The sequence below is a fragment of the Sceloporus occidentalis genome, unplaced genomic scaffold (genome assembly GCF_023333645.1).
Source record: "Sceloporus occidentalis isolate IW3139 unplaced genomic scaffold, rSceOcc1.0.p SCAF_5, whole genome shotgun sequence".
NCBI classification, from domain to species: Eukaryota; Metazoa; Chordata; class Lepidosauria; order Squamata; family Phrynosomatidae; genus Sceloporus; species Sceloporus occidentalis.
In genome coordinates, this window is record NW_028316985.1 from 118,744,871 (window position 1) to 118,889,049 (window position 144,179).

General features: G+C 41.0%; 1 protein-coding gene across 1 annotated transcript; it reads left to right on the forward strand.

Annotated features, from left to right (window-relative positions):
• Positions 1–8,602: 8,602 nt before the first annotated feature.
• KIT (KIT proto-oncogene, receptor tyrosine kinase) lies at positions 8,603–113,857 on the forward strand. Its single transcript, XM_089527220.1, has 21 exons — positions 8,603–8,663; positions 50,003–50,251; positions 55,899–56,180; positions 56,949–57,085; positions 66,946–67,105; positions 70,705–70,894; positions 73,213–73,328; positions 82,383–82,497; positions 88,492–88,685; positions 90,798–90,904; positions 91,014–91,140; positions 92,642–92,746; positions 93,948–94,058; positions 97,575–97,716; positions 99,594–99,682; positions 100,191–100,318; positions 101,748–101,870; positions 104,636–104,747; positions 104,870–104,969; positions 107,690–107,795; positions 110,518–113,857. The coding sequence occupies exons 1-21, from the start codon at positions 8,603–8,605 to the stop codon at positions 110,641–110,643; spliced, it is 2,880 nt and encodes a 959-aa protein (XP_089383346.1). The 3' UTR covers positions 110,644–113,857.
• The last annotated feature ends 30,322 nt before the right edge of the window (positions 113,858–144,179 follow it).

Below are 144,179 nucleotides of genomic sequence, written 5' to 3' on the forward strand. Positions count from 1 at the left end.
CCCATAAATCAAGCACAACATACACACAAACACATTCACAATGAGATAGTGAGCCCTCTTACCATTTGCAGCATTGGAAGAGATAGGTGTTCAGGTTTTAAAGCAACCTCACACACAAATGTCAAACATTCTTCTTTACCAGTACCAGTCATCTGGACATTTGTCTTCCCATCTGGAGAGACCTAGAGAAGTAAAGCAATCCACCAACTCTTCAGCTAAGGAGCATTGAGACCTGGTAATCCTAGTTATAGCTGAAGGGGTTCCAGTCCAACAATGTCTGAAGGCCTTCACATTTCCTTTCCCTGATTGAAGGGAACAAATATACAGAATGATAAGGGAGTGGTGTGTTTCCTACTCCCAGTATTTTGTGGTATTATATTTTTGTAAGGGACATACAATTTAAATCTATAAAAGATAATTAGATATGCAATTTAAATATTACAAAACTAATGATGCTATCTGTGAGGAGGCAATATCTGTGTCACTCTGGTATCTATGCCACAAGTACAAGATTCCAGGAACATTTTCAAATAATTTCCTTATGCCGAATTGAGAATAAATACCCCATAAAGCTAGTTATGAGAAGTTTTTTTATAATAGGAGTTAACTGTGACTTTTAATATACATAAACAGGTTGTTTGTTTAAAGGATTCCCACTGCCATCATCCTCTAAAGATTTTCTGAGATTGAACTAAATGTGAATTGGGCTACTGAATAAACTGTGTAATGGAAAGTCTGTCTATGAATACCAGAGTAAATGTATTCTGGCTTTTTGGGGGAGGGGGTCAAGGATCCACCAATAAAAGGAGATCCCCTGTCAAAGATGAAAACAAAGAAGTGGAGAAACAGACATTTTAAATATAAAGGCAAGACTTCTATTTGACGCTGCCAGGTCATATGGGATAACGCTGTTAACCTTTGGAAGAAAGTTGACAGTTAAGGTCAGGAACAGAACAAACATCTAGCTATTGACAATTTCTTTCTAGTATCACCATTGAAGATGTGGTCAGGGTGGGGAAATAAATTCTTATTTTTATTCTGATAGTATTTGCATTGTTCTGAACAATAGTTTATCTTTTTAAGATTTCTGTGTGGACCTCCTTTTGCCATATTGTCTTGAATTCTTTAAAGGGATGTCATCTTCAGATATTAATTATGTGAATGGAGATAAGACTTCTGTGAATGCCTTTGTCTTGATAGTCAACACAAGGTTACCTTTTCTAAAAATACAAAACACTGATTCAGCATCTGTCCTGGGATTTTTTAAGAGAAAGTTCTTATATGGAATTTTCTGTTGATGGCTGCATTATTTCAGTGATAATATGTCAGTGCTTGGTTAAAACCATAAATGGACAATGTAAAAGATGAGTGTGGCGTGCAATGATACAAGATTATTTGTCTTCCCCTTCTTTTCTGTCTTCCAGATTCTCTCCCTGACTTTGTGTCAACTCACTTTTGTGAGCTACATGAAATTAGGCTGAGGATAGGATATGGCCACTGCTCTATGTTTTCCCTTTTTTATAGACATTAATCTCCATGCAGTACAAATTTGAACAGTTATCTCTCAAGTGGAGCAATCAACCACCTGTTAGGACTGATCCAATACATTAAAAATCCCAGACACTGATTCACAACACTTCTGCTGCCACAACTGAATCATATGACAGGGAGAAAACAGATATAGGTGATGTCAACCTATGACAACATCCACTAAAACCCCAAACCTGTCACAACCCATTTAGTTAGAAGAATACATATAAGTAAATGGTGGATCTATGTGATAGAAAGAGGCTGATATCATTAATCCAAGCCAATTAGTTTATGAGAACATAATAGGCAGGAATGGGCATCCAGATGTTTTGGACTACAAATCCTACTACTTCATACCATTCATTTAACAGGGACTGAAGAGTACAAAACGTTTCCCGCTCCTCTTTTGCTTCATATTTTGTGTGTTTACAGTATATGTATGTTTGCATTAGTGCGAACTCTGACACATTGCCAAAGAAAAGGGAGGCAAGCATATCACCAAAAGCAAACAGCAAAATGCAGCAATTTGCATAAAATGTGCATATGCTGGTTTCTATATAGGAAAAAAGTATATTTTAATCTAATGCATATCAACTGGACTATGGCTAAGTGGCCAAGTGTCTTCATAGTCTGCTGTTCGGGTGCTACTTAATGGAAGATAGCTTACAAACTATACATTTTATCTTTACTGCAGACCTGGACTGCACATCCATTTATACAGAGGATATCTTCAAAAGCTTTCCAAATAGATGACTTTTCTCTGTAAAGTAGTATGCATGATCAGTACTATCACTGTGCGGAGAACCTTACCACTATGTGGATTCTGATAATCCAGAAGTCCACCTGCTGCACAAAGTAGAACTCTGTCAGTGTTGTCATTGCCACAGACACAGTCTCTCAAATTCCCTGGGCTGGCCAACTTATACTTGTCCCTGGACTTCTAGATCCAAATTCTAACATAAGGACTCCCCTAAAAAAAAAAAAAGAGCTAAGGAAAACGCAAGTACATCCTCTGCTGACTTCCCAAAATATACTGCTCTTCTAGCAAAACAACCCTTTTCTCCCTATTTGACTGTCCTCTTCTAACTCCCTCCATCCCTCTACACCTTACTCCCTGACCAGCAGAGTATTGAGAGAGGGACAAACGGTTCATGCAAGAAGACCAAACTGGTCACTTTTGAAATCAGCCACAGGCTGCTGGTGGTCCATCTCAGTCTTCATTCTCATGGAGCTGCAGCATGTTATGTTGGTTTAGGTCTGTGTCCTTGTTGTGAACGTGCCCTAGAACAAGTATACTGTTCCTTTGTAAGCAAATTTGGGGCACCTTATTCTACATACCTTTCCCCCCATTAAAAAATAATTACAAATCTATTTATAAATGTATAAATAATTATAACACCTTATTCAAATATTCCTAGTAACACAACATTCTGTTGTAACCACTTAAAATGGCAGGCCTATAAAAACCTACCTGGGGATAAATACCATTGAATTCAACATACCCTGCATCTGAGGAATGCACATAAATGGATTTCCAACCAAAAGCACAAATTCTTAGGGTTTTTAATTTTGGTGTGTTTTTTTAAAAGCAGCAACAAAACATTTGCCATTTTTACTGTTTCCTTAGCCTGGGTCCCTTAAAATATTTTAGACTACAGTTCTTATCACGTCCAGTCAATATGGACAGTAGTCAGAGATGGAGGAAGCTGGGGAACAAATAACAACAAATATGCTTTAAGATGCATTAGGTTGTAGGAGATGGTACATCTGTATGTGTATGTCATTTAATCATCAATAACTCCATGAACAGAGGCTAAATCCAGTGTTGGTCCCTATATAAAGCAGACTTTTTGAAATGAATTATACTTGTTCAGCTTAACTAACTTAAGTCCTTTTGATTTCAATGAGTCTACTCTAGATAGGATTAAGTTTGGTTTTAGCTGCAAGTCTTGCTGGACACTCACTGGTATTTTTCTGTTTAATGGAACAATATCCCTTCACAACTCGATTCCAGGGACAGTCTTACAAATAAAAGGAACGAATGAGGTGGTTGTTTCTGGCATTAGATGCTGAGGGTGCAGGATATGTGACAGTGAAGCATTGGAGGACACAGGCTTGTGTTTCTTAAGATCTGCCTTTCACCTCCAAAGGTGAAGGCTTACTGCCTTCTAGTGTGATAGAACTGGCTTTGTTGTAAACCACTCTGAAATCTTCAGATACAGAGTGAGCTGTAAATATTTAAATTAATAAATGCAAATGATATTGTTCCATCACCAGTACCAAAGGCAGATTCATTGGCTAGTCTGGTCTGCATTTGTATATGGAATGGGCGTGAGGGGCCATTTTGTCCCTTTTATTTAAGCTGCCTTTTCTGTTATGCTGCAGCAAATGAGCTGCAAGTGACAAGCTTTAGCATTCAGTACCACACCATGGAAACTTACTGGGTGACCTTGGGCAAGTCACACTCTCTCACCCTCAGAGGATGGCAATGGCAACTTCCATCTGAAGAAATCTGCCAAGAAAACCCCATAATAGGGTCATCCTTAAGTCAGAAGCAACTTGAAGGCATACAACAACAAACCACACACATGCAAACACTACCTTATGCCAAGATCTCCATGCATTCATTTACCTCACATTCTTCACATTTGTATGATTTGTATGATTTTATATGTTGTTTGCTGCTTTGATTGTTTTTACAAAAAGCGGGATACAAATAAAAGTTTTATTATTTATTTTATTATTAAAAAATCTGTGGCTAAGGAGAGCCGACTGTATAAGCATTAATGTTCGGTGCACTTAATTTTTGTTAGTGATGCTGAGAGAGATCAAGATCCCAACAGAACATATTTTCTTCTAGAGACTATTTCAAGAGGAGGAACACTTCAGCCTTAGGCAGGAGGACATGAATTCTTCCTCCAGTGCTGAAAATGGGACTGACAATTTTTGACTAGTGAAGCATGCTGGTTTAGGGGCTGGAGAGGACAGTTAAGCAGCACACACTGTTCTCTCTTCTGGATGGTGATGGAGATAAGGAGGAATGGCTCAGACGTTGCCACTGCTGTTCCCTCAGCATCTGCCATCTGAGGTTGTGGTGGTTTCACTCTTTTTTACTGGAGATCCAGCCCTGATGCAGCTGAACTTAAGCAGACTTCTAACTGTGGAAACTGGGCTGAATGTGTATCCTCAATTGCGCTCTATGAGAGTCTGACATGCCAGCTGAGAGTGACTAATAGGATTTATGGATACTTAGTTTATTTTTATTTTTTAGCATATATTAATATCAATGCATTGACTGTTAAACCACTCTCAGAACAACTGAATGATGTCCTCTGATGCTGCATTCATATCCCAGCTAAGGCTGAACTGTTCGTCCTCTTGAAATAGTCTCCAGGAAGACAATGTTCTGTTGGGATCTTCATCTCTCCCAGTATCACCAAGTTCACCAAACATTAATGCCTATATTACTAGGCAAAGATTTCTTTTGAATATTTCCTTTGTTTATTTTTAAATTTAGCATTTTAATTTAAAAAAAACACACTAAACCCAGTCCATTATGGGAGACCAGAAAGGCCATAGTTAACGCTTCCATTGCAATCAATGAAACTTCAGTGTGCTTGACTATGGCTGTATTGCAGTTCTGTCGCTTTTTCCTTTAGACACACAACTTCACAGACATTTCAGAAATGACTTTGGCAAAATAAACAGCTTGCTAAACCCTTAAACAATTTTCTTTATGGAGTTTTGATGGAAGTTATGGTGGTTTTCCTTGCAGGGGAAAGTGGAGGCACTTTTGCATGAAACGGTCTCCACTCTCCAACCTTTTACATTAAAACAAAGGGTGCAGGGAAGAAAGAAAGAAACTTCTTAATTAAAATCCATCTCTGGAGACTTTCTGCGAGATTTCACGCAGAGATAAATAGGTTTGCTTTTATTATATTTATTTATTTTTTAATTTACTCGTATAAAAAGCAGAGAGCCAGTGTGGTGTAGTGCTTTGAGTGTTTGGGTAGGACTCTGGAGACCAGGGTTTGATTCCCAGCTCAGCCATGAAACCCACTGGGTGCCTTCGAGCAAGTCACACTCTCTCAGCCTCAGGGGAAGGCAAGGGCAAACCTCTTCTGAACAAATCTTGCTGAGAGAACCCCATGGAAGTGTTGCCTTAGTTGGAAGCATAAGGACTTCAAGGTACATAATACACACACACATAGAAAAAAAGGCAAACTTTTTTTTAAAGGGTGCATTAAAAGAGAGGGAGAGGATTCACCCAGGGTGACCAGATGCATGACCAAATAAAACTTTCAAAACACTGATAAGAAATCTAAAGCCATGCTTCTTCTTAGGCATGTTCAAACTGGGGGCCATTTTGGACTCCCTCTTGGACAAAAGGCTGAAACGTAGGACAGGTCCTGGAAAAGGAGGACGTCAGGTCACCCTGCATTCACCAACTTCCTTTCTCTGCCTTGGCTTTGGTGTCGTTGTTTGAGTTGTTTGACTGTAACTCTGGAGCTTGCAACATGTAATTGTGCATTGTGGTTGGCTCCATAAAGGTATCATTGTTTGGATGTTATTGGATTTGCTATATGGCCAATATGGCTACCCCAAGATGTTTTCTGGAGACCAGAGTTCGAATCCCACCTTGGCCATGGAAGCCCACTGGCGGAAATGGGGTGACTTTGGGCAAGTTGTGACCTCAGAGGATGATAAGTTTCTGAAGGAACTGAAGAAACTTGCCAAGAAAACCCCATGCTAGGATCGCCATGAATCAAAAACTATGTTAAAAACCCCATTATAGGGTTGCCACAGTTGGAAACATAAGTCGGGAACTAAAAGGCACACAACATACCACAGATAAGAAAAGGCAAATCAATTTATTCTTTCTAAGGGTGCATTAAAAAGGTTGCCACACACTCATGCAGCTTTGTTAGCCCTGCTTGAAACGAGAGTGACTCACGTAATTTATGGATACTTAGTTTATTTTTATTTTTGTTAGCATTTATTCATATTGATGAATTGACTGTTAAGCCACCCTCAGAACAACTGAACAATGTGAAGTCAAAGGCTTTCATGTCCGGCATCTATAGTTTTTTGTGAGCTTTTCGGGCTATGTGGCCATGTTCTTCTAGAATAATGATTCCCAAACTCTGGCCTTCCGGGTGTTTTGCACTTCAGCTCCCAGAAGCCTCAGCCATCTTGGCCAGTAGTCTGGAATTCTGGGAGTTGAAGTCCAAAAAAAACTCTGGAAGGCTAGAGTTTGGGGAATCACTGTTCTAGAAGAACATGGCCACAATGCCAGGAAAATCCAAAATAATAAAATAAAATAAAACCTTTATTTTTACCCCGACATTTTGTCAAAAGACAACTGAGGTAGTTTACAAGAACATAAGTGCCAATATCCCAATTGTTCCCCCCTCCCTAAAACATCAATTAAACTCAATAATCAATGGAATGATTTAAACAACAGATTCTTAAGTATGAGGAGTCACAATGCCAAAAGTCTCTTGGCTAGAAGAGGTTTTTCCCCCCTTCTTGAAATTATTGTATTCACAAGGAAAAAGTATTGTATTATATAAACCAAAACTCAGTGATTTTGAAGGAAGATCTGTAATGTTTAGTGTTCAATGTTGGTATGTGTATGTCTCATTAGTAGTCAAGTGTGTTTGATCTTTTGTCGAAAAAATGCGTTGTTATGTGACTTATTTTATATGTCTTTTTAATTAATAAAAATAATTTAAAAAATAAAGTCAATAATCTCAACAAAAAAACTGAAGGATGTCCTCTGAAGCTGCATTTCTTTCCTGCCTAAGGCTGAACTCTTGAAACAAGTCTCCAGAAGGACACTGTTCTGTTGGGGGTCTTGATCTCTCTTCTCCCCAGTATCACTAACAACAAAAACGAAGTGCACCGAACATGACATATTGGTAGACAAAGATTTCCTCTGAGTACTGAAGGCGTTTTTGTAATTCCTCCTGGACAAAAAGCTGGAAAAGTAAGGATGCGGCAGCTAAAAAGGCCAATGCGATTTTAGGCTGCATCAATAGAGTATAATATCTAGATCAAGGGAAGTAATAGTGCCATTGTATTCTGCCTTCGTCAGGCCCCACCTGGAATATTGTGTCCAGTTCTGGGCACCACAATTCAAAAAGGATGTTGAGAAACTGGAGCGTGTCCAAAGGAGGGTGACCAAAATGGTGAAGGGTCTGGAAGCCATGCCCTATGAAGGAAGACTCAGGAAACTGGGGATGTTTAGCCTGGAGAAGCGAAGGTTAAGAGGGATATGATAGTCCTGTTTAAATATCTGAAGGGATGTCACATTGAGGAGGGAGAGAGCTTGTTTTCTGCTGCTCCAGAGAACAGTGGATGCAAATTCCACCTTGACATTAGGCGGAACTTCATCAGCGTTGCCAATTTCCGGGGAATTCCCCAGAATCTGGGGAATTTGATTAATGTCTTTCTGGGGATTTTGACTGAATATTCCGGTAGGAATTCCAGGGATTTTGGTAAAACATTCCGGTGGAATATCTTCGAAGCTTGTTGGCAACACCATTCCTGACAGTGAGGGCTGTTCCACAGTGGGACACACTCCCTTGGAGAGTGGTGGACTCTCCCTCCTTGGAGGTCTTTAAACAGAGGCTGGATGGCCGCCTTTTGGGGATGCTTTGATGGAGAGTTCCTGCATGGCAGAATGGGGTTGAGCTGGATGGCCCTTGGGGGGATCTCATCCAACTCTAGGATTGTATGATTCTAGGTTGGGCATTGGGAGTAGGGAAGGACTTTCTGGAAGGCATGCAACAACAACAACAAGGGCATGACCCTCACACTTATTTTCTCCAGACACAAACACATCCCTCTGCAGTTGCACTTAGTGCCTGAGGGGCTTCCTGCAGCCAGAGAAGGCCAGCAAGGAGGGAGGCGTGGCTGGAGAAAGGAGGAGGAGGAGGTGGGACTGGCTCCCCGCGCGCGCAGCTCCTGGGGTCCGGGTCTCGTGCGCTGCTCCAGCATTTAGTCTGGAGGCGCGCGAGGCGGAGGTCAGCCTGGAGGGGAGCTCGCGCTCAGACCTGGACCTGGAACCATGAAGGGCTCTTGGGCTTTGGAGCTGGCTTTGCTGGCGGCGCTGCTTGGCTCTCCAACAGGTGGGCACGGTGGGAAGGTGCAAAGGCAAAAGGATGCAGGGCTGCTACCTGGAAAGCCTGAGGGTGCACCTGGCTGGAGTAGAGAAGGCAAAGGCTGGCACTTGCAAAAAGGCAAAGGATGCAGATGCTTTGGGCTTGCGCTTCTCCTTGGGTTAGGGGTGGGTGAGGGAATGGGAAGAAGCGTTTTGCATTGCTGTTTTGTGCTTTATAGCAGTAGCCTTTTTCATTTGAAGGGGTGTCACATGGAGGAGGGAGCGAGCTTGTTTTCTGCTGCTCCAGGGAACGGAACCCGGAGAAATGGACTCAGAGTATAGGGAAAGAGAGTCCAGCTCAACATTAGGAGGAACTTCCTGGCAGTAAAAGCTGTTCGACAGTGGAACACACTCCTTCCTCGGTGGAGTCTCCTTCCTTGGAGGTTTTTAAGCAGAGTCGGGGATGCTTTGATGGAGAGTTCCTGCATGGCAGAATGGGGTTGGACTGGGTGGCCCTTGGGGTCTCTTCCAAGTCTGGGATTCTATGATTTATATATCGCTAAGGAGTTTGCAACTGTAAGCTAATCCCCCCCTTAAACATCCTGCCAGCAGCAGGGTTGGAGTTGATATCTTTTATTATTTAATGTTATTAATATGTATTTTCTTAAATTATTTTAGTAGAATGTACACCTTTTAGGCCGATTTATTAAGCTCTATAAATAAAGCTTAATGATGATGATGATAATAATAATAATAATAGTTGGAGTGGTTGGACTCTGGAGACCAGGGTTTGGCTCCCAGTTTGGACGTGGGAAACCCACTTAGGCAAGGCACACTCTCCTTTGAGACTCACTGAAAGATCTTGCCTGATGAAGAAGCCCATGGAGCTTCCAAAGCTTGCCACAAGTATCTTGTGCATTTCGGTTGGCCAATTTTTCCATGATAGGTAGGTTCACTGCAAGTCAGAAATGACTGGGAGGCACACAATAACAACAACAGCAACAAACCCACCCACTCCTGCCTCCCAGAATTCCATAGCAGCCTTGAGCCGGAAAAGAGTTAAAGCGCTGCCAAACCGGGTTATTTCTCCAGTGTGGATGCAGCCCAAGTTCTGTTGGAGTTAGTAGCATTGGAAGCCCAGTCCTGTGCATGCATCCTTTGTGGAAGCACATCTGCAGGTCTCCTCAAAAGTTCAGTCTCCTCCTGCATTGAGTTGGAGCTTCTCCTAAGGAAGCGCTCTCAATTGCTGCTCATTGCCTGCCTGGGATTGCAATAAGTAACTGCCTAAAGCCTTAATCTTGCTACTTTCAAAGATATAGCCATGTTAGTCTGTAGAATCAATACACACAGAGATCTTGTAGCCCCTTTGAGACTAACTGAAAGAAAGAAATTGGCAGCATGAGCTTTCCTAGACGTCAGTCTACTTCCTCAGATGCATTTGGCAGAGTGGAAGACTGGCGCAGACATAAATGTGCCACTGGTATGTGAGGATGTCAATTCGAATTACAAATCCTTTGTGGCTAGTCCCATTGCAAAACTGGATCTCCATGCACAAAGCCCAGTTTCCTATGTCTTTGTGCACTAACAACCATGGTTAAAACTGGACCTGCAACTTCATTTCCATACACAAAGGGTTTGTAATTCGAATTGACATCCTCACATACCAATGGCATATATATGTCTGTCCCTGGCTTCCACTCCACCAGATGCATCTGAGGAAGTAGACTGAACTCTATGAAAGCTCATGCCCATTTCTTTCTTTCACTCAGTCTCAAAGGTGCTACAAGATCTTGCTACATTCAGTAGCGCTTAGTAATATGGCATAGGGCTGCAGTTCTTTGCAAGGAGGAAAAGTGCTTAACGGTGTGATTCTTGCAGCATGCCTACTCAAGACGTAAGTCCTCCTAGCATTATGGGACTTACTCCTAGGTCAGCTGTAATTTTGTAGCCACCAGCCTTGGAAGGATGCTCCACTGGGTGCAATGAGAAAATGGGTATATCATTGTTTTGCATGACTCAAGTAATGTAGATTTGGGGATTAGACAGCTGTGATTGGAGGAAACCTTAGATGTACAGTTTCCTGGCATTGTATTGTAGGTGTGCGCTTCACTGCATTAAAAACAAAAACAACCCAACAACCCTGTAAAATCTTTTAAAAAATGGAAAGGCAGATTAAAGAGGAAGAAGAAAAGCACGGTGTATTTTTTTAAAAATTAAATTTTTTTTCCATGGTTGGTTTTCAGCCTTCCCACCAACACAACCTATAATGGATTCAATTGGCAGTCTTGTGTTGATTCACACAGCTGCTGGGTATGTGGTCACTGCTTACAAAACTTATTTCCAGCCCAGCATAGCCAGCCAAGTGCATTGACTGTTGGTAGCAAATTCCCATTTTTGGCACTTTATTTGCAAATAGTGGATTTTGAGGTCTTCATGTACATGCCAAAAACAGTACCAGGGGTGCCCATAACTGACTAGACTTTGCTGGGACTTGCTGCCACCACACACAGTTTTGAAGCAACCCGTTTTGGCCTTACCTGGGCAGTTATCCCTATTTTTCTTTGTCATAATTCCTCCATCACCTGACGGTGAGAGCCAATGTGGATAGTAGAATAAGTTATTTTAAGGACCAATGTATATAAGTAAACATTTTCATGAATATGAGTTTGATGTCACTCAGAGTACCTGAATTTCATTCATTCTGCAGTGTAAGGGTGGAAAGAATATTTTTAAATATTTGAAAAATGGGTTTAAAAAGGTTTTTCAAGCGTTGGGAACCCCAGATGAGAATCCAGGACTGATGTGAGAATCTTCACAGTTTGGAACTTAGCAAAACTTGCATATGTTTTCTTTGCAGAAAAGCAGCACACTGTTTACTAGGCAGAAAATGCTATTTTCTGAACCAAAAAAAAATGTACAGATTTTGCGCAGAATAGGTCCAGACATAGGTCCAGATAATGTGAAAAAAAGCCTGGAGTTTTCAAAGACTTACTTGCTGCAGGAAGAAATTACTAAGGTTGCTTGTTGTTCCCTTTGAGAACAAAATTACCAAATGATTATACTCCGACTGCAGAGCATATTTCTGTGGAAATGTATTGTTGAACATCTCCAGGGACTAATTTTCCATGTGGATCACATGACAGTTGAACGGTTGTCTGAAAATAATGGGAATTGTAGACGGGCACATCTGGAGGGTGCCAGGTTGCTGACAGGTAGTCCTTGCAGTGCTTTGCACAATATGATCTTCACTGTTCAACACACCTATTGTGGATAGCACACACAAAGAAGCTTTCCCACAATCACCTTGCAAATCTGATACTGCAATTCTGTGGCAGGATTTCACTGGAAATAAGGGACATTGTGTATAGAGGAAAAATACAACAAAATCTAAAATCCATAAGAGGGATACCTTTATTGGCGATCCAAACTGCAGAATATACATCACACAAACTTTCGAGCTTCACTGGCTTCTTCATCATGCAAAAGATGTAAAAAAATTACACAAGAGAAGAAAAGTGATGATTGTAGCGTCGCAGGCCTACATTTTGTGCCAGGTGTTGTTTCTGTTATAGTTCAGTTCTGAGGGATCTCAGTGCAGGCAGAGGCCACTCCACTTTTTGGACATATAGGTACTAGGGGCCAAAGGGCAATAAAATAAAATTTCAACTTCACTGGCAACAGAAAACTTCCTTTGTATGATTTTTAAACATCTTTTGCCTGATGAAGAAGCCAGTGGAGCATTGAAAGCTTGCATGATGTGTTTTTTGCATTTTGGTTGGCCAGTAAAGATATCACTCTTTTGTGGATTTTGGATTTTGTTGTATTTTGCTGCATGGCCAACACAGCTATCTCTGTGTTTCATAGCTACCTCCATGTTTCATTAGAAAACAAAACCTCCCCATCTCCAGTTGCTTTTGCTCCCCAAGAATTGTGTTTAGGATCTTGAGGTTACTGAGGGGAAAAAAGGGTGTTCAAATAATTTTTGCAAAAAAAGTTTCAGAGTAAATTAGTAGCAGGTAGAAATCTTAGCCAATATTAACATGGAAGTGGAAGAGAGCAGTCTGGAGAAGCCAGTGTGCTCTAGCGGTTAGAGTTGGAGTAGGACCTCAAGATCCCTGTTTTGCTCCTCACTGAGCTATGAAACACATGGGATGACTTTGAACAAGTTACTCTTACAGCTGACCTATCTCGCAGGGTTGTCGAAAGGCTAAAATGAGAAGGAGGAATATTATGTATATTACTTCAAGCACACTTGAGGGAAGAAAGAGATGGAATTTGTATTCAAATAATAATAAATATTTAATATAAGAGTTTCCAGCTATTTTATCTTTGTTGCATGGGAGTAATAGTTTTAATGTTATCAAGTAAGTCTGATTCATTTGGTGCAATTTTTTAAAATTAAGATGCTGATGATGTGCATTTTAACACACATTTATCATGTAAGTCACCTAATATAAAATACTGCAATGATATATAGGAAGGTGCAGGAGCTACATGCTTTGTAAGTGCAGTACCAGAATTTGCCACTGAGAGGAGACTTTAGCAACATAGTTACACCTTTGGTATGCTTGCAGTGTTGCTGTCTATTATACTAACATGATTTGGGGCTGGGAAAGCTGATTTAGAAAAACTGCCTATCATTGGACAGGGGGATATCTGTCTGTCTGTGTGCAGTGCTGTTTTTGAGTGAACCTATCTCTTCATCAGACAGCATATCATTGTGGTTCAACAGTAACTTCCAAAAGTATAGCAGGAATGAAAATACTCATATCGTTGAACATATTGAATGCTTTCCATGGGAGCTGAAACCAGAGCTATTTGTCTATTTAGTCTTCATGTAGGGAGGTTTCCTTATTCTTTATTTGGCCACACTAGGCAATAGGCAGTGCCTAATGGTTATGTGGTGTCACAGCACATCTAATACAGAGTTTCTTTGATGGCCTTTTAAGGAACCTAGCAATGTAAATGTAAATTTTTCTCCCAGTTGCGGGGTTTTTTGTTTGTTTTTTTGGCTAATCTTGTCACGAATCCCTCTTCTTTTGGTTCCTTGTGCTGTGTTCTGTTCAGTACATACTTCTGGCTGCTTCATTATATACCTGCCTGATGGTCCCTTTCAGATCTTGGAAGTGCTGATCTCTGTTTCAGGGGAATAGCCATTACTGCTGAGACAAAACATGGAAAGTTACCTTGAAGAAGATTGAACAGAATGACATGCTGAAGCCATCCATAGAGCTGTGGTAAGATGATGCACTGAGACCCAGTGCATTGTCCTAACTACTCAGTTATGTATGGTTTTAGCATGTCATCGTGTTCATTCTTCTTCAAGGTAATGTTCAAAATTCTAATTGGTGGTGTGCGAGCCACTCCATATCCACAAATCCAAATATCGTATTCAAGAATCAAAATCAGGTTGAAAATAGACACAAAGTAGCCCATTTATTAATTGGTATACATGAATGATGAGTTGCAGGCTTTTGACCAAAAACAAAAGTTTTTTGTTTTACTAGACTCTATGTTGAACGTTGTGTTACTAATTAAGGTCCAAAACATACTGCAGAAATAATCCAGTTTGAGACTGTTTTAATTTCCCTGACTCAGTGCTAGGGAATCCTGGGAATTGTAGTTCATTGTGGCACCAGAACTTTCTGACAGAGAAGGGCTACATATCTCACAAAATTACAGTTCCCAGAATTCCCTGGCATTGAGCCAAGGCAGTTAAAGCGGTCTCAAATCGGATTATTTCTGCAGTGTGCTTTAGACCTATATCTCATCAACTTTTGTCATATTGTTTGTTTTTAAATTGTGTATTGTTTTTCTTGGAGTTGGTACAGAGCACAGACAGATGTAGGATGAAGCCATTCTGAAGCATGGCTATAATGCCAGTCTGATTGCTCGATCCTCAGAGGAAATGTGTACAGCACTGGTTACAGTACGTGAGAGAGCTACCCCGACACAACATTGGAGCCCCGGTGTCACAGTTTTGAAGCAAGAAGAGGCAAGAGGCTTCAGGAAAGCAGAAGTGTTGGTCATTTTACATTAGCAGCAACTGTTGCTATCTCCAAGATCAATCCTTAAGTTTGAGCCTGTCTTGACTATTAATTATGATAGCAAAACTACATAGCCTTCTTCAGGTGTTTATGGTGGCCTTTAAACAGCTGGAAAGAAGATGCTGGATTAGACTAATATTGATTAGACCATAACAAGACAGTTCTTGAGTTCTTCTTGAATATCCCACTAGCATTAAGCAGTATTTACTGTATGTGTGAGGCAGAAATGGCCAGAGATGGAATGGGGATGATTGTGATCATGGTATCCAAATATGGGGACAGAAAGAGTCTTTCCTATGATCTAGAATTTGGACAGTTATGTTTTTTGACTTCAGCTCCCAGAATTCCTATACCCATAGTGGCTGGGGGATTTTGGGAGCTGAAATTCAAAGAGGTAACATTTCCAAGCTCTGCTGTGTCTTAGTTTAAGAGTCTGTAGACACTGCTTTGGGCTAAATCAGCAGATAATGTTGAGCATTTGTTGTAGCAGTCTGTTAAAATTGGATTGCAGTTGTCACACAGTGTAGCTGGACGGATTCTATCTCCCCCCCCCCCCAATGCTTTATCTATCAAAGATTCTTATGTAGCACCTGTCAGGGATGATGGGAGTTGTAGCTCTTCACCTCTGGCTCGAACTCACCACCTTGTTACGCACCGGCGCTGACCAGTTTTGGTCAGTGGTTAAAGCTTTGCTCTAAAGCAGCAGAATTACAGAGAACAGGCTGAAGACCCTGACAAACTCTCCAAGCCTTCTCACTCTTGCTTCCACAGAAGTCTTCACACTTCTTCAGGATCCAGCTGGCTCTTGTATCTTCACTCAAGACACCAGACAACTCAGTAGTCTTATGTAAAAGATCTACTTTATTCTACTATATACAGCTCCAAAACTATCCAATACTACTCCTCACTACTACCCACAAAATACATTGGGATTCATAGCCATTATTATAGTTCTTGGATAATACCACCCACTCTTGTCAGTATCCACCCAGTGGGCGTGTACATCCACTCTCATTGGTTCTCTTGTTTCTACCCAGAATTAATGATTTCATCATCTCAGCCTTGACCACTTAACAATTTTCAGGTGTGTTCAATTATCCACTTTGCATTTCTGTCCTTGGCATTTAGGACTTTTTAATTCCATTACCTTCTACACCTGTGTGGCTCTTAATTGCTTCTGCTGAGTCATCCTGACTCTCACATACATGTTTTATTTCATTCACTGTATATCCCATGTTGCTTTTTCCTTAACAGCACCAAGCTCTAAATATAACTAAGCCAAAACTAGACACATAATCCAGAGGAAGTTTAAAGGCATGCATGTCCAGTTGAAATAAATAACAATAATTACACAATAATAATCACACAATTTAGTATTTAAGTCTCATTGATTTGGATTATTATTATTTTTTACTTTTGTTTTGTTTTGTTTTACATGTAGTGCCCTCTGGATTGTATCTAAAACTTCCAGAGATGTCTAATGAAGCAAAAATACTCGGAAACAATTTTTTAAAAAAATGTTGAGGCAGATGCTTTGCTTTTACATGCTCTCCTGTTTGGACACAGAAAAAGCCTAATTGTTAAAACTGTTTGTACAAGAACACCCACATTGTATGTGTCTACAGTTGGAATTGCTCCACATATATTTTCATCCCCTTTGCTCTGTTTCAATAAAAATTAATGTTATGGCCTTAATTGAAGATGGTGTGACACTGTGATTCATGAAATTGTGCTGTGTTCAGAAAACTTTAGTGTTGGTCTCCTCATCCAACTGGGCTTAATTCTTAACCTGGTACATTCAATAGAATCTTTGTTATGAGCTAGGTATTGCTTGAGAAAATATCAATAGTTTCCTGAACTTTAGTAATTGTAAGCCTACACTGTAATGTTCTGTTTACTTGATGTAAGCATCAGTGGTCGCTTCAGAAGAATACAGATAGCAAACTGCTCCTGCATCATGGGGCAGGGACATTCTCCTTCTCTCTGAAGCAGATTTTACATGGCAAATTTATTTTGCAACACTTTAGCAGATTCATTGCTCTTGGTGCAGGAGTGTAGTGATGGGGAAAGGGAAATGGGCGCATTAGAACCCTGCATTCTCAAAAGGAATTCTCTGTCAGTCCCCAAATGTCTAGCATTGAAGTAACATACAACGTGAGAATTTGGAAATACATCTTCGGCATCAATGGAAAGGGATAGGCATAGTTGCCAATGGAATGTGAACATGCCAAATATAAGAATTGCAGGTATGAATGATTTTTAATGTCTCAGTCTCTGTGATGCTAGTATTTAGCAGGCTGAAGGAAGATTTCATTGTGGGATAGAGTTCTTTTGTGTGTGGCAATATACTCATTTTGCCCTCAGTCACTATGCCCCTGAGTAGGAGTCTCCCAACCTGTCTACCCTGCCCATATATCAGTGTTTGTAGGTATACCCTTGTATAATTGAACAAAATGGGCCTCCTTGTCTACAGACTTCTAGGTAGAGCATCCAAGTCACACAATGTGTTGCATGTACAGTGGAGAGGGAAAGTAAGCATCTGTGTCTCTGCCATGAAGAAGCATAGTAATTTTCTCATTTTCAGGCCTATGACGGTGATGTTTGTAAGGGATCCGACCTAACAGACTGTTAATATGAAAAGTTAAAATCAGTCAACTGATGTGCAGTGAGCTCAGCAAAAGAGGTACAAAAGCTGCATGTTGTACCTCTTTTGCTGAGCTACTTACCTCTAAGTTAAAACCTTAAACTCTCCTGTGCTTTTAGGACCTTGACAGACCCGCACTAAATGTCGGCCTCGGGCCATAGTGGGGGTGTGGCGTCGGCAAGATGCATGGCCCAACGCTGCCTTGACACTGGCATCATGCCAACTGCATGGCGGGCAGCGTCACAGTGCTCCTCTGGCACTGCGTCTATATGATGCATGCTAAAAGGAGCACTGAAAAGCTGCTGTGCCGGTGGCTATGATGCCCTTTCCGCAGTGCAAAAAGGAGACTGTGGCATGTGGTTGCTGTGTCCCCGATCCAACTAGGAAATGGGCAGCATCCTGCTGTCCCTTAGTGGCTGTCTGTACAGCCCCTTAATTAACTTTTTTTGTGCCCTTGGCCTAGTTAATGAGATGGTAAATATTCTGAAGGCCAATTCCCATGTGATCTTGGAAGTTAAGCAAGGTCAGTCCTGGTTAGTACCTGGATGGACTGCTAAGAAATACCAGGTGCTATAGTCTGGATTTCAGAGGAGGGCAATGGCAAGCTACCTATGAGTGCTGCTTGCCTAAGAAAACCCTATGAAATTCATGGGATATCCATAAGACAACAGGCAACTTGACACGTAGATACATGCAATCTCCTCCTTTATAATTTCTTTGTTTTATACTTTCAGTGGAAGATTACATACAGTGGCTTTCCTTTCACACTTTCTCCTATTCTAGCAGTGTCCTACCTTTAACATAGAGAAGGTGTGGAGTTGTACTAGCTTTAGTAAGTTAGGGGCTGTACAGACTGGCATCTTTGGGCAGCCTGGAGTTGGAGTCGGAGCGTGCGGTTGCCACGGCCCTGATCTGACCTCTTAAGTAAGGTAAAAGGGGAAACATCCTGGGAAACCACAGAATTACATTGAGAGCAGGTGAAGTATTGCCTGCACACACGTGGGGTTTGTAGTCTGCCTTTTATTTTGGTGTGGTAGTTAGTTTACTTTTGAACTGGTGTGTCAGTTGCCTTGTTTTGTCTTTGGTATGGTGTGGGTGTTTTGCAAAGATGTGGTTGTATGTGTGAGTGCATACATGTGATTGTTGTCAGTATTCCAGGGGATTTTGTGGGTTTGTAGGCTGTGTTGATAGTGGTTTTTGCTAAACTGTGTTTTTGAGCATCTCTAGTTTGCCTTCTGTGATATAGCAATAGCAATACCTGTTATCTGTGCACTTAAACTCTCCCTAAGCAGTTTACAATCTGTAAGCTAATTGTCCTAACAAGCTGGGTACTCATTTTAGCAACCTCGGATGCCAGGCTGAGTCGACTCTGAGACCCCGGTTGGTATTGAACTCACAACCTTGTGATTTGTGAGTGAGTGGTTTAACCACTGTGCCATTAGGGCTCTTCATGGGTCTTGGAGTCAGCCCTCCATATCCATGGATTTTTTTTAATCCATGGATTCAAGCATCCTTAGTTTGAAAATATTTAAAACCTTGATTCTGCCATTTTATATAACAGATACCATATTACTGTGACATTGTATCTAATGAGACTTGAGCATCCATAGATTTTGCTTCACATGGGAGGTCTTGGAACCAAAACCCAATGGATACCTAGGGCCCACTGCACTGTGTTATCAGCCAGGTTACTTGTCTCTTCATTGCATTAGTGTGCCGTCAGTGAAACTGGTGTTGGAAGAGATAAGTAAGGGGTTGTTCCCACTTAAGATTTGAAACGATTTAAAATACATCGTTTTAATAAAATCGATTCAAAATAACACTGTTCTTATCCCGCTATCCGAATCGCTTTGTTCATCGTTCCCATCTGGTTATTTAAATCGAAGTTTTTACCTGCAAGCGTTCCTACTTGGCATGAAATCGGTGTTTAAATAAAGCGATTCTTCTCCTCCATACCTTATTTGGAGCTGTCAATCAATAGTACGTCAGAATGACGTAACGTTAATCTGGAATATTTGGAAGCGATTTATCTTTTGGCATCGTTTCCATTTCATTGACTGTTTGTGAATTTAGCGAATTTAGGAAAGCAAACCCAAGCTCTTTCCAGAGGAACTATGGGATAGGTTTTGCATGACAGCATCCCCTCTTCATGTCTCCCAAAAGACAGCCAGGGAGAATCCCTTCAGAGAGCCCAGAGATCAATGGGGGAGGCTTCTGGCAAAGCGAATTTTTAAGAAACCCAAGCTCTTTCCAGAAGAACTATGGGATAGGTTTTCCATGACAGCATCCCCTCTTCATGTCTCCCAAAAGACAGCCAGGGAGAATCCCTTCAGAGAGCACAGAGATCAATGGGAGAGGCTTCTGGCAAAGCGAATCTCTTTCCAGAGGGACTATGGGATAGGTTTTGGAGGGCAGCATCCTGTCTCCCAAGACAGCCAGGGAGAATCCCTTCAGAGAGCCCAGAGATCAATGAAGGAGGCTGCTGGAAAAGCAGGGAGGGAGCACTCTTCCCAAAGATTCTCTTTCCAGGGTTGGAGGAGAAGGCAGATTCCATTTGAGAAATGGAGGGAGAAAGGCTCTATCCCCCCCCCCCCCATTGATCAGAGCCCTTCCTTGCCTGGGCGAGATCAGATGCCTCCTCGCGAGGAGCCTTCCCTTCCCTGTCTGGGCGAGATCAGATGCCTCCTCACGAGGAGCCTTCCCTTCCCTGTCTGGGCGAGATCAGATGCCTCCTCGCGAGGAGCCTCCCTTCCCTGCCTGGGCGAGATCAAATGCCTCCTCGCGAGGAGCCTTCCCTTCCCTGTCTGGGCGAGATCAGATGCCTCCTCACGAGGAGCCTTCCCTTCCCTGTCTGGGCGAGATCAGATGCCTCCTCGCGAGGAGCCTTCCCTTCCCTGCCTGGGCGAGATCAGATGCCTCCTCGCGAGGAGCCTCCCTTCCCTGCCTGGGCGAGATCAGATGCCTCCTCGCGAGGAGCCTTCCCTTCCCTGCCTGGGCGAGATCAGATGCCTCCTCGCGAGGAGCCTTCCCTTCCCTGCCTGGGCGAGATCAGATGCCTCCTCGCGAGGAGCCTTCCCTTCCCTGCCTGGGCGAGATCAGATGCCTCCTCGCGAGGAGCCTTCCCTTCCCTGCCTGGGCGAGATCAGATGCCTCCTCGCGAGGAGCCTTCCCTTCCCTGCCTGGGCGAGATCAGATGCCTCCTCGCGAGGAGCCTTCCCTTCCCTGCCTGGGCGAGATCAGATGCCTCCTCGCGAGGAGCCTTCCCTTCCCTGCCTGGGCGAGATCAGATGCCTCCTCGCGAGGAGCCTTCCCTTCCCTGCCTGGGCGAGATCAGATGCCTCCTCGCGAGGAGCCTTCCCTTCCCTGCCTGGGCGAGATCAGTGCCCAAGCGGGCAGGGAATGCCTCTTTGAGAGGAGCCTTCCCTTCCTGCCTCTCCTCCGTTAGAAATGGGCTCTCCCCACACAGAGGGGAAGTTGCAATCCACCGGGGGAAGCCTTGTACTCCTTTGGCAGATGCAGGCGCTTGAGCAGCCGGGACTTCAGGCGCTTAAAGTGCTGAAGAGATTAAGCGCCTGTAAACCATTAAAATAAAAAATAATCCTTATCTCTTATTGAAAGACCACAGCGGACAAAGGGGTGAGGGAAGCAAAAATGGCGACAGCCAGACGGATGGGGACAGAAAGGGCAACTCCCCCAAGGACAGCCCCATCGCACTCCGCTCCTCCCATTCATCTAACGCAATTTCAAAGGCTGTCGTTCCTATTTAAATGCTCCGGTTCCTAAATCGAATCAATGGAAAAACGTAGGTCAGACCCTAATGTTTTTTTAACACGCGTTAAATGAGGAAAACTCGAATCAAAATTCCGCTCTACAATTTGATTTGTAGTGGGGACGATTGCGGGTTGCTCTAGAACCGTTCTAGGTTTAAATCGGATCCTAATAGGAACGCCACTCCTTGGATTCGATTCAGTACCTTTGTGTTTTGCAGTTCAGACCCAAGAACTGTCTTGTGTTCAGATTCTTGGGCAAGCTACTGCTGTTTTAGCCTTTCCAATAGGATTTGTGTGAAATTTATGTTTTGTAACTGGTCATGCCAGTCACTGTGACACTCTCTTAAATTCCATGTATGTCCATTAGTTCAGCAAGGTTGAGTCCTGCTCCTGGGTCTGTTTGCCCTTCAGTAGTAGAAATAGAGCCAACATGGTGTAGTGGTTTGAGTGTTGGACTAGGACACTGGGAAACCAGGTGTCGAATCTCCACTTGGTCATGGAAACCCATTGGGCAAGTCACACTTTCTGAGCCTTAGAGGAAGGCAAGAGCAAACACTCTTCAAACAAATTCTCAAGAAAACCTCAAGCTAAGTTTGCCTTAGGGTTAAAATAAGTCAGAAATGACTTGAAGGCACACTACAACAATAAAGTAGAAAGGGAAGAAGCAAGCAAAGCTATCACAGCATTGTGGAAGGAGGAGGAAGTGGAGGGTAAGTAGGGAAAGGGATAGAAATAGTTGCAAACCTGCTGCAAGCATTATTTCAAATAAGATATTAGACACAATTTGTTTTTCTGAATTGGTCTTTTCACCAATATTGACCTTGGACAAGTAACATTTATGGCAGAAACATAGAGGTCTGTGTGAAATCTATTTTTAATGTATTTCTGAACATTCTCCTTCAGAACATTGGCTTCCTTATTGCCACTGATGGTGATTTATTTGTTGCAATGATGAAATCATAGTCAAAAAGGTCAGAGGGTACTGAAAAAATATTACCCAAGTTTACTTCAGTATATGTGACAGGTGCTTCATAATTTTTGTTGGATCCCCATAGGGTGGTTGAATTTTTTACTTGAGCAAAACCTAGAAGAACACGTTTAGTCTTAACAGCTTTTTTAGAAGGTCATCATTCCTCCTCAGGCATTAGTGTACAGAGGACTAGAGGTTGCTGGAGTGATTATTTCTGTCTCCTGTTTCTTTGTTTAACTATATTCAGACACTGGAGGATCTCTGGAGCCTCACAGAAGAAGATGCTTGTTTGTTTTTGCTCTGAGTGACACATTGGATTAATTTATTAATATTGAGTAGAAGCATGACTTGCAGAGAGAGAGACACACTGCGCTAATGGATCTCTACCTAGGCAAACATGAAGCAGACATTTACATTGGGTTTAGTTTCTTTGTTTGATGTTCTGCTTCACTTCTTAATAGACAGAAACTGGCACTAGATCTAACTTTAAATGTAATTTTCCTATGAATTGAGCTGTTAAACAAGAGGAGGCAACGCTGTCATGTGTAGGGAGGGGGGCTGAAGTGCCACTCCTACCCATCGCAGGCATCCCCATTGCCACCAGATGTCCTACAGCAGCATAGAGAATGCAGAGTAGAACAGTTTTCCCCATTTTGCTACATGAATTACTCATAACAGGAAAGGCTGTGCCACTGTAAAATCTGTGATGTGGATTTCAGTGGGCAGTTGTGCTTGAGTGGACTGCCATAAATTCACAGATCATGAATAACTATGGATTGCTCTTAAAGACATGGGAGTGCCACTGCCTTTGATAGTCCTGATGAGAAATCTGTACTTAACCCAAGAGGCTACTGTTAGAAGAGAAACAGAATGGTATTCAGTTGGCAAAGTTTTGTCTATGTCTCCATATCTTCCTTAATTTCCCTCCAAATTTGTTTATAATTATTATCATAGAAGTCCATATTCTTTTTTGTAATCGAAATTTCTAGTTATTGAATTTTTTTCTCTAGTTTCAGCCCCGATTTTTCAAACAGTTGTTTTTCGTCCTTCGTTAGGTTCTTTGTTATAATGTTTGTCTTCTTTTTATCTTAAACCCCAAATATTCTCCAGATTCTCCTAATACTATCAATAGTTCGCCCATACCATTCTCTGGTTCTTTCAACTTTTTGAGATAAGTTATTTTTAAAAACCCCAGCTAGTATGGCACATTATCACACCACATTATCCAAGTTGTAGGGCTTTAAAACTAATATTTCTGAGCTCTGTTGAAGGTCCATTGTCCTGATAAAGCTGCAGAGCCCTATGAATTAGCCTCATAGACCCAACTGCCATCTTAACTATATCATCATTTTGATTTCATCTTACCAGCCATGTTGCATGAGAAATTGCTGAGACTTGCAGGCAAGGACATGCATTTTTCAGTTTGTGGCAAAAGCATATAATCCTGCAGTGTTTGAAAGAATGACTTTGTGGAAGTTTCCATAGAATAAAGCCATTCCTAAAGTTATATGACATATCCTTGGAAGTCTGCTGGTTGTTTTATTTATTACAATAATAATTTTTTTATCATGAGATCTCAGAGCAGAATGCAAATAAAATCAATTAAAGCAGATCGAAACAATTTAAAATACTAAAATATATTAATCTACCTCAGGGGTAGGCAACCTTTTTGAGCTGGGGGCCGGGTTGCTGTCCCTCAGACAACTGGGGGGCCAAAGCCAAAAAAATAAATAATTAATTTTTTAAAAAAATTAAATATATAAATAAACCAGGAGAAATGTAGGACAAAATTTTCAAATGGAAGACACTTTTTTAAAAAAATGGAGGACACACGAAAAAATTTGCTGATTTTTAAAAAAATGTTAATATAAATGCATGTTTCTGAGGCTTCTATAGACAATTGCCCCCCAAAGGCCCCGGCGGAAATCGGCGGCAGGACCGGGCTGGGGTCGGTCCCAAGGCCTTGCCGGGCCACATCCGGCCCGCGGGCCGCAGGTTGCCTACCCCTGATCTACCTAATCTGCTCATGCAATGCCATGAAAGAGGAAATACAGCACCAAAACCAGGACTAAAAGGAACACTAAAATAGTTGCATCAACATTTGTTTGTGTTAATATTGGTATATACATATATTTGGAAAGGTAATATTATAAGTAGAAATATAGAACCTTTCACCAAAATGGAAATAGAATCATAGGCTTCTGTGGTAGCCTAAATACCCAAATGGCAACAAATCCAGTTTGATCTTGATTCAGCCCTGGTTAGTACTTGGATGGCAGTGCCAGTGAATGCCAGATGCTGTTTGCTATATTTCAGAGGAAGAGACTGGTGATTCGAAGGCACATATACACACAAGATTGTTCAGTCTGTTGTTTGGGTGTTAATGATTAAGCAAAAGTGCAAGAATCCTGTTCTCCCTGTAGTTATCTTTAAATTGGGCATAGACCTGAACAACCTTGAAATAGACTGGGATTTTTTCTTTAAAATAAGGCACAAGGTTACACTGAATATAGCAGTTTTACAACTCTGAGGTATAATAAATCTAGGTATAATAAACCTTGAACACATAAAAATTGAACCTACCTGGAGGCCAGGATGATCAAATTGAGGCTGTTGTATTTTGGCCACATCATGAGAAAGTATGACTCCTAGGAAAGACAATAATACTGGGAAAGGTAGAGGGTAATAGAAAGAGAGGAAGACTGCATACCAGATAGATAGACTCAGTCAGAGAGGCTGTGGGTTTGACTCTACAGGACCTAAGCAGAGCAAAGGAGGATAGGGAGGCTTGGAGATATCTCATCCATAGGGTCACAATGAGTTGGGGTCGACTCAAGGGCAGTTAACAACAACAAATAATAAACCTAACATGTTTACTCCATAAACAATTATTTGGAACTTTTTGGTGGGCTGCTGTAATAAATGGGGCCAAAAGTGCCCACTGTATGAAGGATGTTGAGTAGGTACAGAGTTGTAAGCTTTCTTGGTGGCACTTCACCTCAGAAACTCTGAGCCTTAAGAGAGTTGCCTGCCACTCTCCTTATTGGTATTTCAATGGGAAACTATTTTTAACAACTTGAATGTATATTTTTAGCTGGGGTATTGTTCACTGTGGTTGATGGTTTTCATTTTTGTTTAGGGCATTTTTTATATTTTGTTTTAAACTTCATCAAGAGTTTTGCTTGTTGAGTGGTGGAGACTCCTCCTGCACATGTCTATTCAAAAGTAACCTTCATTGTGTTCAGTGAAGCTTGCATGCAGGAGTGGAGGGTGTATAGGATTACTGCTTAACAAACTGTCTAGGCAGTTTCATGGTAGACTGATGAAATGAGCTCTAGCTACGGCAACTTCATGTTGCAATACATTTGTTAGTCACAGGAATCTTCATTGTTTTCTTTGTCAACTGCTTTATTTCCTAAAGCACATGGTATTATTTTCTCCATTTCAAGTGCTATACTGACTCTTGCTGATCTACCCAAAACACTCTGGGGAAAGGAAGAGATCGGAATGAATGGTGGAATCCACACAGTGGAACAAAGAAAATCTGGCTACTGTGATTTCCCCCCATTCACCTATACTTTGTCAGTGCTTGTCATTGTTTGCTAAGCAGGAAGCATAGTTGAGTTTTCCAGGGATGTCTAGAAACCTGTTGTGAGCAGTGTATAGTATAAGGTTTCAGTTTATATCTAGGTGGAAATCTTGCAAAAATAATTGCACTGACTGGCAGTTTAGATGGAGGTCTTATTCTCCTTATCTTCTTACCATCTATCTGCCCAATACTAGATAACTTTTTAAATATCTAAAAATTGGTTGGGGGTTCTTTAGGTGCCAAAGAAGAAAACTCAATTAAGTGTTTCAACTCTATAAGGATCATAACTGAATTTCTAGGCATCCAGACAACTTTTCATTTGGCATTTTTTCAGCACTAGCACAGACTTCCTTCCACTGCTCCCCACGCCCACTTTTTGTCCAGAAAGGTTGACTTGGCTTGCTAGTCATCCTCTATTTCAAGCTTTCCTCTCCAGTTCCAACCATCTCTATGGCATGCTTGAGTTAAAACAAGGGTTTTTTTTCTTGTTTTCTGCTGTAGGAGAGAGAAGGCAAGATGCAATAGGAAAGATTCCTGTTGTTTCTTAGCTTCTCAAAGTCATAATGTATGTGAGAGACTCAGAGACAAAACACCACACGTGCTGGAGGTGCTAGTTTCTTTTGAGCTGGTGGTTTGATTCGTGGATACCTCCCTTGCTCCATTCCCCCACCTTGTTTCAAAATGACGCCCGTACATCCACATCATCCTGTTTTTCACCATTCTTTATATATTTGTACAGATTTTCATAATTAAGATGTACAGGAGAGTTTGCAAATTATGGGTTTCTTACAGGATTTAAAGAATACGGTAGGGAAGATAGGCAGGTTGGTTTGCACTGTGTTGTTAAAACTCATCCTCTGGAGTCAGAAATTTCAGATGAAGAAGAGGAAGCAGATTGCCAGGAATATTCAGCTCCTGATCCATAGCCTCGAGTCAAGGACCCCACAACAAACTCCAAGTCCCATAATAGTAATACTTTATTTTTGAAATAATAATAATAATAATAATAATAATAATAATAATAAGGTTACTAGTTGGCCAAGGCACCAGAACTCTCTGGCAGAGAAGGCTCAATGTAATTTCATGCACATCTACATCCATCCTCCTGTCAATCTCAACATCTATCTCACACACACACACACATACACACCAGAGCTCTCTGGCAGAGAAGGCTCAGTGTCAATTTCATGCACATCTACATCCATCCTCCTGTCAATCTCAACATCTATCTCGCACACATACACACACATACACTCACACACACACACACACACACACACACCAGAGCTCTCTGGCAGAGAAGGCTCAATGTCTCTGGACACTACAGTTCCCAGAATTCCATAGCACTGAGGCAGGCTAGTTAAACTGGATTATCTCCCCAGTGTGGATGCAACCTAAGAGAAGGCAACTGAATGACAGGAGGATGGTTGTAGATAAGATATAGATATAGCTCTTTAAGGGCTTTTGGACTTCAGCTCCCAGAATCCCAGGCTAGTGGCCAACATGGCTGAGGCTTCTGGGAGCTGAAGTCCAGGATCCTTTAAAGGGCACAGTTTGGGGACCACTGGGATAGATATAGATAGATATAGATGTGGATGAATTGGATCGGGGCTGTGACACAGAAGACCCTTTGAATTTGGCTGCCAGGGAAGGGAAACTAGAAGGGAGGAAGAAAAAAGGAGCAGCTGTCATTCAGGTGAGGCTAGCATTTGCATGAAAGTGGAGCCTGGCTCCCTTCTTAGCCCCGGAAGTGCAAAGGTTCAGGATGCCTTCAGGGCCCCACTGAGCATGTGCAAGGGTCCCAATTCGAATCATTGAATCCCCCATGGTATGCACCGGTGTGGAACTACAATTTGCAGTCACTCCGCTTTCCCTGAATCCACATCATGTGACTTCCTTCAATTCGATTCCTCCTCAGTTCGGAAGGGCAACAGAAGAGCAACCAGGTATGAAAATACATTCTCCTTATCATGTCAATGTGAATGGCCCAATCTGCAGAAGCCCCAGATCTGAGCTGCAGAAACCTCGTCTGATAAATGCCTATGATTTATATAGCACTGTTTTCTTTCTTGTTGGCTTTATCTGCACTATTGACTTGCTGCATGAGTTTAGAACTGGCTTACAACTACCCTGTTGCTTCTCCATCCTGCTGAATACCCTGTGACTGACCTGGACTGAATTAGCTCCTCAACAGATATTGCACTCCAACCACCTGGTTCCTGGATCACTTGCTGATTGGAGCATAGGACATGTGCCAATGGAGAGAATGCCTAATTTAGCATGATGCATGAAGAGCAAACAGAGGCTATTTGATATTTGATACCAGAAAAATGGAAGAAGAAAAAGACAACATTGGCTACCAAAAAACATACACTCTGGTGGAAAATACCATTTTGGAAACAGAAACCCTTAGAACCCTCATTATTCTATTCAACCTGAAACCAAAGCTGAATGATTATGGGCTCCAATCAATTTGTTCACTTGGTGTCCTTCAATAACCTGTATGCAAAATGCATTTCTGCTACCCGAGAGGAAGAAAGTTGTTTCCTGATACTTGCCAGTCCACAGAGAAAGAAGAGTTCAGATACACTTCCACTAAATAATCAGTTCAGCCTTACTGTTTCCCCTTGCTTTCTTTGTTTTATTCTCTTCCCTTTAGCCATGTTCTAAATCTGGACCTGGATGATTCCTCCAATTTTACAGGAGTAAAATGCAACAAACTATGAAATACCTAAATATCTAATACTCCTTTACATCAGGATAAATATAAGTACAAGAAAAGCAGATAATTCAGTGTTTTTGTATGCCCATTATAAAGTGTGTTTAGGGAGTAAATATCATTGAAAACAGTAGTCTTAATTCCAAGTAATCTAATAGAAGGTTAGACTATTAATTTATGAGAAGCTTTTTAAAAGCAAAGATGTTAATAATCAAAATTCACTGTGAAATCTTTTTCATGTCTACTTATAAGCAGACCCCATTGAATTCATTGGGGTTTATTCCTACGAAAGTATATGCAGATTTGCAGTCTGATTTCAGTCAGGGTTCCCCTCCTCTCATCCTTCTGTCAGTTTTATTCTTCCAGAGAAGTGCCATCCCACACAGTATTACCCATTACATTCTAGCAGGATTTTACAGATGTTATTTTTCTTTGTAGTGTTTCACAAATATCTTCCAGGATCTTGACTCACTTCCTTAAGTCTTTTTTAGCTGTTGTAGAAAGGGCAAGAGGAAATTAGTTTTAATGTCCTGAAAGGGATGTAAAAATCCAACAACCTGTATACTTGGTGTAGTGAAATACAGTTTATTTACTGTTTCCCTCTCATTTGTAACTTCATTTCACAAGGCTGTTCTTTATTGCACAACATTGTTACTTCTAGAAGTGCTATTCATTTGCAGTGCTCTCATTCCTAATATGCCTTTCCGGTATTATATCATTGGAATAATCCTGAGACATTATCACACACCCACTACCTCCTCTAAGACATTTTCTGGCCCCATTTTCCTAGTTTGATGCGCGCACGCACACACACACACACACACACACACACAGAGTCCCCCTACCCAGAAAGATAAATGAAAACAGTGTTATATTTTAAAAGGAGGGTTTTTCCCTTGTTGTGGGAGGCCTTCCTGATTGGGATATATCAGAATTAAGTAATCACTGGCACATGAAAGTGAGCAGCTAAGGGACTGTACACAGCCCCTAGCTGGATCAGGGCTGTGGTAACCACACGCCGCAGCCCCAATCCGGCCTTTCCAGGGCACAAAAAGGAGCCGCAAAAAGCGGTGGAAAGGGTGCAGTAGATGCAAGGCTATACAGCGCTCCTTCGGTGCTGTGTCATCCAGACAAAGCACTGGAGGAGCCCTGTGACACCATGTGGAGTGGATCTCATTACAAGAAACAGTAAGCAAGTGGCTGAGGGGAAATAAAATAAACACTTTTAAAATAATAATAAATGACTCTTTCCCACTTACATTTCCAGGTGTGTGTGTGTGTGTGACTGACTGACTGATTGAGAGTGAGAGAGACACTCTGGAATGGGGCTGGAAAAAGAGGCAAGGGGCCAATGAGCAAAAGTTTGACTTCTCTGAGAAGCCCCAGTTGGGGTGGGAGTCATTTGCTAATGGATCTTATTTTTCTATATACAAAAAAAGTTGTAAAGTTTCCAAGTTACTTTGCCAGTTGAAAGGAATTCAGATTGAAATGTCCTTCTCCCTGATCATTGGAGGTGGACTGATGTTTCCCTACCCAAAGCATGTTTGCTGACCAATCCCAGACCACCCAAAATTGGCATGAAATTACAATTGAACTTTAGTAGGGGAAATAATAGCACAATAGAAGTGGGAAAGTAGGTCATTAACAGAATTTTTGCATTAATGAAAAAAATGCTTTCTAAATGGGAGAACAACAGAAGAGGGTTGACATCATGTGATAACCCCCAGCCAGAGACATGATTATCCAGCTCCAATTGTGATTTACTGGTTTTTGTCTTTCTGTATTCTTTTCCTCTTTTCAGGAAGCTCTCTTCAAATACTTCCTTTCCATTTTATTTTTACTTCACAGAATCCTGTTCATTTCTCAGTTGTGAATCATCCGAATATGGCTTGGTCATAATTGGCTTTCAGTTGGTCTGAAAGATAATTGTAGCTGAAGGTAATAAACCTGAATGTTCAGTACAGCAGTGTACAACTTTCTGAACATTTAATTTGGGCAAGATTGCTGAGTCACAAATATTACCAGTTTTTTAATAGCTGCATGCTATAGTTATTTTTGAAGATTCTATGTAGTACTAAAGAGATGTCTTCAAAGTTCAATGGGAAGACTTATTATCATAAAAAAGAGAGAAAATAACTTAAATTCTAGAATGGTGTGTGCATATCTCTTGTAACTAGGCATTATTTAAACATTGTAGCCAGAGGTGCCCAAACTTTCTCAGACCATCTCTTGGGTGACAACCATAGCACCCTCCAATGCCTGTTTCTTGATATTAGTTCTACTGTTCTACTACAAATTCAAAACAGCCAATCTTTGTCACCGCTTTGTACGCAGTCACCTGTGTGAGGAATCAAGCAGCTGGTTGAGCAGTGACCAAGAAGCGTCTCACCCATGCCAACCTTGGGCCAAAAGGAAGCATGGGCAAAAAGTTTCTTGGCAGCTGCTCAACTGGCTGTTCAGTTGCTACTCCCTTTGTATCCAGTCACCTTGGGTGCAGAAACCAAGCAGCTGGTTGAGCAGCAACTGAGAAAACTCTTGAAGGCTGGCATGGAAGAGAGGCTTCTCAGTTACTGTCCAATCAGCTGGTCTGTTGCTGACGGGGCAGAGAGAGAAGCTTCTCTGGCAAGAAAGGACTCTCCATCTTTCTTCAGCGGGGTGCAGAGAGACGCTGTCAACTTCCCACTTTTCTCTCCAGTAAGTAAGGTCTCTAAATCCAGGAGAGAGGAAGGACTCTTTCAAACAATTGGATACTCCTGCTGCTCCTTCCTTAGAGATGTGCTTTCCCACACAGCTTCAACTCATCCCCCCCTCCCCCAGAAACATTGGCACGTTATAAACGGCCATTTAGTACGCGCTCTGCGCGTACTAGGGTTAGAAAGGGGCATGCTAGGGTTAGGAAGGGTCTTACCTTCCTCATGGCCCCTGAGCCTAGTACACGCAGAGCGCGTACTAAATGGCGGCCCCCGTCCACACGGGGGCCGCCATTTTGACTTGACGTCTCGGACGCACAGCGTCCGGATGTGGCACCACTTCTGGGGGCCAAAAAGGAGCGCCATTTTGGCGCTCCTTTTTAGCTGTGCCGGGAAGCCTCGCGGCCTGACCGCTGGGGCTTCTCGGTGTAGCTAATGGTGGCGGCGGCAGACCGCCCGCTTTACGGCAGTCTGTAACGCGCCATAGTTTCTTTTGCTACCTCTTTTCTTGCCCTGGCTCACAGGAGTAGCAGCACAACTCCAACCTGCCAGCCAAGTCCCAGCAAAGCTCACAAAGTTTAAGCAGGGTTCTAAATGTGAAAGCTTCTTTTTGCTGCCACTCTGCCCCATCACCAGACTCCTCACTCCAGTCTCAGTCTGCCCCATAATGGTGCCCATAATGGGAGTGAGTTCACATGGACAGGCAAAGAGCGTGAAGTGATGAAGGAGGGTGTGTGGTGTTTTCAAAGGACCCTGAAAAAGAGAAGCTTCATGCAACCCTCATCCCCACTATGGTCCTTAAAGTTGCTGGTTGCCCTTGTCTTTTTTGCATGCCAATACTTTGATTGATGACCCCCCCCCCTGCCACCGCTTTCTTCCTCTTCATTGCCTTGCTGCCCCCTTTCACTCAACCCCCCCCCCCCCGAATCTTTCCACCATCCCTAGGGATGGTGGTGGTACCACTGTCTTTGAGAATCTTGTGCACATAAGCAGCCTCTATTTTTGGAAAGGGCAAGAATGATCTGATCTATATATTATAGCCTTCCCATACTGAGTCTCTAAACAGAAATTGGGAACCTTTGCTTCTCCAAATGTTGTGGATTACAATTCCCATCATTATGATTAGCCATACTGGATAGGGATTCTGGGATTTGAAGCTATTGAAAACAAAGCTCTAATGTTTTATTTTGTTTTTTTCGGGGGGAACCCTTCCCTAGTGAACACTATTGCCTCCCCTGCCAAACTGCCAAGAGATGGCCTTACACTCTAAATCCCTTTACCATGGTATGGAAAAAAAATTCAGGAACATACGTGGTCACCTATTTTTGGTCAACTAAAGTTGCAGGAATGTTGATACCATGATGTCATTGAGGCCAAGATTGCAGCTTCTACCAGCCCTGATTATTCTGTGAAAAACATTGCAGTTGTTGTCCCTCTACAAAGACACGTTTGCTTGTGTTTCCCTTTAAACATGAAACAAACAATTGTGTCTATGTACTGTATAAATTTTCTGGGAACACAGTAATCATTTGGCTGTATGGGAATGATTTCGCTGTGGTTTTTATTGACATAGGAAGATTCTTTTGCAAGCCAGTTCCATGATACCTGTAAACTGGTATGGGATTCAATGTAGAGGAAATAGATCTATCCCTCTCTGGTATCTTCATCTTAAGATATTTAATTTGGGGAAAATATTAATTGTGGTCAGTAGGTCTTTGGAATATATGTGTTAAGGAACAGAATGCAAATTTAAGAATTATAAGTTCATTCTTTAGTTTTGTACAAAAGCAGACTGTACAGTAAATTCCAAATAATTACTATTTTTAAAAAATAACAATCATGGTGAATCATTGCAAAAAAAAAAGAAATAATATAGCTTGGTTTTTCTTCTAGCACACATAGAAGAAACATGCTTAATTTTGTGACAATTTTACTCAAATCTTTTTAGCAACATAAAGTGATTATGAAGATAACTGATTATGTTCTGCTAGAAACCTAATCAGTCTCATATTTTCAAGTCTGAATTATGGTTAATCAGCATTACCACTAAACATTGGGGGGCTGTGTTCTGCCTTGTAGGAGCTAGGCACGTGTTTATTTTTCTGTTTGCCTTTTTCCTTTTCTTGAGCTGTTGTTAAAATTACCTTCCAACCAGGAAAACCTCATTAGGGAAATTTCCTAGCCATATTTAGGACTGGTACAGATGGCCCTAAAGAGGGGGCATGATGCTGCTCCTTTGATCGCTGGATCAGGGCTGCAACAACCACATGCCATAGCCCTGATCTGGTATTGCAGCTCCTTTTGGGAGTGGAAAAAAGCCACCCTTTCCGCTGCGGTGGCACCTTTTTGGTGCTCTTGTGGTGTGTAGCTCATAAACGCCATGCCACTGGAGCGCCACAATACTGGTTGCCATCTGGTTGGGTGGGCAGCATGACGTCGGCTTGGAGGCAACATTGGGTGTGCGTCATCTAAATGCCACACTCCATGCCATCCCCAAGTTGTTGTATTATGTTGGTCTGTTTTGCCCCTAAATTTAGCTTTAAAGAAAGGAATTGTGGAGAAGACTCCAAATAGTACATCCAACCCCCCCTCCCCTGCCCCTTTTAATGGACTTGGTGGGACATCGGCAACTTTCTTTGACAGAATTAGGAGAAGTTAGCTCTGAATTGTAACAGCCACAAATTTGTTCTTTTTGCAGTTAGTAATGCAAGTGGGGTGTTTCTTTTTGGAAATGTGACAGATGAGTTACTCCACTTGGAATGAGAGATAACAAAGATATTCGGATGTACTATGCATTTTCTTTCCTGTGAGCAGCAGTCTTTGCTTGGCAGTTCTCAGCAAAGAACTAAAAACGGATGTGCCTCATGGCATCAAATGAGTGATTACAAACAAAGTTCTGGTGGAAGTGTATAGATGTAGGAATGAAAAACTCTTCATATATGAGGAAAGTTTACATGAAATAACAGGAAATAAAAGTACAGGAAACAAAACTTTAGATGAGCAACAGGAGAGGCATCTTTTGTGGAACTCCAGTTCCTGTAGGTATGGCCAGTGGCCAGGGATTATGGTAGCTGTAGTATGGAGGGCCACAGGGTTCTAGCTCTGCTTTAAAAGAACCCATTTTGAAATAAAAAAGCTAGAATTGAGAGATTGCTAGATTTTTAAATGTTTGGGAAAGTGACAGGGAGAGGTAAAGTTCAAATAATGAACTATTAACATGTGTTGAAATGCTTATGTCAAATGAATGTGTTCTCTATAGAAGGACTTTGGACTTTATTGCACTGGCCCAGGAACGGAATGGGCCCCAGAAAGCATCTTACTACACGTAGGAACTCCACAGCTGCCGCTGGGCGTTCCAATCGCGTCCCCGCTCCGTTCCAGGGGGCACGATTTGCGAGAACTGTTCCCAAGCGTTCTCACAAATCGCACCCCCAGGAACGGAGCAGGGACACAATTGGAATGCCCGGCGGCAGCTGCGGCGTTCCTCCGTGCAGTAAGACACGTTCTGGGGCCCAATCCGTCCCCAGAACGCCCCCTTTTTAGCACACAACTGGCCCGTTCCTGGGCCAGTGCGATAAACTTCTTTATGTACCCCAACCTCCTAAGGTGTATTTTTCCTCAACCCATCAATATATTATAAAGGAGGGAAAACAAGCTCCCTTCCCTTGAACACCACATAGAGTTTCAAAATGGCAGAGGTAACTGGGATATTCTGAGTTGTGGTTGAAACTTTCTTGAAACAAGTATTTTCCTACCTTCTAGCCACCTACCTAAGCAGATGTTATGAATCAAGCTTTTAAAACAAATACACGTACATGTAGAATTAATTCAAATTGTAAAAATGGTAGAAGAATGTGACATATACATGCACTTACAATGTCCATCTTGAAAGATGCCAGTCACTTTAGATTTTATTTCCCCCTAACCACTTATTTCCAAATGTTAGATCAAAATGCAGCTTTGTTGCATACCTTCCCAACATTTCACTGATGAAAACTGGGACATGTCTGTCCAAGTAACATCAGAGTGCAGTCAAGATGGTAAAAGATATCAGTGAGGGAGGGCACACAGGAGAGGCTGCAAAAGTTCATTTCTGCCTGAGGCCCTCCTCTCCTCTATTTCCCACTGTGATAATGGAATTTAAACTATTTCCCCTTTTGGTTTAACTTTGCAGCAGTTGAAGTAAACTGAGGACAAAGGGGGAAGTGGGAGCTGAAGAGAGAATCTGGGACATTTTAAAAGCAGCTGAAAAACTGGTATGACAGAGGATTACTTGGTACTGTCCCTGCCAGATCACAACAGTTGGAGGGTATGTTGTTGGTAGGATTGTCAGGTTAGAGATGCTATGTCATTGTCAACAAAATTGTAAAAGAAGCAAAATTTTGACTTCCGTTTCAAGGAATTGGACTCAGCTAACTAGTAGTGGTCTTTCTTTGAAGCTGCTTGGGTACCATTTCAATAAGGAATACGCTTTACTGCTGAGATTAAATGTGATGAAGGATGTGAGTATGTTATGCCTCTAAAACTCTTTTATTTAACAATATAGCTGAACATTGTGTTGTTGCTAAGTATTTTAATAGATGATGATGATGATGATGGTGATGATAATGTTTGAAAGAATAGAAGCATGACATCTGTACATGGAAATGTTTGCATGTGTTATATTTGTACAACTAGAGTTAGGGTCCTGGGAAATAAATTTTGGATTGAGACCCAGCAAGACCAGATCTATAACCGGTATAGCCAGAATTGTTTACAGTCAGGTTAGTTAGCTGAAATTAGAGCTGGGGATGGGGGGAGGAATTGCAAAAGATTTTTTAAAAATTACAACTCATAGGCAGCATGAAAGTTAATGGGAGCTGTACTCCAAAGAAGTAACTTTCCTAAGTTCCAACTGAAATGGATCCTTTTGGATATAACCACAAAGATCATTTGGGTTAAGTGCCTGTCATTTGGGTTGCTGCATCTCAGGACAGTGCTGTTCACTTTGCATGCTATGGCAAGAATGATAGACATCCTTTGTTGCTAGACTCTCCCTTAGCAATGTCTGGCGTTGTGAGGCAGGGGGGCTGTCCAGCAAGATGATGACAGACAGTGATTTCACATAACTTTTACCTCATTGGGGGTCTTAGGATGAGGAAAAAAAAAGTCCCAACTATGCTGCTGCAGACTCCATAGGTCAAACATTAGGCAGAATGGAATAAAGCCATTCATTCCACTTTTCATCAAAACTCTTTTAAAAAGAAAGATTTCCTGTTATCCCAGATCAGTGTGAGTGCTCTATGCCAGAAGACAGAGAGGGTAATCTGGATCTTCTATAAAAAGTACAAACTCGGAAAGTATTTCTTGACTCCACTACTCTGTCAAAAAGTACGGTTGTTATCAGTGCTGCAAGTGTATCATCTCTAGAGATATTCATTGGGATGTTGTACATTTTCATTTGTCTGCACCTAGAAAACTGCCCACAATGTATATATTGTTTAAAGTACTGACTTGCAACTTGCAGATGTGTAGTGAGATTGGGAGTGAGCCATGAACTACCTTGGCCAGTTCTGAAAATAATGACTTACCGGTTTCCCAGACTCACAAGAGTGGAGCCTTTGACTACATGAGGCAAGCAAATCAAATGGTGAGGCATCTCACAATGATGTGCTCCTTGGTTGGCTTGAAGAGTATGTGAATTATTTTCATCCATCTCCACAAACAAAGGTGGAATCTGATTGTCACTATTACAGTGAAAAATTACACCTATACTATTAAAACAAAAATGGTTCCTCTATATTTTGTGGATGGCATGTAAATTGGCATTCAGCCATCAGCTTCTTTAACTATGTAAGAGAAAGAACCCCTTTCCCCACAGTGTGATCTGTTAATGAAGTGATCAAAAATGGGGAATGCAAAATTTTATTTGGACAAACCAGGCACTCCTAATTCTGCTTCTTTTTTAAAATAATTCTGTTTCTTGCTTTTAAATAAAATTATTACAGGAATTAAGACAATTTAGAAATGAAATCATATTGATGTGAACAATGTTTATGGATCAAAATGATCATGATCTAGCTTATTCCAAAAATCTATAAAGAGACCATCACAACTGAATCTAATGCACCACTCCAGATATGTATTTTGATTTGTCAGGTCTCTGTACTCTTTCCCCCCTTTGCAGTCAAAGATTGCAAGTGCAGGAACATTGACCAAGGTATGCCAAGGGAGTATTATCTTGGTAGGTCACAAGTCATACAGACTTGCTCTAAATAAGGAGAGTTCTTTATAAATTGTTCTTATTTTTATTTGCCATTTAAATTTCATTATCATTGCTCTTCATCCTTGAGTAAGACTGGCATCTTAAATTCATTGAAGGTACAAAAAGGTATGTCATGAGAGGGCCGCTTTTGGTCAGGACATGGGAGAGAGCCTTCTCAGTGGCTGCTCCCAAATTGTGGACTTCTCTCCTGTGTGAGGTTTGGTTGGCTCCCTTCCTTCCTCTCCTTTCAGCACCAGGCAGAGACATTTTTATTTAGGGAGGCCTTTGATTTATAATTTATGTGACAAAAAAGTATTTTATTGGGTTGGTGTTTTTAATCTGCTCTTATCTTTTTTTTTACCTCTGTTTTAGTTGCATATTATATTGTTTTAATCTTGTGTTTTTTAAAAAACTAAACTGACATTTCATTGCTTTTTAAGCTATTGTATGATTTTTAAAAAAAAAAATACCATATTTTAAAAATCTTTGAAGGTACCTTGGATAAGGCGAAAAGCAGGGTTAAAATAAAATAAAAATAAATGCAGTCTCCATGGTGCATGACATCCATAATAAGGTCCTTGGCATATTGTCATTGGCGCATGCAAGATAATAGGAAGAAATACATTTGTTCAGATGTCATAATATCAGCTAAAAAAGAAATCTGGAGGCATGGCAAGAGACAGAATATGGCCTGTCATTATAAACTGGAAAAATCTATATTCCAAGCTGAAACTCAATATCGGTGATTCAGCTACAGTTACACTGGACCCACTTACCTCTACTCACTTAGGAAGAAGCTGTTTTGATTTCATTGGGTCTTACTTCTGAGTAGACATTCCTAGACTTGAACTGTTAATGTGTTAGTCAGAATCTTCTGTGGCTCAGATTTTCAGAATAGGTAGCTGTGCTACCCATTTTAGTGAGCGATTTACCTGCAGACTGAAAATTGCTTTGGAAAAGATGTTCCTGCAGACTCTAGAATGACTCTCCACTTCTCAACTTCCTACTGCCATCTAAGTATTAAAGACATAGGTGCAGCTATTGTCGACATAAGTCAATATACAATATTAGCATTCTTTTGTCCCCAGTTTAGCTGTGTAGATTAGTTTAATCTGCATGTTTTATTCATTGTTGCGTTTTTCTTGAAATGAGATATTGCAAGGGAAATAAAATGAAGAGATAACAAAATAGCAACAGTAGAATAATTATGTAGTTATTGCTGTTTTTCTTCTAAAAGCTTTATCTAGCAGACTTATCAGAATATCTTTAATGAAACTTCAATATCTTGATTAAATTGCTGCCATCCCTTGAAATAATTAGCATTCATATTGCCAAGAGAGTAACAGTTCGATTCAGTTCGGTGTTTTCTAAATGACTGGTGATTCAACCTGTGGTATTAAAGAAGAATGTATTGTGTATTCCAGCTATCTTTCTTGCCTTTCTCATAGAAATCAAGAAAACACCACCTAATACCCAGAATGCACATTCCAAGAAATATTTCAGAGTGAAAGGGTAATATTCTTTTAAAAGTGCTTCCAAAGATGAGTTTGGGTGGGAATGCTAACCCATTAAGCAAAATGTCCTCTGAGGGCTATGATGAATGAAAAAGTAAAATCCCCACACATCTGCATAATCAATTTTCCATTAGTGTGTGTTTTGATCCATTTTATTTGTTCCAACTTAATTATTTCATATCTTGTATATTTAAATGTATAACATGCAGTTGAGAAGGAAAATTAGCATTGGGAGCAAATAGGTGATTAGCATTTTCTTAATGTGGAAGTATATTTTAGAAAGCAACTTTTATCTTTCAGAATTAGATGAAGTCAGACTTGTCACATATACTAAGTGGGCAGTGTTTTATTTGGGAAAAATTCATGAGGTGAAGTAGTACAAAAATTCACCGTAGTATGTATGCCTGGTGCACCATTTATTCTCAGAGCAAACTCTGCCTAAATAGAACCACTGAGAAATAAGAGGGAGGCACCAGAATGCTGGGGAGGAAACAACCCACACACACCCCAATTCCTAATGAGATTTTTGAGCCTGCTCAGTACACAAGAATACTGAGGATCAGTTGGAAAAGAGGATCAGGAGAGGATGGAGTTAGTACAGTGTCCTCTGAGAGCTTTTTGTAGTGCTCTGGAAGTGGATATGGCTAGTTGGCTGGCAATAACTCTTGCAGGAACATGGATATTAGGAAGATATTAACCCGTTTAATTAACATAACATGAGAAAGGCTGATGCTAGATTAGACTGAAGGCCTTTGTAGTTCAACATTTTGTCCCACTGTTAACCTAAACAGAAACATACATTGTTGCAGTCAGTTTTACATTTCTGCTACCTGTTATTGCTTACATACCGTTACATATTATTTGTGTTACCTGCATGTTGGCCAGACTAATTAGGACTGATGAGAACTGGAGTCTAATAACATTTGGAGGACCACAGCTTCCCCAGTTCACATTGGAGTTTATTACACGGAGGTCCTTCTGTGTGCTAAATGTCACGCAAGCCCCCCCCCAAAGTCATGCAAGCGCCATGAGTGTGACCCCATGGCACGATGGAAGTGGAATCGCGGCTCCTGATCCATTTCCATCATGCACTCGTTACCGGGGGAGCCTCCTGGAGCGCTTTTCTTATTAACAATTTATTCCACTTCCATAGCGCCATGGGGGATCACACCCATAGCGCTTGCGTGACATTTAGCACACAGAAGGACCTCCGTGTGATAAACCCCATTGTCATGCAGGGAGAGAATAACCTTTTAATGATAGCCATAGTGAAGCTTCCTTGCCTGCCTCCTGCCTTCCTCATCTTCCAATTTTGCATGTGAGGCCTGAGTGCTTTTAGTAAGTGAGCATCCAGTAGCCAAATTTAGGAATTTCATGTGCCTTGTAACCATTTGATATGTACGAAGAATAGAAATGTAACTTAGCTGTCAGCGTGGAACTGTTTCTAGCCTGCTACAGAGGAACTTCCCCTTATAGCTGAAAAAATTACTCCAGTTGAGCACTATCCAACCATTGTAGTTCTAGCACCTTAGACACTTCCTATCATCTCAGCTGTAACTCAGTGCAGTTGATTCTCCTAGGCAGTTTCTGCTGATCTCCTTGACCCCTGTACTGTACTTCTTTCCCACATGCTCCTTCTTTCCCATTCTGCAGCTGTTTCCCTGTCATTTTGGCCATCTAGTAATTTTCCTTCTGTCCACTTAGCCTCTTCCTGCCCAGCATACATTTCAACTGCTTGGCCTTGGCCACATGAAAAGTTTCTCTCATGGTCATGTCTATGGCCATGTTTTTTTTTTAAACAAACCCTGATGTTGCCATCATTTATTTATTTTTTCTATGTTAGTTGGTAACTAGGTATCCTTGAGGTGACCTGCCATATTCTCTCCTTCGTTCTTTGTATTTTGACTGTTCTCTATAGTTAAAGATAAAAGGATTAATCTTAAAAGAGAGGGAGGGAGGAGGGAGCGAGATTATCATTATCACATTAACTTCACAGATGGTGGAAACATCCCATTTGGTAAACAACAGAACTCTTGTTAATCCTGTCTCTCTGTCTTCCTCCCTGCTTAAAGAGTTCCCAAAGAAACTACTATTGATCTGTTGGGATAGTTAGCTCAAGAACTGTAATTGTGAAGGGTAATTGACCTGTTTTTATTAAGCCTTCCCAGTCTGTGATGTCAGGCAGTGGCCATAGAATGCTTTGTTCCAAAGGGAGACTATGTGAGATGTCTGTGCCACTGTAAACAATGAATACGTATTGTAGTCTTTGTTGTTTTTCCCCTGGTACAGAGAATGTAAGCACTAATATCAGGGACCAGATCTTTCAAAAGCTCCTTCTGGGCTCAGAATAAGAAATACAGGTGATAATCACCTTTCAGATAACATTGTCTTTGGTTGGTCATGTGCAAAATGCAGCACAGGTGGATAGCTAATTCAAAGCAAACAACGGCTGTGCCAAGTTATAAGGGCTCAACAACACAACCCAAAATACACAGTGAACAGCATCAGTGTTACATATTTCCAGAGCTTGGAAGTGTTACTTGAAAAAAGTTGCCATATTAGCGTGGCTTTATTTTTAACTGGTGTGTGTGTGCATGCAGGCCTTTATGTAATCTGTTCTTATGGCAGCCCCATAATTTGATTGAGTTTTCTGAAGCAAGGAACACTCAGAGGTGGTTTTGCCAGTTCCTTCCTCTGAAATATAGCCTACTTCACCTGGTATTCATTGGCAGTCTCCCATCCAAGTACTAATCAGGGTTTGATCCTGCTTAATTTCCAAGATCAGGTGGGATCTGGTGCCTTTAAAGTGTTTCGGGTCTGCACTCATTTCTAAAAAATAACACATTATGTTGCTCAGCATAATGGTGTATTGTTGTTGTGTACCTTCAGATCATTTCTGATGTATAGTGAACCTAAGGCAAACCTATCATGGGGTTTCTTGGTAAGGTTTGTTCAAAGGTGGTTTTCCATTGCCTTCCCTTGAGGCTAAGGGCATGTGACTTGCCCAAGGTCACCCAGTTGGTTTCATAGTTGAGTGGGGAATTGTGTGATACTAACTTTTGTTTTTTACGATTACAGTAGGGAGATGGGATTGTCCCTCTTCCAGTTCCCTCAGAAACCATTGTTCGGCATGGGGAGGTTCACTGGTGGATTTAGACTAGTATATTTTGTAGGTTTCATTATAATGGAAGCTTGCCTGGTTGTTTCTCTTATCAGGTGGCGATTCTCCTGTAGTAGGCAGAGGACTTCTGGAGCCTCCTGCATGCTCTGACAGATGCTCTCTTAAACAAATAGGAAAAAGGCAACTCAACTCCTTTAGTGGGAGGATGATCCCATTATCATCCAGGATGTCCTCTGCTCCACAAGTTCCAGGGTCTGAATCTGTCTTTCTATTTTGTCTTGTTTGATTGACAATGTCTGGCTCTTGTCTTAGTTAAGGCCAATAGAAAAGTTGCAGCTCTTCAAAATGTTGCTTAATAGAGTCATTATTGTAAAGTAAAAATTTAATCTTTCAACTTGTTGGCCAGAAATCTTTCACTTCTAGGGGTCTCAAAAGGAATATATTCCTAATTTCAGATGACAGGGAACAGCTGAATAAATAGTGGGGAAGATCTTTGATTTCATTTTGACCACAGTGACAGGGACTAAGTTGGTTTGATATTTTGGCAAATCTGCCCTCTACTACTGTTGAAGGTATTAGTTGAAATCTGGCTAGTGTATATTCCCTCCTTAAGCAACATTTGTCAATTTTAAGCAAATAGTCTTCTGGGCCATGGGTTTTTGTTTTTTTTTAAATTAACTATAGCATGATGCAATCTTGATGGTGCCCAGTGCCATGTAATCATCTTGCAGACATGTCAAGCACCTGGAATTTAAATTCCTTGTTTGGCTTTATCTTTTTAGTGAAAGAATATATCTGAGAACCCAAATTTGGTAAGAAGGTGGGGTATGTTATGCAACCATATTATGTCTCTTAAGGGGGAAGTGGTCAGTTGTTCATTGGAACATAGTTTTACAAGTCGGCTTTCAGAGAGATCCTTCAATCTTGACCAAAAGTTGAAAATATGAACAAATGATTGAAGATCAAGAATGAGAACCCATCTTCATCCTTAGGAACTGTGTTGGAGTTGACCTCTGAGCCCCCTGGATAGTTCTTAAGAAATTGTTCTGTAAAGATTCCAGATCATAAGCCTTCTGGAATCCCTATATTTGTGCTCCAAATAGTACTTGTGGTTGCAATTTTTTCTTAATGAGTTTCAAAATTAGCAGGACCTATCTTCCAGTTGAGGTGTACCAAAATTTAAGAATGGTTCCAATAAGCGGTTCCGACTTCATTTTGGAGGCATTGATTTAAGGATGCCAGGAGCTGGAAGCAGCAAACAATATTACTAAATAACAGTAGAATTTAACTTGTTCTATTTGATTTTTTCCAATATGCCAAATATGCTTCTTGATTCATTCTTTGACTATGACTACTTTGGTTTTCTCATGGTGGATGGATAATTTATTATATTGGCAATAGAAATTCAGGTTAGCTAGAAGTCTTCTAAGACCAGATTGGTACAGGAAAGAACAATATTATCTGCATACATCCTTTATAGTCGGCAGAAGCCATCTGGAGGATCAAAGCCTCCTGTTTTCTCTGACAGACACTCTCTTGATCAATAGGTAAAAGGCAACTCAATTCCTTTAGTGAGAGGATGATCCCATTATCCTACAGGATGTACTCTATTCACTGCAGAGGATGATTAGCTCATGGCCAGTGCCAGTGTTCTTATTTGTTCAGTCAGCAGTTTCATGTAGTATCCCTCTACGCCAGGGGTAGGCAACCTTTTTGAGCTGGGGGCCGGGTTGCTGTCCCTCAGACAACTGGAGGGCCAAAGCCAAAAAATAAATAATTAATTTTTAAAAAAAAAAAAATTAAATATATAAATAAACCAGGACAAATGTAGGACAAAATTTTCAAATGGAAGACACTTTTTTTAAAAAAAATGGAGGACACGAAAAAATTTGCTGAGTTTTAAAAAAATGTTAATATAAATGCATGTTTCTGAGGCTTCTATAGACAGTTGCCCCCCAAAGGCCCCGGCAGTAATTGGCGGCAGGACCGGGCTGGGGCCGGTCCCAAGGCCTCGCCAGGCCGCATCCGGCCCGCGGGCCGCAGGTTGCCTACCCCTGCTCTACGCTTAGCTATAATGCCCTGTATTGCCTTTTCATCATGTCCAAAGGCATGATTTGGGTTCTTTTTGCCCTCTACTTGAGTTTGCTGGATAATTGGGGATGATTTCTCCATATTTCAAAACATGATGGCCTTTACAGAAGGATGGGGTCAGAGTAGTTTATTAGAATAGTGGAGGCGATTCTTTTCTTTCATTCTTAAGGAAGCTAAACCCCTACAGTTGGGAGGGAAACGGCAGGTGTAGGAATCTTCTCCTCTTTTAAATTAAAGCAATGGCAGCCAGAACGAGAGCACACAATCCTCCCCACACACTTCGGTCCTCTGGGAAGAATGTGCTATAACCTAAGAAGACCAGACTCTCTGTGGTGACCCAGAGGACCTTTTCATCAGCCGCCCCCAGGCTCTGGAACGACCTGCTGGTCAAGATCTGAAATCTTGGAAGACTTTTAAAAGGCAGGCAGTGGCAGCCAAAACAAGAGCGCACAATGTTCTGGCTGCAATGGCATACAGAATAAGAGCACACAATCCTCCCCGCACACTTCGGTCCTCTGGGAAGACTGTGCTACAACCTAAGAAGACCAGACTCTCTGCAGTGACCCAGAGGACCTTTTCATCAGCCGCCCCCAGGCTCTGGAAAGACCTGCCGGTTGAGATCCGAAATATTACCATCTTGGAAGCCTTTTAAAAGGCTATTAAGATGGATCTGTTCTGGCAGACCTTTCCAGACTAGCTTAGATCCATTAGACTTGCCCCCCCCCCCATTTGATACTGATATCAAAATTGATTGATACCATTGCCCCCATCTCCCCCTCCTCTAGAGGAAGACTCATTTCTAGCACTGATCTGCCCAAAATTTTAGTATATTCATATTGGACAGTTTTAAATTTTTTGATGTTTAATCTTTTTTTAGGGGGTGATCACTGTTTTTATGCTTAGGGGGAGGGGTCAGGTTTGGGGGCTTCTAATTGTAATTTTTAATTTGATGTTTTATTTATACTGTTGGAATCCACTTTGATTCCTTTGTGAAAAAGCAAAATACAAATAATAATAATAATAATAATAATAATTATTATTATTATTATTATTATTATTATTTGGCTACCATCAGGTTTCCTCTTAGCTTTCTCCTGCAATCCACTAGAAGTGGGGAAACATGGTGGCAGAAGAATGTTTCTCTTGTAGCAAGCTTCATTCACTCAGAGATAGATACTGTATATACTCGTCTATGGCGGGTTACAAACCGCCACTTGGGACGTCCTTAAAAAAGGGGCGTCTCTTCCAGACGCCCCTACTCCTGTTACGGACTCTGTCCGTAACAAATGGTGGCATCCGTTCCACATGGCGGCCGCCATCTTGATGTAACGGACGTTGTGCGTCCGCACGGTGCTAATGACGTTGCGAGTGCGCCATTGGTGCCTCGCAGCGTCATTGGCGCACCGCCAGAAGAAGCTCCATTTTGGAGCTTCTTTTTTGCTCCGTAAGGGAGCTGCGCGGTTTGGCTGCGGCGGCTCCCTTGCGGAGCAAACAGCAGCGCCGGGAGAACGCCGCAAAGCGGCGGTTTGTAACACCTCCATAAGTCTAAAAATTTATGCCCAAAAATTGATCCAAAATCCAAGGTTGACTTATTTACAGGTCACTATGAAATTGTAATAGCAGCTCTTTCAGAGTTCCCCATGCACTGCCCGAGGAGTTTAGCAAGAAAGAGCCAAGCAGAATGAGTCCTAGGTGATGGATTGATACTGCTGTTTAAGAGTCCCTTCTCCCACCCCCAAGTCTGGCTGAAACAAAAACTGAAATGAAGCAGAAAGCCTCAGTGAGAGTCTCTCTTACCATACGCACACATACACACACTGAAGGAGCCACCAGGTTTTACCCTCGACCTATCCACAGGTCATGGCATAATCTATAATTTTGGCCACAAAACCAGGTTGACTTATAGATGAGTATATATGGTGACTGATTTTCCTCCCACTTTTCTGAGGAATGACTGAAATGCCCCAGTGAATGTCTCCAGCTAGAAATTATGGCTGTTTAATTTCATCCCTAAATTTCAGTTATTGAGGTTTCTTGACATTCCATTTGGCATATCTGAGAAGCCCTAACTTAGTGGCACATCTTACACTTTATATGTATAGAGTTTGAGGGTCTGGATCTGTCTTTGCTGGCTAAAAGAATCTCAGATGGCAGGGCTGGGAAAGTGCATCCTGAGCCCCCAATAGGCTGATGGCTTGGATATACAGTCATCCTGATTCATGAGGGATCCGATCCAGACCCCCCCCCCCCGCCTGTGAATCTGAAAACTCACCAGTATTGGGGTTCCATGTAGTTCAATGGCCACACACGCCATTTTGTTCCCTCCTTGCTCGCCATCTGCAAAGAGCGAGGTCACAGATCCCAACGCTGCAGAAAAGGAGGAACGACTGTACTCCTGATTTCAGTCCTGAATGTGGATGCCCAAGTTTCAGCAGGGCCAAGGCGTGCATTTTCACAGTTAAAACTAGTTTTAACTAGTTCACCAGATGTACCTGTTCTTGGAGATGCTTGATCTAGCCACAGTGATGTGTGATTTGATTACAACCTGTATGGATTACTGTAACACATGCTACATGGGTCTACCTTTAGAAAGTGTTTGGAAACTCCCAACAGATTCAAAATACTGTAGCTAGACTGTTGGTCAGGGTGGAGTACAGGGAACCCATTGCAATAGCTTCACTTCCAGGCACAATTCAATGTGTCATGACCATAAAACTTGGGTCCAGACCATCTGCAAGACTGTACCACCCCATATAAACCTGTTTGAATTTTGAGATCTTTGGATGAATCTTTCTCTCAATCCCACTAACTTCACAGAAACAGAAAGCCATCTCAATGTGGAACTCCCTTGTACAGAATCATGAAGCTCACATAGCAAGACTTCAAATGACTTCAGCAAATGACTTCAGGTGTTATATGGAGCAAGAGTTCGCTGAGACACACAGGCCTTTAAAGATGAAATCATAGCTCTTTTGTTTCCAGAATAGCAGTCAATGAAATACTAGCAAAATTGGTGCAATGTATTCACTGCAGTAAACATCAAAAATAACTTTTCAAAGTTCTGGTTATGACCCTCACTGCTGAACATAGTGCAGCAACCATATATGACTGCCTACTGAGCGTTGAATAATCTTCCTAAAATTTGTTATAGTCATAGACAGGGAAGAAGTCCCAATGGGTCCGATTTGCAAGAAGAATGCAGGATATAATTTAAACAAACAAGAAAACAAACATTATTTACACGGCTGATGGCTGTTTTGTTTGAATTGGCTGTATTTGGCGCTCCCACTGCAGCCCCAGGGCACTCTAGCGGCATGCAGAGTATAAACGTCATGCCCCTGGAGCGTCTTGAAGTGGCTCCTGTGTAATTGGCCAGGGCGTCTTCCGGATGTGTTGGGGGCATGCAGTGTATAAATGCCATGTTCCAAGCCACCTAAAAGGTGGCTTTACCGGGCCATGTGTTTTGGCCCAGAGAAGGCTAAACGTCTCACAAAGCTAAAATTCACAGAATGCCCTAGCATTAAGCCAGGGCAGTTAAAGTGGTCTCAAACTGGATTATATCTGCAGTGTAAATAATAATAATAATAATAATAATAAAACTTTAATTTATATCCTGCTTTTTGTTACCACAATCAAAGTGGCGTACAACCTTTAAAAAATACAATATATACAATTCCCCCTCCCTTAAAAAAGGTTAAACAATTATATCCATTAAAATTACAAACGATAAAATCTAAAAACAATAATATTATAATAAAATAAAGTTTTGTGTGTTTTGGACATATGACTGTGTCATGTTGCTGTGTGGCTTGTGTTGCTTTGTAGTCATAAATGGTGTTGGTTTTCCCTTCCTGGAAAGTATAAATGGACCCATGGTTCTTTGGAAACACAGAGCTCAGTCCTGTGACTTTGCATTCATGATGGTTAGGAAAATTGATTACCTTGTTAGAGGTGCATTCTGGTTTAGAAGAGAAGGTCTATTGTAAGCAGAACAGGAGCCTTTGAACGTATGACTTGTAAAGGAGAGAATGAAAGAAGGCTGTTGTTCCACATGCATTGCAAAGGAACAGCTACAATTCCATGTGTGTATGGGAATAGTATGATTTACTTAAGCATTGACATATGATTGAGCACGTGATTCATTGTTTGGAATTGGCAGCTGGATCTAGGCTAGAGTAGACTGGACACCTCTCAGAAAAGGAGGGAGACATTGCAGAATGAGGCCTTTCATGTGATTTGCTGTTAATGCAGCATGCCTAGTTTGCACATTCTTTCCCTAGTTGGCTATGATGTTGAAGTCACTTCCTCATGAGTTCAATGCATTAATTGAATGCATGATTTTCATGGCTTTCATAGGAATTAATTTCAGGTTTTCCTACTACTATCCAAAGTGTTATCCAATGTAACACACTCAACTATCATTGATTTGAAAGACTCTCTATTGATTTATTAGATTCTCTAGAGAATCTGACCTTATTCTAGAGTCTAGAAATGGAAGTTTCTAGACAATCTTTGCCTTATGGTGTTTCACTTTTCTAACTGAACTTCACTTTCTGTGGATTTCACACTAACTGTAGTGTTTACCTGACATTCTCTTCATCCATTGTGCTTTGAAGAACTGCTAAGGTGGTGAGATACCACAGGAAAAGAGATTCCACTTTAACATTATGGAGAACTTCCTGACAGTAAGAGCTGTTTGACAGTGGAATGGGCTGCCTCAGAGTGTGGTTTTTAAAAAGAGGCTGGACAGCCACCTGATGGGGTGCTTTGATTGAGAGTTCCTGCATGGCAGGATGTTAGACTGGATGGCCCTTGAGGTCTCTTCCAACTCTATGATTCTGTGATTCTTATAAACATATTTGAGGCTGTGTGATAATCTGTGCAAACTCCAATCATAGACTTGGCTTGGTAACTGTCCCTAATAGTAAGTAGAATATACTTTTGAAAGAAACAATTAAGTGAATGGTTTTTCCTGTCTGCATCAATCCAGAACATTGCCAGCCAAGTGGGGATGTACTTGCATATATATTGCCAGAGTGCTAGTTGATAGAAACAAAGAAAGCATCAGATAACCAGACAGGCATGATTTCAGCTGAGGCTGTAATGGTAAATGGCGAGAGCTTATGTTAAATGTTTCTCTTTTACAAGTTACAATCATCTAGCTCTGACCACGTCTTAAGGATATTGATGGATAGCAACCCATACTACAGAAACTTGACCAGAATTAATCCAGTTTTCAGATCCCCTTAAGCTCAGTAACTGCCGTTTGCAGTAAACATGGACGTATGTATGACTTAAGTGTTATTTGAACATAGAGGTTACCACATTAGTCAGAATAGATTTAAACACTTTCTGTTTCATTGGGGAGAGCCCATAGCTTAGTGATATACCTGTACTACCTACTTTTTGTCTTCAAGGTCCAAGATTGAATCCTTTGCATCTCCAGGTAAAACTAGATAGAGCTCCTACTTGAAACTCTGGAGAGATGGTGTCACTCAGTGTAGAGACACCAGTAAGTGAGATCATCCAGTGCCTGGCCTTACTATAATTTTTTAATGAATAAAAAAAATGATATGTGGCAAGTGAACTTTTATGTATGTTCCATTGATTTAGACCAGAGTACTTTTCAATATTTACATCAAGGGAAACTCAATGAGAAGACGAAAGTTCCTATATACTCATATAGGACAGTGATTGTAGGGCTAGACTTGGTCAAGAAAAGCATATAATCAAAGTTCGCATTGCTGTCTTTATAGGTAAAGCTTCTCTGAATTGGGGTCTCCAATATTAAAACTAATACTTTAGTAATCTTGTTCAAAAGAAATAAAATTACAAATGAAAGTAACACTGTACAGCAGGGTTAAAAAAATAAATTGAATTTAAAAAAAATTGATTTTGTATAAACAAAACATCAATCACCAAATATGTATTTACTTGCTTATTTGTTTGTTTATTTATATATTGGCAGGTGGTACAAGACCGTCTATCACTCCATCAGGATCCCCTTTGGTTGTGAATAGTGGGGAAGAATTAAATCTGGTTTGTAATTATGATGGCCCTGTGACCTGGCATTTCCAGAATGCGGACCCATCAGCAAAGCCCAAACATTTAAAAGATAAAAAAATTCACATAGCTAAAGCTGGACCCAGAGACACAGGGATGTATATATGCAAAAACAGAGAAAACTTGAATGACTCCATTTACATCTTTGTTAAAGGTAAGAAGCCGCTAGCATTTTCTTTCCCTCCAAAGTCTCTTCTTTTATGCATATCTAGCTCTCTGTATCAATAGTACCAGTGTTATTTACAGTCACAGGCTGTTATATATAATTGCATCTGACTCCAGGCTCCATCAGATAAATAAGTGGTTCTTAACCTTTTTGGACCAAGGATACCTTTCAGAACTTGATGAAAGATATGGACCTCATCCCACCCCAAATAAGACACACACACATACACACACACACACACACACACACACACACGCACACACACGATCTTACATACAGTTTATTTTACTTCATTGCACATTAATTTCCTTCATGTAGACTAGACTGGAACAAATAATTCTTGAAAAAAATAATTTTTACCTTAATATTTACTGTCCTGGGGGGAAAATCAAACCAGCAAAAAAGAAATCAAAGGAAAAATGTTTTTAAAATCCTATTTGTAGATTCCCAATAGACTTCTCCCTCCTAGATTAAGAATCCTCAACAGAAATACTTGTTTATAGGCAATATAAGGTCAATAATATTGTGCTGCAATTCTCTATACTTAATAATTCTATCTTATTCTATATTGTCCTTCACATTCACTGTGCATTTTATTACACCGATAAGCTTTTTATTCAACTCACAACAGAATCTCTCACAACAGTCTTTTCCTAATCCAATCTTCATTCCTATCTCTTTTTCCATTTGTTGTGTTTATGGTGACGCTAAGATGAATCTTAAGGGTTTGTGTTTTTATTTTTTGTGGGGAGGGGGGGTTGGTAAGATTTGTTCAGAGGTGGTTTACCTTTCCCCTCGTCTGAGGCTGAGAGAATGTGGCTTGCCTAAGGTCACTACATACATCATTTCAAAAAATCCTCATTCATATGCAGGCATATATTCCAGTGTCATCACTAGGGTTGGCACCTGGTGTGGTAACTCATGGTGTCCCCTTTCCCATTGAAAGCCAGCACACCAGATGGCCCCATGCACTCCATACCTGCCTCCACTATCACATCTGCTGTAAAGACCCTCTCCCGTCGTGACCTGTGACATTGGATGGGGGAGCCTAGCTAAGTATTCATAGCAGGTGCCCCATTGTCACCTTTACAGACCATGATGGGGATCTTCTCAGCAGACACAATGACAGAAGTAGGTACAGGCAGTGCGGCAGTAGTGGGTCCATGTCATGGTGGAGAGTGGGCATGGAAACACACTCCTGTCGCCTCACCAGCCCAAGGACTGACCCAAAGCGGGACCCGGGGCAGGATAGCATGGGTTTGGCCCATGCTGGCCTGTCCATCAGGTTTTTGCCTTAGTCACTCTGATATGCATATTAAGTTGATTCAGTCTGAGCCATGAATAAAGCCTTTAAATCAGTTTTGAACAAGAAGGGGGATATATGATGGGATATATGAAATAACAACAACAACAGCAGAAGTGCACTTAAGTAGCATGCAATCCCCTTGCCACCAGGTAGCTCCAGTCTATCACCCTCTGTCTGCAATTGGAGGCAGAATTTCACTTCCAGTAAGAGTAGAGCTCCTGCAACTCCCTTTGGAAACATTACCTAAGGGATTTGTCTTGGACAACATGGCTTCAAACAGATTCCTTTGAGACATTGCTGTTTGTGTTAGTAATGCTCAGGCTGTGGCTGTCTCCATGAGCAGATTGGAAAGATCTCCAAATGAGCCAAAACCTCCTGAGACTAATATAAAATGAAGGACGCTGAAAATCTGGAGTGTAGCTTTCTAAAGACTCTTCTGATGCAGTGGCCAGCTGCTGTTCTGTGACACTCAAAGGATTTTTGGAAGTACCAACAAAAGGGCAATACATATTTTCCCAAAATGTCCATAACCTTTTCATAGCAGCGCTTAGGGCAGGGATGAACAATTGCAGAGGGTATGAGGAACACCCCCACCTGCGAACTGCACACCACTCCCAAAATTTCTTATGATTTGGGGAGTTGGTCAGAATATGGTTGGTTTTTATGGGTTGGGGGGGGGGGTTAGTGGTGGAAGCGGAAAACAAAAACACTACATGTTTTGTAGTGTTTCCAGTAGTTTTCCTTTTAGTTATCTGTTTATTTAAAAAAAAATTGGGAAGGTGTCAGGTAGGTTTCAGGTGTGCCTAGCAACTTCACAGCAAGGTCCACATATGGCCCACAAGGTATGCTTTTGATGTGCAGTCTTAAGGAATAGTTCATACATGCAGAATCTGTTGATTTCTGACTTATCATTTCTTCTCCTTTCTTTTCTTTTCTGCTTGTTCTGAGTGTTGAGGTGAATGCGGAGTCAATTCATCTTCCTTAGTGCTCCATGTATTATAAGAATGAATAATGTGTGGCCTCCCTCATGTTTTTGGGCAATAGTATCTGTAATCCCTTATCATTGTGTATGTTGGACAGGGCTAATAGAAATTTTAGTCCAACAACATCTGGAGAGCCATACATTCCTTGGCCATGACCTGTTGGTTTATGTGTTTGAATTAGTATTGGATCTAAGACTGTTCATTTCCTCTCCTCTGTGAAGGTGCCAGGGCATGGCTGGGCAACTGCAGAGGTGATGGGCCTGGTGTGGTCCACAACAGCATGTGACTAGAAGGGGTGTCATTTTGGGGAGGGTTTGTTGGGGGTATTTAGGAGGGTGTTGTGAGGTAAAAGTACTGTATTTTGCAAATCTTTTGACACATTTGGGATGGGGTTTGGGGCAAAAAAAATAGACCTCACAATTCTAAGAATTTGGAAGGATCTGGAGGCTTTGGGGCACTTCTGGGAGGATTCAGCAGCCACACAATGAGATTATGGGAGCCATACACAACCTATAGGCTGCACCTTGCCTTCTCCTGCCATGCAGGGTGAAAGGCAGTTACATTTCTATGAAAATTAAATATATTGGCAATTGTCTGAAATTGTCCCAGTGTGGTCAAGTGGTGGAGGGAAGGACTCCTTGCTAGCTTCTAGTGCAAGATGGTTGTTTCTTCCCTATTGTATTTCATGTAGGATTTTCCTGTATTAGTCTTCTTGAGGTCCAACAGCATTGATGTGGGAGTATCCTACATAATCTGCCTCTCTTATGTAGTTCCAGATCTTATCCAGATTTTATGAATAGGACCCTTCTATACACAAGTGAATGTCCTATTAGTAGCATAACCATGTCCTATTAGTAGCATAACAATTCGCCTTTTCTCAGTATACCTCATGAGCATTAGTCTCCTAGAACCCTGAGTTGTGAGAGTTGCACACACCATTCTCTTGCATTAGATGGCTACCTTCTTTATGGAAGAGACAGTTCAATACTTCCAAACAGTTGGAAATGCTGGAAAGCCGTTAGCAAGGATGGAGAATGATGTTTATGCATTCATCTCAGTTTTCTCATCACTGTGGACTCAGGATCTGTGGATTTGAGATGGTGAAGGTAGTGTTTAGATATTTTCAAGATTGTAGTTGATAGAAGTAACCTTCCCTGCCAGTTAAGACTTCTATTAAGGTTCTTTTCTGTTACAATGGGATTAAACATCTGATCGCACATTTTCCACAGGAATCCCCATTTGTTAATGAGATGGGAAAAACAGTTCATGGTAATGAACTGAAGTGTGAATGTTAGTGTGCAGAATACATTTCATGCTAAATAAACAAAAGGAAATAGAAGTGAAATGGGAATTTATATTATATCCCCCTCCCCTCCGGCCTGCAGAGTCTGCTGACACACAATAGGATGAACTGGAAAGTATAAACAAAGTAATTAATTCATTTCCTTTTTTTAAAAGCACCTATAATTTAATCTGTTGTGTTCTTCCGGTGACCTAAAAATACTTCACAGATTTCCAGGAGAGTAAATATATATTTTTAGTCTTTCCTCTGGTTTGGGAATCTGCATATTGCGAATAACTGAAGTATGTCGCTGACTCAAAACTCTGCTTATAAGTCAGTTGTTACCATTGATAGAGTATAGAGCCATTGAATCAGCAGAACATATGTAGGTATTCATTCATGAAGTCCCCTTTCATTCAGTGGGTCTACTCTAATTGAGACCAACAACTGGACGTATGCTCAGTTTATCTCAAATTATATTTGAAGGCCCATGTTGTAAACACCATAAATACAATAGAGTGCCTTCACACACTTCTTGTGAAATGCCCAAAGGTACCTGGCTGGCCAAGTGTGTTTGAAACTGAGTGCTGGATTAGATGGATTTGTGCATTTAGGGCACACTTCAAACAGAAGAGAATGCTGACAGAAAGGTAGCTCCTAATCCTCTGAGGTAGACACTAGAAATTAAGCAAAAGTTAAACTCACTTTATGTCATCTGCAGTGTTTCATGCCTTTAGGGTACACCCCTTCTTTACATAGGCTGCCCCTGATTATTTGCCCAAGGTTAGAAGTAGCCTTGGAAGTTTCCTAGCCCTATTTCAGAACAATTCTTTTCATTATTGCCTCCCTCCTTCCCCCACTTTCGTTTCCTTGTCATCTTCCTCCGTTCCATTGCCCCCTTCATAGTCTTCCTCCATTTCCTCCCTGCCATCTGCTGTTTTTATTAGGGCTTTGCAAAATATTTAACTGAACTGAATTGGACAGATTAGGATTGGATTCCAAATTCAATTGGATCAGTCTGAATTGGATTCATAGCAGATCCAGCTAAAGAAATTTGGACCAATATGGGATCCAAGCAGTTAAAAACAGATAGTCTGCTTCCAAAACAGCCCCACTAAGGGAAATAGCCAAAGCAGGGGATTAAAATGGACTTTGTTCATTGACCACTTTAGTTTCCAGATTCCTTTGTATATCAAAATTCCAATAACGGTGCTTGTGGGGAAATACAGTGAAGTGTATTCTTTTGGAGCTATTTGTTTGTTTTGTTTTTTGGGTTTGTTTTCTGTTAGCAGGAAGGATTTTTGAAAGTGCTTTTTTGGACCTTGGTGGTAAGATTCTTTTTGCTGGGGGGGGGGGGGGAGATCTACTGTTCCTTATGTTTCTTTCCTTCTTCATTCTAGATCCAGTGTTCAATCCTTTTTTCCTAATGCATCCCACTTCTTCCATAATCTATATTGGTTGTTTCTTAGAAGTACTTTCATGATAGATCTTTGTGTCCACCAGACTTGCTCTGGTGGTGATGGTAGTATTTGTGGCTCACTGTTATGAACCATCTCCAAGAAAGCAAGACCTGACGGGAACAGATGGATGCATGCATCCTTCCTTTTGTTCTCTCTTCCCTACCAATCGCAAATGGTCAGAGCTCATCATTAGTATTTCTTCTTCCTCAGATATTGATACATGAGAAACTGTTACTTTGCCAAGAAACACTCTTGCTTTCCTTGGAACAGTTCTGTATGGTAGTGTTTCCTAAATCCTACTAAGCCTAGGGAATCAGTAAATGCTTCCAGGGAATTAAAGGAAACCTAACAGAGAAGTCTTGGATAGTCTGACGTGGTTCATTGAATTATGTGAGTGCCAGGTAATACTAAAAAACAGCATGAATTGCTTAAATTGTAGACATGAAGGCATTGTAAGAAGGAATATACGAGTAATTTAATATGCTAAGCAAGGGAAAAAACCTGGGTGTTTTGTGGTGTTTTTTTTAACCTGTTGCATTCTTATCTGAACAACTGTGCTTTAATATGTAGTCATCAGGAAAATGATTTTTTGTTTTCATTTCAGATCCAAAAGTTCTGTTCTTTTCTGATCCTATGGTAATTGCAGTTGAAGACAGTGATGCTCTTATTCAGTGCCCAGTGACAGACCCAGACATTTCAAATTTCACTTTGAAAAGATGTAAAAATTCCAAGTCTCTCCCTGAGAATATTGCGTTGATACCTGATCCTCAGAAAGGAGTTACCATAAAAAATGTACAAAGATCATTTTTAGGTTGTTACCGGTGTGTAGCACAACACCATGGAGTGGAAAAAGAGTCAGAAACCATCAACCTTATTGTGCGGCCAGGTAATACATACCTTTGTATGGTCTGCAATGTCTTACTAACAACTAGAACATAGTTCTGTGCTTCTACAGTTTAGGCAACCAGTAAAGTTCTTTTATACAAGACTGGATATGGTGGGCAACCTACATTTGTCATGTCACATGCAACCTCAGTCTAATATCATGTGCCCCTCAGCCTAATTTCAGAAGCCTTCTGCAAGTGATCAGTTTAGGACTCTGCAGTACTGTCCCATCTCCAGGAGCCCAGAAGAGAGAATGGGGTGGGATTGTGAGAAAAGGTGGGGGGATTCACTCATTTTGGGCTTTGGTGCCTTCTCGCACATGCCTTGAACCTGGCCCTTGACAGATTATTCCCAAGAGAAAGTGGCCCTTGACATAGAAAAGGTTGCCCACCCCTGAATTCGATAATTATTTTACTCTAATAGTACAGTACAGTCAGCTTTCATGAGTAGATAACAAGGCTATGAGTTTTAACCTTATAAAAATGCTTGTGGTACATGTTTCCAGCTTGGTCCTCAGCCTTTGTGGGATTAAATATTGCATAGTTACCTGTGCATTTTATGTAAAGTGCCGGTAGATGTTTCCATGTTTTAACTAAGGGATCTCCTTCACATGAGGGTACTGTTCTAATGTTTTACAGAGATTTAAAATAAACTATGGAAGATGTGACATTTTATTGAGAAATTAATAATTGTTAATTTCACTCTCTCATTTCTCTCTTAAAGGCTCTGCACGTAATGAAAAATAATGCATGTCTAAATTGTTTTCCAGTTCACAAATCCCTTCCAGACATCACCTTATCCAAAGCCGACCAGCTTCTTAAAGAAGGCGAAGAATTTGAAGTTACGTGCACAATCAGGGATGTAGATAGCACTCTGCGGGCTAATTGGATTTTTCAAGGCAACGCGGTGAGTTCATTATACACCATCAGTCTTAACTAATGTACTTGAAAAGAGCAATCTTTGAAAACACCACAGGATGACATTGGGGGTGTATACTTCATTAGTTGTGACAAAACAAAAATCCTGAAAAGTGTTGTTAACCAGAACAATACCTTTGACAAATCTCAAGTAGACGCCCAGCCTTTCAAGAATTTCTAGGCCTTCTTGCCCAGCACCCTTTACAAGAAGACTTTGCTCTGAGGAAATATGAAGCAGTTGCCTCGGGTGGCTGTTAAGGTAGATTCGGCAAGCCATTACTGACAACAATCTGTGGATTTGTCTGAAGTGTCTAAGGGCACATTCACACTGCGATACGTTATAAACAAGTTTGGAAACCAATTCATACTTGTGCTGGTTTTCCCCAATCTGAATTTCGGTGGGGGGGGGGGGATCCTCCTTAACCTGGTCCTTTTGCAACTGATGCATTTTCCTCATCTTTTCAAAAGCACTGGGGATTTTTTAGGGAGCTGCCAATGGAAATGTGCTGCTGATTCCAGCGGGTCACCCAGGAGGGAGGGGTAATGGGCAGAGGGTGGGCAGGGGGGTGGAACATAACCATCCCACAGGACATGGTGGCAAACCGCCATTATTTTTATCCTCTTGGAGCTCATGGTTGCGTGACTGAAGATACCGGTTCTTTAAATCCAATAGATTCAAATTCTCCACACTGTCAGGTGGTCCCTGACAGTGCAGCTATTTTCCTCTTCTACCAGTGAATTAGTCCCCTTATCTGCACTGATGCCTGATGCCCAGACATTGCCAAAGTCAGGGAGTTGGTTCTTTTGGGAACATGGTGCAGCTTGTGGTATTTTTTTTAAAAAAAAGTTTGACAGTTTCTTCGCACCATTGCATTTGCATAGCTTCCAAGGGGTTTCGCAGGGGTTTCTTGGCAAGGGTTCTTCAGAGGGACTTGCCATCCCCATCCTCTAAGGTTGAGACAGTGTCACTTTCCCCAAGGCAAACCAAACATGGGGATTTCTTGACAAGGGTTCTTTAGAGGGGCTTGCCATCGTCATCCTCTGAGGCTGAGATAGTGTGACACCCCCAAGGTGAACCTATCACAGGTTTTTTGGCAAGGGTTGTTCAGATGAGCTTGCCATTGCCATCCTTCAAGGCTGCTGGGAGGAGTTACGTGTAGAGGGGTGGAACATCCCACTTCACTTGGGGTCTTTGCCCTTCCACCTGTGGACCTTCCTGTCTCTGTTGGCAAAATGACATATTTTTGCGGATGCAGAGTCATGTCACCAACTATGACAGTGGATCATTTGATTGACAGCAGCTGCACATCATTTGATTGACAGTTTAAAAAAAACGAGAATGGTTGAATGCATTTGATATGGAGGCTCCATTTTAAATCGATACTTACAGTAGTGTGAACGTCAACAGGGTTAAATTGCACCGGAGATATTCAATCGGATGAAATGTACTGGGAACTTTAGTTTGGAATCACAACATCAAATCTCCTTGGACCTCCTCACTACAAAAACTCTACTGTGAATGTGCCCTAACTGACACTGGAGCTTCTGAATTTAAATGTCATGACTTCCCATCTACTTTGTTTGCTTCATTTTAACAAGAAGTTGTCATTCCAGTTCAGAGCAACTAACAAGACAGTTATGCAATTGCAGTTTTGGATTCCATGCTGTTTTCCCAGACTTTGTTCCTTAGTGGCTTTGATTCTCTGTTTTGTCTTCATCCTTTTAACCATAGTTACCCATGTTTATATCTTTGCTGTCATTCATATTTTATATCACGTGTTTTGATATTGGTAAGGCAAGCCTAGTATTTTTGATTGAGAGTGTGTGTGCCTTCAAATTTCCTGCCAATTTATGGTGACCTCATGAATTTTATGGGGATTTTTTAAAGCAAAAAACTATGTGTTTTGCTATTGTCTTCCTTTGAAATACAGCCTACAGTACCTGGTGTTCCTTTCCAAGTACTAATCAGGCCAGACCTTGCCTAGCTTCCAAGATCAGGCTCTGGTGCCTTCAGGGTATTTATTTATAGGATTACAAGTGAGAACTGTTTTAAAAAACTGTTATGTCCCAGTTTCCCTGACTCTGTGATGCTAAATGTTTTCAACTGTAACTCCTATTACCTATGACCACTGGCTATTCTCTGCTAGTAGGTGTTGTAATCCAAAAGCAGATTGCAAAAAGGGCTCCAAATGCTTTTATAAAGCCCAGAACAGACCACCGGTTTGTGGTGGCCTGGGACCAATTTTAGGGATCCAGACCACGCAGCATTTGTGCGCTCCAGAACCCTAACATATATAGACAGTGCCATCTTTACATGGTGCTGTCCAAATGTGGTGCATGTGCATGACGCAAGCGTGGCGCATGGAATATGTTGTCCCTGCGTGCTAAAAAGAACCAATTTTTCTGGGTACTTTTTGATCCGGAGGGACGTTGCATAGTTTGGCTGCTGCAGTGTCCCCCCGGAGGGAAACTGGGTGCCTCTAGCCCATCCCTTTGGGGTGGTCTGGAGAGCCCCTGTGTAAGGTTTTAAAGGTTTCTTTCTTTTAATAATAAATAATAATAAAAATTTTATTTATATACCGCCCTTCCAACAGATCAGGGCGGTTAACAGCAGGTTAAAAACAATAATAAAAACATCAATACATACCAATACAATACTCAAATTCAATAAAAAATAAAAAAGCCCCGAATTAGCCAATCCCTTGCCAGTGAAGAGGAAGGAGGCCCATTGGACTTTAGTCGGGGAATGCAATACAGAAAAGGAAGGTCTTTAGATCCCTTCTAAATTGGGCCAGGGAGGTGGCCGAGCGGAGCTCTATGGGCAGCGTATTCCAGAGGGCCGGGGCGGCGATGGAGAATGTCTTCCTAGTAGTGGAGACAAGCCTAGCCCCGGGAACCCTAAGTAATTGCTGCCCAGATGTTCTGAGGGTGCGGGACGGAATGTATGGGGAGAGGCGGTCCTTCAGGTATCCTGGGCCCAAACCATTTAGGGCTTTATAGGTCATCACCAACACCTTATATTGTGCCCGGAAGCGAATCGGCAGCCAATGCAGATCTTTTAACACCGGTGTAATGTGGCTGGCCCTGGAGGTACCAGTGACCAGCCTGGCTGCCATGTTTTGTACCATTTGTAGCTTCCGGGTTTGGTATAAGGGTTGCCCCATGTAGAGTGCGTTGCAGAAATCCAGTCTCGAGGTTACCAGAGCATGTACCACTGTTTCAAGGTCCCTCTGGGCCAGGTATGGGCGCAGCTGGCGAATAAGCCGAAGCTGATGACAGGTGCTCTTGACCGCCGCATTCACCTGAACAGTCAGGTGAAGGGACGAGTCAAGAAGCACCCCCAGACTGCGCACGGAGTCCTTCACAGGGAGCGTGACCCCGTTCAGGACAGGTGGAAGCACCGCCATTCCTGGGTCAGGGGAACCTATCACGAGTACCTCCGTTTTCTCTGGATTCAGCTTGAGTCGGTTTTCCCTCATCCAGCCCATTACTGACTCCAGACAGGCCACGAGAGGAGAGACGCCATCCTCAGTCACTGCATCAGTCGGAGACATAGAGAAGATTATTTGGGTGTCATCAGCGTACTGATAACCCCGTGCCCCATGTCTCCGGATGATCTCTCCCAGCGGTTTCATGTAAATGTTAAATAACATGGGAGACAGAATGGCTCCTTGAGGGACCCCAGTTTTAAGGGCCCTCTCATCGGAGCACACGTCTCCCAGCTGCACCATCTGGGACCTCCCAGAGAGGTAGGACCAGAACCACTGGAGCGCAGTGCCCCCGATTCCCACCTCTGCCAGGCGCCCCAGAAGGATACCATGGTCTATGGTATCGAAAGCCGCTGAGATGTCCAAGAGCACCAACAGGGACACGCTTCCCCTGTCGATGCCCAGACGGAGATCATTGACCAAGGCGACCATGGCCGTCTCAACCCCGTCACCCGCCCGAAAGCCAGTTTGAAATGGGTCCAGATAATCCGTTTCATCCAAGACCGCCTGAAGCTGGATTGCAACCGCCCTCTCGATCACCTTCCCCAAGAATGGCAGCAGTGAAACTGGCCGATAATTATTATGTACCAGGGGGTCGAGGGAGGGCTTTTTTAATAAAGGTTTTACAATGGCCAATTTAAGAACAGATGGAAATTGCCCTTCCCTCAAAGATGTATTAATAATCCGGCGTAACAGTAAAGTCACAGCCTGTCTCCCCTGGGCCGCTAGCCACGAGGGACAGGGATCGAGAGAGCAGGTTGTCTTCCGAACACTTCCGAGGATCTTGTCCACATCATCGGTACTTACCAACTCAAACCGATCCAGTTTAACAAAGTCCACGGAGGCTCTGGATGCCTGTACCCTAGGTTCTGCTTGAATGTCGGCGTTAAGACTTTTGCTTATCCGAGAGGTTTTATCCGCGAAGAAGTTATTAAATTGGTCGCAGCAGGACTTAGAAGGTTCAAGGATCTGGTTCGGGGCAGGAGGGAGCTGAGTTAGCTCCCTGACTACCCTGAACAACTCTGCTGGACGCGACTCCGCGGACGCGATACGAGCACCATAGAACAAGTTCTTAGCTGCTCGTATCGCCTCTCCGTAGTCCTCTAACAGTTGGTCTAGGAGAGTCTTGTCGTCTAAGCAAAGGTGTTTCCGCCAACGGTACTCTAGCCGTCGCAGCTCCCGCTTCCTTGCCCGGAGATCTTCCGTATACCAGGGCTTACGTTTGGAAGCGGGTCTGAGAGGGCGCTTGGGAGCGATGCTGTGTATAGCCCTCGAGAGACCGGTATTCCAAATACCAGTCAGGGCGTCAACAGAGTCGCCGTCACTTCCAACCATGTGTCCCTCTAGGGCTTCCTGGAACCTTTTAGGTTCTATCAGCCTTCGAGGGTGGACCATCCTAATAGGTCCACCACCCCCGGGAGGGATCTGGGTAGCGACCTTGATTTTTGCCTCTACCAGGAAGTGATCCGTCCATGGCAGGGGGGAAATATTTGTTATTTCCACCCACGGATTTTCCGCATCCGAACAGAAGACCAGATCAAGAGTATTACCCGCACAATGCGTAGGACCCAAGATCAGCTGGGACAGGCCCATGGCCGCCATGGTATCCATGAATTCACGAGCTGCACCGGGTGGAACATAGCTGGCCGTGAGGGAGATGTTGAAGTCGCCCAGGACAAGTAGCCTGGGCGTCTCCAGCATCAGTTCAGCGACCAGCTGTGTCAGCTCGTTAAGGGAGTCCGTTAGCGCACGGGGTGGCCGATACACCAACAGAATCCCTAGACTGTCCCTCGCTTTTAGGGTCAGGTAAATACACTCGATGTAGGACGTCTGTCGGATGTGGTTCCTGGTGAGGGACACGGTGTTCCTATGTATCAAGGCCACACACACACCCCGCCCACCTAACCTGGGCTGGTCCTTCACCGAGAACCCGGCAGGCAGGGCCTGAGCCCACACAGCATCCCCTTCAGGCCCAAGCCAGGTCTCGGTAATGCAAGCCAGATCGCAACTTTGGTCCTCCAGTAGATCTTGGAGGATGTGGGACTTGTTGTTGATCGATCTGGCATTGCACAGGAGCAGCAACAGGGTTTGGAGTGACCCTCAGGTCCCTTAGGTTGGGAGGGGGACAGGAAGGAGAGATAGATATGACGCATCGATCTCGCCTTCCCCTGGAACGCAAGTCCCTTCTCCCACCGCCATACCTCCCCCTGCCCCACACAACCTCAATGGGAGCTCCGCTCATAGCGATGTTATCCCCTTCCTCCCCAGCCCGTGCATCCCCCACATCCATAACCTCCCCCCACCCTTCTCCAGCAGTTCAGAGAGCAGAGGTTAGCCACCTCAGGCATCCTCTGCTCTAAGGCTAACCCAAACCCTCCCCAAGCCCAATAAGAGTTGCGCAGCTGCGCGGTGGTAGCGCTGCGGAGTCCCGCAGTGGTGCCCTTTCCAGTCCGTGGGCGGCACTCCCGGGGCGGTGCGCAGTTGCGCACCTCCGACACCCCGGGAGGAGGCCGCCCGGCAGAAACGCGGCTCTGGCAGCGGTGTCCGGCGAGGAGGCAGAGGGGGCGTGGCAGGAAGCTCCGGACGCCCGGCTTTATGCTCACCGCTCTCACCTGGTGAGCCTCCTCCTTGCCTTCCCCCCAGATGTCCCTTAAAGAGCCCTCTCCCGGCTGCCGCAAAACGCCAAGGCCAGCCTAAACAGAGTCCCGCAGCGGTGCCCTTTCCAGTCCATGGGCGGCACTCCCAGGGCAGTGCGCAGTTGCGCACCTCCGACACCCCAGGAGGAGGCCGCCCGGCAGAAACGCGGCTCTGGCAGCGGTGTCCGGCGAGGAGGCAGAGGGGGCGTGCAACCCCCAAACAGGCAACTGTGTGTTGAATGTGACACAGGTTTTGCAAAACAATATAAAGGCAGAGATGTATGTTAGACATGATGATCAGGGGAGAAGTAGAGCTGCCATGGTGGCTTGGGGATTTTGGTAGTTGCATTCTTAAAATAAACATTATTAGGCTTCAGGGTCTGAACTGTCAGTTTGCATGTCAATGTTACACATTGATCTTGTACATATAATTAAAAACCAAAGCTTCTCTATTAAAAAAAAAGAAATTAGATAAAGAGCTAGACATTCAAGATGAGGATCTTGAAGGCCTGAAGCAAATAGTTCTCCCACTTGAACCCTTTAGATCTCTGATACTGAAGTTCCCTAGATTTCCTTGCTAACTTGTTCCAATAGCAAACCAGACTGTATGTCATGATGTTGTAACTCCTGAAGTTTGTCATTTGTTGATTCATAATAGTCTCAGCAGTTTTTAACCCTTTCCTCCTTCAATCGAAAGAGGCGGGCCAGAGTTGGGGGGAGATTAGGGCTAACAGGAACGGCAAGGCTTGGTAGTAGAGATTAAAACTATTCAAACGGTTTCATGCTCCTAATGTGATGGTTACCCTGGGAATGAAAAAGGCTTGCAGTTGAACTCAGAAATCACTGCTCTCATCGTCATCATCATCATCATCTATTATTTTCAAGGAGAATCCTTTGATTGGCTGAGTTCTGCATGGGTTGGAATGATCTTTGGGTTTCTCAGGCCCTGTACAGACTGGCAATTTGTGCCGACCCGTGGCCAGAGTCAGGGCACAGCGTCGTGATGCTGGACGCCCCAACTCCATCACCAGGGCATCACGAAGCTGTGTGCCATTCTAGACAGTGCGTGGCATCATGGCACGACTCCACGCTGCATCCACATGATGCAGCACCAAAGGGGCACCATACTGCCGTGTTGCTGTGGCTGTGGTGCCCTTTGAAGGGTGCAAAAAGGAGCTGCTTTTTGCCGCTGCTTTTTGCATCCTCTAGAGGCCAGATCGGGGCCGCGACATGAGTTTTCCACGGCCCTGATCCAGCCAAGAAAGGGGTGGCTACATGCTGTCCCTTAGGGGCAGTCTGTATAGCCCCTAAGTCATTAATGGCAAGCAACAAGTGTGTCAGAGAGACTGAAACATGGCAGAAGGAATCATCATTGCAAAATAGTTCTAGGGGGCCCCACCTGTGCAGAAAAACAGTTTCTGTTGCAGCCGCTCCTTTGAGGTAATGATTCAGCTGTCTCTGAATCGTTGTTGTGTCGCTTTAAGTCGTTTCAGATTCATGGCAGCTTTATCATGGTGTTTTCTTGGCACGATTTGTTCAGAGGAACATTGCCATAGCTTACCCCTGAGGATGAAAGCATGTGACTTACTCAATGTCATCCAGTGGGTTTCATGGCCAATCTGGGAATTGAACTCTAGTCTGCAGAATCATAGTAATTGAGAGATTATCTGTGGCCTGTCTTATAATTTGAGCGCATGTGTGTCATATGTGCCTAGAAGTTGCCTGTCGATTTGTGGTGACACTATGAATTTCATAGGATTTTCTTAGACAAGGAATACTAAAAGGTGGTTTTGCCATTTTCTTCCTCTGAAATCTAGCCTACAGCACCTGGTATTGGCATGGGCAGTCAGGGACAGGGGATGAGATGGGACACAAAACCTCCCAATAAAAGTGCTTCTTACCTTACTGAGTACAATTCACTGTTAATGGGGGTGATTAGAATACATAATCAGCAACAGGGGTGTGGGTAGAAAAAAGATTCACGTGGCATTGTAATGCTAGATAAATCTCATGGCCTTGGGAAAAATATGTCCTGGGTAATGTCTCTCTAGAGTCCTAGATGCCATTCTCTGCTAATCCAACACCCCTGTCAGACCTTGAGTCTCTTAAGTACTTTGTGTGATGGTAATTTCCAGATCACCCATTCAAAGCACAGCCTCATTGGCAACTGTCAGATATGGGCCCTGCAGATGGGACTTCTGGGATACTTCCAAGATCATTATAAATTTTTTATTCAAAAACTGGTTTTTCATTTGTTGGCTTCTTATGCTCATATTTTGCACCTTTTGGCCCTGCATTCTCTTTTTCATATTTGTGTGAATAAAAACCTAGCAATAATATTTGCATGAGGCATGGGCAAGTTTCTGAACTGGAAATGAAGAATTCCAATAAAAAATTGTCTTGAAACTGTGTAGGATAACACTGGTAAAACTGATATCCACTAGAAAAACCGTAGAGCTTGAAAAACAAATTACTTTGGAGAATGAATATTGTGGTGATTGATTGATTCTGGGAGTTGGAGTCCAAAAAAGTGACCCCTCTCCCCAATCTCTGTTGGGAGCCCTGGTGGTGCAATGGTTAAATTCTGATACTGCAGCCACTCACTCACAGCCAAACATCCTTCCAAAGTCACTAAAATTACTACCCAGCTTGTTGGGGGCAATTAGCTTACACATTGTAAACCGCTTAGAGACTGCTTAGCTCAGTATGAAGCAGTATAGAAATGTAGTTGCTATTGCTATAGATCAGGTGCTAGCCTTAGAAATGCATGCTCCCTCCCTGCAACCTCACGCCAGTTGGAAATCCTTACTTTGTCACCTCAGCACTGTGGGGACTGTTGCATCATCTTTCCTTTGCTGAGACTGTGGGGCTGGTTGGTTAACAAAAAAAAAAAAAAAAGAGCTGGTCCTGCTATTAATAAGTGTGAGATAGTAGGTACTAGAGATGTGGGCGAGGAAAGGGATCAAGTTGTTGGAAGATACAGGTATGTGTGCCAAGTGGCCTTCCTTACATTCCCTAAGCTCACCTGTTCTTTACAGCTTGGTGGAAGACACAGCCCCTTCCTCCAATGTCAGAGTAAAGTTCTTCTATATATAGAAAGGGATGTGTGCCATCTTGTCTGTTGTCTCAGGCAACAAAATGTCCTGGGCTAGTCCCAAGTCCTGTCCTAAGTGATGCAGCTGCTAACCAAGGCAGCCTTTTCTCCTTCAAACTGGTATAGTCTCACCCCACTGCTGTGAAGTGGCTCTGTTGTAAGTCTTGCTCTGCCAGTGTGACCTATGTCTTGTAATAACCTGAAAGGGCACAGCAGAAAACAAGCTGTAGTGGTATCCTTGCTGATGAGATAATATTGGAAGGAGAAAGACTGCATTTATCTGAATAAGGACAAACCTCTTATGAAGTTATTACCAGAAAAAAGGCAGAATACCAAGGATGTAGGAGTGGATCTAAAGAAAGGAAGTAAGCAGAAAAAGGGGTGTGTATGTGTGCGTGCGTGCATAGTGCTCTATGAAGGACATTTTTTTCTTCCAGAGAAAGCTTTGAGAATGTCGTTGTTTTGTATGGAGAGGTTCCAGTGACATGTTTGTCATGATGGCTTATTATTCTGGTTTTAAGTTATGAATATTAATATGGTGAAGTTATAATTACATCTATTTTTAATTTATCTGGGAAAGATGCTGTGTACACTGTATCTTAGATGTTAATTTCCCCCCCCTTGCCAACAGAATCTTACAAGCAGAAGCAAGAATGTGGGTGATTATGGATATGAACGAAAATTAACGCTGAGCATCCGTTCAGTGGGAGTTAATGATTCTGGAGCATTCACGTGCCAAGGAAGCAACCCTTTTGGAACATTGAATGTCACTGTAACCTTGAAAGTACTAGGTAAATAGTAACATTGAAGACGTGTAATATTTCTGCGCCAGATTCTATGATTCTATATGTATTTTATGTATTGTCCAGCCTATTGAGGGTGAAAGGGAGAAAAAAGGAAGATCATTAGAGATATGTATTGTTTATTTTTAGTGTTATGCTTAAGAACATATTAGTTATACAGCAGCAACCTTGAAAACAAGATTGTGAACAAAAAGCACACACCCGGGCTGTGATATACACATTGTATGCATTTATGAAATGCAGATAAAACAAGTTATCCAGGTTTTGTTAGAGTTATAATGAACACAGAAGTTACAAAGAACATTAATGCTAACTTGAAAAAAAATACTGAATTGAATATAATTCTAACTGGATTAAAAATATATTGAACATTATATCTTCTTCATACTCTGTTTTTCACATAAAGCTCCATTTGTTATAGGCAGGAGAGATTTTTGTGAAGGGTGGTGCATGTATTCTTTTGTGTGATATGCACTATTAAGTCTGGAAGCCTTGAGATTGCTAAATGTATTTTACATTTAAGTAAACCACTCTGAATCCTGAATGCTAGCACACAATTGGGTGTTATATTCATCAGATGTGGACAACTTCAGCAGGTCCTGGTCCAAAGTCTTCCCCACCCCCAGAACCTGTTGAGAAATATACACTTCCACTCAACTGTGCACTGGTGAAAATCGGCCACAGAAGTAAAAATAAAACAAAAGCACATAGTTGAAAAAAAATCTGCGTAGGAGCTGCATGTTTGGTTTTAAAAGAGAATCACTCTTCTCAGAGGCTTCCACAGGAACAATTCCCCATGTACTTTGTTTTCATCCTTGAACCAGAAAATAGAATTCTTTTATGCCACTGCCATGTTCCTGAATTTTAGCCAGATGCTTCTGAGTGGTGTGAGTTGGTGCAAGACTGTATGCATCTGTAAGCTATGTCTTCCCACTCTTGCAGAAAAACCTCCTAGTGACTGCTTGTTTTTGTGTTCATAGATGTTTTATATAGTCATGTACAAACCAAGTTCAAAATGAAAATAAAATGTAAACAGAATGCAATGATAGATACATTACTGGAGAATATGGTTATCAATGGCTACTAGCTACAAAGGTATAACATTACTCACAGCATTAGAAGCACCATTCTTCTGAAGACCAGTTGCTGTGGCACATGCGTAGAAATACCATGTGCTCATGCTCCCTTATCGACTGTGGAAGCTGAATGATGGCCTTGCCCAGCAAGTTTCATCTTATATTCTTAAACATGATAAAAGTGTTGCACAAAGATGTAAATGAAAATAGTGCTAACATAAGCACTTGATAGTATTTACAAATCTTTCCATATTTAAAAAGTGCACAAAGTTATTATTATTATTATTATTATTATTAACCTTTATTTATAAAGCGCTGTAAATTTACACAGCGCTGTACATAAAATCTTTTAGTTAGACAGTGATACACACTTTTCTCTCATCTATAAAAGCCCTTGCGCTTACTTACGGAAACTCAGTAAAACTGTCTTCTAGGTAGAGAGGGATTATAAGATTGTACTTTCATACTGAAGACCATAGAACAGAGTTGGGCAATTGCAGTGGGTCCAGCATCTCCTTCCACCTACAGCTTACCTCTGGATACACTGCAGGCAGTAACATATCCATTCTGAAATACTGTATATACTCATGTATAAGTCTAGAAATTTTGGTCAAAAATTGACCCAAGAAATCTTAGTCGACTTATCCACAGGTCAGTGTAAGTACTGTACTTTAAGTCGTGTGTGTGTGTGTGTGTGTGTGTGTGTGTGTGTGTGTATATATATATATATAGAACCATCCCCTGATAAAAGGGAAGTGTGTAATTAACCTGGAAGCATCTACTCTCTCATCCATCCAGCATTTAATGTGAGCACAAACAGATATTCCTGCTGGAATTTTTAAAGTTCTTTGGCATTGTTTTCCTTTGCTTCATAGATCCTTTGTTACGTGCCCCTAAATTTTACCCTCAACTTATCCATGGGTCCATAATTTTGGCCCCAAATCCTGTCCTCAACTTATACATGAGGTCGACTTATAGTCAAACATATCCGGTAAGTAGTGTCCAGAAGTCACTTTTAGTATCCTGAAAACTTTATTTTGTGGGATCAGAACATGGTACAGGGAGGCACACACCTGGCTTTATAGGAGAGTCCTTTTTTAAAAATGTAGAAAATAGAAATGCTATTTGGGATTCGAGGCTGCAGAATTGATGTGCAGCCTGCCTGCCACTCTGGTGGACCTTTTTGGAAAGTCTAACCTCATAAAATGGTTGCTGTGATTGAGAAGAACTTGCCCCCTGCATTAACATGTTATTTACTTTCTGAATGGAGAGCCCATGAAATAAAGCCTTCTCTGGTAACTGAGCAGGGAGGAACGAATGGGAGAAACTGCACTTGGAGATATGCTGGATTGTGTCCAAAGAGCACATTTTAGTGTGAAAGCTTTGATTTCCAGGTTCACTTTAAAGCCTGGTCCATTGTTTTGCAACACACACTCCAGATTAGTTCCGTCAAGAGCCATCAACGGTGCTTATGTTGTGCTGTTTATTAACATGCTTTCCTGAAAAGCTGCCCCAGAGTGCTGGATTCCTGACACATAGTACTTTTTAAATATTAAAATTACCATAAGTGCTAAACTGATGAGGAACATATTCATGTGCTGTAATTAGCAGGAGCATTTTGAACATGTCTTTATCCATAATTGGCAAAAAGGTTTTCTCGCGGCAACCCCCACCCCTCCAGTTTCCTCTGCTTCTTAGATGGTGTTATTTCACATTAAATTAGCACAGTCCTGTATGGTTGTTCCAGTGATGGAACTGCTTCCACAAGTGGAACTAGGACAAGAGGCAATTCCCTTTCCCTCCAGTATCTGCCCTGTTCACATTCCAAATTTGCTCCTAAGGATTAGGATACTTTTCAGGGTATGTTAGGGCAGGAACAGAAATCTGCAGTGAGCAGGAGTGGGAAAAGTTAGTCACATCATTCTAGTTGTCAACCACTAACCTAATGGTGGAGTTAAAACTTTAAAATGATCAGATGGTTTTCTATTAATTTGTACTGTTTTGGTTTTTATTTTATGGCTGCTTCTTTTACCTTTTAGTTGTAGGTGGTTTTATTATTTGGGTGGTTTATTATGCTACATTGAACTTTATTGTATTTATGCAGTTGTTTTTGTTTTGTGAACCAAGTTAAATTTTGAATATAGGCCAAAGTTAAATAAAGTAAATGCATAAGCAGATACATAAATTGAGCCATAAGTTCCATAGATTTGAACGACCCAAGGAAAGCAGTGGCTGGATCCATACAATTGTCTGTACAGAAGGGAAGAATCTTTTGTGAAACATGAAGAGTTACTGCTCTCTTCATTCAATAAAATGTCATTGACACTCACTCTTACCTTCAAGTGATAAGGCTTGCTTTTCTACACATTGCAATATATGACATACTTTTGCCAGTAAATTTACTTTCTGACATTGACCTTGATTTTAATTATATGTGCTTAGGGAGAAAAACTGAGAAAGATTCCAGTGATTTTTTTTTTTTAAATAATGGTTTCCTATTTCAACCCCCAGGTAAAGGATATGTCAGTTTATCAACTTCCACAAACACAACTGTGTATGTCAATGATGGAGAAAATGTGGGTTTAATAGTGACCTATGAGGCATATCCCAAACCAGAAGACGAAATATGGATGTACATGAATGACACCTTGCAAAATTCATCTGATCATTATGTGAGAGTCACAAATATAGACAAAAACAGGTAATGTAAAAAAATATGGTACAACCAAATATGCTTTGTTGTGGCAGTTGGGGTCCCTTTTCCAGAAGAGAAGGCACCATAGAAGTTTTATAACAATTCACAATAATCTTTAAATATGATGTATAAAAACTGAGAGGGCAAAGACATGTCCAGCCTTCCCTACTTTTCTAATGCTCAAGAGTCTGCAGACCTAATTGATTTGGCCCTTTGTTTCTTCCCACAAGTGGACCTCTCTTTCATTCTACTTACTTTTACAGAAGTAAGAGTAGCAATAGGATCAGTCTAGCTGACAAATACTTATACATCCCACAACATCTGTGAGTCCCATACTTATCATAGGGCCCAAACAGACAGGCCAAAATAAAGCTGCTTCAGGTCACTTTGGAGGTGTGCTGTTTAAATGACACACACATCTTAAGAGGCCAGAAGTTGCGCCAAAGTTGCATTCTAGTCCTTAGGACTGGAGCATGGCTTCTGGGCTCTTAAGATGTGTGTGTCATTTAAACAGCATACCTTCAAAGTGACCCGAAGCAGCTTTATTTTGGCTTGTCTGCTCGGGCCCTTAGTTCCAGAACAGTGTTATGCCAGAGCCCAAGGGACAATGCTGACTTTTTTTTTTTTTTTTTTTTTGAGAGCTAAAATAATTGTTAGGAATGAGTGGCTGCAGCCAATTTTTGGATCACTAGTGAACCTTCTTGAATGACTAAACTAAGCTCCAATACACTGTTTCCTTTGTCTGAAAATTCCTGAGGCCCTTTCACACCACACAGTTGTAGCTCTATGATCCCACTTTAATTTTCACAGTTCCATTGTATGGAATCCTGGGATTTCCAGGTTTTTGGGGGGGTGTACTTCGAATTCTCTGTCAGAAAGCTGTACAGTGCACCCGAGCCATATATGGTTGCACTATTTGCGGCTTTCAGCTTACACTGAAACTGCACAGCGGCCATGCCGCAAGCACGAACCCCAGTATATCAAATGGGGCTCGAGCATATGCATTTTGCCTTACGTGGGGGGTCTGGAATGATCCCCCGCATAAGGCCCACTGTATTGCATAACCAAACTATAGACCTCAGGATTAGTCATGGCAGCAAAAGTGGAACTGTTGTGGCATAATTGTGTAGTGTGAAATGGCCCTAGGCTTCTACTCTTTAGAAGCAGAGTGCCCCAAAAAGGTATCACTGGCCCAATCCAGATGGGCCTTTGCGGCGCCCCTGTCACGTGCTAGGGGTTGGCTGAGGGCACACCACCCATACTGGGCTTATCCCCAGCACATGACGAGGGTGTCAAAATTGCGGCACCCTATACACACGGGCTCCGCCATTTTGACGCAACGAATGCTTAGTGTCCACACATCATGCCCCCATAAGGACATCACAAGTGTGCCATTGGTGCACTGCAACGTCCTTATGGGGATGCAGAAAGAACCTGTTTTTTGTGGGTTCTTTTTGCTGCGCGAGGGAGTCGCACGGTTTGTCTGCTACGGCTCCCTCGCGCAGTAAAACAAGGTGTGGGCAGACCGCCCTTTTTGGGCAGTCTATATACCGCCACTGTTTTGAATTTTGGATGTTATTGTGCTTTGGTACATGGCCATATATACATTCACATTAGACATATGGGGAGCTACAGGGTGTATCCACAATGTACAGTCATAGCAGTTTGAAATCACTTTGCTATGTAAAATGCTGTGTAAAGTTTAAAGCACTCTATAAATAAATGGTGGTAATAATAATACTAATTATAATAATAACTATTAATTGCTGTGGCTTAATCCAGTTATTCTCAAACAGTGGAGCAGGACTCTAGCAGGGTGTGTGTTATGTGCACAAGAGTTGTTCAAGGGGAGCACAAGACTTGGAGGCCCTGATTTCCCCCCTTCTCTTCCCAACTTTTTTTCTGTCCTGGAGGGGAGGAGGAAGGCAAGGAGCAGCCACATCTGCCTGAGGGAGGAGTAGGAGGGAAGTTTGCTGGATTGTGGCCTCTGGCGGCAACCCAAGCTGCAACTACTTCTTTCTTCGCCTGTCCTATCATTGCCCAGTACTTGAGACATCGCTGCAGACTCAACATGTTCACACACCTTCAGTATCTCTCTCTCTGTGTCTGTGAGTGACATTTTGTCACTTTGTCACTTTCTCTCTCACACACAGTAGTGCTCTTTTTCTAATTTTTTCTCTCAGATATGTTCATTCACACAGTCTCCCAAACAAATGCGCTCTCTCTCTCTCTCACACACACACACACACACTCTCACACTCAGTCACACTCTTCACCTCTGAGTAGCATGAGTAATAAAGCTGCACTTCTTTCTCCTGCTGTAGATATTCCAGTGAGCTTCACCTTACTCGACTGAAAGGAACAGAAGGAGGCATTTACACATTTTTTGTGTCCAATTCAGATGCCAACTCCTCTATAGCATTCAGTGTCTATGTCAACAGTAAGTAGAAAAGAGCAGCCCATAGTATTTCTTCATCACAGATCATAGCATTTAACAAAAACAATGCATAGTAAAGTGCCACAGTTTCTTAATGTCTGAAGCCTGGTTTGCAAATTGGGAAAAGCCTCAGGTGTGTGCAGTCTTCCCCTTCTTCCTCCTCTGGAATAAGATCCCCTCTCACTCTTGGCATTAACCATTGTTTAGTATTACTGTATATACTGTATATACTCATGCATAAGTCTAGAAATTTTAGTCAAAAAAATTGACCCAAAAAACCTGAGTTGACTTACATTAATGTAAGTACTGTACTTTAACCCTTATAAAAAGAGAGCCATCCCTTGGTGAAAAGCAAAAGTGTAATTTGTCCTGAAAGCACTGACACCCCCCCCCCCCCCCGCTTTCTCATCCATCCAGCCTTTAGTAGGAGCATAAATGGTTATGCCTGCTGGTATTTTGTTAAGTTCTTTGGCATCATTTTCCTCTGCTTCATCCTATAAATTCTTTGTCACATGCCCCTAAATTTTGCCTTCAACTTATACATGGGCCATATAAAAAAACCATAGTTTTAGCCCCCAAACTTGCCCTCAACTTATACATGAGGTCAACTTATAGTTGAGTATATATGGTACATTCTGTATTCTCTCAAAATTATGGTTTCCAATTTCTTTTCTCCCTTCTTAGCATTAACTTCTTAGCCATCAGTTTCTGTTGCCTGCTACCAGTATTATTGCAGAACCTTCTTCTTTCACCATCTTTGTATTAACTCATGTTTAGTATATGCCGTGTTCTCTCAAAAGTGGTTTTAGTTTTCTTTTACCTTTTGACATCAATAGTGTTTTAATTTGATGTGCTTTTTTCTTAAAATGATGTTTTGCAGATTCTGATAGGAAACTGGATTCTGGAAGAGCATAGGGATGTATATTTTTCAGGGTTCTGCTGTTTGGAAACCATAAAATCATATGTCTATATATGTCCTAGTCCTATAAATGTTAAGTTCAATCTTGATATTTGTAAACAAGTATATCTTGCTGTATACAAAACTTTTAATTCATGGAATATATTTCATGTCATTTTAAAAGGTTGAGAATTCCAGAAATTTGGGTTCATACACTATGCCTATGGTGCCTAGTCTCCAGAATATGACATTTTCTCTTCTAAATTTATGGTGGAGTCATATTGGGTTTTACTTTTGGATACTTCTGATTGACAGTCAGCCAATTCATTTTTATTAGGAGAGACTTGTAGGAGAAATCCTGAGTTTCTCCAGTAAGGGCTCATAAGGAAGATCTGCTTACTCACCCCAGCACAGCTAGTTCACACTGGCTAGGGAAGACGAATGGGAAGTCTCACCAGGCCCTTGAGGCCACTGGATTCCTGTATTTTGTTTTATTTTTATGTTTTGCTTGTTGACAGCAGTCTGGGGTGTTGTGGAATTAACTAGGAAGAGTTCCAAGGCTGGCCTGAGAAAAGAGCAATTATTGATCCAGCTGATCCAAAGATGCTTTCTCATTGGAAAGCCATGGTTTGAAGTTTTCTTGGTACCCCTGTTGTTGATAAAATAGATGGTGGCAGCTTTCTGATGTGGTATATCCCCACCTTTCTTTAGGAGCCAAAGACACTATTTTGCCATTATAACCACTCCAGCCATCATAGCTGAGGACTGGGGCAACAAATATAACTATGGACCGAGACAGACGGCCCAAATGTGGTGTGGCAGCGGTGATAGTAGGGTTCCAGACCGCGCAGCAACTGCACGGTTCGGAACCCTACGATGTGCGGACAGGGGCCGCCATCTTGGCATAAGTAACGTGCAGCTTCCCCACGTCGCTTACGTCACGAGTGCGTCATGACGTAACCCGGGAGGTGCAAAAAGAACCTGGAAGAACCAGGTTCTTTTTACTGTGGAGGGACACTGCATGTTTGGCAGCTGCAGCATCCCTCCCGAGGTAAAATGGGTGACTGCAGGCCTCCATTTCGGGGCAGTCTGTACTGCACCTATATCACATTCTTAGAAATAGCAGCTGGTGAAACTCACCTGGTGTAAACATTTTTGTAGATATCTGATTTAGTATGAATCTTCTCAGTGCATCTGTCATGCTACTTCTCACACTAATACTGGTTGGAAAGGTCCTAAAAGGAGCACCGCCATGATTCCCCACTCTTCATGCCTTGAGGCAGGAGTGTGTGTGTGAGAGAGAGAGAGTTTCCCAGTCTGATTTTAAAGCCTTCTCTTCCATCAAAGAAACTCCCCTTTCCAATCCGATGTTAAAACCTGTCCTCCAGCCCCAGGGAAGTGGTATTAGGTGGTCAGGAGAGATCCAGAGAAGGAGGGGCAAAAGTGATGTTTCCCCCTTTTCATCCTTTGTTATAGCCTCCTAAGTTTTCCTCTTGACTTATCCATGGGTCATAATCAAAATCCATGATTTGATCCTGAAACTTGCCCTTGACTTATACCTAAAGACGATTTGTACATGAGTATATACAGATTTTTAGTATTATTTTTGTATCCAAGGTTTTTTTCAAGGGCTGCCCATGTTATCCTTACAGTAATTAGATCAGGCTGACCCATGGGTAGGGAACATTTAGCCCTTCTTTTCATTTGGACTACAATTCCCACAGTCCCTTAGCATTCTTCTGAGGCTTCTAGGGGTTAATTCAAAATATTAGAGAATACAAAAGGATTCCCACTGGGTAAAGGATAATGATTGATCTAAGATGGCAACATTATACACTTCATGGATGAGCAAGGTTTTGAATGGATGTTTCCTAGTCCAGATGCAACACTGAGAGCATCATTGCAATCAAAAGGGTACAGTTAACAATGTTATCCAAACTTGGGCCAGTGCTAGCAAGTGTTTTGCCCTCACAGTGCCACATTCTGAGGCTTGTTTTACAGGGGCTTTTTTGATGCACTCAATTGTTCTTAATTATCCCCTGATGCATAAAAAGAAAATGCTAATGGATATATATTGCTAACTGCTTCATCTAGAACAAATTAATTATTGAATGTTTCATTAAGCTGTTTTGCATAGTTCCATCCTCTTGTCAATAATCAGCCATTAACTGCTTTAAATCTCTAATTTCATTACTTTATTAAGTGCTGTTCAGATACCAGCAAAAGAGATTCCAAGAGAGCTTAAAGAAGTGACTTTTTCTTTTGCATCTCAATAGTCATTGCTTCAGCACCATTGAGACAACTTACATTACATTTATTGCCAATTTATTTGCCTTTCTAATTGTTGTTATGTGCCTTCTAGTCGTTTCTGACTTACAGCAACCTTAAGGCAAACTATCCTAGAGTTTTCTTTTCAAGATTTGTTCAGAGGGGTTTTGCCTTTGTCTTCCTCTGAGGCTGAGAGAGTGTGAATTGCCCAAATGTCACCCAGTGGGTTTCTATGACTGACTAGGGGTTCAAACCCTGGTCATAGTGCAACATTCAAATCATGATGGCTCTTCTTCCTAATTAATAGAAATAAATATGTATGATTTAAATATATATGTTTATCCTGTAGTGTGCCAGAGAAGCATGTAAGTGTCAAAGTGTGGCTTGCATTAGTCATATGATTTGCCTCTTGAGTGAGGGTGTTTTAAATTTTTGACAGGAAATAAGTATGGGACTGCTGATCTGGATCAGGGCCCTGGTAAAAGAGGAAGAAGGGCTTTGACATTTCCCCAATATGTTGAGCACCTATCCAGATATCAAATGACCCACACTTGCTCCCGTTAAATATTGGGCTCTATCCACACTGGCTCTCTTTTGTTTGAGTCTGGCATCTCTGCCCCTTTTAGGTTGCTCTAGTTTGTTTGGCAGATAGGAGTGCCAGAAAAATCTCAGCTCAGGCTTGAAAACAAATTTCAAGGGTTTGTTTAAAGTCCACCCCAAAGGAGAGATAAACTTACACAGTCAGTTTATTAGGGACCCTGGTTTCATTTCAGTCTCTTTTGGTTACTCATTTAAATTTGAATCAGAGCCTGAAAAATGAGTAGGAAGGTATCCTTAGCAAAATCTCTCATGGGTCATCCCTTTCATCCTAAACTCGGCAGTCCTGAAGAGTGCTATTGTTACGTGCCTTCAAATTGAATCTGACATATAGTGACCCTGTAACAGGTAAGATTTATTCAAAGGAGGTTTGCCATTGCCTTCCTTCTCTCTTGAGAAAGTGCCACTTGCCCAGATTACTTTTAGGCTGAATCTGCACTGCAGAATTAATGTAGTTTGACATCATTGTAACTGCCGTGGTTCCATGCTGCCGTGGAATCCTAGGATTTGCACTGGAAGTCTCTAATAGAGAAGGCTAGATATGTTATAACACTACAGATCCAAGAATTTCATAGCATTGAGCCATGGCAATTAAAGCAGTGTGAAACTACATTATTTCTGTAGAGCATCTTCAGCCTAAGTGGGCATTTACATCAGTGTGGGTCTTTGATAAATTCCAATGTAAGGAAAGTAACATAGAGTCTTGTGGCACCTTTTAGATTAACACATTTATTTAGGCATAAGCGTTTTGTGGAACCAATCCATAAGATTTTCTGCTATTTTTGCTGTGACAGTTTAACATAACTTCCCTTCTGTAAATTGATCTTAATGAGGCATTTTAAAATGTATTCTGAATTTAAGAAGACTTTCACTCAGAGAAGATATGCAGTCTGTAATACATCAGATTTGCTGCCAAAGCCAAGAAGAATATAGAGTAGAAATTAGATCCTGGGATTACAATTGCCAAACTTCCTTTAACTTTAGTGGCAGTGCCCCAAACAGAACCACCAATGTTTTGCCCTCAGTTGTTCTTGTAGCGCGATATCAAAAAGTAAATAACTGGCTCACACCAGGAGCGAATGCAATTAAATAACAAATTGAGAAGGGATATAGTACATATGAAAAACAGAAGCAGCCTGTGATGTACTACCTCTGTAACTTTATGTAGCATAAGATCAGGCTACAAGAGTCATACAAATAGTCAAAACTATCTTATGGTGGGACATGGGGAGACTAATTCATGACTTTGATTGTTTGAGAGTTAAATAAAACAGTTGAAAACTTGCCTGAGGCTCTTTTCCCTGACTCTCCCTCTGACCAGGATGTGTCTGATGGTTATGCTCAACACACAGTTGAATGATGTTGCAGATAAGCCCTGGCAGCTTTTCAAAAGGGGTGGTTGGTTTGATGTATTGAGAGGAACACTGTGTGCAAATACAGGAAAAAAGGAAAGAACGTTTTCAGTTCTGGTAAGTGATGAATGTGTGGATCTTTGGATCTTGTGAGACTGAAACTCTCACCAGCCCAGCCAGAATAAGCAGTGGTGGAAAATGATGGAAGTTGCAGCCTAGTGGCATATGGAGAGCCACAAGTTGGTCATTTGTGCATATGTAGATAGTAATAAAAAGAGAATATAAACTAGTGCCCTCCATTTCAAAGCCTCATAAATGACCCAGATACCTGAATGTCCCAGTGACAGCAGACCTGCAGCTCTGCTAAATAATATTTAAGTATATTTATGAATTTGCAGTATCTACAGGGGCATAAATAATACTAAAAACAACAACACTGCCTACCCACAGGTTATCCAGATCTTTGAAAAATTGCTTTGGAGGAACACAGCTTCTCGAATCCTCCAGACAGCATGGTTACTGGTCTTCTTGGCTGTAGAAGTCCACAAAGTAACTTCTCCAAGCTTTGGGCTTCCCATATTCTTGACAGAGAGTGGGATTGGCCACCTAGTGAATTCATGGCTCAGTTAAGATTCCAAGTAGATATTTCCGTATCTCATACTGTCACCATTTGTCTCCTATGGGAGTCACAAGTAGTTTATTGGGGAGGGGGGGGGGTCTATTGAATCACCGTCATGTTTCTTTCTAGTAACCTGGGAGCTTGTACCTGTTTCTTTGTCCTTGTCCCTAAGGGCTCAGTGATTGGATCACGTCAGGTCTGGATCCCTTTTCCAACAAGGGATGGGATTGGACATTTCTCACAGGGCTCCTAATGGCAATGACAAACATTGCATTGCTGTATGGAACTCTTGCTCATGTCAAGGTGAGATGGTAGAAAAAGTTAGGGTTTTTTTACTATAGCTCCCAGAAATGGTTAGCAATGTTGTTATCTGGGGGGGGGGGGGTAGTCCAAAAGGTAACTTTTCTGAGCTCTTACAAATAACGGGGTGCTTATGATTTTTCCATGTGTAATTTTCCTTTGCATCTGTGGATGTGAAATGGCTGTGTCAAGACACATATGGGTGTTACCAAGTGATATTGGCTAGAGATCCTGTTATAGCTGTCCAACTCCTCCATTAAATAAATCCTTACAGGATGTTAGGGACAAGTTTGTTAAAAGCCTTTCCTTAGTGTACCTGTTCTTTTGAATGCTTTTTTCAAAGACGGCTAGCATAAATGTCTGTAAATCCTCTTTATAGCTGCTGTCTTCCCTCGGGCTAAGATAATAATCGTTTAAACACATCAGTTCTGTGATTACTTAAATGTAATAGAAGAAAGCATTGGAAAAGGAAGCTGAAAACCATAAACCTTAGCAGGTGGAAATGCATATTTTAGATACATAACAATGTAACAAACCATTAATCTTCATCCCACTTAATCCAGGGAAGGGGAACAAGAGGCCTTTCAGCAGTTGTACTGAAACTCCAGTGTGTCCTGGTGAGGAATGATGGAAACCAGGATCCAGTAACACCCAGAGAGCCATGGGTTCCACATTCCTGATCTAGAAGTTAAACTAATTCTACTGTTTTGGAGGATCTGTGCCAAATACTCCAAATACAGGAATTGCTGAAGCTGCTCTTAGCATTTTGAAGAGCAGTGTATAAATACAAAGAAATAAATAAAATGCTCCCCCATTCATCTAGTTAGGCAGAGAGAGAGAGATTCCAACATCTGGACAGTTACAAATTGTCCACCCTAATTTAATGGAAAACATTTTAAAGAGATGGGATGATTGCCCTGAATTTCTTTTAAATTCTCAACTCTGCTTCTGTTAAAGGCTGTGTAGAGAGCTAACAGCTCCAGGCGACAGCCCTGCTTGAAATGCTTTTATCTGCAGAATGAGAACAGTCTTAAATTAGGCTGGTATGCTCCATACAACCACTTCGTGCATTTAATCACAACCACTACTCGTTTGGCAAGTAGCTGTTGGTGACTTCCCTGACAGTGGGATGTCTGGCTCCAGGTTTTAGGTTCAGCACCTTGGATAGTTCCTTTATAATCAGACAGAAACCTAGAATGGATATTTCACTGTCATGGGAGCCACCAGCAAGCACTAACTCTCAGCTGCAGAATATCAGTAGGAGTGTGTGTTTGTGTGTGTGAGACAGAGAGAAAGCGAGAGAGAGAGATCAACTCTTCCCTCACATTTCTCTCTCCTCAAACTGCAAGCTACTTCTAACATAAACACATTGAACATCTGTATTTGGAAGCCTAGTTAGGGTAGAGGTAGCCATAGAAGAAGAAGATGCAGTGTGTGGGAGATGATCAAATGCTCACTCTGCTGCTTTCTGACTCTCTTTGCTCCGGAGAGTAGCAGCATCCAGGAGTTCAGTGCACAATGGAACAAGATGTTCTGTCTGTTGAATGCTGTTGACCATTCCTGTTGGGGTTAAGTATGTGAAATGCTTTGAGTACTTAATGAAAAGGGTAAACATTCTTAAGATGAAAATTAGGTTCCTGATTTTATATGCAGTGCAGTTATGTGCGAGAGTGGAAATTTGCGGGGCAAGGGGACTGCAGCTCCTAGAATACCACAGACAACATAGCCACTAACCATGCTTGCTGATAGGTTGCCCTGGGAGCTGTATTCCAACAAAATATTTTTTCTAAGTGCTACAAAAAAAATTCTGAAGTCAGGTTCAAGGGTTTGAGAGCAAAAAACCTGGAATGTAATCTAAAGAAGTCAGAGGTGCTCCTAGTAAGTCAAAAGGCAGATCAGGAGTAAGGTGCCCCTTGTGCAGGATGGAGTTACATTTCTCTTGAAGACACAACTTCATAGCTTGGAAGTACTCTTGGATTCAACCCTGAGCCTGGAAACTCAGACTTTAGCAGTAGCCAGCAATGGATTTGTGTAGTTAGGACTTGTGCTGAAAGATGTTTTATCCAGCTGTGGTGACACATACCTAAATCACACCCCTTTTGGATTATTTTAATGTGGTTTACATGGTGTTAGAGGGATGTAGTGGTTTACTGGTTAAGATTCCAGTTCTGGGAGAGGGCTTTGAGGCTCTGGAATTACCTTCTTAGGCTGCATCCACACTGCAGAAATAATCCAGGTTGACACCATTTTAGCAGCCATGGCTCAGTGCTATAGAATTCTGGGATTCTGTGTCAGAGAACTCTGGTGCCACAGCAAACTACAAATTCCAGAATTCCATAGCATGGCAGTTAAAGTGGTGTCAACCTGGATTATTTTTGCAGTGTGGATGCAGCCCTTTTTTTGCAGTCCTTCTGTTTGCAGGTCAAGACTTTGTGTTTTGACAGGCTTTTGAGAAGTGATTGCTTACAGAAGGGACATCTTTAAGATTGTGCTGTACTGTCTCTTTTTTGTTCTTCTTTTATTTATTTTAGTTTAACTATTGTAAGCCACTTTGATTCCCAGGGCTGTGGAGATGATCAAATGTGAGTATATAAATGAATTAATTAATAGCAGATTCAGAAGTTGATGTGGTTTGAGTATCAGACTAGGACTCCAGGATATGGGGTTTAGATTGCTGTTCACCCAAGGAAAGCCACTGGGTGACCTAGGGCAAGTCCCACTTTTTCAGCCATAAAGACCATCGCAAACTTCCTCTGAATAAATCCTGCCAAGAAAATACTATAGTATGGCTGCCGTAAGTAAAAATCAATTTGAAGGCACATAACAAGATTTAGAATGTGTAAATGTTACCATGATAAACATGGCTTATGCAGAGGTACAGAGGTGTGCATTCTTAGGCTGGTGCCTTAGTTAGATTGCACATTTTCAACATATTATTATCTGGTCAGGAGTATGAATAAAATAGAAATGTACAATAACATAGAGGCCCAAGGAATAACCCTAATCTGCCCATTCACTTTCAGCCAAACCAGAGATTGTCACTTCAGAAAGACTTAGCAATGGCATGCTTCATTGCGTGGCTGCAGGGTACCCTGCCCCTACAATAAACTGGTACATTTGCCCAGGAACTGAGCAGAGGTGAGTGAACAAATCATTTTAACATGTGTTAGGAGTAGATTAAAGTGTAATACATTCTTATAAGCAGTTCTATGAGTTTTAATGTGCGTACTTCATGATGGTCTACAAAATGGTTTAGCTATAGCAATGTTTTTCACAGGAGTTGTTTGAGAAGCAAACAATTGTATTTGGGGGGGGGGGGGGGAGCAGTGTCTTCCCCTGGAGCTTGTCAGCAACTTCTGATGCCACAGAAGTTATTCTCTCCATTGAGATGTTCTTTTGGAAAATCACATATGTTCAATGAATGCATGGGGGTTAAGAGTTGGATTTTGCTCATTAACCCCACTTTTGATGTGCAAGGTAACAATGCATAGCTGCAGAGAATAACCTATGTATGTGTGCACTTGTATGCATTGCATACATAGCCTTTTCAATCTCACTTTAAACATGTGGCCAGTGGTGAGGCGAGTAGGTATGGTCCAGTTTACCACTCACACTTTTACTGAATATGTAAAAGTTGTCTGCACACATTCTGTGTGTGTGCACACGTGCACATCTTCAAGACACCTATTCTTTATTGGGGGGACGGCAGCTACTGAATCACGGTTATGCTTCTTTTGTCCTAGCTGCAAGACAAGATCAGTATCCCTCAGGGGATTGGGTTAAGACAAGCAGTCTCTACTGGTTAACACACCCACTCTGTAGCTAGCCTTGTTTTTCAGTAAAACTCTCGGTGGGTTTGCTTCCTTTACTGGAAGAAGTCACTATAATTTATGACTAGCCAGTATGGGCCAAATGAGACTTTAGAGGACTTACACCTATTTACAACCATGCTCTTCTTGGCCCTAATTATTTAACCCTGTAGAATGACAATTACAAAATAGCTTCTGTGTATGGCTATTATCTTTTGGATTTATCATGTAATAACACAATTTTCCAGGACACAGGGTAATTAGATTTCCATTTACACAGAGTAGCTTGTATGGTAAATGTGTCTTGTAAGCTTAGGGAAAAGAAAAGAATTCACTACAAAAGTAATTACCAAGTTTCTAAGATGATTGTATATATTTTCAGTGCAGGTAGAGGATATGCAAACAAGATTATAAAATACTTCCTAATTTGACAGTGTTCTGGATCTTATTACTAGCAGATAATTCATTTCCTATCTGAATCAGTTTTCAAAAATTATTTTTCCTCCCCTCCACCACGCCCAAAATATGTATGTGTCATCAACAGTGGCAATGGCAGCTTTTCTCAAATCGGTATGAATGTTTTGTTTTACAGAGATTTTGAATTGTGGCATTGCAGTATAAAACAAGAAAAATCATAGCAGACTTTGAGCAGTGATTCCTAAGGTTTTGTCTACTCACGTTTAGTCTACAGTACCACTGTTTTGTCTGCACCACGGATCTAGAGCTTGGAAAAGTTACTTTTTGGCTTATAGGTTCCAGAAACCCCCAGAGGGATTAGATTCTAGGGGGTGTAGTATAGAAAAGTAATATTTTCAGAGACAGTTCCTAAGGGAGGTCTCATACTGTTCTGGCTGTGTCAATTTGAAAATCGTTTTCTTTGTTGTGATGCAGGCTCTTTAATTCTTTTCCACCTGCCTGTCAGACTTCACTTTCCCCAAAACCTTTTTGCTAATGCATACTGGTGCAAGGAATTGTATGGAGCTACTCCCATGATCCATATTGCTGGAACTATGTGTGTTTCCCAGTGACCCTGCTAAATATTCCTGCCATTGCAAGAGGAGAAGCCCATTTATGGCATAGCAAAATGGATCATTCCTTGGGACCAGCACTGTGGTTTCAGTCCACAGGATAGAGTTCTGTGCTTCGTTCACTGTCCTGGTGTATTTGCTTCAGCTTTTGCTAGAATAGCAACCTTTTTATTTCAGATGAACTGTCACAAACCTATGTTGTGAAGTAACGAAGCTACCAGATAAAGTGGATTTCACTAAGAAGGGTGTTGGGCTATCCCTATCTGTAGATTTTCAAGGAGGAGCTGGGTAGCCATTTGCTCAGCTGCAGCAGGCTTGATTTCTAAGGTGGTCTGTAAAGCCACTGCCAGCTCTGTGCTTCTAAATCATTACTACCTTGTCCAGCTGAGTACTTTTAAAGTTGTTCAGCAGAACACTGTCACTGAAAGTTTCCCAAACAACACAGTGTGACTCAGAGGACAAACAAGCAGTGAAATGTGCCATCATTTATCATAGAATCACAAATTTGGAAGAGATCTCAAGGACCAATAAGTCCAACTCCCTGCCATGCAGGAATATACTATCAAAGCACCCACAACAGATGGCCATCCAGCCTCTGTTTAAAGGCCTACAAAAAAGGAGACTCTGCCACACTCTGAGGAAGTGTGTTTCACTGTCAGAAAGCTCTTCCTAAAGTTGAGGTGGAATCTCTTTTCCTGTAGTTTGAATTCATTACTCCATGTCCTCGTCTCTGGAGCAGCAGAGAAAAAGCTTGCTCCATCCTCAATATCCCTTCAAATATTTAAACAGAGCTAATGTTATGTTATGTTAGATGGGCTCCTTCAGGCAAGACAAATGTGTCAGGAAGTTGTGGTATTTGTGTCTGTAGTTCTCAGACTGGAACAAATAAATCCCAAGCTACACGTGTGCAAAAATAGTTGTGGCTTGTACCTGATCTTTGAGGTTGGGGAGTGTACCCACAGTAATTCATATGGCAACATGTGCTGTGGTGTTTGCATACTGGTTGAACTTTCTTTTCCTTAACTGATACTTCCATTTCAAGGTAAATAACAGGAAAGGTTTAAAAGAAGATTATCTTTCCATTATCTTCTTTCCCCCTGTATTCTCCTTTTTCACCTGTTTCTTTAAAAAAATGTTTTAAAAACATGCTATAATGTGATCCAGCAGCTAAGAAAGCCAGTGCAATTCTAGAATTCTAGATTGCATCAACAGGAGTATATTGTCCAGATTGAGAGAAATAATAGTACCACTCATTCTGCTTTGGTCAGACCACACCTGGAATATTGTATCCAGTTCTGGACACCACAATTCAAGAAGAATGTGGACAACGTGGAGAATGTCCACAGGAGGGTGACCAAAGTGTTGTAGGGCCTGGAAACTACAAGGACTGGAAAGCTTGTGAAAGTGGCTTAGGAAACCCTATGAAGAGTGGCTTAGGGAGCTGGAGTGAATCTGAACTATTTTGTCTGCAAAGTGTCTTGCAAATTCTGCACAGCAAGAGATATATTAAAATTGCTAATAGGTGGTACTATACACCACTGAAGTTGAGTAGGGTATATAAATTAGGGAGCAATAAGTTTTGGTGATGCCAAAAAGAAATTGGATCTTTGTAATTAAAAATATTGAGCTAAAATCCATATAGCGATACAGAAGATGCTAAGGATAAATTATCCATTAGTACTGGAACTTTACTTATTTAATATGGCATCGCTGATTTAAAAAAGATTAAAATAAATACTGCAGGATGATATTATATTTAATAATAGTGGCAAGACTGACTGTTGGCAAAAAAAATGGAAAACAGAGGATCAACCAAGCTCTGTCAAAAAGTTAATGAGCTGAGGGAGATGGATAGATTAACCTTCATGTTAAATAATAAACCACTTCAGAAAGTAAAAAGAGACTGGTTTCCAATCGTGGAGCACTGGAAGGAACTATTTTTTTTTTTTTAAGAATTAGTATTACGTAAAGTTGTAGAGCTGAGACTTTTTGAGAGAAAACATACATAGTATTAGGCAGGAGGTCAGAACGAATATGGAAAGACAAAAAACACAAAAAGGGTGGGGGACAAAGGGAAGGATCCATTAAACTAAGGATCCTTTTCTATGGAAATAAAGGTGAATTCAGATAAGGACTGATTTGTTAGATTGATGGGAACATGGCAAGCGAGAGAACTAAAGATGTTAGCTTTACACAGGATTAAAAAGGAGATATATGAAAATAATGTAGGAAGTATGTTAAACTGGATAACTGAGATGAAATGGTCTTGGGAGAGAGTACTCTATGGAGAAGAGAAAAACTTAAGGAAGTCATATCGGCAAATATGCAATATAAGGGTGATATCAGTTATGTTTATGTGTAAGACCGAACTTGTTTTCTGTTGTATGTGAGCAGTACAAATATTTTTTAAAAAAAATATTTGAAAGGGTGTCATATTTGGGATGAAGCAAGCTTGTCTTTTTGCTGCTCCAGTGAATAGAACCTAGAGCAATGGCTTCAAACGACAGGAAAAGAGATTCGAGCTCAACATTAGGAAGAACTTCCTGACAGTAAGAGGTGTTCAACAGTGGAACACACTGTTTCAGAGGCTGGTAGAGTCTCTTTGGACGTTTTTAAACAGAGGATGGATGGCTCTTTGTCTGGAGTGCTTTCAATATATACGCCTGCATGTCAAGGGATGTCCCTTATAGTCTCTTCCAACTCTAGGATTCTTTGATTCTAGAGCTGTACCACCATAGCAGTTCAGTGCATTCATGATGTAGCACTTTTGCACCATAACATTGTAACTCTGAGGAAAAGAATTAAAAATTCCAGAGGGGAAAATTTGTAAACATACATCTACAACTCAGCTTCAGCAAACTGCAGCACCATTGTTTGTGTGTATGCATGTGTTTTTTTTTTTTAAAAAAAAAAACTTTGGAAAGCCTTTGTACAGATCCAAAAAAGCATTACGTCCAAAAAAGATAACAGCCCCCCTCCCCCGGAAAAGGACACACTGAAAGACAAAACCAAAGGAACTGTATTGCAAGATCTTGTGCTTCTTTATTGCAAGAGCTCCTGCTTTTTAGACCAATCTTAATCTCTGGATTATTGTAATTTTTCTGAACATTTGCCACAACAGGCTGTGAACAATTTCTTGATTTGTTTTTGTTTTCTCATTGAAGATAATTTTCATGCTAGAGAAAAGATAAATAGGATAAGTCCAAGAAATCTGGAATCACATTTTACACAAGATATAGAATGAAAAGTTGTTGTTGTTGTCATTCTTGTTTGTTTGTTTGTTTTGTAAGCATTCAAGTTGTTGCCAACTTACAGTGATCCTAAGGCAAACCTATCATAGGGTTTTCTTGGCAAGATTTTTTCAGGGGGGTTGTCTTTGCCTTCATCTGAGGCTGAGAGAATGTGACTTCCTCAAAATCACCCAGTAGATTTCGATGGCCAAGTGGGATTTATAGTCTGACACTCAAGTCACTACACCATGCTGGCTCTCAAGAATGAAAAGTAGTTGCTGTAAAAGTTGTTGATTGTTTAACTTGGTGCATATTCAGTTGGATCAAGAGCAGACTTGTTGAAAGGAAAGTGATTTAAGTTTGAAACCAGCAATGTACTGGGGGGAGATAGTGTTTCTGAATCAAGTTTCCTAGTTTTGTGACTCCCCTATAAAACCGGAGTCTGAAACCCAGGTTTGATGATGGTCTAGGATTCCTGGCTTGTATAAGAAGAGTATATGAAAACTCAGGATTCTAAAGTAGACTCTGGGATGCTGGAGTTCCAACCCTCAGCACTGAGTTCTGAACAGGAGAATGGATTGGATATCATGGTTGGAATTCTGACCCGTAACCCCAAGGAAGACTTATTGTTTAGGACAGTGATGTCCAAACTCTGGCCCTCCAGGTGTTTTGAACTTCAGCTCCCAGAATCCCAAACCATTGGCAAAGGTGGCTGAGGCTTCTGGGAGCTGAAGTCCAAAACACCTGGAGGGCCAGAGTGTGGACATTGCTGGTTTAGGAATAACAAGCCAGGGTTCAGATGTAGCACTCAGATGAGTTCTTACTTGGTTAGCTAGTAATGCTTACAACAAGATGTAAACAGGATTGGTACAGCAGTGTGTTTGAACACACTTGCATGAATAATAAACTAGGATTCTTCAAAATTCTAGTTTGTCATGTACACAATCACAGCTAATGCTTAAAAAGAAAAAAAAAGACATTAATGGTAGAAGATATACATGGAACATGTAGCTGATTACTTGTCTGCCAGATTTTTTTTTCATCCAGGTAACTTATTTCTTCCAGGTGTTCAGATTCACCAAATATTTCTCCAGTGGACGTGAAGACCAGATATAATGATTCACCTTTTCCTTTCTTTGGAAAGATAATTGTTGAAAGCACCATTGATGCCAGCATATTCAAGAACAATGGCACAATCACGTGTGAAGCTTCCAATGCCATTGACAGACGCACAGCTTTTTTCAACTTTGCAGTCAAAGGTAACAGCAAAAATGGTTTTTGAAACTTCATTTAAATGATATGTATGTACTTTGTTTACACACACATATACTTGAACACACAATTGCAAACACTATAAGATCTTTGAGACCAGAGACTTCCTTTTCATCTTATAATAAAAAGCATCACTTTCTGTGATGTTGTTTTTGTAGGACTAAATATTTCTTTTTTCTTCCTCAGCATGTTATATTCTGTGTTTGGAAATAACTAAATAATAACTGGAAACAACTAAATAATGGCCTAAATCTAATGTTAGTCCCAACTAGGTTAGATCCATTAAATCAATAATACTTAAATAGATTTATACTGGTCAAAGACCAAATAAATTTTATTACTATTACTAAATAGATACTGATACAAGATCCCATTGATTCAACTGGATTTCAGCCAATGAGTTACTTGTAATTAATTCCTTACCCCTTCAACAAAAACATGATTAAGTTACATTATTACTTTAACATAACAGGGGATGACTTCATACCTTTTGCTGTGTAATTAGCTTTTTTATTTATATTGTTCATGATTTCCTGTTAAGTAAACCCCATAGATTTATGACACTTATTCCATGTAATTAAATCCCAGATTGTATTGTAGGGTAAAGACAGAGTAAGATATGCTATCTGTTGCTGTTGTTTTTATTTTCAAAATGGTAGCTATAATGAAGCATAACTCTTGTTGGCACAGGAGTTTGTCATAGATATTTATACTGTTATGGCACAATCTGAAAAGAGACACAAGAGATTTATTTTGCACTGTATCTGAGCTTCATTAAACTGTTTACCCCAGATAGCATTCCAGTAATTAAGAGGAAAGGATCACAGGCTTTCCTAGAAAAACCTAGAACAGAAGGAAAGGTGGAGCTCAGAAGGAGATTGGTGTAGTTGTTTTGCTTTTCCATTCTTTGAGATGGCTTTGCCTTATTTCTGGGGATGCCCTGTTATAAACCTCTGCTTATATCACATCCTCATTTTGGGATGCCCCAAAGATATGGTGGCTTCCAACAGCATCCCTTTCATGGGTGGAGACCAACAATAGCAGTAAAGGAGACGGGCCTTCTTTGCTGTACTGTAGGTGAAATTTGAGAGGAAGGAACTGGCAAAACCACCACTGAGTATACCTTGCCTAAGAAAACCCTATGAAATCTTGGGGTCACCATAAGTTGACAGACGACTTGAAGTCACATCCACATCCACACAACGTTCTAGATCAATATATCACCAATTACCCTTTTAAAAATACCAGTGGCTTTAGTATCATCTTGACCACATTCAGAATTATTCTGGAGAGATGGACCTGATCAAGCCCCAAATTAACATGGTAGCCTCCAGAAGATTTTTAATAAAAAAGAAGCAAACAAAAATTTAAGGTTTTTTTTCCTTGTAGAATCACTGGTGGATGGTTATTCTGATACAGAATAGAGCTATACATTAAAAGCATTTTAAGAGTAACTTTCTGTTTTTATGTTTTTTAAAAGAATATGCATTGCTGTTGGATTTGTCTCATTGGAGAGACATGAGCGTTATTGTTTTATACCATTCTCTTATTAATCTCATATTAATCCTGTGTGAAATTCTAGCCTGTTTGTGTGTATTTATTTCTAATGTTGTTTCAAACTAGTTAGGTGTGTTTTGTACCACAAGAAAACAGCTTGTTACAATCAGTTTTTGTTTTTAAGTAATTACAAAACAACTGTCATAGTTAGTTTTGAAAAATGGAAGGGTTATAAGTTGCTTTTTAAAAGCTGCAACCGCAACAGAAATTAACTACAGGGGTGGCATGGTGGGTTGCTGCTAATTAGAACTAATTATTCTTTAATATAGTTTACCAAGTTCCACTGTATTGTTTTGATATCCTGTATAAACATTTCATCTGTGATTTCCTGCAATGTAAACCCAAAAGCAGTGTTCCAATACTTCAATAAAAGCACATTAAAAACCATTGTTAAATAATGTGAGTCTTTTCCCCAGAATAATGGAATAATTGTATTACTTTGAAAGTAAATAGTTGCTTTAAAAAAGCATACTGCAGTGAGTGTCAAGTTAGTGTTACAGTTCTCCTTCTTAAAGATTATCTTCTTTGTTATCTCATTCTAGAACAAATCAGCACTCATACTCTATTCACTCCTTTGTTAATTGGCTTTGGAGTTGCAGCAGGTCTCATGTGCATCACAGTCATAGTTCTTGTGTACAAATACCTTCAGGTAAGAATCCTAAATAAATAAATAAATATGGGTTTAGTAAGCATCCTTTAGCTGTTTTCTTCCTTTGCATTTGGAATTTGAACACTCTGAAAATCTACCTGTTTTCCAGAAACCCAAGTATGAGATTCAGTGGAAAGTGGTTGATGAAATAAATGGAAACAACTATGTTTACATAGATCCAACACAGCTGCCTTATGATGACAAATGGGAGTTTCCAAGAAACCGTCTAAGTTTTGGTTAGTTTGTACACATTTGATTTTGTTGGTGATTAAAAGTTGTCAGATCTCAAGAACTGTGTGTCAGCAGAATTGTATTGTTTACTGACAAAAAAGTAATAATGGGCCGAAACAGACAGCGCCAATTTTAGGGTTAGGGACTGTGCAGCAACTGCACGGTCCCTAACCCTAGCACTGCGCGGCGGTGCTATAATAGCAGTGGCCTGTCCTTATGGGTGCCGCCATTATGATGTAAGCGACACATTTTTTCTGGGTTCTTTGTCCTCCAGAAGGAAGCCGTGCGGTTTGGCGTCTACGGCTTCCCTCTGGAGGGAATTAGGCCATCGTCAGGCCACCCTTTTCGGGCGGTCTGTCCCGCGCCAATGTTAATTTTTGTGCAAGCCATTTGAAGAGATTGTTTCATTTTGGGGGAATTGCTAGGGAGGGCCAAAGCAAAGAAAGGATTCTTCCCAGAGTGCTGCTGCCTGCCATTGGCTGCTGCTCAATTGGAGGAAATGGGTAGAGAAAAAGTTTCCTGGAGACTATATCCTGCAAATTGTCCATAAACTGTATGTTGCTTTTAAAGTAATTTCTTTTTCTTATCCTAGCTTTTTTTAAAAAAAATCTGTTTAAAGTCCCCAGCCAAATATTACACATATTAAGGCCATGCACAGTAAAATATATCACAGCCCATATTTGACACTCTAGCTCCCATTCATGTTTGTAATTTAATGTATTTATTACATTTCACATGTCAGATAACTCAGAAATGGAAAGAGGAGAGACTAGGCAAAGATTGAGGGTGTGTCTACACAGGTCAAATAAAACAATCTCACCTAGTCTTTACAACTAGCTGTATGGGGCAATTGGGGCCAAATCTGAGCCTTTTCATTGCCTCAGGCTTTAATCGAGAGTGTGGAAAAGTAGGGATTTATGTTGGTTTTGAGCAGAAAACCCAGATATTCACACACATGGTGGGGACGGCACTCCATAGCTACATTGGTGTGAGGCTGGGAGGTGGAGCACATACATATTTCCACACATGCGAGGGTGGCAAAGGAAAAACTGGAGTAGCCAAAACCATGTCACCATGCATACTGTGATTTAATGGATGGAGGTAGGTTCAAAATGGAGAGCTGTTTAGGCAGTTCTACCAGACTTGCCTGTGTGTGTGTATACAAGGCCATGGTTACTGCCAATACGGGTAACCCAAAATTAAGCTAGATTTTCTTGTCAGTGTAGATGCACCCTAGGTCAGATGGTAGGTTGAGTGAAAAGAAAGAAGAGAAAATAAGGAACCTTGTTTTTTTTACCCAAAAGTGTAACAGTGATTGTTGCACTGGATATTGGGCTTGTACAAATAGTGACAGCTTTTCCTGTCCTCTGCTTTATTCCGTTGAATGATTTAGGAAAGATTTTATAGGCACATGGTATTTTATTAGAACATTTTTAAAAATTAAAATTGTCATTATATGGTTAATTGCATTGCTAATCTGTTTCCATGCTTTCTGGAATCCTTTAGGCAAGACTCTAGGAGCTGGAGCTTTTGGGAAGGTTGTTGAAGCAACTGCCTATGGTCTGTTCAAACCTGACGGAGCAATGAGAGTAGCTGTAAAAATGCTTAAGCGTAAGTTCCTGCACCTTCCATTCCTTTCCTTTGTTTTAGTTAATGTCTCTTGTTTTTGTATTCAAAGAGGCCATAATAAGGAAGTCAAAATATTAAATTATATATTAAACCAGAGAGCCATGGTGGTATAGTATTTTGAGACCAGGGTTCAAATTCCTGCTCAGCCATGGAAACCCACTGGATGACATTGGGCAAGTCACATTCACTCTGCCTGAGAGTAAGGAATTGGCAAACCTCTTCTGAATAAATCTTGCTAAGAAAAATCTATTATGGGGTCACCAGAAATTGGAAATGACTTGAATGCAATAACAGTAACAAACAATTCACCAGTAATAATTATACTGAAGGGCAAGCTTTCAACACAACCATTTGAAAAAAAACAGGGGAATGTGTACCAGTTATCGCTATGAACAGCAAATTCCTGTCCAAAACAAATACGTTTTTACTAAGTTGCATTCTTCAAAGTAACAGAGAACAGACCTGACAGGCCTCTGTGGGGAGTGAATAAAATTCAAATTGTCAAGAGGACCCATTTCCTCGAAGTTAAGTGCTTCATTTTTGGTGCAGTTCAAGCATTTCCAAGGCAACATGAACAAGGTTTGAAGATCTCCAAAGCAAATAACACATCTTTGTGTCATAAAAAATTGTTTATTATCACATTTTAATACCACCTCTCCACTAAAAAAATATTCCCAAGTAGGTAAGAAACATCAATAAAACAATTTAAACTCTGAAACCAACGATATCATAATGATTAAAACAGGTTAAAAGACCAGATAGAAAAGATGTATCCTTACAGAATTCCTCAAACAGGCTCTTCACAACTCTCAGTAGCATGCATTCCAAAATATGAGAGCAACACAAGAGAAAAAAAAATGTTGATAGTACTTTAGATAGTCCTTGCCATCCCTACAAAGCTGTCATTCTGTAGTTTAATAGAATATTGTATCCTGTTGCAGTGGTTGGTTTTGCTGTAGAGGTGAAATTCAGCAAACAAATTTCAGAAGTAAAGAAATGTTCCTTGACAGAAAGAAATGGCAGAAAGCTGGTATGAACCATACCTTCTCAGAAGGTCTTTAAAAACATTGAAGGGTATCTATGTGAGGAAGCAGTCTGAGTATACTGCACTGTATAATATGTATGCTAATCTGTAACTTTCGTCTGCTTCTTCATTTGCTGAGCCTCATCTTTCTCTCTCTAGCCAGTGCCCATTTCACTGAGAAGGAAGCCTTGATGTCAGAACTGAAAGTACTGAGTTACCTTGGCAACCACATTAACATTGTGAATTTACTAGGAGCCTGCACTATTGGAGGTATGTTTTTTTGACAGTTTCCCTCATTTGCACAGCTTTAAATGAAAGCTTACGATGTTTCCTGTTATTGATGTCAGACTAACTGACATCTAACCTTGAGGAGTTCTCAAAAATTATTGCCAATGGCTCTGAGATTACATTTGCCAGCTTTTTTAATACCCTCGGATGTAGTTCATCTAGTCCTGGAGACTTAAATTCATTTAGATTAACCAGGTATTCCTGTACTCCCTCTTTACTTATTCTGTTCTGCATTTCTTCTATTGTGTCCTCTGCTCCATTTTCATCAGGTTGAGCACCGTTTTCCTTTTCTGAGAAGACTGAGCCAAAGAAGGTGTTGAGTAATTCTGCTTTTTCTCTACCCCTTGTTAGCATTTCACCATCTTCTCCATGTAGTGGTCCTTCCATTTCCTTCTTCCTTTTGCTACGGACATATCCAAAAAAGCCCTTTTTATTGTTCTTAACCTCTCTATCAAGCCAGAGCTCATTCTGTGCTTTTGCTTTTCTGACTTTCCCCTGACATGTGCTAGCTATTTTCTTTAATTCCTCCTTGGTTATTTCTCCCTTTTTCCATTTCCACTTTAACTATCCTGAATACTACTAGTGAATTAATTACCTGAGTCTGGTTCTCTATAACTAGAACAATGTCATCCCCATTCAAGAGGGAGATTGCATCAACAGAATGCTTAGGGAAATCCCATGCTTTGCAAAAATATTCATAAAAACTATAGGGGAAGAAAACCCCTAAGTAAGGAATGAGCCAGGATAACCTAGAGAAATGATCATGCTCAGTGAGCCCAGAGTGCTCAAGATCGATCCTGACCTAATCTGATGTTCAGATGTACATCATGATTTATAATTCAGATTGCTGCTCCTCCCATTCACTTCTAGGAAATCTGTAACTTCTCTCTAACGTTTTTTCTTGACACATCTGGGTGAATTGTGGAGCTTCAAGAATTGCAGACAAGTTGCAGCTAGGTAGGCTCAGCAGTTAAGATGCTGACTCTGACTATTGCAAGATTGGCAGGTTGGCAGTTTGAGGCCTAGATAAATAGGTACCACCTTGCTGGAAAGGTAATAGCATTCTATGTGGTCGTGCTGGCCACATGATCAGAGAGTTATCTTTGAGAACGCTGGCACTTTGGCTTTGTAACAGAGATGAGCACTGCCCTCTACAATCAGACATAACTTGACAACCTTATCAAAGGGGAAACCTTTACCTTTATAGCTTTGTGTTAGGCAGTTTTAAAGAACCAATTTAAAATTTTACTTTTGAATAAACTTCATGAATAAATATGTGGCATAACTTTTCCTATGTATTGTGTATATTCTGCTTTAAGAAACAAGGAAGACTATATTTCTCTGTCCATTCTGGCTTATACATTAATCCAGTATTGAAAACTTAAGATTGTTTTGCATCCAAATTTCTGAATAAACAAAACCGAAAAATAGTCAGAAGGCAATGAAATAGTAAAATTAGAAGACAATGTACAACAATGACAGTGTAGTAGAACAAAACCATTTAAAAAGTGGCTCCTCCAACACACATGCACAACTTCCCTTCAGTCTGTAAATGTTTGTACCTCTTAGTCAAAGTGTCTATCTTTGATAGCGTGAGCTTTTGTAGACTTGAGTCTACTTCCTCAGATTCATGGGTTGGAGTGGAGAGTCCAGGGACAGACCTATATAAACAGTCTGTGTGTGAGAATGTCAATAGAAATGCAAAACCTTCCTTAGTACCCTGATTTTCCAGATGAACATGGATATGCCCTTGAATTCTATCTGTCCTATTTGATTTCACCAAAAAAAAATTCATCTGTATTGTAAACTGCTATGGATGCCATACTGGGAGAAAGGCAAGAGGTGTGTGTTTGTGCGTGTGTGTGTGTGTAAATAAAATTAAGCCTAAGAAAACTGAGGAATAAAACTGCTATCTCTCAGAGATGTACACATGCAGTTGCAGAATGGTTAAGTTAAAGTGAGCCTGGAAAAAAAAAAGAAGACAACCTTACAAATGCACGTCTACGCCCCGGGAAGCTCCAAAAGAAAAGGTTTTTGTTGTTGTTTAAAACCTCACAATTGTAACAACAAACAAAGAATACACACAGAGAGAGTTAGAGATCTACCAGCAGTGTTATCAAACTTAACTCTCTAGTCCCTCTCTCTACCTAGCTTCCAGAAGTCCTTCAGCTGAAGGATAGGGGAAAGTGGGAAACAAGGGAATATGTGACACAGAAACCCTCTCTGCAAACACTACAATTGGAGGTGTCAGAAAGTACTAATGAAACTTTCCATGAATTACTATACTAGAATTCCAACTCCACTGCAGTCTCTCCCCATCATATCACACTGTGAAACATTTCACATTTGCTGTCCCCACCACCGCTGGTGTACCTGTTACTCCAGTGACCCAGAAAGTAATGGAGGTCTTTGGGCTGGTACAAACTAATCTGGAACCCATCTGACTAGAAATAACCCTGCCCAGATTCAATCTCAATAGGACTGAGTCAGGCCAGTCTCCTTCAAAATTCAGCCAAACTGCAGGCAAAACCTTAAAAAAAATCTCGGGGAGAGGATTTAAAGAATGGAATATTCTGAAGGAAGGAATGGCTGGCTGGCTGGCACCTGAGCAGGCACATTCCAAACTGCTGTATTTTGTTACAAGTGCCATTTATAACATGGTTCATGCCTCCTTTCCCCCAACTGGTGGTCTGACTTTTTGACCTAATACTTGCCCTCACTCTACCAATATAAACAAACAAATGTGTTTTTTGCTATCATAAAAACTAGTTACTAGAAGATGTTTCTGTATCTGCATGGACTGTTGTGTGTGTCTGTTTGTGCAGAGAAACTGTCCAGGAAAAGCGCTAGTTCAAAATCTTGTATTACAAATCCCAGACAGTATTATTATATATTCAAATTACTGTGAATCAGCCAGGCATCCAGAAAACAGATTTTTAATATAAAAACACCTGTGACTTTATTCTGTCTTTAGACTCCATTTTAATGGTTTTGAATGTCTGGAGCATCTAGCTTTGTGTCTTTGCAGGCTTGTTCTGTCTGAAGTGTTTTTTCCTGAATACTATAATATTTTATACCCTTTCCAAAACATTACTGTAAGAGTGAGATGTCCTGTTATAAACAGAAGTGAATCAAAGGGATTAATGTGAGAAGCTTACATTTGGAACAGATAACTTCCTTCAGGAAGGGCTCCAAAATGAAACAGATGTGTCTGGTTTGCACCATTATCACAAGACTTATTTAATTCGTATATGTGTGCTTTTAACACTGTTGTCCTATTGATGTGTAGAAATAATTAATTGGAAATGACATCGTCTTAATTGGAAATAGGGCCCAGTTTCTGAATAGAGATGCTGCTGATGTAATTTCACCCTGACTTTTCAAGCTGAAACACTGCTCTGTAGTGTGATTTGATACATGTGGCCAAATAATTTTTTTAAAGGTTTGAGCCAGAATACAAAATGCACTCACCACTTCTAACTTCCTGTGCATCTGTAGGTCCTACCCTGGTCATCACGGAGTACTGCTGCTATGGCGATCTTTTGAATTTTCTGAGGAGGAAACGTGATTCTTTTATATACCCAAAGCATGAAGAAACTGCTGTTTACAAGAACCTCCTCCATCAAAAAGAACACATGTAGTAAGGATGTGGTGCCAATACTTGTAGTTGTTGTCAGAGATTGACAGTGAGCCTTTTGTGTGTTTTTGTTTTATACAGTTTTGTGCCCATTATGTGATAGAAGAAGTTTTTGTTTACCACATTTCCATTTCACTCTTTCTTATCCATTCCTATTTGGGCTGGCTCCAAGGTGGATTGGGGCTATAGCGTGTGGTTGCTGTGGTGACCTCAATTTGTCCTTTTGCGGTGGTATGTTTCACCCCATAGTTAATTTTGTTCAGTTCAGCACCCCTTCCAGTTTGCCATTTGTTCAAATATTATGCTACTCAAATACAGTACCTAGATTGTTGGGGCCAAGTGCCAGTTTGCTCTTTCATTGCAAGATTCTTTAGAGCATGAGAGGACCCAGTCTTTTCAGCAGCTAAGCTACAACTCTGTTGAATATCTGGGCTGGATTGTTACCTGCATAGAATGACAGTTTAAGTCTTTTCCCCTTCTAGGTGAGGATCTTAACTACTCCTCTCATCCAAGCAGTTAAGGTTTAATTCCCGGAACTTAAAATAGTTGGAATCTTCTGAGTTTTTATTCACTTTGCTCATGATTATCAACATGAAGTAGACATTCATTGAAGAGGTCCAAGACCTCATGGAAGTTTCTATCTGGGTTGTATTATTTCAGATTGCTGTTAGAGATGAGGATAGACCTTGAGATTACAGAAATTCCTTCATACTCCAAATAACAATACTGAGTGATTCAAAAAGAATGGTGCAAAAGTAAAGCTGTTCTTATTCAAGTTTGCACCATTCTTTTTGAACCATCCTGTAATAATAAAAACATCCCTCCCATGCAAAAAAAAAAAAAGTATGCCATGAAAAAGATTACGTTGGAACCTTCTCAATGATATCTTGTTTTATTTGAATGTATCTGTGGTTTATCATGACGTCTTGATGCAGGCAATGCTTCAGGGCTGTAATCTTCAGGCTGCCAGATATGGTCTCACCAAATATTACATGGTTCTCTATTTAAAAAAAAACAAACCAAAATCTAGACTACCAAAACAGGATCCAATGCTTGTTACAGCCACAAGTGAGAGTTTGGAAACTCTCACTTCTGTCTATAAGTCACATATCATTTGATCTCAGCAAACTCTGGTTAATTTTAATTATGGTTCATTTGAAACATTCCACCTTAAAACTACAGATTATATAAACCATAGTTAGATTTAACTAGTTGGAATAACCTCGTGAACTGTGGTCAGGAGGATACAAATCTCTTCTTTAAAGCCACGCTGGAAGAGGAGAGGAATTACATGACCTTGGAGAAAGCAGACAGCAGGGAAGAATACTAGCCTGTTTCTGCCACAGTAAGCCATGGCTTATTGTGATTCCAAACTTAGTGAAAACTAGACCTGTGAGTGAAATAACAAATGAAGTAATGAGTATATCAGCAGCTAGCCAATTGGGAGTGAGAGCTGAAAGAAACTAGTCACTTAAAAAAATGACCTTTTCTCAAACCCAAAGCATCAGCTTTGAAATAGTTCTAGCTGGTGGTATCCTATGATCCCTTCATTTGAAATGCCAATAATCAAAATTAAGGTCCTTTAGGCACAAATTTAATCTGCATTGCAGAAATAATAGAATTTGACACTGCTTTAATTGTCATGGCTCAATACTGTGGAATTTTGGGATTTGTAGTTTTGTGAGATAATTAGCCTTCTCTGGCAGAGAGCTCAGGTGCCCCAACAGATTAAAAATCCTCTCCTTGGTTTCGTTGTTAATGTATTTCCTCACATGTGTAAAAATTGTTTGCTTTCTAAGCCTGTTATTGTTCCCAGGTAGCTCCTTTATGACAGATGTTTTTTGTTTGAGTTGCAAAGATGTCCTCTGCTTTCTATGCAGTGATGCCACCAATGACTATATGGATATGAAACCCGGAGTGTCTCAGGTTGTCCATGCCAAAACTGCTAAGAGAAGTCCAGGAAGGACAGGTGAGCTAGCAGGAAAGAAAGTGGAAAACATTCTCTTTTGAAATTGTCTATAGCTATCAAAATACGTCTTATTTTTAAACAGTCTTCAGAGGACCCTTGTTATACGCTGGGGTTTGGTTCCAAGATGCCCCGTGGATAACAAAATCCGTGTATGCTGAAGTCCCATTAAATATAATGACATAGCAAAATGGTGTCCCTTATAAAAAGTGGAAAATGAAGGTTTGACATTTGAAATTTATACTTTTTTTGAACATTTTCAAACCGTGGATACTTGAATCCATGTATTAAAAATCCGTGTATAAGAAGGGCTGACTGTTATTTTATATTGGGTTAGCACACAGATTTCAAGAAGATACTCAAAATTACTTCGTGTTTTCACAGCAGATTATGTGTTTGAGTAGGGTTGCTGTGTTAATTTGGTGTCATGCTCTGTTAATAGAAAGCCAGCTATTTTCCCAAACGGCCATAATTAATCCATTTGTGCACTGTTCCCATATGTGTCACTTAGGATCATTTGCTAATCAGGATGTCACCATTGCCATCTTAGAAGATGATGAAATGGCTCTGGATATTGAAGACCTATTAAGTTTTTCTTATCAAGTGGCAAAGGGGATGAGCTTTCTATCCTCCAAAAATGTAAGTCAGAAACTTGGAAAATAATATTTTTTTTCCATACAGAAAAGAATAGTGCATATTTTCCCATGCGGCTAATCTTTTAGAAAAGGGGGAGTCAACTTGTGTCTTGCCTGCTGTTCTGATTTTTTTTTTAACACTCTTTCTCATGTCAAATTGTGTGTAGCAGCAATTCTTCCTGTCCTATGTACCTAGGGCTGCCATAATTGTCCACTTTTACCAGGGACAAAATGTAGGACAAATTCAAGACCAAACTGTAGGGCAACTGCAGGACAAAACTCAGCTCAAAATGTAGGACATTTAAGGTCCACCATTTTTCTTCAATGTCCTACATTTTGGGCTGAGTTTTGTCCTGCAGTTGTCCTACAGTTTGGTCTTGAATTTGTTCCACATTTTGTCCCTGGTAAAAGTGGACAATTATGGCAACCCTATGTACCTCCCATTGTGAAAGCAGATACTGTAGAAGATGTATAAAGAACAACCATGTTCTTCAACCAGCTGATTCACACTCTTTTTAACCATGCTGCTCAGGGAATGGGATGGATCTGCGTGGTTTCTAGAGAGAAGGTCCAATAGATAAAATGAAATAAAATTGTAATAGAAGCTGATGCCAAGTAAAGTGAGGCAAACTAATTAAATGTAAACTCTTCTTATAGTTATCTTGGAAAAATCTACCCTCCTAGGAATCTGGTGTAAGATTCTGAATAAATTATTTTGCTCTGTCACTGGAACATTGACAAAGACGAAGTATCATTCCAGCTAGTCATGTTAGGAAGACCATCAATCTTTGCCTGCATTAGAACCATTTCAGAATTTTATTTTCATTATAAGTTTTCATTCGTAAAATCAGGCAATTAAGAATGACCAGGATTTGTATTTTCCTTTTCCCTTCCCATCTCTCTTTCCTTTCATGTTGAGTCTTTTATTATTGTAATCCTAAAGACAGAGATTATCTCATTATATTGAACTGCAAACTTTTCTGTTTGAATAGAGGCATTTAAATGCTTTAAATGAGGGGTGGCAAAATGCTTCCCTAGTTGTGTGGTCCCTCCACTGTTGTTTTTGTGGCCCTTGGCACCTCTAGAATCCTAAATCAATCTTATTTCTGTCCAAAAAGGAAGTAGCATGCCTTCAGGAGCAACAGGTTACAAAGTCTCTCTTTACCATTTAAATCAAGAAGACCCATTTTTAAAGACCAGAAGTTGATTTCAGGCCATTTTTGTTTTTTCTTTTACGTTTCAATAGTCTGTGTGCCTCTGAGGGAAATAAAAGTGACTCCTAGACCGACTTTAAATGAAAAAGCAAACACACATTTGATTTATATGTCACCTTTCCCCAGAACCTGGAATCTATTCATCACAGTACTAGTGTACAATACCTAAAAAGTTATTTTAGCCTATTGATGTTGTATGCATATTTTTTGTATCCATAGTGTATCCATAGAGACTTGGCAGCAAGGAACATCCTGCTCACTCATGGGCGGATCACAAAAATCTGTGACTTTGGTCTTGCAAGAGATATTAGGAATGACTCGAACTATGTTGTCAAAGGAAATGTAAGTATGTTGAGATGCAACCTGTATATCTGTAAAGCATACTGTAGAACTTCCCTTGATTTTTAATGACTAGAGAACACCACGTAAACCTTTTTATTTTAACACACCAAATAATATCTGCCTAGAAAGCACATCATAGAATGGGGATGAAGTTGAAGCAAACTGGGCTGGACATTCAAACAGAAGGTATGAAGGAAATGCCTTTTGTCTTCAGCTCAGTACAAATGGTCTCCCCTCAAATAAACTTCCTCTCAACCAAATCTCTTTATTAAATCTGTAATCTCTTCCTATGTACTGGGTGTGGGGGGTACACTGAAGCCATCTCTTGAGATAATAAAGATCTGACTTATCCAAGGCTCAAGCAATGATGACTGCATCCCTTCCTTTTCTTCTGCAAATTTCAGCGTGAGGTGAAGGCAGTCAAGATGATATAAAGAATTTGAGCAACAAAACTAGCAAATTTAGGACCAAACCCCCTTATTAGCATATCTGTTTGCTCAGAAACTAAACTGAAACACCCGCTTTAATTTCCAGCCTCTGTCTAATTAATTCAATCTAGGCGGGTTTTTTAAGCATAAGACAACAGCTTGCAGGTGGGCAGTAAGTAATTGCACTCCCATTTGTCTAGATTAAGGGGTTTCTGTGTCCTGAGTTGTCTGATGTTTTATGGCATGAAAGAGTCAGCAAAGGGCTTAGCTGCAGCTGTTAGGAGCTAGGGGGAGAAGATGTCCTGTAATTGTGTCTGGCATAATCTCAGAGCAGATGCTATGGGAACCTTGATCACTCTGGAAATTGACAGCAGGCAGTGCCTCCCCTAACTGTGACAAGAACAGATTTGCTCCTCCTTGCTTGATCAAAGACATGATGGGTTTAAGCTCATCATTCTAATTCGGAGGTCTTGCTTCATGCAATTAGATGAAACAGTTAAACAAATTGCTTTCTGTAACAAAAACAGCAAGTTCGTACTGTACTTTGCATTGGTTAACTGTAGTGATCTCTGCTTATATCCCACCACTGGGACCATCAAATGTTGGGTTTCCATGTAGGCAATCACATCTGGCCACCAATTGTGAGAATTCCTCTCAGGCAATCCACCACTGTGGCCATCAGATTTACATCTAAGACTCTGAGGGTCACCTTAGAAAAAGTAGACCCCTAGACCAGGTTACAATATCATGAGCGGTCTAGAGGAAAAAGAGTCAAAGGAGGTTCCAAGGAGTGCCAGTTTAGTAAATATACACATGCACTGTATCACAAAATGTTACAGAAAGTCCCTTAGTAGCATCATGGTAAGTTAACACTTATGTAAGTTTCATTGCTTCAATGGGTCTGCTATTTTAGTGACTATTTTAAAAGTTTTGTCATTATATTAGTAGAAAAGCTCAGATATTTGTGGCAATGTGAGTTAAAATTTCTTCAATCAAATAAAAACATTAAAAGATTGATAAAAGAAATAAAGACAGATGCAATAAAATAATGTTAAATGAACTGGACCACCACCATCTTTGTGCCACTATTTAACAATGTGAATAAGCATTGCTAAACATTTTGTGGGTTGTCAGAACTGCCAAATCTCTTAAGTGACTTTAGATTAGGGTGTATCAGTACTTCAGATTTAAAGCACTTTAGCACCATTTTAAGGTGAGGCATTCAGGCTGGTCTATCAGAGACATTTAGTGCCTCACCAAATTACAGATCCCAGGATTCTGTAAGATAGAGTCATGGCAGTTAAAGTGGTGTCAAACTGCTTTAATTCTGCAGTGTGCATATATGCTATATGTAACTAAACATAAAATAAGCCATCACTAACTATTTATCATTTTCATGAGTCATAAGACAAACTGTTTTTGGTCAAAACAGGCCAAAATGAAATCCCTCTCAATAATACCAAATTGATTCTAAAAATCAGAGCATAAGGGCACAACAATAATACACCCAGATGAATTTCAAAAGTTTTTTTAAAATAATACCCTTTCTGTTACCTTGTCTGGTATCTTATGATAAGGGAATGCCCATCTCTATAGCTCCTTGCACTCTGATAGTAATCACTTTCTCAGTGTGCTGTACAATAATTAGAGCTGTAAAATGTAATTGATTTAATTGGTACATTCATCAACAAAGGGTTTAGTGATAAATCAGTGAGAACCAATTTTAACTGTCAGGGCTTCAAGTTAAGGGCACACTTTAAAAAGTATTTATTTATGTACAATGCTTATATGTTGCCTTTAATTTAATTATCTTCAAGGCAGATTAAATTGCTACAGTGAACACATATCCACACATCATTCAGCAGTACCTTGGCCAATGGATAGGGCCAGGTGGTGCTTTCCTTCTAATCTGCAATCCCAGGATAGCAGAGTTAGTTGATAGGGAGAGTGAACTATAGCTCTTCTTTTTGTGACCCCTTTGAGGGTGAGAGGTTGAACTTCCTTTTGTTGTGATGCTCTTCCTGAAAGGCAAGGGGTGCATTATACATTGGTCCTTGGTCTTTGGTTGATAGATGTGGCCAAGGTGTGACTTTCACTCCTCTTAGTGTAATACAGAATGAATGAGGAAAGATTAATTACAGTCATTACTTCTAAAAATGAGTGGTATCTTTTGTTTATTAAAATAAAAGTGATCTTCCAGTTCTTTCATTTTGGTAATTTGCAAATTAGTGATTAATCTCTTCAAAGGCAAATGGTTAATCATCTAAAAATCTTTAAAGCTGTGACAGCTTTGTTGTCATATTTTTCCATCTTTCTTTGTCTTGCTTCCTTTCACAGGCTCGACTTCCTGTTAAGTGGATGGCACCTGAAAGCATTTTTGAATGTGTGTACACATTTGAGAGTGATGTCTGGTCTTATGGAATTCTGCTTTGGGAACTCTTCTCTCTAGGTAAAATGCAGTTGACTTTCAAATTTCTGCGTCATATAAATCAGCAAGATTAATTATTGAATGTTTTATTTCTCTTATGTGTAAAACATGCTATGATATATTGACATCTTCTGTGTTAACAGGAAGCAGCCCCTATCCTGGAATGCCTGTGGATTCCAAGTTCTATAAAAGGATTAAGGAAGGATACAGAATGTTTAGCCCAGAATTTGCACCTGCTGCAATGTGAGTGACCAGACTTCTTACCATTCTGAAATAGAAATGAACAAGTGTCCAGATTTTGATTTAAATAACATTTTTGTATTGTTTTCTCTCTTTGTGAAGTTGCAGTAGTGGGGGGAAATCCTAATTGTATTCTGAATATTCATAAGACTCCCTATCACAGCCGTCCAGCTGTTCCTAATTCATTTACTTGGAAGTAAGCTCCCGTGAAATCAGTGAGATTGATGTTCCAAGTATACATGTGTGAGATTGGGATATTGGTTTACTGAGTCATTTGTACTCAGAGTTGTGTGCTTTCTGTGTAAAAATAAACATGAAACTGAATAATAAAATCAAACAATCAGGCGAATCAAATCCCCAGCCGAAAAACTCTGTATACAGCAGCATGGGCAAATTATGTCAATTAAGTACATTATTTATAAACACTGGTTCAGTATTGTCAGGTATGACTGACCAGCATCTTTGCAGGGTCTTATATGGATATCCTCTTAGTTCTGCTTTGGAGATCTTGCTCATAAAGGCCAATTTCTTTCAATATTTGCATCTATTTGCTTATTTTGCACAGCTCTGTTTTGGCAGATGTTGGAGAGGTGAACGGACACGGGCTTAACACTTAAACTTCTCTTTCCTTCTAGTGGCTAGAGGTCCTCTTCCAACAGGGCCCCCGGCTCTCTAGAAATTTCAGCCAGCATTGCCCATTTTTACCTAGTGCTGGCGTGTCATAGGATGACCATGTGGAATATGCTACTGCATTAGGCAGCGGAGGAGGAGTTATGGTGGTGGTATGGTTTAGCTAAATGGAAATTCATGTCCCAAAATTAACCTACTTCAATATTTGATTGTTACACTCCCAAGGAGGGTAATCTTTTGCTCTCGGGGCATTTTGGCATACATTTGCCATCAGTCCCAGCCATCATAGCATTATGAGTCATAAATCCTGTTTCTTGTCCCAACTGAACTAGATTTATGAAATCAGTGGTGTTCACATATGTGTTAACTTCCAACTCAGTGGTTGATTCAATTAGACTAGCAGTCGAATTTAGGCCAACAAAACAGTGCTTTTCAAGCTTCAGTCCTCCAGATGTTTGTGACTTCAGCTACCAGAATTCTGGGAATAAAAATGCAAAACATCTGGAGGATTTTTGAGAAGTGATGGTCTAAATTTCTGGCATGTCATATATTCCCTGCACATGTTACAGTTAGTAGGAAATGGCTATTAATTGGTCACTATGACACCAAACTAGGAGGAGTAGCTAATACCCCAGAGGACAGGATCAAAATTCAAAATGACCTTAATGGATTAGAAAGCTGAGCCAAAGCTAACAAAATGAATTTCAGCACGGAGAAATGTAAGGTGCTGCACTTAGGGTGGAAAAATGAAATACACAGATATAGGACACCTGGCTGAATGAGACTACATGTGAAAGGGATCTAGTCCAAGTAGACCACAAGTTGAACATGAGTCAACAGTGCGGCAGCAGCAGCTAACAAGGCCAATGTAATTTTAGGCTGCATCAATAGAAGCATAGTGTCTAGATCAAGGGAAGTAATAGTGCCACTCTATTCTGCTGTGGTCGGGCCCACCTGGAATATTGTATCCAGTTCTGGGCGCCACAATTCAAAAAGGACATTGAGAAACTGGAGCATGTCCAAAGGAGGGCAACTAAAATGGTGAAGGGTCTGGAAACCATGTCCTATGAGGAACGGCTTAGGGAGCTGGGGATGTTTACCCTGGAGAAGAGAAGGTTCAGAGATGATATGATAGCCCTGTTTAAATATTTGAAGGGATGTCATATTGAGGAGGGAGCAAGCTTGTTTTCTGCTGCTTCAGAGACTAGGACCCGGAACAATGGATGCAAGCTACAGCAAAAGAGATTCCACCTCAACATTAGGAAGAACTTCCTGACAGTAAGGTCTGTCTGAGAGTGGAACACACTCCCTCGAAGTGTAGTGGAGTCTCCTTCTTTGGAGGTCTTTAAACAGGCTGGATGGCCATCTGTCAGGGATAATTTGATTTAGATTTCCTGCATGACAGGGGGTTGGACTGAATGGCCCTTGTGGTCTCTTCCAACTCTATGATTCTATGGTCTTCATGGTTACATCTTGAAAACATGACATTCTCATAAACTCTTTTATGGGGGAAAATCCCATTAGTAGCATATTAAACTATACCAGGTGAAGCACTTCGATGTGTCACTAAGGATTTCCACTAAAGTAGCTAAGATGGGAATAAGGCAGATAGCTGCACCTGAGAACAGAAAGACTGAATAAAATCCTAAAGTAGATTTTTAGAAAAGATTTAATAGAGAAAAGAAAACATTCCATAAATGGCACGTACATTGAAAAAATCTTGACAATAAAGCCCCATTATAAGTTTGCTTTAGAGTCGCCACAAGTCAGAAATGAGTTGAAGGTGCCCAGCAAAGTTTGCCATTGCCTTTCTCTGAGGCTGAGAGAGTGGGACTTGTCCATGGTTATCAAGACTGAGAAGTAATAGCTGAGAGGGATTTGGACCCTCTCTTGTAGCCCTAATCCAATACTCAAACCACCATACCACATTGGTTCTCTAAATGTATGTTCACTGTTTATTTTGGTTTTTTTCCTTTGGTTGACCAATGGGCTTGATAGTTTGTTTAGAAAACAAATAGACTTTTGTAATGTTTGTAATTAATGTTTTGTCTGCTGCCAAAATCTCAGTTGATAAATTCTTACCATGCCTCTAGGTACGAGATCATGAAGAGCTGCTGGGATGCAGACCCTATAAAGAGACCAACATTTAAGCAAATTGTACAACTGATTGAACAACAGATTTCAGATACCACAAACCATGTAAGTGTTAAATATTCTAGGCTGAGTTCTGAATAGAGATAAGTGCTGAGCGTCCAGCTTAATGTAGTTGCACACTATAATACATTCCTTTCTTTGTGCTATGAATGTTTTCAATAAAAGGAAATAGTAATGATTGTAAATACTCTTGCTGCATATTTTTTACCCATTTCCATGTATCTTGTTGTGGGAGTAGCACTTAGTAGATTGTGGCTTGCAATTAGCAGCTTTATCAAAAATACTGATGTCATCTTGCTCATCACAGGCATTACTAGTTGAATTTCTCTCAGAGCTTGGAAGTTATTTTTGGACAATTCCCAGAATATCCTCAATAGTGTGGCCACTGGACATGCTGGCTAAGAGATTCTGGGAGTTTTAGTCTGGAAAAACATAATATGTTAATCAATGAGTAAACAGTCATTATAGTATTCAGTTATGGGTCAGTGTAGAGAATGAGCAGAGATTAGAAATGTTCCCTTTTTGGACAATAACCCCCACAGCCAACCTGGTCTCTGGAGTACTGGTAGTTATAGTCTAAGAAAGTAATTTTTTCAAACTCTCTCTGAAGGAGTGGAGAGTGCACAATTAGGCCTTTGATCATCCAGTTACCAGCAAGTCAAAGAAAAGAAAATAAGGTAGAAGGGAACAGCTAATTTGACCTAGTGAGAATTCAGGGCTTGGGTGGTCACTTTGGATCAACACTGTGCATCAGATGTTCTGGAAGCTCCTCCACTTTAACTGTATATTTGAAATTTTAGGGAAGCAGTATTGGGGATCCTTATGGATCAAAGGCAGGATATAAATCAAATAAAAATAATTTCTGGACTGAAATGACCTGGAGCCCCAATAAACTTTCCTCTGTGTTTTGATAAAAATGATTGTTTTTTTTTTAAAGGAGAGAGAGAGAGACAGATACATTCTGTAAACCATTATTGGTTTACAGAAATATAGATGCTTTATTAAACATGGATGCAAGTTTAACATTTTCATCATTGGCTCACAGGACTGTTTTTGAAGTCAAAAAAATTACCCAAAAGTGGCATTGGCTTTCAGTTTTTATCTGGTATTAGTTTTCTGAAATAACTTCCATTTGGGAAAGTGCATTGACTATATATTTCTACCTGTGCTGCAGTGGGCAAGGATCCCTGTGCATACATTCAATAGTTGGTTTCTGTTGTTCACTTAATATTTCCAATTGTTTCTAGTAGCAAAGGAAGAGCAGAGCCCCTTTTATTCATGTGGCCCTTTGATACTTCCATCTCATACTGGGAGACTTGGTTCAGTAAAAAATAACTGAATGCACTGGATGAGAGATTTTTACCCCTTATGGCAGGTTTTTGGTAAGAACAGATTACATTGAGAAAAGCAATTCCTGTACCCATTTATCTAGGAGTAAGCCACTGAACTTAGTGAGTATTTTTAATTAGACATGATTGTACTTTTGAGTATTCACTTATTTTCAGGACATGGTAAACATCACTCTTGCTATCTTAGCATCCATAAACAAGACTGTTTGACTGGGAAACCAGTTCATTTTAGCCACTGTGAAAATTTTGTTATGAAACAAGCATTATTTGACGCAATATTTAGAAAATGTATATCGAGACCTACTACCATCCTGCATTCAGTTTAAAGCAAATGCATATAGTGTGAGAAGGTGTTGAACCCTGGATGGTTTCCAATACATTTTTGGAAAAATCTTCCATGTGGTTATTGATAAAATAATTATAGAGGAGAATTCATCCCACTGAGTAGCTGATGACTTCCACATCAGTGGACTGGTAAATCCACTGTAGGTTTTTAGAATTTTAAGGTAGATATCCAAGGCACTGGGCCTATTTTGGGGATATGGGTTCAGCTATAAGGCTTTTCTACAATGGTAAAAATGGCATCTTCAAAGCTAATGAATTTATTATGGCATAATCTTCAGTGGCCTGGAGTTCACGTCATCATATTCATCAGGAAATGTTATGCTGACCTACAGCTGAATGATTGATAGGGTGGGAATGTAACAAGTGAGTTCAGAGAGAAATGAAAGATAGAAGTGACCTTAGAGATGTAGTGGAGTAGGGCAAATGAGAATATTGTTCCCTCAAATAAAAATGCTGCTTATCCAAATTAAAATTTCCTTCACTCCCCAAATTTTTAGCATTGCAGAGAGTGAAAATTATTCACCAACTATTATATTTGCTGTATTCATCAGATTTCTTGATAAATGTGCCTCCAGGTTTTCTTTGAATGCCTAACCTGCATTCAACTGATATTTTAAGATACTACAGTGCTAGAAATTTGGGAATGAAGGAAAATTTCATGGGGAGAAGGTAATTTTTATTGGTGGGCTGTGCCCTCATTCACCCCTCCCATAAACCAGATCCCTTGCTGACTTCACTGTTCACACTTCCTTTCTCCCTATCCAAACAAGTGTATATAGTCCATCTGTAATGCAGCACAATACATGCACCTGCTGAATTGGAATCTAGACCATGAAAATGTATATCATCATAAATGCATGAGTGTTTAATGTTTCGTGAAGTTGCTGTTTTTGTGGCAACAGATTATATTCTTTAGAGTTTGTAAAAAAAAAGTCATTGTGGCATGAGATTTTGTACTTATAAAATGACTGAACAGTGTGTTAACGTGCCTCAGATACATGTAAAAGAATTGATAGGCACTTTGGTGTTACGTGTAGTCATTCAGCATTGATTCCAGTTTGCATCTTTTCCAGATCTACTCAAACGTTACGAGTGGAATTTGTAGCCAAGGGAATGGTACAGATCATTCTGTGAGAATCAACTCAGTGGGCAGCAGTGCTTCATCTACTCAGCCTCTCCTCACAAATGAAGATGTTTGAAAACAAATTCAGCCAGCCTAGATTGAGATTCTGCCATTGTTAAAAGAATAAATACTGGTTGTTCCCGTTTTATTCACTGCTACACCAAGAGTAGTAGGAATATTACAGTAATTTTCTGTGGGTTTTTTTTATTACATGCTGTTAAAAATAAAAGTAGATTACACATCACAGTTACAGCATTGTTACACTGTTTGCTAGAGTCTGTGTATAGTTGCTATGTTGTTATTTACATTTGTAGTGTAAAAGTGAAAAAATAAACATTAACATTTAGGATTGGGGAAGAATTTCTAAAAAGTGGAGTATGCAGTTCTTTGAAAACAATTTTTTAAGAAAGATCTTGAGAGCTCTAACTGTAGAAAATTGGTGGCTGTGTTTGAAAATCAGTACAGGCAAAGACAGTTTCCATTACTTGTGAAACTTTGAAATCTTTGAAATTAAAAATAAATAAATGATATTCTGGGCTGGATCCAATGTGAATCTGGTGGTAGCATCTGGATTTTCAGTTTTCCCCATTGCAACTCCCAGAGTTGCCCAAAAAACATTTCCAGAAGGTTTTGCAACCATCTGAAACAGTTTCTTCAGAGTGCTTATAGGGTTGCACTGGGGAAATGGAGATTGCAGCCACCTGCATATACTATATTCTGCTTCAGCGTGAGCAGAAATCCAAGATTGTATAGAGCCCCCTAAATCCAAGACAGTACTTGCTTGACTAGAAAGAAACAGAAAGACATTGGCCTAAATTCACTTCCTACACCCAACTAGAGTAGACCCATTGAAACCATTGCTGAATGGTAAATCAATCATAATGCAATTCTCATTGAACTGCAGTGTATCCACTCTAGTTTAGATTAGCAGTTCGATTTAGGCCACTGAAAAGTACCGACCATCAGAGATTATAGGCCTGCCTCTGATAGAGGGAATTTGCAGATATTGTTGTACTTCATCTCCCATACATTACAGTTATAAGTTATAGCCAGCACTTATGGTGGTCAGGGATTATGGGAGCTGTAGTCATTACAACATCTGGAGGGACAAGTTCCCCAACTCTGTCTGAGGTATTAGAGACTATGGCAGGTGACCACCATGTCTGTCTTCCACTTCATGTTTCTTCATGTTCTAGTTGAGGTAGTTAAGGAAGGGACAGAGAGGGGAAGACAAAAGATAGTTTCCAACTTTTAGTTTTGTATGCCTAGGTTCCCATTTGTATACACACATACAAATGTACCTGCATTTTGTCATGTGGCAGAGGATGCCCAGTGTATAATTCTTATCCCCATTATAAACACTGGAAGGTCAGCCTGTGCATCTGTTTCTTACAGAATATATTGGGAGGAAAAGGCACAGTTTGATGGTTCATTTCAAGTGAACAAATCATTGCATCATCATAAACCCTTGGAGAACTGAGGGCATTAAATATAACATCAGGTTCGTTTCCAGGTCTGGTAAAGAATCAACTGCCTGTATTTAAGTAGAGACTATGCTATGTTCCTTGTGTGACTAGTAGTCTGGCTAGGAAAACAGTTATATACACAAACATGCCCCAATGAAGGTTCCTATTTCATAATTATTTTGTGTGTGCATATATGTAGAAAAGTCAAATAACTGTCTTACTCTCCTCAGAGCATGTAGGGTACATGCAACTGTGAAAGCTTATTAGAGAAAAACACATGGTTGCATCTCGTGAAGGGCTTATTTCTCTTTTAACACTGGCTGCTGCAGTGGCAACATTGATAAAGAACTAAATGTTTGAGATTATTCATGTTAGCACTAAATGGATCATGGTAGGCAGGTGGCTTTACATGTCTATATTGCCATAAGTCGTTCTGAGAAGAATTTTTTAAAAAAAGATCTGAATACCCTTTGATTTTCTAAAAGGACTTGTCTATCAATAAACAAAAATCTCAGAAAACAGCTTTTAATTCATAGATTTGTACTAAAATACCTGTATAATTACAGTGCAGTTTTCATTTAGCACTCTATTATTTATACTTAATGTAACCACCTTTCTGGTTGAGTTTGTATTTACTTGTAAGTTGTAATTATCTACCCAAATGCAGAATTACTGAGCAACTATTAGTCCAAATGAAAGTTAGTTTTTAAAATGCACTGCCAGAGGCCTGCTTAACTTAAGTTGACCACTGCTAGCTTTTGCTGACCGAGAGTTACATATTCTACCAGATTATTTGGGATTAAGGTTACAGAAATACATTAGCCAATTTTTAAGAAGTGGCACTTGCACTGGAATTATTTACGCAGTTGCACCTTTCAAAAATTTGCTGAGGCTTATGAGGAATCGCTTTATGCAGGGGATTTCCGTACTCTTCTATGAAGGGAAATGCTCCATATGTTTTCTCATTGCACATGCAGATTCTCACTTTTCTGAAGTGAGGAAGTGGGTGAGCCTCCACACACCCAGAGCACTGTGCACATTATCAAAATTATGCATGTGAATGGGAACCACTGTCACTATAACTGTGTTTTCACCTACATTCTGCTAGTGTACACATGTAAAAAACACACAGAGCACAGATCAGGATTGTGCCAGTTGACAGTGCCCTGCTCCTCTTTGCATTCAGCCGAAAGTATGAAAGGGGCTCTATGGAGTTCTCTGTATCTAAATTTTAATGTGTAGGTAGGAGCACTGCACAGTTAAGATTCCCTGACGTGTAGAAAAGGTTTCATACATTCCAACTATATATGCTAAGCCACTTCACACCTTCCACTTGCTGCCAAGTAGGGACAGGACTCAGTGAGGGGGCAATCTGTCCCTGTCTCCTATCCACACATTCACCATGTGTGGGTGTATTAAAGGGGAGAACATGTCTTGTATCATATTTTCCTCCCTCAACCCAACTTCTAAGGCTATGATAATAATAATAATAATCATAATAGATAAATGAAAAATCTTTTGGCTTTTATAGCTTTAAGAAACAAACTTGTAATAATTGATGACACCATGGTACTTCTTTGGCACTTGGATAGACAATGTTTTTTCCTTTTAATATTCTCAGAAGTTATATTTTTATAATTCTGTTTTTGTTGACAACTTAGTTACAGAGCAGCTTGATAGTTTCAGATTTGTTTTATTGTTCCAATTGTATTGTGTAAATGCTGAAATGTAGCAATAATGTCTTCTCAACTCCTTTAGGCTCTTGAGTCTTAAAAATATTTTTATATAAATATATATATATATATATGCACAGCAACCATATGTATAAATATGTGGAATGTTTGAAAGATGTATTGTTGGAGAGTTTGAATAAAAATGTAAATAGTATACTTGAATTTGTAGATGTTGTCATGGCATACTTAACCAGTCGGACACTTAATATAATCAAAGCTCTAATCAATATGTTCTCTCAGACAGCACTCAATTGGTGTGATGGGAAGACATCATAAACACTGGCATTTGACCTGATTTATTGCTTTATTGTGGGATGCACCCAGATGTATTTGTGTTGTGGACAATTATTAGTAACGATTTTATAATCTATATTTATCTTACTATAGCAAGCCTCCTTAGAAGGATTGCTGTCATGACAGACAGAATCTAAATAATGGGAATTAAATCCATTTTAATTAAATCAATCACTTAAAATAATGGTTGGCATCCTCTTGATGAATTACAGTGGCATAAGTCAGTTTTATACCATTGCAACTCACTTTTTTAATTGTTGCACAGGTTGGAAGCCCATATCAAACATAAAACAGCCAAAATCTCTCCAACGTCCAAGCTGTTTTCAGCAACAGCCTCCCAAATCCAGCATTTTTCTGGTTGGTGGAGAGAAGGAAAAGCAGCAGACAGGCATCCAACTATTTTCCTGTGGCTGGACCGCTTGAGTTCCTTATAGATACCAGTCTTTGAGCCTTATCACACTAGATGAATCCCACACAGAAACAGGATTTTAAAAGTAGAAAAATCCTGCAAATGTGGGAAGTTTTTCAGACACATTTGCACCAAAGAGCAATGATAGGAAAATAAAGTGAATGGAAAGTCAAAAATGACACCTTTTTTCTTTCAGAAGTTACCGAAAGGAAAAACGTGTCATTTTTGTTGACTTTCCATTAGCTTTATTGTCGTGTTATTGCTCTTTGGATGAAAAATTGTCTAAAAAACATCCTGCATTTGTGTGTGTTTTTCTACTTTTAAATCCTGTTTCTGCTCGAGATTCATCTAGTGTGATAAGGTTCTTTGTATGTATAGCTGTAGGAAAATAGCTGGACTCTGCCTGCTTCCCTTACCCAACCCGGTAATGGCTGAGTTCATGGGGGAAGTAGCTTAGAAAAGAACCATTAAGGTAGGGTTGAATGAATGGTTTGTATTTATATCTCCTGATGCAAGAGAGGGGCTCAAAAACCACCCCCCAAAACAAATGGAATTAATAATATCAGATAACCCTTAAACATCAGTTTCTATTAGACCAAAGGTATTTTATCAATTATGTTATAATGCAAAGAAAAGAGGAACTAAACAGTTGAAAATATTTGAAATACTACCTAACACAGTCTGTTATTGTGGCCAATGTATATCTGGTTTATTACACAATACAGGTTGAGTCTCCCTTATCTGAAATGTTTGAGACCAGACATCTTTTGAATTTTGTATTTATTTATTTATTTATTTCAGATTTTTTGGGATCTGTATTTGGATATACATTCATAATAAGATACCTTGGAGAGGCGACCCAAATCCAAATACACAGTTCATTTATGTTTCACCGCCATACATAGCCTGAAAGTAATCTTGTACCATATTTTAATGATTTTGTGCATGAAACAAAAGTTGTGTATCTTCAACCATCAGAAAGCAAAAATTGACACTATCTCACCAATCCATGAAAAAAGATTTTGGTTTTGGGATATTTCAAATTTTGGAATTCTGTGTAAAGGAGATTCAACCTGTAGTAATAATTCTGGAATAATTGCAATGAAGACAGATTTTAGGGAAGTGTAAACCCTAAGGGCACAAAATATTTCCAACAAACCACATTAACAAAAATAATTCTCATGCCAGTGGAGGGACTAGAAAAGCTATGTGCTGTGCATAGAAAAGCTATGGCCAGAAACACTGTAAAGCAGTTCCCCTGACCCTCAGCTTACAGACTTTCTTTAGATGCCTATCATAGTAAAAGGAATCAAACACCCCAGAGACTGAATGGCAAAGTCATCACCACTGAACTTCTGAAATTGGTAATCCATCATGGTGATGACCGGGGCCAATTCCATCTCATAAATGCCTATCTCAATTGGCCCTGGTCACCATGATGGATTATACTCAAACTGGAATAAGTCTAGATCATGAATGGACAGGTCCAGGGGCCAGTTTTCTGTCTTTGGAAGCCTCTCAGGGCAACACAGACTGTCTAAAATTGCACACACACACACACACCCCGAAAAAAAGAAAACCAGATATGGCAGAAAGTCCACTTCTGGTCTTGAAAGACAGACAGACAGATGTTGTGTGCCTTCAAGACTTAAGGCAACTCTATCGTGGGGTTTTCTTGGCAATATTTGTGTGGAGGAGGTTTGCCATTGCCTTCCCCTGAGGCTGAGACCATGTGGCTTTCCAAGGTTCCCCAGTGGAATTCATGGTTGAACTGTGCATTTGACCCTGGTCTCTAGGGTCGTAATCCCAACACTCAAACCATTATGCCAGATTCGCTAGATAGATAGATAGATAGATAGATAGATAGATAGATAGATAGATAGATAGATATAGATAGATAGATAGATAGATCAACTGTATGCATGGGGGAACTACATTTAAAAGTCCTTTTGAAATAGAAAATGGCTGGGAGGGCTGCAAATATAGCCTCATATGGCCACATTCAACGCCAAGGCCATAATTTGCCCATCCCTGGTCTACATAACCAATATCCTCCAGCAAGACCTGATAATGGAAAGCTCGCGCCCTTTCATGCATCTTGTCCAAACGTTTGGACAGTTGACTGGTCTGGTATGTTCAGTCCTAATTTCTATCATTTTCAACAATTCATTTTGCTACATAGCCATGAGTCTTCCTTAGGGCATCACAATTCATGTTTTCCATAATTGCTTAGACTGGAATTCTGTTCCAACCATACAATGACTAACAGTTCCCCCAAAAAGTCACCTTGCAAGCCACAAAGCCCCACAAAAGGGCCATCTCCAGGTTGTCAAGAGAGTGAGAAGATGAGCAACAGTATGTCCTACTCTTTTTCCTTTAGCTGGGTGTACACCAAGGCATTGTTTACAGGGATGTCCCAGGGATTCTTGAAGGTTCCTGCCAGTGCCTGTTACAGCACATCCAGTTTAAGGGAAACAGTTGGATACATTGCTACTGAACCCCGTTCTCCAACAACCTAGATATGGCTGTGTTGAGGGGGCTTTGTGTTTTACAAGGTGGATTTGGGGGGATCAAGAGACATAGCTGTGTAGATACCTGTCTCTTGATGCAGGATCTCAGCTGACATTGCAGACAGCATCTTGTCACACTGATCCAGCTTGACTGGAGTTTTAAAGAGATCGTTTTGTGCATAGAGGCATTGAAAAATCAAAGGATAACTCTAGTTCAGTTAATTCAGATGCCAATTAATATCCAAATGTCATTTTCTGACTATTGCAAGCAGTCAATTACTACTATTAACACTTATTTCATAGTAATCTGCTAGAATTAGGTCAAGCCACTTATAAAGTATGTCAGCTATAGAGTGAGAGGAGGAAACACTAGGATACCGAGTTTTAAAACATTGGTGAAGGAGACAGAAGGCATGAAATCAGATTAGTAGCTGTGAGACAGGCAGAAAAAAACGGATGGGAAGAGACTCACACCCAAACAATACACATTGTTATTCCTATATCTTCTAAACCATTTCTGTTGGAAATCTCTCCCACCACTATCACTACCTAAAATGTTTTTATTTTTATTTTTTACTTAAACTAAAATTGGATATGTCACAGGATTTAAAGGTCTCTAGAATAAGCATATGGTCATCTTCAAGTCAGTCAGCCCTCATTCTCTGTTTATGACTATAACCTCTGGCAGATAAGATTTGTTCTCTTTCTGACCAAATGTATCTTTTTGTTTGGTAATACTTCATGAAGATAAGGAACCTAATCCCTTTGACTGACAAGAATGAGCCACTTTACCATCAAGTGTCATTGAATTAAAAACACTACTATTGTTATTCCTGTTCAAAACAACAGTGAAGGTAATTTTAAAACAGTCTGTTCTGGAAGTTAAAGAAATGTTGTTATATTATGGAAACTCCATTATGAATGGAATGGAATTTACAGTATACTTCAGAAATGCAAGAACTGCAGGATCTTCCATTTTATGCCAGACCTTAATTTTATTAAATTTCTTAGAGGTTACCACACAGTTTTATAACTTCAGTGACAATGCTTTGAGGTGTGTAAATTTGTATTTGCCTCACAATTGACAAGCAAACTCAGAACAGTTTAGATATGTAGACAGCAGAACTGCTGTTAGCATAGTTCGGTGGTAGGCCCTACTTGTATCCTGTGCTCACAGTTTGCCATGGTTTGAACAATAATGGTCTTTATTAGGAGCTTTCAGGTTTCATTTCTGTATATAGTGAAATGGTACATCTTTCTCTGAACATTTTCCAACTAACAAGCTTCCCTACTACTGTTAAATTTTGTGTGTTTCTGTATCATGGTACAGCCAGGCAGACTGGATGGTTTTGGAGAATTTACGTGAGCAACAAGAGGGCCTCAATTCTAATCTAATCCAATGCCCATTATTAAGAGTCCTATCCCTTGCTAACTATTAGTAGATCCCTACACTGGCAATTTGGAAATACCTACATGCACAGTGGATATGGAAACATTAAGGTAGTCTATGTGTATCCAATAGAGCCATTCCTCTGTTAGTGGGTCCTGATGGGCTTATCTAGATGGAGTGGTGGGTGGTAACCGCAGAAACACTGGGTGGGTGGGACATGCCAGTTTCATTCCCTACAATGACCCAGAGTATATTACGGAACTTGTGGGAAATTTAAATAACAGAATGGGATGACAGTATAACTGCAAGGGGTTGGGCCTGTTTCAAACTAGGAATCAAATTTGCATTTCATCCCAAAATTGGCCATAAAGTTTTGGGGGAGGGGTATCCCACTGAGTAGTTCACTGTATTTTGTGAGTTTTTCCCATCCAAAGATTCGGCCCAGGGTCATATGTCTTCTTGGCTTGGCTTTTATGTCTTCACTGGCACAGTAGCCGGTACAATAGCTTCATCTGTTCTAAGCCTTGGTCATGTCTAGACTTTAATGTGAGTGTGAGAGTGTGTGTGTGTGTGTGTGTGTGTGTGTGTGTGTGTGTGTGTGTGTGTGTTTGTGCACGCATGCATGCATGTGAGTGTATTTTAAACTGAAGCAGTGTATATTCTAACTCAGTCAAGAGAGCACTATTTATTGGGCAGCTAAACAGTGAGAGTCTCAGTTTGACCAGGGTAATCCCAATTAATGCTCTGTCTTCCCAATTTTCATCTGTTTTTGAAATGTCCCAGATCCTCTTTTCTCCTCCCACTTTCTCCCTTTGACTTTGGCTTACTTCAGTTTCTGCAAGCTGAATTCAAAGGGCCAAAGTATTTTGCACTCAACTCAGTAGTGCAGAGTGGAGAGGAGTGGGCAGAGTCTTTCCCTTCGCCTTAGAATCAGGCAAAAGCATGCTGCTGCAGTGCCTCCAAGTCTCTGTCTGCATGGGCTAAATAATCCAGCCTTTCCCCATCCTCTTGGCAGGGATAATGCATGGCCCAAACCCCAAGGCAAGGGTGAACAGACCAGACGATGTCCAGCCTATTCAGTACCAAACCTAGAGTATATCCCTTAAAAATACATTTTAAAAACTCCATCTGCTCCAGATCTTCCGGGGAGATCTGAAACCCTCCATTCCTATGTAGGGCAGCTGCTTGCAACATGGCCCACTGTACTTGCTCAGCATGGTGGTGGCAGGTCACTCACTCTGAGGTCAGAACAAGATGTCCAGCCATGTGATTGAGGCTGGACAACTTGTTCTGACCTGAGGAGTGAGCAACTCACCACTGCCACTGCCACACTGGGCAGCTCTGGGGCCCAGTTCTGTCTCCGGCTCCCTCAAGCCAAAAAGGCTCCAGCCTCTGCTTCTGAACCACCCCCAAAGCCAAGCTCAGGACAGAATCCTCGGGTGGGGGGAGGTAGAACTGCAATCAAATTGTCCCTAAGGGTGGTGCAGCTGCATGCACACACACACCGCCATTGTGCACACAGCTGCACCACCCTTCACCATTGGGGACCATGCGGGCTTACTGTCTGCAGATGCTCATACATGCTGATGGCAAGTCCATGAATTCTGGGGTTCCACTGTACATATTCCAGATAGACCTTGAAAAAGCAAAACCAATTATATGTCTTAGAATGAGACACAGGGGCATCTGATGCAATCTCTCTAAGTGCTTACTCAGCATTCATGTAATTATGTTTCAATCATATATATATTTTAACACAATCTTTCTCTATTGCATTCACATTAAAGATTATAGGTCCAAATCCTCACTTAGACCCAAAGTCACCAGGGATTTCAATTTTAGAATTCATTCCACTTCTTTTGTTAGCTGTTAGTTCATATCATCTCTAGAACCAATGGAACTTGTGCAAGTGTTGGCTGACCAGTTCTCACTGATTCAATGCGCCTGTCCTGGTTGGGAGTAAAAATTGGATTTAGGCTCAAAAGTCCATGTATGTAACTGGACAATAAAGCAGGCAGCAGGTGTGCAACATTTAGCTACGAATCACATTAATGGCTCAACTGGCTCTCCCTGCTTTCCTTTTCTACTTCTCCCTGCACTATTTCTTCAGGAAATTTAACTTACAGACAGTAGTTGCTTTCAATGCCTTGTCAACACGAGAGGCCAAAACTTCATCATATGGCCAGCCAGCCCCCTGCTTTTGTTGCTTCAAGGGAAAGTAACTGACGCCAGCAAGTGGCAGAAAATGTCTTCAGGAGGTAGAGTATCTGTTATTTGAAGAGATAAAATCACCACAGTTAATAATCAAAGCACATGACTATCATATGCATAGTCGGGTATAGCATTGCTGTGATCATTTGAAAAAGTGATGTAAAAGAAAGAATTGTTCCTAATGCAGTTCAGAGAAATGTTAACTGCATTTTGTGACCATACAGTCTTTTTTATGCTTCCCCATCAAATGCAAAATGTGTGTGTCGCCTCACCCAGCTATCCCTACTCTTGGTTTCTTCCTCACCTTCATTATTCATTCTACCCTTCCATACCACCTGAAGGAAATCCTATCAAACATCATATCAAACATCCGTAGGCTGCATCTACTCTATAGAAATAATGCAGCTTGACACCACTTTAACGGCCATGGCACCATTCTATAGGATCATTGGATTTGTAATTTGTGGCAGAGAAGGCTAAAGACCTTGTAATACTACACATCCCAGGATTCTACACAATTATGCTGCAGCACTTAAAGTGGTGTCAAACTGCATTATTTCTACAGTGTAGATGCATCCTTTGTTTCAAAATCTGTCCACCTGCTCAAGTCTAAAATGAAGGATTGCAGTCCTGCATAAGGAGAGGTACATAGCTACGAGACTTAGCTATAATAATTCCCGACACAAGCCTACCTTTTCTCAGTTGCAGACACCTGACCCCAGCCATCTCTTGCTCAATGGAAAATGAAGAAAGCAGTAAAGTGTCCAGTTATTTTCACAGTGACAGACATCCACAGGGGCCATTGAGGGTATTAGCGAGATCCCTGCAGATTACATCATTGCTCTGCTTCCAGCTAGAGGTGCTACAGTGCTACATCCCGTAATGGTCAAGCAGACCTTGTTCTCAAAAGGGTAACATGGAAGGAGGGAGGAGGAAGAGTGTTGGATTCATGCCTAATATTTACAAATGCTTGCTTCAGCTAAAAAGTTCTATACAGTCAGCCCTCCACATTTGTAGCTTTGACATTTGAGGCTTTGATTATTTGCTGATTTGATTAATATGTTCTCTTTAGGACATTCTAGGTCATCCAGCACAACTCTTCTGGAAACTGACCATAGAGGTGCACTGGAGGACTTGGAGATTACCAGAGAATATACTTCTCTAGGTATTTGCAGGTCCTCCAGCATGATTCTATGGTCAACTTCTGACAAATGCTGGCCACAGAGTTGTGCTGGAGGACCTAGAGATTCATAGAGAGAGATGTTATTTCAAGTAAAAACAGTGTTTCTGTTAATTTGTGGTTTTTCCACTTTCATGGAGTCCTGTGTTTTTAAACCCAGCGAACGTGGAGGGTTAACTGGAAATGCTTAGAGCTTTCAGAACATAGTTGTCCATCTTGACCACTCTGGGCTCTTGGCTGGACTGAAATCCTTAGTGAGTGGGATTAGAACACCCTGGCCAATGTCTCTCTGTGTGTTTCATACTTCCTAATCAGATTTAGGGCTCATCCCAGCTGTGTCTTTTCTGGGATTACATGGTGAGGCTAATATTTTGGTCTCTCTCAATGGAGGTAAATAGCTGGCTGTTTGTCTGGTGTGCCCCTTGTACTCCACCAACCAGGAAATGGCTGGATTCAGGAGACTGCAGCTGAGAAAAAGTTGGGAGTGGAGGCTTCTGGTTATTGTGCAGCTGGTAGTGAATGCCAACCTCTGAAACCAGGAAAACAAGTGAGTTGTGATGGCATAAATCCAACTTGTGCGATTGCAATGCAGCAAAAGGATGCCAGTAGTCATGTAGTTAGGATCTGAAACATGACTCAGAGCTAGTGGTATCACTAGGGGTGTGTGGACCGCTCCAGGTGACACTATGGGGGGGGTGATACCTTTGCTCCCCAAAACATCTCCCTTTTAGCAGAAACGGGCTGTGGCATTTGCCTACATCCCTTTAAAACACTGAAGAGATGGTATGAGTGAGGTGAAGCTCAGAAACAGGAGAAAGGGGGGTCCCAGGATTTTTAATGACAGGTGCTTTGTGCTTTTTCAGCAGTTAAATAACCAAGGTATGCCCGCCATAAAGTAAGCTGATGTAACCAAGTACCTTGGTGACAACTACTGTGATATTTGATCATGCATATAGGGGTCCTTATTTTCATCTCTGAGGAAAGCAAGTCTAAGCTAACAGTAAAAATCCTTGGTGTCCTATTATATGAAATCCTCATGGTGTTCAGATTCATTGGAGCCATCACATTCCTTTTCTTTTCTATACAACACACTTGCCTTTGAGTCAATATTTTGTTCCCTTCTGTGTGTGTATTGATAATCTTTTTCTCTCTTTAATATTTGTTCTGTGATTTTATTAGGCAGTGAAGCCAATTTTAACAGGTGAATGGAAAATAATTATCTGGGTGATTATTTTTGGTATGTGTCTCCTCTAAAACTACAATTCTAATTGCTTTTCTTTGTAATAATGTAGTCCTCCTGCACTACTTGCCATTCTTGTTCAATCAATTAATTCCATTAACTGGTGGCCCAATTCTACAAACCATTTCAAACAGGATGCGGCGGGGGGGGGGGGGGGGAGAGAGAAGAAAAATGTTGTATCTTTGATAACTTGATAAGTCAAGATGCTGCACTGGATCCATAAACCTATGCGTTTCTGGCCAAATACTAGATTGAGATAGACTAGTGGTGCAATTTAGCTGGACTATTCTTATTCTCCTATGAAACATGATCCAAGAGGTCACACTAGTGAAACAACCACCATTACCAGATCTATCATGCACGGCTGCATCAAAAAGAATTTGGAATGGCTCAGATTTAAGTACATGGAAAGGAGACAAATGGTGGAGGTGAATTCTATAGGAACAACCATGCAAAGCTAATATTTCACAGTATGATGTGGAAATGATAGCCAGTTCTCATGTTCAGTTTGGCAGCAGGAGAATATGAATATGGTGTAATGGATCCATTTGAAATTCAGTGGACTAGATCCAATTATTAGTCTCATCTAGGGTAGATCTATTGAATCAACTCCAGTCAAACAGAATAACTAGGTTTAGTCAAGGATCTGCTAAAGGAGTCATGCATGAACTTTCCTCAGCCAAGGCTCTAAGTTCCCCTTGCTAATGTGCAACTCCAGGTTTCCAAAAAGTATACAAGCAGCAGTCTGGCCAAATTCATTCATACAATAGAAGTTTAAAACTTAGTGACCTCAGGTTGTTTACACAGAAAAGCAGCACACAGCAATAGCATAAAAACAGCAAAAGTACACAATTACTTAGATATTTCAAAGGTAACATAGTGAAAATGAGCTACTGTATTGATGCAATCTACCATGATTCTTGCTTTCAAAACATACTGTTAAAGGGCAATTTGACAGAGATTTTGACAGGAGTCATAGTTTTATGTCATTCCCTTACAAATCCTAAGGTTTTGCTTCTTTAAAAAAGCTTGAAAATAATAGAAAAGTAATGAGCAATTTACTTTTGCAACTTTGTGACTAATGATCACAATGGCTACTTCTTCAATACCTTAATCAGCAACTTGAATTAATTACTTTTAAAGAAGAATTTCCCAAGCTCCCTTTCTAGGCCATCTTTAACTCCAAGCTACGTCTCAGATGCTGTCTGTCCCTCATTCAGACATCTAGGAGAAATTCTAAACCTGTCTACCTTAGCAACCATACGTCACACCTTCACATCCCAAGTTATCATTAGTCCAGAACTAGGCAACCAAAACTCTGCTAGTTAACTGAGGGGTGAAGCAGACAGGCAAGAAGCAGCAGTCAGAAGCCATTCCCAGCCTGATCATGCCGTGGCCATGCTGAGCACACAACACAGCCCCAAGGGCACCTCCTGCCACAGACCTAAAAAGAGTGGAAAAGGTCCACTCCTTTTGGGACTGGGTTTGCGCCGCCTTGGGTGGCCCTGGCATGGACCTGGGATGGCTTTCAGGGATTCCAGGGGTGTGCATTGTGTAAGCACTATGCCCCCAGAGGGGCCAGAAGCGGCCCCCATCTGCCCATCTGTTTGGGGCCAAAGATTAGCATTTAAATAGAGAGTTCTGAGAAATGGAAAATGCCCCATACAGACTTGTCATAGATGAATGTGAGTGCAGCAGAGTGAAACAAGGAGAAAGGGCCTCATGGAATAATCATTGGCCTGGGACAGACGGGACCGAAGCAGCGTGCCACCACAGATACTAGGATTCAGGAATGTGCAGTAACTGCACACTCCTGAGCCCTAGCATGTCACGGCAGCAGCATCATGGAGGTGTCCCATCCACATGGGTGCTGCCATGATTATGTAAGTGACGCACAGTGTACAGACGTCACTGCTCGCCATCTACATCACCAGTGCACCAACAGTGCACTCATGATGTGCACCAGGTGCCACAAAAAGAACCCAGGTTTTCCGGGTTCTTTTTACTGCAGAGGAACGCCACGTGATTTGGCTGCTGCAGCATCCCTCCAGGGGAAAAAAACAGCACCTCCAGCCCGTCGATTCAGGGTGGTATGTACCACACCATTGATAATAAAGAGATCTGAGTGCTTTGCAAATGGTGCCAACTTCTAAAATGGTGTTTGGGGTACTGTGAAACAGTAATGGCCTGGTTTAGGAACCTAAAATCATCATAGAACTGGCCATACACTCAGTCCTCATATCCTCCACCTATTCCAATTTGGCAGTCACTTGTTGAGTCACTTGGGAGCTTATCACTTGGGCAAATAAGCCGGCTTACCTCTTCTGGATTCAATTCTGGATTCAGGATGCCCCTGGATGTTATCATACCTAAATCGCCACTGAACTAGGTGGGATGCCGCTGCCTGGATGCATCCCAGATCGAAGCCTCGGTCAGTCAGCACTTTTTCAAAGTCGGGGAGCTTCCAACTTAAAAAATTGGCTGGCTGAGCAAGGCCTCAGCCTGTGATTCATCCAGGTGGCGGCATCACACCTAGATAGGTGGCGATTTAGGTATGATAACATTTGAGGGCATCCCAGATCCAGAAGCCGGAAGACATAAGCCGTCTTATTTGCCCAAGCAATAAGCTCCTTGATGTATTACTCACTGCTTTTACATGATTTTTCATGTTGTTGTTTTTACTGGGAGGGAGGAGAAGAAAAACATAGGATTGATAAGAAAATGGGATAAAAGTTGAAAAATTCCATCAAAATGCCCTTAAATGCTAATTTTGAAAAGTAACTAGAAAACACTACTTGTTATATCAATAAAGTACCACTGCATTTTTTGGAAATGTAACTTCATTTCGTCAAAACTCAGTTATATTCTAAAACTCATTAGAATGAAATGCACAATAAAAGGCTTTATACAGCACTGGAACATCTTTTAAGTTCTTCACATATGTTAATCTAGTAAGATTCACAGCAAGCCTTTTAAGGTGGGCCTTATTAATTTGCAGAGAAAAAGGCTAGTGTAGAAACACAGTGGCTTGCTTACAAGCTTAAAAAGATGTCACTTTAAAACAGGATTTACCTTTGTATTCTCTTGCAATAATCCCTGACTCAGGGACTTACACAGTTTTAAAATTAAAATCTTGAGCTTCTTCTAATCATAGAAAAGCCCCTGTAATCTGTGAGTTTCCATTTCAGAGTTTTCACTGTTTACACAAATTTTACAGTCATGTGAGCACTTATTTCTTGGGGCTAGCTGACTGTAGTTATGTCTATACCTGCTCAAAGATCGCACTGCATATATGTAGCTGGGGGAAAGTCCTTTTAGATTCTGATAGTTAGAGGCAATGAGACTTATTCCTCAGTAAACATGTATTGCACTGTTAGTGAGTTATAGGCTGAGGAGACTTTTGAAAGAGGAACTCACACTCTTATCTTTGAAATTATAACAGCTTTAAGGGCATGATAAAACAGCAATAAGTAGAAGGTGGAAGGGAGAATTCCCTGAAGTGGAAAGGAACTATTGTTTTTGTCAATATACATGTTATTTATATGCATTTATATCCTACCTTCTTTATACATATTGTTAGTATGCCCTATACTCCTCTTGCTAGAATATGGGCTTTCATATTTTCCTGGTTTTATATCTAGAGTCAGGCATGTTTTTAAGAGGTCACAATAACCTTTGGAACACTGGGAAATTTCACATGGGAAAGGCACACTGGCCTGCAGACATATGGGAGACCTAGATAGCACTAAATAAAGGTTAAATGGGTTTGCTGATCACACCATCTTCCTCCAGGCTTTCTGCATATTCTTTTGCAATAAGGACCGAGTGAGCCCTACCAAAAAGCAGTTTAAGACCATATTTCCTCTCACCCAGGGCTGTGTCCCTATTCTCCTCTTTCTTTCCCAACCATATAGGAGTTATCTCAAATCCAATCAATGTATCGTCATTCCAAAGTTAAAACCATCCATCATTCCAGAATCCTATTGTCAGTAATAGTACCACTCTATTCTGCTTTGGTTAGGCCTTACCTGGCATGTTGTACCCAGGTTTGGGTACCACAATTCAAAAATGATATTGAGAAGCTGGAGCATGTGCAAAGGAGGGAAACAAAAATGGTGAAGAGTCTGGAAGCTATGTCCTATGAGGAGAAACTTAGGGAGCTGGGTATATTTAGCCTGGGGAAGAGAAGGTTAAGAGGTGATATGATAGGGCTATTTAAATATTTGAAGGGTGTCATACTGAGGATGGACAAGCTTCTTTGCTCTGCTCCAGAGAATAGGACCTGGAACAATGGATTCAAACTACAGGAAAAGAGATTCCACCTCAACATTAGGAAGAACTTCCTGACAATAAGAGTTGTTCGACAGTGGAACACACTCCCTCTGAGAGTGTTGGCGTCTCCTTCTTTGGATGTTTTTTCACAGGGGCTGGAGTGTTTTGATTGTGTATTCTTGAGTGGCAGGGGGTTGGACTGGATGGCCCTTGTAATCTCTCCCGATTCTATGATTCTATGAATTCCATGGGAAGACCATCAGGCCTTTGTTACACCATGTGGGAATGCACCCCTCAAGATGCAAAACAAGACATAAATATCTGTCTGAATATGGCCATTTGTGCATACAGCTGCCACAGACTAAGGCTCTGTCCAACAAACCAGAGCTCTGCTCCCTGGTCCAAAACACACTGCAGAAATAATCCACTTTGAGACCGCTTTTCCAAGATCAGTATTAGGGAATCCTGGGAACTGTAATTTATTGTGGCACCAGAGCTCTCTGACAGAGAAGACTAATTGTCTTACAAAACTACAGTTTCCAGAATTCCCTAGCACTGAACCAGGTCAGTTAAAATGGTAGCAAACTGGATTATTTCTGCAGTGGGTTTTGGGCCCCTATTTTGTCATCTGACTCCATCTGAGCCACTCTCCATCTTCCGTGGAACCCTCTCTTCAAGACTGGTAATCCCTCTATCTCCAAACTCTTCACTATTCAACCTTTCACACCTTTCCTTTCTGTTAACCATGTATGGTTCTGAAAATGTCATTGGTTTTGTGTGTTTATGTACACTTTTGCAGATTTCTAAATAAAACATCTTTTTATTCATTGAAACTGGAGTCTCTCTGCAGTTAATGGTATATGTATGTGGAAAGATCACCTTAAGTTATCTACCTCTTGCAAGCCTCCCTTTGAGCTAACAAACTTCCTCAAAATATTAAGGAGACACTGACATTGCTGGTGGGGACCCCAAGTCCATAATACCTTTTTGGGTAACACTATCCAAGTCGAACTGTAAGAACTGGGAATGCTCAAAACCTTTGAATCACTTTCCTTTTAACTATTTCTTCCATAAGGGCTTCTTTGTTTCCCTTTGGTTGTGATATACGAATTCTCATTTTTGACATTGTTATCTTTAGCCTGCAAGCTTTGACTAAATTCATTGCTTGTTTTTCTGCCCACCTTCTCATACCCAGTACCTTTTTAACAACAGACTTGAAACTATCTAGCATGAAACCAAATTGGCCACTTCCTGTACCTAACATCCCCTCTCCTCTGATTTATACCTCAAAGGCTAATTTCTGACTTGAAGTACTACAGGGCTTTTTAATGTATTCTTAATTATTCTTCTAATCTTCTACTTTTCACATTCTTCCTCTCTGAGCTGCATATGGGCACTTGAATGAGGTGCATAGAAACTGGTATCAACACCACCTTTCCAGTTCCTTTAGTCAGTGATCAGAGGTGACCACAACTAAGCTGGGCAATATGAGGGGCTTGCCCTGTTCATGGGTGTGGGAAAAGAATGAGCAGGGGCATACATAGTATATTTGACACCTGGATTGTTTTTTAATATGCCCCTCCTCTCTTCACCAGTCTTTTTCAGGTCTGGCAGAGCTGCTGGCTGGGCAGCAAAGGGAGGTGAGTCTCTTTACTGCCTGGCAGTGTTGCCAACAAGAATTGCATAGTACTAGTATAGGATTGCCCTCACTGGCAGATGGAGGCTGCCACCATAGGCAGCATCACTCTGGTTGTCAGGCAGTTTAAAAGTGCAATAAATCGATAATAAATACATTTGGGTTGTTATAAAAGTGCAGCAGACATTATTCATATGCATGAAAATTGCTACAAGGAATTCAATGTTGCTTACACTCATGTAAGTGTGTGTGGGATAGGAATATAGGAACATAGGAAACACAACCTATGTGTAAGCACAACAGCATGCATAATGTATACACCAGTGTGTGTCTGCCACAACAGAAGTCTTGCCAAAGTCAGCAAACTCATGTCTGAGCTGGTGGGGTGGCTTTAAAATGGCATGAAATAGCAAATGCAAACCTAAATATGGCCCGAATAAAGAAGAAAAATTAGGAATGCAGAGAAACAACAATTCACCCCCTACTTTTTTGGTGAGCATTACTCTTTAATTATGAAGTGGAGGAAATTGTTCTCTTCATCCATGAATCTTACATAGATTTTCACCAAGTAATATAAAACCATTTACACTGTGATTATTTTTAAAGTAAAATAAGGTGCTTGGCAAGGTTTAAAGTAATTCTAGTTCAATTTAGTGCTGCTTTCTGGACCATTACAAATAGATGAGCATCTGCTTCTCCTCCCCACCCTCCAGTCCAACCTCTCATACACACCAAATTATACAAAATGCAGTCACTGTGTAGAAATCAAACATCTCAGAAATGATTCTTTTGGCTACATAATCAAGCAAGCAATTATTGCATTATCTTCAAATTATGGTTATACATTATTAATATGTGTACTGTGGGGAGGGGGGCATGTTTCTGTAAAAGTATTATTTCTGGCATGTATGATAACCCAGCTCCAAGTGTGAAACCACATGGCACTGTATCAACAGAGTAGGTTGCATATGCCATCTTACTTCTTTGGACTTGGGTCCATTTTTAATGGCACAGGGGAGGACATAAGAAGAACGAAAGCGGTTAAGCCTCCAGAAAGTGGTTAAGCCCCATTCCTGATATTACTGCTTAATTCCAGAGGAAAGGATCTTATGCAGATGAAAAGGGAAATGTCTAGACTGCTGCTGTTACAGGTTGAAAGAGATAATTGTTAGGTAGGTGGACTAATGATCTCACCCAGTAGTACGAAATAGCTTCATATTATCATCATGATCTCACACTCATCTCTGACAAAGCTAATCCGTCCTTGAAATGGTAGTGTCTTTATCACAGTGTGAATATCTTAAGTTCAAGAGGGTTAACTGAACCAATCTGAGGTTGTCTGCATCTATAGATGCTTATAGTCTGGTGTCTTAGTGCCCCAGAGGAACAATAACTCCACTTCCTATCCAGTCCTATCTCCAGCTAACTGCCTCAATTTGGGGCAAGCAAGCTCTCCTTTTTGCCCACATGGAGGAAATGGTGATGTATCTGCCATGAAGGCTGGGGAGATGTCACAGATGTGTTTGGTGGTGTTGTGGTAAATTTTGAAGTGCAGAAGCTCATAATAATAAAATTGCCAAGAGGAGTCCAACAATGGAGAAAACTGTGTTGATCCATAGCAATACACCAGATCTAGCAGCTTTAAACTCCCACAGCAGGTATTTGGGATACTGATGTATCTTAATTGATCAAGCCACTTTGCATAAAATATAGCTGACAGCAACTTGTTGTTGTTGGAAAAACCATTTCCCCCACTGCTTTGAGGATTATAGATAAACTCAAAGGCTTCAGAGAAGCAAGTGGAGAGCAGCAAATGGTAAGTCTGCTGCTATCAACAGATCCTGGTGCTTCATCCCTGCAAGTCCTGGTTCCACTTCAGTCCTAGCAGTATTGCTTCTTTCTTGGCCCTGCAAATGGTGTAGAGGAAAGTTCTCCTTTCTTGATGGTAACCTGACTTTCTTACAATTGGGACAATTTAAGAATGAAAACAGAGAGATAAGGGCTTCTAGTGTCGATTAGATGCTACTGACAATAGTACTCTCTCCGCTCTTTCTCGGTAAAGAAAAAAGGACATGGGAAGCCTTAGTCCAGGGAACTCACTGAGAGCTGAACTATCGATTCAAGGAGAAATAGACCTTCATTCAAAGAAAGGGATTTTTTTTTTTTTGCATCCCCATGATAATACTGCTTGAAGCATCTTACACATGAATACTACCTTTGATTAAGTAAAAGAGCATAATATGTGCAGAGCCACTTAGGTTAAAAGTCTTGTAGTTGAATTCGAGATGTCATGTTACTTGATCAGCATAAAGAGTTTCATTCATTGAATGATGTGTCTCAAAATTTTGTTTGCGGGGATAAATATCCACTAAGCTATATCACACGGAATATAGCCTGTTTGAAAAGGCTTTAGATACATCACATAGCATGCTAACAAAGGTTTATACATGAAGCTCTCTTTGATTTAATTTTTAAAAGAATAACCAAAGCAGCTCCACCCTGCCCCAGTTATCATTTTCCTTTGAATATAGAGTGCCTCTCTGTGTTACATTCACACATCTGTGTGTATTTGATTTGTCTGTATACACGCCTCCGGATACCTTGGCCAGAATCCTTTTAGTTGCTAGCAGCTGCATGTTTTCCAGGATCATGCAGCAAGTGGGAAGAAAAGACGGGCCAAATCTGCTGGCTCTGAGTAGCCTATTTTTCCGCTGTTTATTTCTGTCATGATGACTGCTCCTACAGCTTTTTATTCCTGTCATTGACACCCAGCTACATTGGCTTGGTAATTCTGGTGTAACACATCAACAATTACACTCGCCACAGTTATATTGTGTAAGGTTTTCAGCACAGTTGGCCCTCCATATCCATGGATGGCTCAAAAATATTCCAGAAAAAAACTTGCTAAAAGGTAAACCTTGATATTGCTATGTTATATAAGGGACACCATTTTACTATAGCATTGTATGTAATGGGACTTGAGCATCCACAAATTTTGGTATTGATGGAGGGTTCTAGCTCCAAACCCCAGCAGATGGGCCCATACTTTAGCATGTGCAGCATATCCCCTTTAGCATGTGCAGCATATTGGGTTCCCCATCCAGTTATTTCACACAGAATTTTTATTTTTATTCTCAACTGAGAATCTATAGCTCAAGAGCTCTGCCTATTGTAATTAATAAAGAAGCAAGAGATTCATGAACTGATTTGGTCTTCCACAAGCATAGGCAAATGCTGGTTTGGGGATCTGTCATAGATCAATCTCTAGACCCGGAGTAGAGAACTTAAGGCCCGCCAGACTCTTGACCATTGGCCATGCTGGCTGGAGCTGGTACTAGTTTAAATCTCAGAAAAATTGGGCAGCGGAAGGGGGAAACACCTCTTTTCTTAAATAAGGCAAGTCCAGGCAAAATTGACTCTAGATGGGTCATCTCCATGCTCTGGTGTTCACCAGCCTTTTTTTTTTTTTATCCCATCAGCTTCATTTCCCTTCATGGGAAAGCTAATGAGTTTATTGCATGGCTTAAAAACCCGACTTACCCCTGCTGCGTTGAAGTCTCTTTTAGGATAAAGTCAGGTATTATCACACGCAAAATGCCACCGATGTTGTCCCTGGCTGAATCCCAGCTAATTACCAGCTAGACGCCATGCTCAACCCGCCTCTTTTCAAAACCGGGAAGCTCCTGGCTTTGCAAATCGGCCAGCTGAGCACGGCTTCTAGCCAGAAGTTAGCCAGGATTCAAACGGGCGGTAGCATCAGAGCATTTTGCATGTGATAATACCTGACTTTATCCAGAAAGAGACTTCGGGGTTGTTCCCACTTAAGATTTGAAACGATTTAAAATACAACGTTTTTAATAAAATCGATTCAAAATAACACTGTTCTTATCCCGCCATCCGAATCACTTTGTTCATCGTTCCCATCTGTTTGTTTAAATCAAAGTTTTTACCTGCAAGCGTTCCTACTTGGCATGAAATCGGTGTTTAAATAAAGCGATTCTTCTCCTCCATACCTTATTTGGAGCTGTCAATCAATAGTACGTCAGAATGACGTAACGTTAATCCGGAATATTTGGAAGCGATTTATCTTTTGGCATCGTTTCCATTTCATTGACAGCCAGGGAGAATCCCTTCAGAGAGCACAGAGATCAATGAAGAAGGAGGCTTCTGGCAAAAAGCGAAGCTCTTTCCAGAGGAACTATGGGATAGGTTTTGGAGGGCAGCATCCTGTCTCCCAAGACAGCCAGGGAGAATCCCTTCAGAGAGCACAGAGATCAATGAAGGAGGCTGCTGGCAAAAAGCGAAGCTCTTTCCAGAGGAACTATGGGATAGGTTTTGGAGGGCAGCATCCTGTCTCCCAAGACAGCCAGGGAGAATCCCTTCAGAGAGCACAGAGATCAATGAAGGAGGCTGCTGGAAAAGCAGGGAGGGAGCACTCTTCCCAAAGATTCTCTTTCCAGGGTTGGAGGAGAAGGCAGATTCCATTTGAGAAATGGAGGGAGAAAGGCTCTATCCCCCCCCCCCCCATTGATCAGAGCCCTTCCTTGCCTGGGTGAGATCAGATGCCTCCTCGCGAGGAGCCTTCCCTTCCCTGTCTGGGCGAGATCAGTGCCCAAGCGGGCAGGGAATGCCTCTTTGAGAGGAGCCTTCCCTTCCTGCCTCTCCTCCGTTAGAAATAGGCTCTCCCCACACAGAGGGGAGGTTGCAATCCACCGGCAGATGCAGGCGCTTGAGCAGCCGGGACTTCAGGTGCTTAAAGCGCTGAAGAGATTAAGCGCCTGTAAACCATTAAAATAAAAAATAAAAATAATCCTTATCTCTTATTGAAAGACCACAGCGGACAAAGGGGTGAGGGAAGCAAAAATGGCGACAGCCAGACGGATGGGGACAGAAAGGGCAACTCCCCCAAGGACAGCCCCATCGCACTCCGCTCCTCCCATTCATCTAACACAATTTCAAAGGCTGTCGTTCCTATTTAAATGCTCCGGTTCCTAAATCGAATCAATGGAAAAACGTAGGTCAGACCCTAGTGTTTTTTTAACACGCTTTAAATGAGGAAAACTCGAATCAAAATTTTATTCCGCTCTACAATTCGATTTGTAGTGGAGACAATTGCGGGTTGCTCTAGAACCGTTCTAGGTTTAAATCGGATCCTAATAGGAACGCCACTCCTTGGATTCGATTCAGAACGCGGGGTTTCACCTAGTGAGAACAACCCCTTCAACGCAGCAGGGGTAAGTTGGGTTTTTAAGCCATGCAATAAACTCCTAAGATTTGTTCTTCTTAATGTGGCTGTGAAAACAATAATCTGCCTAGCTGTTCCAAGAGTTAAAGTGTATTGCTTCCAATCACCCATTTCTCATCTGAGAGAGTGGCTGTTTTGAAGACTTCAAAGACTTCAAAGGCAAAAAGTCTTTGCCATGCTGCCTGGCTTTGAAGTCCTTCATGCAAGACCAAATGGCTTTGTAATAAATTAAGAACATTGGTTGTCTAATGGGGGTAGGGATGTAATTGAATTTTTTTCGCCTTAGCATTTTTGTCGCTGAATCCTAAGTGGACATTTGGTAACAAAAAGAAGTCTTAAAAAGCAAGAACTTAAGCACGCCTGCTGAGGGACATGGATTCATGTGATTCCCATCAGGACTTATTCTCTCATCTAAACTCTTGTGAAATCCTACACAAATCCTTAACACGAAGCAACAGCTGCCTACAAATCAGCATATGCCCATATGGCAAGTCACACTGCTCCCTTTCATTTATTCTGATGCCTTGAAAAGAGATCCATTTTGCTGTGTGATCCATTTCATCCCATTGGCTCAAGGTAAGGAAGCAACAGTTCACACACTGAGCACATGTGAATGAAGAGGCACAATGGCAGAACAGGAATGTGATAGCAAGCTCCAATTTTTGACCAAGGGGCATCTGCTCACCCAGCATCATCTCTGCCATTAGACAGACTGAGGCAGCTGCATCATGAGCTGATCTGGGGGATCAAGAAAAGGGCAGGTCACTGTAAGTTGTTTTATTTTGATTGCCAGGGATAGTGAGAGGGAATCTGGAATGTTCTGCCTCTTGGGAGCTTCACACCTTATTTTGGGGTAAGGGGATACAGTCACTCTTTGGCATCAGACAATGAAATGTCTTGGGATAGCTCTGCAGTTATCCACCCAGTGCAATCGTTGCATTTGTACAAACTTTGTGTACACTCACTGCAGAAATAACCCAGTTTGAGACCACTTTAACTGCCCTGGCTCAGTGCTAGGGAATCCTAGGACTTGTAGTTTGTTTTGGCACCCACATTTTCTGACAGAGAAGGCTAAATGTCTCAAAAAACTACAGTTCCTAGAATTCCCTAGCATTGAGCCAGGGCAGATAAAGCAGTCTCAAACTGGATTATTTCTGCAGTGTGTTTTGGACCAATGTTGCTTGGTCACCATGTCCCAGTTTTCCTCTCTGAAATACTGGAGGGTTATGAGCACAATACAAATTAAACATACAAACACTTGAGGAATTTTGCTGAAGATGTCCCCATAAAAATATCTTCTTTCAGAATGCTGTTCTCTAAAGCAGACAACTATGGTCCAAGCCATATGAACTGATGCCCCCTAATGCATTATCAGGTGGCATAAAACCTGATGTGTCCAGATAGCTGGGGTAATAAATATGTTACTCTGAGGCGCTATCTATCTTGTGGTTCAGCATCATTCACTTTCTAGGGAACTTTGAATGTTACATTGTTTACCTCAAAGTGAAATATGGCCCAACTGAAGCTATCATCCAGTTTCACCAAAAGGCCTCTGCTAAGTTGCACAACGTAGGTAGTTTTCTAGGTTTTGCCTTTACAGAAAGGAAGCTAGAGGCCTTCTCAAGGAAATCCAGGAGGTCTGGAGGTGTCATGAAACACAGATGCTCAGGAAATGTGGCACTTGTGTGGGTTCCCTATACGGAACTTCTGAACTAATATATTGTCCTCTCAAAAGGCGGGCGAGTTCACTTGGTGCTAGTATGCCCAACAACAACAACTGTAACCCAGCAAAATTCCATTTTATCTAAGGCATCGCCTGGTTTCCTTGTGACATGTGGCAATTTGACTCTTTATTGCAAAACAAACCACTTACCTCAGAGGATCTTAAGAAAGGATAAAATAATTAACAGTGCATAACTGCCACTCTATGTGAAAGACACAGTTAAAGAAGTCTAGCTATTGTAAACAGATTTTTTTTAATGAAGAAAGCAACAAGGAGAGGATTGTTTCCTTAAATGCCCCGTGACTGACTTCAAAATTCTATTTAACATATTTAGAGCCAAAAAAACAAGAAAGAAGGAAAGAAGACTAATGATCTGAAAACCAAAAATAGATGACTCCCGGTCAATCATTTATTTTTAGCAGCTGTGTGACTTGATTGTTAATTTATATTGCAGAGCCACATATAGAGATGCTGTTTTGAGGGAATGAACTTTTTATGCAAACAGAAAACTTCCTGGAATATTCCATTTATTCCAGAAGATCATGCATTTATTTGCTTTCTTCTTGGTAAATGCTAAGCTTTTTATCCTAAAGTTATTTTACAGAACAATTAGTTGGCAGGAATTAATTGGCAGGGAGAGAATGATACTGGGCCCCTCGCTAACTGTAAAAAGCTGCATTTCAGCACAGCCTATATCAGCTGTGAAATACAGCTGATATGGGCACTATAAGTGCTAATTTCCAGTGTAATGTTTCTCTCCTGATATAATATAGCCCTTTTTTGTGTGCCTTTGCCATATCAAAATGCACGTGGGGAATGGCTTGTCTGGCAGAATCTCCCTGAATGATGGAAAACTTGGGGCCATTCCTTCAATAATAAGGGGTATTCTTCTGTAATCAGTTTTTCTTTAAGCTGATTGTTGGAGAACTGTAGATGGAGAAGGTGGATTGTAAGGGAAATATCTGTCAGTATTAGGGAAGGTGAACAACAGGAATCAGTGTTTACCTATGATTTACTCCTTCTATAAAAAAACAAGGCAGAGGCACAACAAACACTGGAAGATGATGTTTCCCCTCTGTGTTATCTTTCCCCCATTAATTCTGTAAGTCTCTTGTATATGCTGAACACCAGTGACCTTTTTATCTTGTGCTTGTATGACTGACCCCCCCCCCCCGCAAACCAGCACCACTGATGCAAAGAAACCTCAGGTTGTAGTCATGGTCTACACATCTAATCTTCTGCTCAGTGTTGCTGTGTGCCTCCAAGTCGTTTCCAATTTATGGAGGTTTCTGACTTCTTCAGAGGGGGTTTGCTTTTACCTTCCTCTGAAGCTGAGAGTCTGTGACTTGCACAAAGTCACCTAATTGATTTCCTTGTTGAACGGGGATTCTAACCCTGGTCTCCAATCATAGTTCAGCCCTCAAAGCACTACACCACTCTGGCTCTCCTCTCCTCAGTACCTTGTGCCTTCATCACAAGGAAATCACTGTTGTCGCTCCTCACCCCCTTTATGTAATTTTCAGATATATTGGTTCTCTTCCTTCTCCTCACACAATGTTTTGCTCATAGTGGTAGAGCATAGGAGAGGGCCTCTCCATCAGGCATCTGTCCTTAGGCAGTATATCTGGAGAGACATTCATTCCCTCCAGTATAGATGTCCTGGACTATTTAGCCTTACAATGACATTACCAGCACCTTGTATATAGAGAGCGAGTGAAATTGTTTTGTTGAGGACCACATTATATGGGATCTATATGATGCAATGTTTTTGACTACAGCTCCCATAACTCCTTATCTTTGGCTTTGGGGATGGCAGGTGTTGAAGTCAAAATATTTGGAGGACCATAGGTTCCCCAAACCCTGCATTATGACAGAGTTGCACCAGACAGTATGCACTTTTTCTTTCAATGGGAAGATTTTCCCCCCCAACATGATTATAAGCACAGGAGAGTTCCAAACAGGGACCACATGGGCTAGTGGCAAAGTGTGCAGACAAACCTACAACATGCCCCCCCCCCCCGAAAACAGGAGTGCTATGGTGACAGTTTGTCAGTTGGGGAGACTCAAGTGAATGCAATTATGACAGGGGCAGCGGAGACATTGAACCCCCAAATGAATTCTAATACCTTAGATGAAATATACCTCCAGTCACTACATTTTTAGTACTGCAGAGAGTGATACATTGACAATTGTATACATACTGAACCTAGAATGCTTACATTTGCTGTGCCCTTATTATCTGGGAATCTTGCTTGCCCCTTTTCTTCCCTACCCAGACTGTATTTCTGAATGCTCATTTGAAATGTTAAGTTACTGCAATGCTAGAAGTTTTAGGATTGAAGGAAAATTTCATGGGGGGACAAAATACTTATTTTGGGGAGCAACGCTTCATTTAGACCTCTTTCTCCATATCTACACCCCTGGACATAACTGCTTTTGCTGGAGAATCTACTTCCAGTGGCCATGGTCAGTATCCATTAGGCACTCTTAACAGCTATATCTGTAACAGTTGAGTCTGCCTTTTCCTCTCTTCTGGGTGAAAGGAATTGTAGGTTGCTGTTTTTCTCTGAACCCTACTAAATGAAATTCAGCATTTGTAATTTCTTTTTTTAAAGGGAAAATACTGAAAGCACACTGCCTTTTGAGAAACTGCTATCTGGAGTAACAAATGGACATTTAAGTTAGCTTCTATGATGATGCTTGTTAAATACTGCTAAAGGCTCCAGACTTGCACATGTGAACCGTTCAGAGCTGAATATGAGTTCCGTCCTCGATGAAGAATGTCAGATCCTGAAGAGCAAAACAATGTCAGAGACAACAAGAGACTAGTGCCAGCTGCCAATAAAAACATATCTTTGGCAAAAAACAAAACAAAAAAACAAAAAAAAAACCCTTTGCATATAATCATGCACAACTTCATAAAGAAGCTTGATGGCTTTAATTACAGTAATATTAGGAAAGCTTTTAAAGCCTTCCAGAGTCATCTGCTCCCCACCATTTCATCATTGATCCCTGGGTAATTGATTCTGATATTATGTATCATTTGTGGACAATAAACTCTCAAGGCTTGATAGAGATGTAATGCTCTACTTTTAAAAAAACTTTTTTTCTATTTTGTTCACCTGAAAACCATAGAAAGGATCATAAGTTGAAAAACTAAAAACCACAATAAATGCTCCTTATTGGACACACATGTGGTTATCCTTACCCCCTCTAAAGCCCCTTAAAGAGCTCATAAACACCCTCCCCTATTTATTTCTTCAAGCTGATTTTTGAAGCAATTTTTGCCCCCCAAATCAGCCAAAATCTCCAAAAATCACCATAAAATGCAGCAGTTTCCTTCCTGTAATCCCCAAACCGGCCACCAACCTCCCTAAGGCACACAAAGAAAAAAAAAACATTTGGCCAAAACTTGGGCAAAATGGGAGTCAGGTATTATTTTTACTTCTATTTATTTATTTATTACACTTATATCTAGCCTATCACCATTTTAAAACTAGAGGTAGCTGCTCTGGCTGCTTTTATTGTGTGCTTTAGTCCATTTTAAAATAATGTTTTATCTGTTTATATATATTTATTTTTAAAAAAATAATGGTTGGCATCCTGTTGAGTAGCTATGAATGGATAAACAAGACTTACCCATTCATAACTTTTCAATAGTTATGTTTATCATCATGGCACTATGATTGCTACCCCAAATGACACCCTAAACCTACCTTAAAAGCCAGCAGGCACACCAAATGACAGATGTCTGTTCTGCTGGTGATCAGGGTATTGCAGGATGATGTTTCTAGCCTTCTGTCAGCAGGGAGATGGGGTGTGACAATCAAAAACAGGACTCCTGTCACACCATAGCTTGTTGTGGGGAGGGGTCTGGAAACATCATCACACAGAGCCCAGGTTGCCAGCAGAACATACCTCCATTACTTGGTGCACCTGCAGGCTGTTAAGGTAGGTTTGGGGAGATGGGTCAGGGGATGATATATATACATTCATAACTATGTCTGTGGTGCAGAATCTTGGCTAACTTTCCCCCCTGTTAAACATCACTTTGGAGGCCCTGAGGTAATAAATAAATGCTATAAATATATAGCTGGTGATCCAAAAATCGAACTCAGTCTTTAAGAGGCTGGCACTCCTAGTCAAAACCAGCTTAGAGATTTTAGGTCTGAAACAGACAGGCAGATGAGGGCGGCTTCCAGGCACTCTGGGAGCATGTTGTTTTCATGACACATGGGTAGAATACTCAGAGGCTGCCCCAGAATCATGCTGAGGCTGCTTAAGCCAGCCCAAAACAGACCCCAGAAGGAGCAGATCTTTTCTGCTCCTATTTGTGGCTGTAGGAAGAGGCCCCCTTGGGGCCCTGGTGTGTGCCATGGGGCGATTAGGCTTGGAACAGCTTCTAGCTGCTCCTTCCTGCCTCTCTGCTTCACTCTAAATTATGTTGTCCACTCCTGACATGTCCCTCCAATGCATCCCAGAGCACCAAAAGTGCACTACAAAGCAGCTTTTTCCTTGCCTCTCCATATGATGTCATAGCAATTCTGCTCCCTTCCTGAGGGAGACAACCATAAAAGCATGCCTTTTGTGTGCTTGAAAAATCCGTTTGACAAGAGGCACACTTTTACATCTTTTTCCCTTGGAAAGATGAATGGATGGAAGTGCTACAACAGCATGTGGAGAAGCAAGCAGAAAGCTGCTTCTCTGCTGCTCCATCTCGGCTTTCTATTGTCAGGCAATAAGGCTAAAACACTGCAATAGACTAACATGGTCAATTACCTGTCTAAATGCAAACTGCTAAATGTACCTGCACACTGAAGTTGACACACAGAAGCAATTATCTTACCAGTTACCATTCAAATAGAAATCTTCTTTTTGCAAGTCTTTCAAAGTGTTTCCCTAATGTTTCACCGTCCATCAGCCCGTGGGCAAGCCTCACTCCACCAGCACTTTTTAGAAGTTGGAAAGCTTTCTGACTTCTAAAAAGTGATGGCGGAGCACGGCTATGACCCAGGCTGATGGTGGGCTGCAATTTGGCAATGATTTAGTGTGCAATAATCCCCACCTCCATTCTGTGTCCCGGCTGCAGCACGGAAGGCTGGAGCTGATTTAAAATGCCAAGTGATAAGCTCCAGTGTCTCCCACATGCATCCTCCACAGAATTAAGAGAACTAATATCTGAATCCTAGCAAATTATATTATGGCATGTGAGGAAGAAAATCCCACCTGTACCTCTCTCCATCCATGTAAAAATACAACAATACTAGATTAAATCTTTGTTGCCCTTCCATGACACCTCACCACCCAAAGCTTGCTCCTTAGGTGGATGCCTCACTTTATCTAAAGGTAGGGGCAGCCAGGAAGACCACTATAATGTCATCTGCCATGTGCAGAAGACAAGACATGCAAAGAGTCTCCACCTAGCAAGAGTAAGACACCATCACATAGCCCACATGGCGTATGTCTTTCACTCAGAGTTCAGCAATAACAGTTGTGCTGGCTAGTAAGCATGAGAGCTATAATCAACATGGAAGAGTCAGACAGCTAGCACAGATATCAGAAATAAGAAAACAACTTTTTCAAAAATTCATTCTGTAATTTATTATAATTTATAATGTGATAAAATTGCTGTTATGCAGTATAATGATTGGAAAAGGTACTTAGGCCTGTTACAGACAGCCAAAATAAAGCTGCTTCGAGTCACAGTGGAGGTATGGTGTTTCAATGATGTATGCGTCCTAAAAGTCCAGAAGCCACACCAAAGCCACGCTCCAGTCTGGAACGTGGTTTTGGTGCGACTTCTGGACTCTTAGGATGCATGCATCATTGAAACACCATACCTCCACTGTGACTCGAAGCAGCTTTATTTTGGCTGTCTTTTGCGGGTTACGGACCGCCCGTTTGGGGCGGCGTGCACCTGCCCCTTTCCCCACTGTATCGGGGCCTCAGTGGTCAGAATGGCAGCCGCTGAGGCCCCGATCCACCGCTTTCCAGGCCGCGGGGAAGCGGCAAAAGGCCCCTTCCCCACAGCCTGGAAAGGGGTGTCCTTGGGGCTTCAAGCCCCAAGGACACCCCGCGGCAGCGGGGAGGAGGAGAAAGGGGCCGCTTGGCCCCTTTCTCCTCTGCGTCACTGGCGCAGCTGTCTGAAGGCTGCGCCCAGCGACGCAAAGCCAAGAAGGAGCTCCAAAACTGAGCTCCTTCTTGCGCTGCGCCCTCGCGCGGCGCAAGGACGTCACGTCCGCACCGCCTCGCTTGGAGGTGGCGCGGTCGTGACGTCTTAGTGGTGGTGGCCGTGTGGAACGGCTGCCGCCATTTTGTGCATGCTCCACATGTGCTAGGGTTGGGGGCGTCCAGAAAGGACGCCCCTTTCTAACCCTAGCACGCGCAGAGTGCGCACTTTAAGGCCCATCTGTAACGGGCCTTAGATTACTTTTATACATGTTGTTGTGTGCCTTCAAGTCATTTCTGACTTATGGCGATCCTAAAATGATCCTATCATGGGGTTTTCTGCAGCTGAGAGTGTGTGACTCATCCAAGGTCACTCACTGGATTTCCATGACCAAGTGGGGACTCAAACCCTGGTCTCCAAAGTCTCCAATCATAGTCCAGCATTATACAATGCTGTCTTTCTATACTACTTGCTGTACTGTTACTTTTTTGTTAGGAAACAATGCTTGGAATTGTTTAGATGGTTGAATAAAACTTGAAAACCTCCTGTCAGAATGCCACCTTAAAGGCTGTTGGTGTTGTGTGCCTTCATGTTATTTCTTACTTATGCCAACCCCAAGGCTGAATGTGCATGAGGGCTGTATCTCATTGTATAATATTGTGCCCAAGTTTCACCCCTTTACTGGCACACACACTTGTTTTTATACAAACTAAAATGAGTTTAGCAGCCACGGGGGACCATCTCATGTAGTCACATTGATACATGATGGTGATTCAACTTGCACATGTTTTCTGTATTGGTTTATGTCTGGTCACACAACTGCAGTGTCTAAAAAAAGGGGGGTGTTCCCATCATGCATGAGCATATTTGCACATTTTCTGTCATTCTGACTGCCCACCTGCACTCCCATTGGGTTGAAACATACCTCTAATTTGCTGCTTCATTTTAAAGTTTAATTCCCTGGAAAATATGTGTAGGAGTGACGGCATATGGTGTAATCCTATACAGGTCTACTCAGATGTAAGCCCTACTGAATTCATTCCCAGGATAGTGTTTTATAGACATGCACACATCCCTGGTCATTCTACTCAAAAGGACATCTAAAGGAAATCAAATATTCAAAGACCAAAGATTTAAGGTTGGAGTGCAAAGATTTTATTTTCAAATTTGTGTTGACCCTTCCAGCCCTTCAAAGGTGGGCAAGAGCTTGGATGACACATCTCTGGTGACTTTGTGTTGTCTACCCACCAGCCGGTCACCACCCATTAACTTGGTCCCATTCTCCATGCTCTTTCTGGATGCTTTGAACAAAGTGAGATGAGGTCCTGAACGCCCTGATCATTTTTATGACCACAGCTGCAAATTTCCCCACAGCTATGATAATGGTACATTACTTGCCATACATGGGACCTTTTGCAGCATGGCTGTCAACAAGGTATATAAGAAATTTAGCATTTATGGACTGGATTTCCCTCTCATGGTAATATGTGTACATTTCCATACCTTGACAGAATACACACAATTGTTTTTGGAGGACATGGGATAAACTTTTCACCTTTCTCTGCTTCTCTGACCTAGTCTGAGTAGATTTTCAAGATCTCTGTTTGGACTGTAAACAGCTGTACTGTGAAGTTGTGCAACATGGAATGTGGCACGTACATTTTCGGTGAGAAAGTCAGAGAACCACAGTGTTGGAATTCACAAGCTGCCTTTTGGAGAAGTGGATTACACAGTTTCTTCTGTCTCTTTTGGAAGTGTTCTGCTTTCACTGCCTTCTTTCTGGCCACAAATTTAAGCTCTAATTTAATAGCACGTAGATTTCCGATTCTTGCATTCAGGATGTTTGGGAATAATATCCAGTTCTCAGAAAGGAGTCAAAAAAGGAGGGAGGGTAAAAATCACAAATCATCCAAATTAACTTGCTGGTATTATTTAAAACTGGGTAAAAAATGAACATGGATTTAGATTTCCCTTCCTCTTAACTCCATCTCTGAAGTCTTCAACTTGGGGGCATGGTGGACAAAGGTAGACTGAATATATTATAGGGGTGTACCTACTGTGTGTGTGTGTGTGTGTGTGTGTGTGTGTGTGTGTGTGTGTGTGAAAGCACTGCCCCCAATAAGAATTCTGATCT

Bases quoted from the DNA above. Each gene is read 5' to 3' on its own strand.
- KIT (XM_089527220.1), top strand. From the start codon at position 8,603: ATGAAGGGCTCTTGGGCTTTGGAGCTGGCTTTGCTGGCGGCGCTGCTT. The intron at 50,252-55,898 runs GTAAGAAGCCGC...TTTTCATTTCAG, and splicing joins CATTTACATCTTTGTTAAAG to ATCCAAAAGTTCTGTTCTTT. The intron at 104,970-107,689 runs GTGAGTGACCAG...CCATGCCTCTAG, and splicing joins GAATTTGCACCTGCTGCAAT to GTACGAGATCATGAAGAGCT.